Source organism: Lissotriton vulgaris, chromosome 10 (assembly GCF_964263255.1).
Source record: "Lissotriton vulgaris chromosome 10, aLisVul1.2, whole genome shotgun sequence".
Taxonomy (NCBI): domain Eukaryota; kingdom Metazoa; phylum Chordata; class Amphibia; order Caudata; family Salamandridae; genus Lissotriton; species Lissotriton vulgaris.
This window is the reverse complement of record NC_141698.1, coordinates 199,546,786-199,648,626: the sequence shown is the minus strand read 5'-3', so window position 1 is coordinate 199,648,626 and position 101,841 is coordinate 199,546,786. Positions and strand designations below refer to the sequence as shown.

The following is a 101,841-nucleotide window of genomic DNA, read 5'->3' as shown; positions in this document are numbered from 1 at the left end:
ATGCCAGCGAGTCGGCCACTACGCAAACGACCCAAATTGCCCACAGAACCAGAGCCCGAGACCCCGCCAGGTGGCTGCCGCTGCCCTGGGGGAAGAACAGATCTCCGAGGAACAAGAAGAATATGAGCAAGAACATCAAGAATGGGAGCCAGCCGCCATGGCTCTAGCCTGCTTAGGGGGGAAAGACATGGTCCCGCGGGTCCCCCTACCCGCTAACACCCGGAAGTACAGCCAATGGGTGAGCATCAATGGACGCCGGGCCGAAGCCCTCCGTGACACCGGGGCCAGTGTAACAGCCGTTCGCTGTCACCTGGTGACCCCAGAACAGTTCCTACCAAATATTCTCTGCCCTGTCCGTTCAGCCGATAACTCGGAGAGTCTGTGTCGGATGGCCTGCGTCCCTTTCGAATGGGGAGGAGTCTCCGGCATGTTGAAGGTGACGGTCCGAGACGATGCCCCCGTAGACTGCCTCCTGGGGAATGACCTTGAAAGCTCTCCGTGGGCAGCCGTAGAACGAAGAGAACACCTGGGGATGTTAGGCATCCCGGACTGGGTGTGCGTCACCACCCGGTCCATGGCCGCCCGTGCCAATCTCCGACCCGAGGAGCCTGAATGGCCGGCGCCTCCTCCCCCGGTCGCGCCAGTCGAAGACGCCGACCGTGCCGTCCCCCCAGAACCAGCTCAACCTCCGGACCTCTCTGGCCTCGACCAGTGGCATCAAGAGGGGGGACCCACACAGGAGCAGTTTCGCCAAGAGCAGAAGACCTGTCCCTCCCTCGAGGGACTCCGCCAACAAGCCCTCGCCCAGAGCGCAGGGGATACCTCCGGAACACATTGGGTCTATTGGGACAATGATCTGCTATACAGTGAACAAAAGATCGCGGAGTTGGGGGCCAGTCGAGTGCTAGTGGTGCCCCTCCGTTTTAGAGACTTCTTGCTAAATCTGGCCCACGATGTCCCCCTGGCTGGACACCTGGGTCAGGATAAAACTTACAGCCGCCTAGTGACCCACTTCTTCTGGCCTAAAATGAGGAATGATGTACTCCAGCATTGCCGATCTTGCCCCACGTGCCAAGCCAGTGGGAAGAGCGGCCGCAAACTAAAAGCCCCCCTGCAACCATTTCCAGTGGTCACCACCCCGTTCGAGAGGGTCGGGATAGACATTGTGGGGCCCCTGGACCCCCGTACAGCACAAGGACATCGGTTCATCCTGGTACTGGTGGACCACGCCACCCGCTACCCCGAGGCTGTTCCCCTGCGAACTGTGACAGCCCCGGTAGTCGGCCGGGCCCTGATGGGGATCTTCTCCCGTGTGGGCTTCCCCCGAGAAGTCGTCAGCGACAGAGGCACGAACTTTATTTCAAAATATATGAAGTCCCTCTGGCAACAGTGTGGGGTCACCTACCGATTCACGACCCCCTATCACCCTCAAGGAAACGGACTCGTTGAGCGGTTCAACCGCACACTCAAAGGGATGATTGGGGGGTTGGAAGAGCCCCTCCGTCGCCAGTGGGATGTGCTACTGCCGTGCCTCCTCTTCGCATATCGAGAAGTCCCCCAGAAGTCCCTCGGCTTCAGCCCGTTTGAACTGTTGTATGGACACCCCGTACGGGGGCCGCTCAGCCTAGTCAAGGAAGGCTGGGAAATGCCCCCTCTAAAGAACCCTCCAGATGTCTTCAAATACCTCCTAACCCTCCGCAACCAGACCCGACGGTTCAGAGAGCTGGCAAAAGCAAACTTGGAGGCCAGTCAAGAGGACATGAAAAAGTGGTATGACCAAAATGCCTCCTCCATCGAATTTGAACCCGGCCAACAAGTATGGGTGATGTCCCCCACCGAACCATGCGCCCTGCAAGACAAGTGGACGGGGCCCTTCAAAGTAGTCGAGCGCAAGGGCCCTGTCACCTATCTCATCGACATGGAATCCTCACGGAACCCCCTCCGGGTCCTCCACGCTAATAGACTGAAACCCCATTTCGTGCGTTCAGAACTCAGCCTCCTGATGGCCACAGACAATGGAGCCGAAGAAGACTCCGAACCCCTCCCTGACCTCCTACGGACTCGGGAGAAAGACGGCTCCGTGGACGGGGTCCGACTCTCGGAGGCCCTCACCCTGGAACAACGCCAAGAATGTCGAGACCTTCTGCTGCAGTTCGCCAGCCTGTTCTCCCTCACCCCAGGTGTCACCTCCTGGTGTGTGCACGACGTGGACACGGGGGACAGCCCCCCTATCCGCCACCGGGCCTACCGCGTACCAGATCGGGTACGGGCCTGCATCCAAGAAGAAGTAACCAAGATGCTCACGCTCGGGGTCATTGAGCCCTCAGACAGCCCCTGGGCCAGCCCAGTAGTACTGGTCCCCAAAGCAGCCACCCCCGGCACCACACCGGAACTCCGGTTCTGCGTCGACTACCGGGGCTTGAATGCGGTCACCAGAACAGACGCACATCCCATCCCCCAGGCAGATGAACTAATCGACCGCATGGGAGCTGCCCGCTACCTCAGCATTTTCGACCTGACGGCGGGCTACTGGCAGATCGGCCTCACACCCCGGGCCCAAGAACGATCTGCGTTTTCCACTCCTGACGGCCATTATCATTTCAAGGTCATGCCCTTCGGCATGAAGAATGCCCCAGCAACGTTTCAGCGACTGGTTAATCAGGTCTTGACCGGACTCGAAGGATTCAGTGCCGCCTACCTAGACGACATCGCTGTATACAGCCACCACTGGTCCGACCACCTCCACCACCTCCGAGAGGTGCTACAGGCCCTTCAGCGAGCTGGCCTCACGATCAAGGCCAGCAAATGCCAGATTGGTCAGGGGTCCGTGACCTACCTCGGACACCAGGTGGGAAGCGGCCTGGTGGCCCCTCTGCAGCTCAAGATCGCCGCCATCCAGTCCTGGCAGCCCCCCATCACCCAGACCGAGGTACGCGCCTTTCTGGGACTCACGGGCTATTACCGACGGTTCGTGAAGGACTATGGTAGCATAGTGGGGCCCCTCACAGAACTCACGTCCAAAAATCAACCAAAGAAGGTCAACTGGACCCCAGATTGTCAAACAGCCTTCGAACAACTGAAGGCCGCCATGTGCTCCGCCCCTGTGCTCCAGGCCCCCGACTACAGCCGGGAATTCGTCGTCCAGACGGATGCCTCCGACCACGGCATTGGGGCGGTCCTGTCTCAATTGAACCCCGAAGGCCTTGATCAGCCAGTGGCCTTCATCAGCAGGCGACTCCTGCCTCGAGAACAACGCTGGAGCACCATCGAGAGGGAGGCCTTCGCCGTGGTATGGGCCCTCAAAAAGCTCCGGCCCTATCTCTTTGGCACACACTTTCGGGTACAGACCGACCATCGACCCCTGCAGTGGCTGATGCAGATGCGGGGGGAGAACCCAAAACTACTACGTTGGTCCATCTCCCTACAGGGGATGGACTTCACTGTGGAACATCGACCTGGACAAGACCACGCCAACGCGGATGGCCTGTCACGCTTTTTCCGCCTCGACGAGGAGAGTCCCCAAGAGGATGGGTGACTCTCCCCGCCTTCAGCTGGGGGGGACGCATGTTGGACAGGCCACATGAAGGGCCCGCTCCCCCTCCGCCCGACCAGGCCCGAGCCCGGTCCCCCAAGTGTTACACACCACCACTTCACGTTTTCCGTCCCCTCCGGGACCCCTGCCTCTGAACATCTCGACCTCTTGGGCCCGATCCACTACTGACCCGCGCGCCCGACCTGGGCGCCATCTTGGACACTGCACCACGAGGCCGCGTGGCCTCCGATCGACCCTAACCCTGGGCCTGGCCAGGCCTCAGACATCCCGGCACCACCATCCACCCAGGAGGTGAGCGGACTACTTGGCAGGTCAATGGGAGAAAGAGGTGTCGATGGCTCTCCCCCGCCAGGTACCGCTCGCCCCCAGCCTCCCCGGGCGCTGGCTCCACCCCCCTGCTGGGTGTCTGGACTCCCTCATCCTGGACCCCCCGACCTCCAAGTGCGAGGGTCCGGACATCAAAGGGCAACAGCCCTATAACTGAGGCAGCTCCAGAGTAGGAAGGCAGTTGTATCCTGGAGTCGAGAGACGCAGAGAAGAACTCATCCTTGACGGACTACTGGCGCTGCCGTAGCCCTACCTTGTGAACTATCGTCCTGCCTGCTGGCGCTGCCGCAACCTCCGTAAACCTTCATCGTCGTCGGGACCTGCTGGCGTGGCCGCGGACCGTTTGTACCACCATCTTCATCGGGACCTGCTGGCTCCGCCGCGGACCGTCGCTACCTTCAACCATCTCGGGACCTGCTGGCTCCGCCGCGGCCCGATCATCTAGAACGCCGAGCTCGAGGATTGAGAGCTACCCATCCACCCAATTGGTAACAAGACTGTCCCGCTACCCCTTTTCCCCCACCAGAGACCCGAACCGAGGGGACCCCTGAGTCCAGACCTCCTTGTATCATTTGACCGTACTCGAAGAATTGCTGATAAAATATCGTTTAACCTTATCCTTGTGTGGTGTCCGTCTGTGGGGGGGAAGTTACTTGTCTGTACGATCGCTGGAGACGGCTCTCCCTGGAGACCTCTCCCCTTTTACTCGGCCGACCCTCCCGGTCCGTCTAACATTGGTGGCCAGCGGCGCGATCCGAATCACCGCATAATCGTACAGAGAGTAGCTCACCCCACGACGAAATCACGATGACAACCAAAGAAAGCGGATCCACCGAGAAATTTCAGATGGAGAAATTGGAAGAATACAGCCATCGTGAATTAAAACAATTCTGCATCGAACTAGGTATCGCTACCACCGGTCTAAGTACCAAAGATGATTTCAAACAGGCCCTGGAGTCCTGGGCAGAAACCGGGGCCGTCAGACCCCCGGACCAAAATATCGCAGCAGTAGAAAAAGACACCGCGGCTCCCGAGGAGCGAAGAACGGGCCTCTCGCAAGACGAGATCCAGGAACGAGAAAGAACAAGACTACATGAACTAGAAATGGCCCGGCTCAAAATGGATGGTGAACTCAAGTTGGCCGAACAGAAACTGAACTTAGAACATCTGAGGCTCCGAGAGGAAAGAGAGGAAAAACAGAGACAAAGAGAGCTCGAGGAAAAAAGACTGGCATATGAACATGAGCGCAAATTAGCTGAGATAGACTTACGCAAGCAGAACAAGGAATCAGGGGCGCCCGAGCAACCCCGCACCCCGGGAGCAACAGATAAGAAGGTACACATCCCCAAGGATGTCGTTCGAGAATACTTCCGAGAGGACGACATCCAACAATGGTTCAAGGCCTACGAAATAGCTATGACCTCCCACCGGATCGATCGAAGCGACTGGGGAGCCGGTCTATGGGGGAGGTTCCTCAATGAGGGCCGAGATGCCCTGCTACAGCTCCCGGACCATCTGATGACCTCCTATGACCACATGAAAGCGGCCCTCCTTACCCGATATGGGCTCACACCCGAGATGTACCGCCAGAGGTTCAGAGACTGCACCCGCATCCCGGGTACAACTTGGGTGGAGTACGTTAACTATTTCAGCAGAGCCTTCGAGGGTTGGATCAAAGGAAGCAATGTCACAACTTACGAACAGCTCTTCAATCTCATGGTGTGGGAGCATCTGTCAAACAATTGCTTCATCGAGCTCCGGCAGCACCTCCTCGACAGCAAATTGTCTGATCCGCGGCAGCTCGCAGCCGAAGCTGACCGGTGGGAAATCACCAGAGTCGGCCGAAATGGGTCCTATGAACAGAACCGAAACCACCACGGTCAGCACCGTCCCCGAGGAGGAGGGGGCCAAGGAAGAGGAAGAGACAGCACTCCGGCCGCCCCCGCTGCCAGCACCACTCCCCCGGCCAACCGGGGCAGCACCCCGGCACGACCGGGATATAGGGCCAATGTCACGTGTCACCGATGCCAGCGAGTCGGCCACTACGCAAACGACCCAAATTGCCCACAGAACCAGAGCCCGAGACCCCGCCAGGTGGCTGCCGCTGCCCTGGGGGAAGAACAGATCTCCGAGGAACAAGAAGAATATGAGCAAGAACATCAAGAATGGGAGCCAGCCGCCATGGCTCTAGCCTGCTTAGGGGGGAAAGACATGGTCCCGCGGGTCCCCCTACCCGCTAACACCCGGAAGTACAGCCAATGGGTGAGCATCAATGGACGCCGGGCCGAAGCCCTCCGTGACACCGGGGCCAGTGTAACAGCCGTTCGCTGTCACCTGGTGACCCCAGAACAGTTCCTACCAAATATTCTCTGCCCTGTCCGTTCAGCCGATAACTCGGAGAGTCTGTGTCGGATGGCCTGCGTCCCTTTCGAATGGGGAGGAGTCTCCGGCATGTTGAAGGTGACGGTCCGAGACGATGCCCCCGTAGACTGCCTCCTGGGGAATGACCTTGAAAGCTCTCCGTGGGCAGCCGTAGAACGAAGAGAACACCTGGGGATGTTAGGCATCCCGGACTGGGTGTGCGTCACCACCCGGTCCATGGCCGCCCGTGCCAATCTCCGACCCGAGGAGCCTGAATGGCCGGCGCCTCCTCCCCCGGTCGCGCCAGTCGAAGACGCCGACCGTGCCGTCCCCCCAGAACCAGCTCAACCTCCGGACCTCTCTGGCCTCGACCAGTGGCATCAAGAGGGGGGACCCACACAGGAGCAGTTTCGCCAAGAGCAGAAGACCTGTCCCTCCCTCGAGGGACTCCGCCAACAAGCCCTCGCCCAGAGCGCAGGGGATACCTCCGGAACACATTGGGTCTATTGGGACAATGATCTGCTATACAGTGAACAAAAGATCGCGGAGTTGGGGGCCAGTCGAGTGCTAGTGGTGCCCCTCCGTTTTAGAGACTTCTTGCTAAATCTGGCCCACGATGTCCCCCTGGCTGGACACCTGGGTCAGGATAAAACTTACAGCCGCCTAGTGACCCACTTCTTCTGGCCTAAAATGAGGAATGATGTACTCCAGCATTGCCGATCTTGCCCCACGTGCCAAGCCAGTGGGAAGAGCGGCCGCAAACTAAAAGCCCCCCTGCAACCATTTCCAGTGGTCACCACCCCGTTCGAGAGGGTCGGGATAGACATTGTGGGGCCCCTGGACCCCCGTACAGCACAAGGACATCGGTTCATCCTGGTACTGGTGGACCACGCCACCCGCTACCCCGAGGCTGTTCCCCTGCGAACTGTGACAGCCCCGGTAGTCGGCCGGGCCCTGATGGGGATCTTCTCCCGTGTGGGCTTCCCCCGAGAAGTCGTCAGCGACAGAGGCACGAACTTTATTTCAAAATATATGAAGTCCCTCTGGCAACAGTGTGGGGTCACCTACCGATTCACGACCCCCTATCACCCTCAAGGAAACGGACTCGTTGAGCGGTTCAACCGCACACTCAAAGGGATGATTGGGGGGTTGGAAGAGCCCCTCCGTCGCCAGTGGGATGTGCTACTGCCGTGCCTCCTCTTCGCATATCGAGAAGTCCCCCAGAAGTCCCTCGGCTTCAGCCCGTTTGAACTGTTGTATGGACACCCCGTACGGGGGCCGCTCAGCCTAGTCAAGGAAGGCTGGGAAATGCCCCCTCTAAAGAACCCTCCAGATGTCTTCAAATACCTCCTAACCCTCCGCAACCAGACCCGACGGTTCAGAGAGCTGGCAAAAGCAAACTTGGAGGCCAGTCAAGAGGACATGAAAAAGTGGTATGACCAAAATGCCTCCTCCATCGAATTTGAACCCGGCCAACAAGTATGGGTGATGTCCCCCACCGAACCATGCGCCCTGCAAGACAAGTGGACGGGGCCCTTCAAAGTAGTCGAGCGCAAGGGCCCTGTCACCTATCTCATCGACATGGAATCCTCACGGAACCCCCTCCGGGTCCTCCACGCTAATAGACTGAAACCCCATTTCGTGCGTTCAGAACTCAGCCTCCTGATGGCCACAGACAATGGAGCCGAAGAAGACTCCGAACCCCTCCCTGACCTCCTACGGACTCGGGAGAAAGACGGCTCCGTGGACGGGGTCCGACTCTCGGAGGCCCTCACCCTGGAACAACGCCAAGAATGTCGAGACCTTCTGCTGCAGTTCGCCAGCCTGTTCTCCCTCACCCCAGGTGTCACCTCCTGGTGTGTGCACGACGTGGACACGGGGGACAGCCCCCCTATCCGCCACCGGGCCTACCGCGTACCAGATCGGGTACGGGCCTGCATCCAAGAAGAAGTAACCAAGATGCTCACGCTCGGGGTCATTGAGCCCTCAGACAGCCCCTGGGCCAGCCCAGTAGTACTGGTCCCCAAAGCAGCCACCCCCGGCACCACACCGGAACTCCGGTTCTGCGTCGACTACCGGGGCTTGAATGCGGTCACCAGAACAGACGCACATCCCATCCCCCAGGCAGATGAACTAATCGACCGCATGGGAGCTGCCCGCTACCTCAGCATTTTCGACCTGACGGCGGGCTACTGGCAGATCGGCCTCACACCCCGGGCCCAAGAACGATCTGCGTTTTCCACTCCTGACGGCCATTATCATTTCAAGGTCATGCCCTTCGGCATGAAGAATGCCCCAGCAACGTTTCAGCGACTGGTTAATCAGGTCTTGACCGGACTCGAAGGATTCAGTGCCGCCTACCTAGACGACATCGCTGTATACAGCCACCACTGGTCCGACCACCTCCACCACCTCCGAGAGGTGCTACAGGCCCTTCAGCGAGCTGGCCTCACGATCAAGGCCAGCAAATGCCAGATTGGTCAGGGGTCCGTGACCTACCTCGGACACCAGGTGGGAAGCGGCCTGGTGGCCCCTCTGCAGCTCAAGATCGCCGCCATCCAGTCCTGGCAGCCCCCCATCACCCAGACCGAGGTACGCGCCTTTCTGGGACTCACGGGCTATTACCGACGGTTCGTGAAGGACTATGGTAGCATAGTGGGGCCCCTCACAGAACTCACGTCCAAAAATCAACCAAAGAAGGTCAACTGGACCCCAGATTGTCAAACAGCCTTCGAACAACTGAAGGCCGCCATGTGCTCCGCCCCTGTGCTCCAGGCCCCCGACTACAGCCGGGAATTCGTCGTCCAGACGGATGCCTCCGACCACGGCATTGGGGCGGTCCTGTCTCAATTGAACCCCGAAGGCCTTGATCAGCCAGTGGCCTTCATCAGCAGGCGACTCCTGCCTCGAGAACAACGCTGGAGCACCATCGAGAGGGAGGCCTTCGCCGTGGTATGGGCCCTCAAAAAGCTCCGGCCCTATCTCTTTGGCACACACTTTCGGGTACAGACCGACCATCGACCCCTGCAGTGGCTGATGCAGATGCGGGGGGAGAACCCAAAACTACTACGTTGGTCCATCTCCCTACAGGGGATGGACTTCACTGTGGAACATCGACCTGGACAAGACCACGCCAACGCGGATGGCCTGTCACGCTTTTTCCGCCTCGACGAGGAGAGTCCCCAAGAGGATGGGTGACTCTCCCCGCCTTCAGCTGGGGGGGACGCATGTTGGACAGGCCACATGAAGGGCCCGCTCCCCCTCCGCCCGACCAGGCCCGAGCCCGGTCCCCCAAGTGTTACACACCACCACTTCACGTTTTCCGTCCCCTCCGGGACCCCTGCCTCTGAACATCTCGACCTCTTGGGCCCGATCCACTACTGACCCGCGCGCCCGACCTGGGCGCCATCTTGGACACTGCACCACGAGGCCGCGTGGCCTCCGATCGACCCTAACCCTGGGCCTGGCCAGGCCTCAGACATCCCGGCACCACCATCCACCCAGGAGGTGAGCGGACTACTTGGCAGGTCAATGGGAGAAAGAGGTGTCGATGGCTCTCCCCCGCCAGGTACCGCTCGCCCCCAGCCTCCCCGGGCGCTGGCTCCACCCCCCTGCTGGGTGTCTGGACTCCCTCATCCTGGACCCCCCGACCTCCAAGTGCGAGGGTCCGGACATCAAAGGGCAACAGCCCTATAACTGAGGCAGCTCCAGAGTAGGAAGGCAGTTGTATCCTGGAGTCGAGAGACGCAGAGAAGAACTCATCCTTGACGGACTACTGGCGCTGCCGTAGCCCTACCTTGTGAACTATCGTCCTGCCTGCTGGCGCTGCCGCAACCTCCGTAAACCTTCATCGTCGTCGGGACCTGCTGCCGTGGCCGCGGACCGTTTGTACCACCATCTTCATCGGGACCTGCTGGCTCCGCCGCGGACCGTCGCTACCTTCAACCATCTCGGGACCTGCTGGCTCCGCCGCGGCCCGATCATCTAGAACGCCGAGCTCGAGGATTGAGAGCTACCCATCCACCCAATTGGTAACAAGACTGTCCCGCTACCCCTTTTCCCCCACCAGAGACCCGAACCGAGGGGACCCCTGAGTCCAGACCTCCTTGTATCATTTGACCGTACTCGAAGAATTGCTGATAAAATATCGTTTAACCTTATCCTTGTGTGGTGTCCGTCTGTGGGGGGGAAGTTACTTGTCTGTACGATCGCTGGAGACGGCTCTCCCTGGAGACCTCTCCCCTTTTACTCGGCCGACCCTCCCGGTCCGTCTAACAGAAGAATTCCTGTTTGATCCTATGTCAAGTGATGGAATTTATAGGTGCTCTGTTCAAAACCGCTCTATGAAAGGTTTGCCTCTATTTAAAAAAAATAACAATAGTAATGGTGTCTGAGCAAATAATTCAAGATAATCATTGTATACATACTAACCAAAAGATACAAGCTAATCAAAAGGTACATACTATTGTGCTCAAGTGCCTATTAATTGCAGCCATTGTTCAATTGTGGGTCGCAGGATAAGAAAATAACATTGAGAATAGTAAAATACCAAGCGTGACCAATTGAGTAAGCATTATGGTGACATATGAATGAATGAGACAAAATTACAGCATACACCTTCATAGCAGTGGTGATACAATATAGAATTATATGTTTCACAATAGGTTAAATTCACGGGGGATCAAATTACAGTGATGAGGCGTCTAGGGATTTCCAAAGTTTTCGGTGAGTCCTGCGCCACTTGGAGGAATGAAGTGCTGGGTTGTCCGCACCTCTCAGGAAGGACAGCCACTCTTGCCAGATTCTAAAGGACACGTCATTAACATTTTTCCATTTGCACAATATAACCTTACAGGCTAGGATAAGCAAGAGGTCCATCAGGTGTCGATCATTATCATTGACCAGTGTTGGATCTAAGACGCCCAATAAAATATATGAAAATTCCCTGGGAGGATAAGTGTTGAAAATGTGACCTATGCATTAGTAGATTTCATCCCAATATGGCTGTAAAGTGGGGCAAATAAAAAACATGTGGGTAAAGTCACCAACAGCAGAGTTACAGTTCCAACAAGTCGGACTGTCTCGTAGGTAGGTGGAGTTTAAAATGTTTTTCTGGCGTCCAGTTTGACCTATTGAGTAACATGTACTTAGTCTGTGATAAAATAGGGGATATTTTATTTGAGAAAGCTGTGCTATATATTCTTTCCCAATCAAATGAGATATTAGTGGAGTTGGGTTCGGATTCGCACTTAACTTCATTTTGTTTATGTGTTTTCCTTGGGTTAGGTGACAGGAGCTTGTATATTCTGGATACGCCGTGGCCAGATTTCAATATTAATGTCAGTTGAGTGACTAATGATGGATCGTAGGGTTTAATAGGGCGTGTAGAAAGGAGAGACTTCAATTTTAGGAAGTCATAGAAGTCCATGGCGGTTAAATTGTGTTGGCTCTGGAGGGTTGAGAAAGGTAAGGGTTGTGGGCCTGTAAAGAGGTCTTTAATTAAGTTTATACCTTTGTGAGACCAAAGCTCCCAGTAGAGGATGCTACCTTCAATCCGGAGCGAGGGGTTTCTCCATAAAGAGGCCATGTTGGACTTATTTATTTTAAGCTTATAAAGGTGGTCTATTCGTAGAAGTGCTCATTTGGTGTTGAGGAGAACATATTGTGAGTGAGGAAAGTGAGATACATCCATGGCGAGGAGAGCAGATAGAGGCATTCTATCAATGAGTGACATTTCTATGTCCAGCCATACTGGAGTATAGTCCGGATTGTACTGTCAGCCAATTGGCTCCTTGCTTGCAGAGAAATGCCGTTTGATAGTTCCAAAAGTTAGGAAGACCCAGACCGCCTTTTCCTTTAGAAAGCTGTAGCTTACTCAATTATATTCTGGGCTTCTTACCCTGCCATAGGAACGTGTTGAAGAGCTTATAGATCTTGTTAAAAAAATCAGAGGAGAAAATCATCTGGAGCATGCTAGCAAGGTAATTGACCATGGGAGTCACCATCATTTTTAGGGTTTCAGCCCTGTCCCACCATGCGAGGTATTTAGGTGATCACCCTTCCAGTAATGTGGATATCTTCTTGTAGACCGAAGCTTCATTGATATGAAGAGTAGATATTAGGTCTTTCTCAAAGTCAAGACCTAAATATTTAAAACTTTTAGGTTGCCATGACGGGCCGGAGTCGCCCATAACCTCTTTACTGCCGAGAATGTTTAGGAGTTTTACTTCAGTTTTATCTTTGTTTAGTTTATAGCCGGACGGACACCTTTGAGAAGTTATCTATTGTAGACATGAGTGCAGGGATGGCCTTATCAGCCTCTTCAGAGACAACTAAGACATCATCGGCGTAAGCCATAATCTTGACCGTGTAGTCATTAAAATGGACCCCAGAGATATGTTCATTGTTCCTGATGTGAAACAAGAATGGTTCAATGGCGAGTAGGAACAGTGAGGGGGACAGCCTTCTCTAGTTCCTTGTTGGAGTTGGAAGGCGGGCGAGATTGATCTTCCTGCATGGACCAAGGCCAAGGAACTGAAATATAATTACATGACCATACGCGTGAAATTCTCGTCTAATCCAAATTTATTCAGAGCCGCTTCTAGATAGGTCCAGCCAACTTTGTTGAATGCCTTTTCAGCATCGAGCGTGATGGCTACTGTAGGTAAGGTGGTAAGTTTATCCTTTTCCAAAACATGTGCTAAGACCCTGGTATTGTCGCTAGACAATCTATTCTTTTAGAAACCAACCTCAGATGCATGAATAAGTTTAGGTAAGAATTTTTGTAGGCAGTTAGCTAAAATCATAGCGTAAAGCTTACAGTCTAAGTTAATAAGGGATATCGGCCTGTAATTTTTGGGAAGTGTCGTATTTTTCCCATCCTTAGGTACTACTGCAATAATAGCTTCAGCCAGTGTACCTGTGACTTTGCCTGTCTCACTAAATTCGTGAAATAGGTGTAAGAGGAGAGGAACCAAAAGCAAGGGGAAGCACTTGTAACATTTTGCACTAAACCCATCTGGGCCTGGGGCTTTCCCACATTTAAGCAATGTAATAGATTTTTCAATTTCCAGGGCGGTTATTGGGCTGTTGAGTTCTAATCGTTCTAAATCTGACAGGGCTGGAAGGACGTACTCATTGAGATAACCCTGAATTTTACTTTCGTCAACATCTTTGTTCTTAGAATATAAAGTACTAGCAGCCCGTCCCGACCTTGTCCGGGAGCAATCAGGCTTACCCGACCCCCGCCTGTCCAGACATTGGCCATCAGCCCGGGCCCCCGTCCGCCCCGTCCCCCGGATGCCCCGACCGCCCTGACATTGTCCTCCGGAGGCTTACCTCACACAATTATGCCAGAGGCCCAGTGTTGCAGTGGTGGCCAGCAGCAGCGCCTGAGGCACTGGGGAGTTTTCTGGGTAAATGGGGCTCTGGCGCTCTGTTTGCAGGGAGGCAAGGATGAGCAGAGGTTGCAGGGATAAGAGAAAGAGTTCACAGAGTATGGAGCGGCCGGCGGGAGTTGGGAGCTTGAGCACAATTATGCCAGAGGGTCTCCCGCCTGCCCTGACATTGTCCCCCGGAGCCTTTTTGTTGTAACTCCCCGTTCCCCGCGTGCCCCGACCCCCGCCTGTCCCGACATTGTCCCCCGGAGCATTACCTCAGCCGCCGCTCCTCAGTTCAGTGCTCCTCGCCGCTCCGCCGGTCCGCTGCTGCTCACCGTCTGTGTTCCGCTAGTCAGTGCTCCTCCGCCGCGCCATGTCCGCCGCTCAGCCGCCGCTCCTCAGTTCAGTGCTCCTCGCCGCTCCGCCGGTCTGCTGCTGCTCACCGCCTGTGTGCGGCTCGTCAGTGCTCTTCCCCCGCGCCATGTCCGCCGCTCCTCCTCGTGCTCCTGGACAACGTCAGCACGCAGGTCGCAGCCGGCGCTACTTCGAGGGGACTACTTTTTTTTAAATGTACATTTTTTAAATATAACGTATTTTTTAAATTTATATAGCCTATGTCCATCTGCACACCCTGAGGATTCCAACGATGTATCAGGTGTGTGGATTGGCGCTGTGGTTCCCGAGTTTACCCGCCTCAAAGCCTCAAAGTTCTTCCTTTATAATAGTAGTATAGATACGGTGCCTCTTTAATCCTCTTTAATCCTAAATTCTTTCTTTTGGGACAACCTGATAAAGACCAAGGCTCCCGCATGTCTGTGTTTGATATTTCTGGGGGACATGGCAAACACAGTTTTTATACTCCTAGGGGCCAGTCTGCATCTGAAGCCCTTAGTGTGACATCTCCTGGCTTCATGAGCTTTACATCTGGTATTGAATGTTATATGTACAGCCCCTTTTGAACCTTTGGACCTGGAAACTTTAAAACTATAAATTCTTATGGTAGCTTTTCTAGCTTTTAGTTTCTGCAAGGTGACTTGCTATGTTGAGCAGGGGTACATGTCTGAATTTTCTGTCTCAGAGTTTGGTTTTAAGGCCATCTTTTTTTTCATTCCTAAAGATCTTTCCAGTCTTGGCTTCCTATGGTTTAGAATGTGATTCTTCCTACAATTTCTCCTGTGCCATCAAACATAGATTCCTTTGAATTTTGGAAAGGCAGTACAAAATGTACCTGTCTCGTATTAAGAGTTTCCAGTAATCAGAATATCTATCTATCTATCTATCTATCTATCTATCTATCTATCTATCTATCTATCTATCTATCTACCTATCTATCTATTTATCTCTATATATATATATATATATATATATATATATATATATATATATATATATATATATATATTTTTTTTTTTTTTTTATTTTTTTTTTTTTTTTTAACATGCCCATTTTTGGACTAACCTATATTTTACACTATTATTGGGTGGGCTCCTCTCTTGATCTCCATGGCTTACAGGGCTGCTGGAGTTCCTCTTCACTAGGGTGTTCAAGGCAAATCTATCCAGGATATGGCTGCCTTCTGGATAAGAGCACGGTAATGTTGATTTTGAATATCTATAGAGATGCTAACTGAGCTTTTCCCAATTCGTATTGTATTGTATTGTAATTGCATTTATATAGCACTTACTACCCCTGACGAGACATCAAAACACTTTTTTAACGAGTAGCATGCTTCTCTGGAAGCCATAAAGGATTAGTGGAAAATTAGTATAGTGAAATATGAAAGTAATTTGAATGGTGGATATGTTAGCCAGTTATTTTGATTGAGAGCGATAGTGGAGGGATAGAAGAAGGAAAACGGTTTGCATTTATATAGCGCTTGCTACCCCTGATGGGGTGTTGAAGCGCTTTTTCGCTGAGTAGCATGCTACTCCAGGACCTATAAAGGATTAGTGGTGAGTTAGCATAGTAAACTATGAAAGTAATTTGAGTGGTGGATATGTTAGTCAGTTATTTGGATTGAGAAGGATATTGGAGGGATAGGAGGGGGAAAAAGGTATGCCTTAATATAGTGCTTGTTATCATTATGGGATGTTGAAGCGCTTTTTCGGCGAGTAGCAAACTACTCTGGAACCCACAAATTATTAGTGGTGAATTAGAATAGTGAAATGTGAAAGTAATTTGAGTGGTGGATATGTTAGTCAGATATTTGGATTGAGAAGGATAGTGGAGGTATAGAAGAGGGAAGGATTTAGAAATATTGTTTTCTTTTTGGAGCTCATAGCAGTAGGAGAAGGCTTGGGATGAGTAAAAGGAAGGTGGAATGGAACAGTCAGAGGGAAGGGTTTAGAAAGGCTTATTTTGCGGGATTGAAATAGTAAAAGAGGTATGAAGTGATGCAAGGCGGGATAGAGTAAGGAAGAGTCTAGAAGGGTTATTTTGGGGATCATAGTGGTATGGGGTTTGGGATGAATGAGAGAGTGGAGGTATAGGATATATTGATAGAGGTATAGGGTAAGACATAAGGTAGTGCATTGGAAAGAGTACTAAAAAGAGGTTTGAGATGAGTCAGAGTTGAGGTAGAGGATATATTGAGAGTGGTATAGGGTGAAAAATAGGGTAGTGCATTGGATATGCTGAGTTAGAAGAAACGTAATAAATATATAGATCCATAAGTACATGGAAGGTACATAGATGCATCAAGGAAGGAAGCATATGTAGATTAAAGATGCATTAAATAAACTCCGGCTTTTAAGTGTTGTTGAACATAAAATTAATTGTATTTATTAATTTATATATATATATATATATATGTGTGTGTGTGTATATATATATATATATATATATATATATATATCAATCAAGTATAAACTTTATTCGGTCATTTGTACAAAACACCATCAAAGTGTACAAAGATAAAAACATGAATAAATATACATTACAAATAGTATTAAACCGTTGGAAACAAAGGTACAAATGACATCCCAAGTAGATTAAAAGGAAGCATATCAAAATACATAAATTCATACAGCCTAATCAAGCTAAAAGGGATGCTATGCAACCACCAGGCATCTAGGAAAATATACCATATGTGTCAGCTTGATATTTTAAGATACATGTACGATTTAATGAGGAAGAGAGTTACAAAAGCGTACTTCATTATTGTGCTAAAAAAAATTTGAATCAACCAAAAGGAAAATAGAAACCGACTGTTTGGCAAAAACTATTGGCCCTGAGGTATCTGCTTTTAGAATCCTGAAGGCAGTCTGGAACTGCCTAGCACCCAGATTTAAACATAAAGGTCGAATCCATCTCCTGCACAGCTGCCGGTACTTGGTTAAAAAAAAGGATGTGTTCTTCACTTTCATAATTTTCGTGGCAAGCCGGGCAAAGATCTGGAGCTAGGCCACTCGCCTCTTTCCCTGGGAATTTCAATAGCTGATTGCCATATCTAAACCTAATATACAAGCTCTTAGCAAAGGGGGTGAAATCAGATCAAGAGAGGGTTCAAACGAAGGGCTGAATTTGATACTTAGGAAGTTACATGTTAACTGTCCACTTCTTTGGTTGTTAATGTATTTATCCCCTACTGCACTCCAGTATGTGGCTTTGAGGGTCAAAATATCACGTTTAGTGGCCCTTTCTGGGTACTTCCATAGATCCATCAAGTTCAGTAGTTTACACCACTTGGCGATATGTCTGAACCAGGGTAGTTGATTTTGCCCCATTACAAGCTAGGACCTCCTGCACTGAGTTGGGATAATCATTTAATTGCGGAGTGGTCTATAGGCGCAGCCAATTATTTATTGGCCTCTTTTTAACCCAAGATAGTAAAAAAGTGAGTGGAGTTAGTGTTGTAGTAACAGGTATATATATATATATATATATATATATATATATATATATATATATTTGTAAATCCATAGTGAAGCAATTGTAAATAAATAGTTATGATAAAAGATGTACTTATTTATAGTCACCTATATACATGTTAAAAACATGGAATACATGTAACTATCAGTAATATGTACATTTTTAAGCAGAACTAATGAATATCTCTATATATATATATATATATATTTTACCATAATTATTCTACAGGTTTATATAAAGCAATACACATATATAGGAACATAGCTATAGTACAAATAAATGCTTATATACAGAGAGATATGCTGTACATTTCTGTTTGCGTATGTTGGTTATGTTGGGAAGAGCCAATTCTTGAGTAGTTTTCTGAAGATAAGATGGTTATCCGTGGATCTTATGTTGGGGGTAAAGAGTTCCATAGTTTGGCTGCTTGAACAGAGAATGATGTGCCACATATGTGGCTCACAACAAATAAAATGTGATATCACATTTTCATAGAGCTGCAATTCATGAGTGGAGATGGGTGTTGTGAATGGAGTGACCCGATTAGGGCCACCCAGGTTACCACAGACCACCTCTCAGCCTTCCATGACAAATGAAGAGTCGGAGAAACAGTGGAGAATATACACCAATAATCATTTATTGTATATGCTCAGAATGGGGCCCCATCTGCACAGTCTTGAGAGAGTGTTACAGAGGGAATTGAGAAACTGTAAGCATAAAGATACATTATATGCATTGCATGGTCAACTAATAACACGCCCACAATGGAATTTTCCAAACAGATGTGGATGAGCAGTGTAATGACAAAGAACATTTCTATTATCCTATCTTTCACAGCTCAGAACACTTTCAAGGCCGTTCCACCCTGGGCTGCGATCAAACTGCCAGACAGGTGGGAGAGGGACTTTGCTGAGAGAAAGCTGTGCACTGGCATGCTCATTACAGAAACAAAACTTAGCAAGGGGTATTTCTCAGAATCAAACATGATTAGTTTCGAACAATACATAAAATGGTGCAAGAGAGAGAAAATAGCGTAGAAAAGGCTAACTTATTCATGGCACTAAAGAGCATAAATGAGCATAATCTAACAAACCCTCCTTTTAGCATGAGCTAAAGACATTTCCTATTTAGTAAGTAGGTAAGACTGGCACATATACAGGGGGTAACTGTGACATCATCATTGGTTGATACAACAGCATAAGTAGAAATGATCAAGATGAATCTGTGGACACTATTTACTGTTGACGTCCGATAGTGGGACAGTATGGAGGGAGGTGTCTTCAAATATCCCCTCATCTATATTCATAAGATCATCAATATCATTCTGTAACATTTTAGTGGTATTTGTAACAGAGGCAGATATTTTCTGTTTGAGTGTTAAAGCAGTAACGCAATAGGAACAACATAGCGGAAGACATTGAATGAGAATACAACAGAATATTAACACTGCATGCTGTTTTTTGTTGCTGTATCGACTTCTTTGAGGACTGGTCCCGGTGTACCACGACCGAGATCTGCAATCCTGAATTTGCGGTCTTGTCTTTTATGCCTACTATTTACGATGTGGTGATCGCCTCTATTGGAGTCCTTTGTACGCGTTAGAAGTAACTTCGACTACAAATACTGAGTGCCTACGTTATGTTTTGTGGTTACTGTTTTTTAAGAAATTTACTTTGCTTTGATCTTGTGCATTACGAGAAGTATTTATAAGGGTTTTCTTACTAGTTGCTTTTGCCCTGATGAAGTCTTGGCTGAATGGCCTGGTGAAACACGTGTTGGCAATTCTGTGATTACCCTGTGTTTGAGTATCATCCAGCAAGAATTGTGACTATTGAGGAGGTTATGAGAATGGAATAATAAAGGATAAGAACTAACTACTAATCCACTGAAGCGTTGTGAATATACTTGTGCTGCTACATCTACAACTGTTGCTCAGGCTTTTATTTGCTATTTCAGTTACAGGGTGGACTTTGTCTATCTATTTTACAACCCATGAGTGGTGGTTGTATATTAGCCTTGATGCACTGTTGTTTCTGATAATTTTGTCCATAGAAATTCAATGCACTTTCCTGCGCAAGATTCCCCCACTGCCTTGTTTCTTTTGTATTGTCAGAATATTAACACTGCTATGAAATGAAATATTTCCTTTAGGATCCAAACCCAATTACCTAAAAAAGACCAACTCCCAATTTCCACTTTCAATGCCTTTGATATTATCAATAATATCCCTAATGTGCTGTGTTATGTTTCTTTTGGATTGTCAGAATATTAACACTGCTATGAAATAAAATATTTCCTTTAGGATCCAATCCCAATTACCTAAAAAAGACCAACTCCAATTTCCACTTTCTATGCCTTTGATATTATCAATAATATCCCTAATGTGCTGTGTTATGTTCTTTTCCAACTTTTCTATACCCATAACACACTGGTCGCCAATCATTGAGCAAACACCACTGCTCTTGGCCAACATAATATCCACTGCATATCTAGTCTGTTCCAAATACACTTGCATGCTTTCTAACTGAGTAGTATTATCTATCAAGGCTGCCAACGTAGTGTTGGATAGAATCAGCAATTTACACCCGAAATACTGTCTAGCTTTCTCACTCCTGGCCATAGCAGTGCCACCCAAGGTAAATACGGAGGACAGGATGTATCCAAATGTTATACCGTTACTATAGCTATTAACTTCCAACTCTGTTACCCTTTCACAAAATTCTTTTGTCAGTGTCCTTTTTACCGATCTTCTTTTAGGTCGTACATTTTTACATGGTATACTTAAAGGCAGTACCATTCAAACAGCCACATCATCAGTACCCATGTAGACATTTCAATAAGTTCCATTGGACAGAAAGAAAAGCCCTGGGTGGGCATATATTGGTACCTTATAATTCACTGCAGCATATCTAGAATTCATTCCAGAAGTGATTTATTTATTAAGGAAAGGGTGGTTTTAAACAGTATTGTCCCTGAACAGTTGATGTACAACTGTATCTGTAAGTTCACTATGGGACAAAAGGCAGCATAATAACCAACCTTCTGGGGTACTGTCAATTCTTCATAATGCTATCCCCCTAGAGTTATATTCTGTTCTTGCATATACAAATTATCACAAAATGTGTTATCACAGCCAGGGTAACCCTCTCCCACTGCCTTTTGGTGGTTCAGACACGGTCTGGGGAAACCAAATCTGAACATTCCTTTTACCTCCACAAACTGTGGTGGCCAAGTGTATGTGTAGTTAACAAGTGACAATGGGTATGCAGTCCAAAGTCTAGTGACAGATCGGATAGGATAGCAGGTGGTCCCCTTCCCAAAGAATCTCCTATGAGTATTCACACCACATTATTCATGGCAGTCCTCCTGTTACGTCTCATAGGGAGGTGTTCAGTTGCGTCAAGTGTACATACACTATGTGTATCTTCCAGGAACAATAATACCCTACATACTATTATTACCACAGTTACCAGAACAGCGACACACATAATCTTACTTTTCATTGACTAAATCTCACTGCGTTGTATAGGGGAGATTGGCTGATCCTACTCATTGATTTGCCCACCAAAAGGATGCATAATAGAACAAAGGAAAAAGTGCAAACATGATAAGAAATATAAGTGTTCCAAATGTTCGTCAGAGCCTCACTAGTATAGACTTCTATTGTCCACCAGTTGGCGCTCTTGAGCACCGGCGGTTGAGCTTGCTCCGTCCTCAGCTTTTTCCTTATCTATCCCATGTTGATAAAGGTGGTATAATTTTCAAAGTATAATTTCCCGACTAATTTTCAAACAACAAGAGCAAAGCGGCTGCAGCTTTTATTTTAAAAAATTGTATTCCACTTCCTCGTTGGTACTGCTACCCAGTACTTTCCCCCCTTGTGCAGTCCATCCCTAGTCTTTCTTTTTCTTGGACTCAGTGGTCCTCAGCCGAGGATGTGAGTCGGATCTGGCAGCTCCAGGCACTGTGTGATTACTGAACAGAGGCTCCGGGATGGCTCGTATATCTGGTGGGATTGCCTCGTTCAAAACATGTCGCCCTCTTTGTCTGTTTGGGTCCAAACCAACTTTGCATCACTGAAAGACATGAATCTGGGCACCTACTCACATTCAACGTCTCCTATTCCCTCTTTGATCCACTGGTCGTGAGGCAACAGCAAAGTTATTCTTTTGCAGTGGATCGCGTGGACCCAATTATTTTGACAGCAACCTTTACAGCCGTCTGTGTAGCCAGAAGGACTTGCTCAGAACCTTTTCATCTGGGCTCCAAATTTTTCTTCCTCTGAAAGTTGCGAATGAGAATGAAGTCCCCGGGCTGGATACTGTGGCTGGGACCCTCTGACTTAGGAGGTAAGGAGTCTTTGTCCAAGGTAATCAAGCAATACAGGATATTCAATATCAGAGAATTTTCTCAGCCTAGGGACCCCCAGATGTTTGCTGGGCGGCCGAAAACAATCTCGTAAGGAGATAAGCCTATTCTAGTATGTACTGTAATCCTAGTGGACAATAGGGCCAAGAGAAGAGCATCTGGCCATTGCAAACCTGTCATCTCCTGAATTTTTGACAATTTCAATGTCAGTGTCCCATTAAACTTCTCGACCAAACCTGCTGACTGCGGATGATTGGCGGCATGAAATTTCTGTTTAATATGCAAGCCTTCACATATTAACTTAATCACTTTCCCATTAAAATGAGAGCCATTGTCACTCCAAATAACTATGGGCATTCCGAAACGCAGGAAAAACTCTTTAATAAGTACCTTTGCTGTTGTGATAGCCGTATTATCGTTAGTAGAGTATGGCTCCACCCATTTAATGAATGCACCTACAACCACTAGAACATACTTGAGATTGTTACAACGTTCTAACTCGATGAAATCCATTTGAAGGACTTCAAAAGGTGGTAGGTGGTGCAAAGTTACAGGATAGTGTGGAGGTACCTTTGCCAGGATTGTGCATCAAACAAATCATAACATTTTTTACTAAGTGTGCAGCTGTTTCGGAAATATTATCATTACACCAAACTGGGGCCAATAATTTACAAATACCTTTTGCACTGATATGAGCTGGGCCATGAGCCATAGTAACCACAGAGAGTATGTATGCATCAGATAACACCCATTTCTGCTTTCCTGACAAATAAATCCAACATCCTTTTTCAGCTAGATGTGCTGTACTCTCTTGCCAGACAGCTTATTCTTCTATTGTGGCCACGCTTTGTATCTCTGTCACACTCTCAACTGTGTTCTCAAACATAGTGTTCTCGGGAACCCATCTAGCTGGACCTGCAATGAACATTCTCTTCATCTTACTCTGAGCCGTCTCTTTGGCTGTCTGATCAGCGAATGCATTCCCTCTGCCTACATCATCTATCACTTTCTTGTGGGCACTACACTTCACACTAGCTATTTTCTCAGGAAGTGCTAGTGCAGATAGTAATCGTGATATCAATTGTTCATGTTGTACCTTAGTACCATGTGAAGTAAGAAATCCTCTCTATGCCCACAGTAACCCGAAATTGTGCGCGACCCCAAATGGATACTGGCTATCTGTGTAAATATTGATAACAAATCCTTCGCTCATTTCACAAGCTCGTATAAGGGCAATAAGTTCTGCTGCCTGGGCAGATTGAAAGGGGACTCGGAATGTCTCTACGACTGTGCACAATGTAGTGATAGCATAAGCTGCAGCGGTGGTGCCATATGATAATTTAAAACAAGAGCCATCGACATATAGTTTTCCTTGGGGATCAGATAAGGGAACATCAGTCAGGTCTACCTAGGCTTTCGTCTCTTCCTCTGTTCAGATAATACAATCATGTTTGTCAACTGCATCATTTCTCGGAAGGGAGGGTTTATAACGTTGCTGGATTCAGAGTGGCACATCTTTTGATTGTAATATGTTTAGCAAACAATGTCAATTCATAGCCAGTAAGACGTGCACTGGTGAGGTGCTGTGTCCTTGTTTTATTTAAAAGTCTGTTCACAGCATAGGGTACCATAACTGTGTGGTCAGTATCGAGGATGAGTCCAGTCGATTGTCTAATGGAAATGGCCACTGCCGCGACCGCTCGCAGACAGCTTGGGAGGGCCCTTGCAACAGGATCAAGCAAAGCAGATAAATAAGCACAAGGTCTCTGTCTATCGCCAAAGTCAAGACCGAGAGAGCACAACCAGTCATCTTGTGGAAGTATAACACAAAAGGCTTGTTATAGTCAGGCATGCCTAATACTGGAGCAGAGCAAAGCACAGTTTTTAGTTCCTCAAAAGATTGCTGACAATCTGGCATCCAACGTAAAGACTCATGGACGTTATTTTGTTGTTAATGCAAGCAGGGGGTTGATCAGTAAAAAATAATTAGGGATCCACTGCCGACAGTAGGAAGTGATGCTTATAAAAGCACGTACGTCCTTTTGAGTTTACGGATAGGCATTTTATTAATGGTACTGATGCATTCTGGCGTTAACCTTCTACCCTCCTTCGACAGAAGGTGACCTTAATAGGTGACCTCCTGTTGACAATACTGAAACTTAGAAAGAGAAACTTTGTGACCATGGTGTGCCAAGTGCAACAATAACTTCACCGTACTATCTCTGTAACCTTGTTCTGTATCAGAAGCAATTAACAAATCGTTGACATACTGTACCAATGCATTGCCTCGAGAAAGTGAGAGTGAATCTAACTGACCTTTCAATGCTTGACTATAAATGCTAGGACTTTCAGTATAGCCTTGAGGAGCTCTACAGAATTAGAAACGTTTGCGAGCCAACGAAAACCGGAGCAAATACCTGCTGTCTGGGTATATGGGAATACTAAAGAATGCTTTTTTCAAATCAATGACAGTGAAAACTTAGCAGTAGATGGAATCATTGTTAAAAGTGTGGTGATATCAAAAACCACTGGGAATTGCGGGACCACTATTTTATTAACCTCGCACAAATTAATCACAAAACACTATACATCATCAGCACTGTTGGGAGAGTTTAGATGCAGCCTTTTTAGGACCGAAAGAATAGGATATTGCATATGTTACCTGTTATCTCTTCTACAACTCCCTTATGTATGAGGCCCTGAACAACATTAAGGAGCGGTTCTTCTCCTGCCTTTTGTATTTTATGATGGGTAATGCGTGGTAATGTAACATTGCCCTTCACCTGTATAGAAACAGGGGGTATGATTAATAAGCCGACATCAGTGTCACCAGTGGCCCATAATGTGGGTGGTACTTGATCAAACTCAGGTGGAAGGGGGACATCTTTAGATAGGCATTGTCTAGCACCCACATCAGGACCCATGGTAATATAAACACCATCTGGCGCACAATATATGGTAGCATGCAACTTCTTAAGTAAGTCAAAGCCCATTAAATGTTCACCACAATTAGATGTTAAAAGGAATGGGGAGTCCACAGTAAAAGGGCCAACAGTAAGAGCAAGAGGGCATGAGATGGGTCTTACAACCGGTACTCCTGGAAAACCCACTGGGGCATTATTATGGCCAAACAGGCCCCTCCAGGGACCATGAGTCGGGAAATAGAGCTCTTCGTGGCACCTGTGTCAACCAAAAATTGTTTAGTAGATCCTTGCAGATCCGCTTTGACATAAGGGCCACGCTGATCTACAGGTATGTGAACTGGTCTCTTACTCTGTCCCTGGCTGTCCTAGCTGAAAGACATCCCTGTGGCGTCATCGTCATAATCATCATTGTAGTATTGTCCTTCCCTGGTGTGGGAAACAACCGTTACAACGCAACTATTACAATGGACTACTTTTACAACGCAACTACTACAACGCAGGATCCTTTACAACGAATGCCTTTACAACGCATGACATTACATAGCAGATGCTATTACAACGCATGCCATTACAACGTAAGTGTAGGTAAGTATTTCATTTTATTTAAACATTTCTTTAATTAAATAAATTATTTAATTTATTAAATATTAATAATTTAATAAATATTAACGTTAAAAATAATTGTTAATAAAAAAGTACTTTAAATAAATTAAATAAATTAATTTTAGTAATTTTAATATTAATTTAAAAAAAGTTCTAAAAAGTAATTTTTACCCCTACATTATCCAGCACTTACCCTACTATTACACCCCCCTGGAGTTAGAATAGTAATTTTTACCCCTACACTATCCAGCACTTACCCTACTATTACACCCCCCTGGAGTTAGAATAGTAATTTTTACCCCTACTTTATCCAGCACTTACCCTACTATTACACCCCCCTGGAGTTAGAATAGTAATTTTTACCCCTACACTATCCAGCACTTACCCTACTATTACACCCCCCTAGAGTTAGAATAGTAATTTTTACCCCTACATTATCCAGCACTTACCCTACTATTACACCCCCCTGGAGTTAGAATAGTAATTTTTACCCCTACACTATCCAGCACTTACCCTACTATTACACCCCCTGGAGTTAGAATAGTAATTTTTACCCCTACATTATCCAGCACTTACCCTACTATTACACCCCCCTGGAGTTAGAATAGTAATTTTTACCCTTACACTATCCAGCACTTACCCTATTATTACACCCCCTGGAGTTAGAAAAGTAATGTTTACCCCTACACTATCCAGCACTTACCCTACTATTACACCCCCCTGGAGTTAGAATAGTAATTTTTACCCCTACATTATCCAGCACTTACCCTACTTTTACTCCCCCCTGGAGTTAGATTATTATTTTTAAACACCTATACTATTTAAATTTTTTTTTTACATATTTACAAATACAATAAAAAAATTAATTAAATAAATTAAATTAATTAAATATTTATTAAGTACATTTTTATTTAAAATGATATACTTACCTATACTTACGTTGTAATGGCATGCGTTGTAATAGCATCTGCTATGTAATGTCATGCGTTGTAAAGGCATTCGTTGTAAAGGATCCTGCGTTATATAAATTGCGTTTGTATGGTATGTGTTGTTAAAGTATGCGTTGTAACGTCATACATCCCCCTGGTGTCATTGAAATAATTGTCGGAACGGCCTACAAAGGCAGTAGTCTGTTGTTGTCTATTGGTCCCACAGCCCCTGTTTCCAGGAGCCCTTTCTCTAGTGGATTAAATACTTTGCAAAAGTACAGGGCACTGGCTGTGCGAGTGGCCTTCTTCCTTGGAGTAAGCACACTTATTCTGTCCCAAAGGTGTCAAGGGTGGCTGTCTAGTGCGTGGAAGTTGTCGTTGGGGTCCCCATCCTCTAGTGTTACCTCGATATGCCTGTTGCAATAATACCTTTGTCTACAGATCCTTATTTCTTTTATCAGTTTTGTCTTACTCTTCATTATCCCTATGTTCATAATACTGGGCCATATTTAAAATCACAGAGGGGGAGGATGTGGATCAGGTGCTTTCAGATGCTTGAAGTCTAGACATTATTTGGGGAAGATTAGTGACAACTCTATCAACAAATAAACTAACTCCCCTATCAATAGACATATCCTGCCCACTGTAATCTAAAAATGTCTCTTCGAACCTTGTGAAAAAATAAGAAACACTTTTGTCTTTCTTCTGCCGGCAGGCAGTCAGTTGAGTGTTCGCCTGTATGTTATTATGCAACCGGGTAAGTCAAGCAACTCAGCACCTGGTTTGTCTCCTGGCTTTCAATCTCTGTCCCAACCCTTGATCGTATCCCACGTTCTGCCCAACTCAGCATTATGGTCTTGAGTATGGACCTGTCGTCAAATATCAACTGGGACTAGTAGGACAAAAAACATTTTAATATCTACAAGAGTCATCACACTAGAAGAGATAGCTTCTGTCAATTCTTTATAATAAGCAGTAGGATTTTTTCTAGGATCGGGCAATGTAGCCTTCAGGGACAAAACTTCACTTCTTTTCCATGGAGTATAAACCCATTGTTCCTGAAAGCAGCTGCTATAGCCGGTCTGGTAATCACCCCATATTTATTCGTCACTGCAGGGATTTCCGGATGGTAAATGGGATGAACTTCTCTCATTGGGAACTGAGTAGTATCGTGTAGTCTGCCTCTATAAGTAATTAGAGTTGAAATGTTCTTGAACAATCCGGCCGGCTCAATGTTGCTTACATAAGCGCCTTCACTAATATCGAATAGTATTTGGGGTGCTTCCGTTTTGATGAGTGTGCGCCAGAGGTCAATTAGTGTGGCGGACATATGCTTAAGGGCATGTAGTGCATGAAAGGGTCAAAGTCTTGCATTAACACCTTGGCTGCTATGGCTTTTCCCCTCCTGTGCTGGAAGTTGCTATATTCCATGGATCATGACGAGCTCAGCTCGTCATAAGCACAGCTCCAGTGTGCCTCATGACGAGCTGAGCTCGTCATGAGCAGCAAAGGGGTTAATAACCATATATCCTCAAGACTGTAAATTGGGTTGCGCGCCCACCGTATTGCCTTTTCCGCTATTACCTTTTTTTTTTTGCCCCCCCACACCAGATCGCATTAACGAACCTAACTGTTTTCTAAATCCCGTAAAATCTCTATCGTCCGGGCCGCGTGCTGGTGTATCAGTATCTAGTGTTGATGAAGGATGGGTGACTGTAACAGGGGTAACAGGAGTTGCCGCAGTCATATGTTGTGACAGAAGGGAAGGAGTAGAGGGTATGTTAACTGTGGCGGTAGGTGTAACAGTTTCAGACAGATGCATCTGTTATGGGCTGTTGCTGCTGATGTGGAATAACAGGATATACTCATTCTGGGGCATATGGTGGTGAGAGTTGGGTATCTAAAAAGGTCTCCATTAAAGGATCACAATTTTCCTGAGCCATATAGGACGTATCAATGTGCAACCGAAATCTCCTGTCTTCACGTTCTATTCCTGTCTCCTGCTTGTCTTTATTGTAGGCTACAACATTTGTGTAAAAGTCTGCATACTTCTTTTTTTGGTATCTTTCTCCATTTCTAATCGCCTGTTTGGCCTCCTTCTGCCAAGTACGAAGGGAGTCAAACATAGACAGTATACTAGGTCTTTTAAACAACTGTTCCTGAAGAAATCCTATCTTCGGTTCGTCAAAAAAGCATGTCAAAGGCCACTGTAACTCTGCATTGTCCCTCGTATATTTGTGCACTAACGTACTAAACATAATAGGGCCAATGCCATGTTTAACATACATATCAACATTAGGACTACCTTCAAGAGGTGCAGGCTGGGAGTCTTCCAACCGTGTATCTTTAGAACCACAATAACAGCACAAACTCAGAATCTTACTGAAACCAGGCATTGCAAAGAAAAGAGAAACACAATTCTTATTTTACCTGGCAAAGTATTTTCAAAGACTTTTCACCAAAACAGTCCTAGTGCGAAACAAATCCCATTTATGGTGGTACCACATAAACTGAAACAGACTCACCTGGTATCAGGCGCACCAATAGACCTATTCTTCACTGCAGACTCTTCAGACCAAACAGTCCAATCACGGGTTCGCCGTTCAGGACTCCAATCGGGATGGCCACTGAGTGAGGCATTGTCCTGTAGGACAGAGGCAGCAGCTGCGAGAAATGTATCTCTTCGTGCAGGGATCCCTGAGGCGTCAGTCCGACCTGATGGTATCCTCGTCCTCCCCGCCGTTTATGGAAAATGGATGGGGCAAGCCCCGAAGGCGTTCCTGTTCGGGCACCAACTGAAGGAAGTGACACGATTAGGGCCTCTCGGGTCACCATTGACCACCTTTTAGTCTTCCATGCCAAATGAAGAGTCGGAGAAACAGTAGAGAATATACACCAACAATCATTTATTGTATACGCTCAGAGCGGTGCCCTGTCTGCATAGTCTCAAGAGAGTGTTACAGAAGGAACTGAGAAACTGTAAGCATAAAGATACATTATATGTATTGCATGGTCAACTAATAACACGCACACAATGGAATTTTCCAAACAGATGTAGATGAACAGGGTAAAGACAAAACTTCTACTCTCCTACCTTGCACAGCTCAGAACACTTTCAAGGCCATTCAAACCCGATTAAACTGCCAGACAGGTGGGAGAGGGCCTTTGCCAAGAGAAAGCTGTGCACTTTTACGCTCGTTACAGAAATGAAACTTAACAAGGGGTATTTCTCGGAATCAAACATGATTAGTTTCAAACATTACATAAAATGGTGCAAGAGAAAGAAAATGGCATAGCGAATGCTAACTTATGCATGGCACTAAAGAGCATCAATGAACATAATCTAACAGTTGTAATCTTAATTTTTGTTTTTAAGGTTTAAAATACATGAAATGTTATTTTCTTTAGTACATCACAAATCTGTTTTATATAGTACTAGCAGCCCGCCCCAGCGTTGCCTGGGGCAGAAAGGGGCTGGGGGCAGCATTTGAGGCTTGCGTGCACTTCTGCCCCAGGCCCCCTCCCGCCCCCTCTCGCCCCGGCCCCCTCCCGTCCCGGCCCCCTCCCGCCCGTGTCCGGGAGAGCCTGATCCTTACCTGAGCCGCCGGTCCCGCTCCAGGTGCCCCGCCCGCACAGGCTGCCACTCACGAGGTGCCCCGCCCACACAGGCCGCCACTCTCCAGGCGCCCCGCCCGCACAGGCCGCCACTCTCGAGGCGCCCTGCCCGCACAGGCCGCCACTCTCCATGCGCCCCCGCCCGCACAGGCCGCCACTTCGCCCACCAGCAAGCATGGCCGCGGCAGTCCTCCCAGCAGGTCGCGATCTTCGGTACCATTTCCGGAAGTGTTGCCAGGGAGCGCAAACGCAAATGATGTCATCACGCAGACGTCGTGGCCGGCGCTATTTGCAAGGGACTACTTTATTTTTATTTCAAAAATTTTTAAACAACGTATATTTTTTATTTTTAATAGCCTATGTCCTTCTGCTTGCCCTGAGGTTTTCAAAGATGTCTTGGGTGTTTTGATTGGTGGTGTACTTTTCGAGTTTACCTGGCTCAAAGGTTTGTGTTCTCTCTTTATAATAGTAGTATAGATTATTTTTTGCACCGTCTATTTGTTGCTATAGACGCAGTCCTTAGGACTGTGATGGGAAAGTAATGACTGGATTATTTACCAGCAATCTTCTTTACTCGAAGTCCTACACTTCCTCGTGACAGACCTTCAGTCCATCTACCCATCCCTTGAAGGGCAGGTGCACATGGGTTTTGACAGGCACGGCTCATGTCACGCAAAAGAGGTGGAGCAGGCGAGGGGAGTTCGGGGGCTGGAAAGGGGGATGAGGGAGATCAACGTGAAAAAGAAAAAAGAAACTTACCTGCTGCCCTCCATCGCGTCACGCTCGACTTCTCCTCTTCCGAAGGCACAGGCTCCCAGCTTTCCCTGCGGCCAATCCTGCAGCTGCTCTCGCATGAGAGCTGCAGGACTGTCCTGAGTGCCCTCAATTTGCGCCCCAAGGACAGACTGTGAATCTGTGCCTATTCTCTCCAACCCAGCAGCGTTGCTGGGGTGGAGAGAACTTTCACTGCACATGATGGTTTGGCCGGCCTGAAACAGCCAGCCAAACCATTATGTGCAGTGAAGGGACTGCACATACCACCCCCCTCAGTGCCTGTCATTACTGTGGCCCCACCAAGACTCGGCAAAGGAAAATAAAACAATAATAAAACGGGGTTTAAACCTTTTTTTATTTTTCATGATTTGGAGGGTGCTGGCAGGGGGGCGACCAGTTACTCCTCCGCTGTGGCGGAGAAGCATTGCTCCACTGCTTTCTCGCAGTGTTATGTTATGCTACAAATTATTTATGCAGCGCACGTACACCCAGGGGTTTCATGTCGCAGTGCGAGAAGCAAAAACATAAAATGGTAATAACTTTCAGCTATTACCATTTTATGTTTCCTTTGCGGGTGGGCGGGGCTGCTCTGTGTTAGAAATGGGATTTCTGGTTGGCGAAGGCTTGCGCAAAATCCATGCAGAAACCACCACTCTAGTCAGGGCAAGGGAGTTACACGCTGAAGATAACCCCTGCTCACCCCTTGGTAGCTTGGCACGAGCAGTCAGGCTTATCCCAGAGGCAATTTGTAAAGTGTTTGCGCAACACGCACACAATGCAGCAACTCGCTAGGGACATTACAAAAGAAACTCCACACTAGGTTATATATAAAAATAGCCTTTGTATTATCCAAAAGACATTAGAACAGTAATCACAAAATATACACTGTGCTAACTGGCACCAGGCAATATTCACAGGGGATTATATACAAGACAGGGCCAATTGGGCCCCTGTCAGTAACATCACAAAAGCACAAGTAGCAAATGTAAAACACAACCAGTACCAACTGGCACTTACACTTAGACATAAATCACATTACTAATACACACATTATGTAATAACACGCAGCGTACCATAGAAACACTAATTAGGGGCATACATCACCTTAGCGTAATTGCTGAACTGCCCCAGGCCAACTGTCCTTTAACTGTGGCTCGAATGCCCTATGTCCACAATGTCAGGGCTCTAGGGGGGACATCTCCAAAGGGGCCCCGGGATGCCTCAGCAGTGGACACAAAGTGGGCACAGGCACCCGGGCCTGGGGTGCACTCACCGCTCCTTCTCCTAAAAGTATTGGCCCCCAAACATAGCAGCTGCCCGCTCTCTCTCGCGGAGCAGCTGTGGCGAAAGTAACCCGGGCACCACTGGGCCTTTGGAGCCCGACTCTCGGACTCTACAATAAACTGGCCTAATCGTTGCAGCTGCCCGCCATGGTGGCGCAGCAGTGAAGCCAACCAGGCACCGGCACCTCTGGACCTTGGGAGCGACCACCGGGGGGAAGGCACAGACAATACGCCTCGACCACACCCCCCTTGGGAGCCACCCCCGGGGGGAAGGCACCAACAATGTGCCTTGACCACACACCCCCACCAAGCTTGCGCCTCAGCTCCCACTCACTTGCTCTTCTGCTGTGCGGCCAGACTCAGGCACAGCCAGGGCTCCCCTTCATGCAGGTAGACGGCGGGATAGGCTCTCCTAGGGAGCCCGTGTGGCTCCCCCTTTGTGCGCTGACACGGAGGGTTCTCCTCGTGGCTACAGGAGCCCTGCCTCCAGTCAGACCGCTTCCTCCTTGTGGTGCCAGCCTTGGGAATCACAGAGCAGCATCTCCCTTGATCTAGCAGCCCTCCTTTGATTACTAGTGGACACAATGGAGTGGGGTAGGCTCCCGCCCGCACGTTGGCTACACAGTGTCTCCTTGTACGTGGCGGGGGCCAGGCACCGACAATGTGCCTTGGGTTCTCCCCGCTGCAGCTGCCCCCTTCCGCCCCTCCGCACTTCACTTGGTCCCCCGTCCTGGGACTGGGACTTCGACGTGGAGCCCGCGAGGCTCCTGACGTCCGTGAGGCCGTAAGCCCCACCCACCATCCGGACACCTTTGCCTGACTTCCGGGTCGCGTTGGCAGCGACCCGGCAACTTTTTCTTGGGGTAGAATGCGGGTGGGCTCCTGCTTCAACGGTCCTCACATGGGGGGTGGGCACCCGCCGGAAATAAGCATAAATGCGGGGTGGGCACCCACAAAAGTACAGGCAAATGCTGGGCGGGCTCTCGCTCCGTCACCGCGCAGTGGTAGGGGAATCCCAAACGCTGGGATTCCCTCGGGGCATGCCGCATCCCTAGCGCTGCCCGACCCATGCACTTCTTCTTCTCCTCACAATCCAAAGATTGCGCTCAAGAGGCGCTAAGGTCCTCTTGCAGTTCAAGGGGGACAGCTGGGTCCAGGCATACCAGCACACAAGGCCCTCCAGCAGGGAGGCTGCCCCTTGTGGCAGTCTGCTCCTGGGGCCCAGCCGCAGCAATTCTCTCCCAGTCAGATGAACAGCAGCTCAACCACATGGGGCTCTAATACTTATACCCCTCCAAGCCTTTGAAGTCTTTGTGCTCAGGGAGCACTGACCCCTGTCTAACTCAGTTCTGGGAATCTCCATGCCAGTGGCACCTTCTTCCTTTGATAGTGGGGGGTCTGGCTCCTCAATCACTCAGCAGGAGATGGAGTAATTGTTTTATGGCCGCAGCCCAGGTCTCTTCACCTCCATGGGCTACTCCTCCCCCCTACACTCCAGATGTAGGTCAGCCTGCTGCTGTCTCACCTACTCCTCCCCTGGGTCAAGACATTCCCCAGATTCTCTCTCATTAAAATCCAGACAGTCAATCCACAGCCAGGCAGAGACACACAGAATTGCCAGAACAAGAAAAAACAGCCTCTTCTAAAAGCGTGGTTTCTAAATATGCAATTCAAAAACCACCTTCACAAAAAAATGTGTTATTAAATTGTGAGTTCAGACACACTAAACGTCACCTCTCCATTTTAAGCCTTTGGGAAGATAGGCTGGAAACATATTACACAGCCTTCCCCATTCTGTCCTATGGGCAACATGGCCTTTTAACAGTGAGAAAACAAAATGGAGATTATTTCACTGTCAGGACATGGTACACACCTTAGTACATGTCCTACCTTTCATATGCTCTGCACCCTGCCCAGGGGGTACCCTGGACCTACCATAGGGGTGTCTGATGTGCATAGAAAGGGAAGGGTAAGGTCTGGCAAGTGGGTGCACTTGTCAGACAAACATGGCAGTTTAACAAACTGCACGCAGGCACTGCAATGGCAGGCCTGAGTTCTCTCTTTAAGGCTACTGGTGTGGGTGGCACAAGTAGTGCTGAAGGCCCACTAGTAGCATTTGCATTACCAGCCCTGACACACATAGTGCACTTTACTAGGGACTTTACTAGTAAGGCAAACATAGTAATCAAGGACAACCAATTACCATCATACTTTATACAGGGAGCGTTTGCACTTTCATTCAAACAATCAATCAATCACTGCATTTGTAAAGCGCGCTACCTACCCGCGAGGGTCTCAAGGCGCTGTGGGGGGCTGGGGGTGCTGGTACTGCTCGAAGAGCCAGGTCTTGAGGAGCCTTCTGTAGGTGAGCAGGTCTTGGGTCAGTCGCAGGTGGGTGGGGAGGGAGTTCCAGGTCTTGGCGGCAAGGAAGGAGAAGGATCTGCCACCGGAGGATGTCCGTTGGATGCGTGGGACGGCGGCGAAGGCGAGGCTGGCGGAGCGGAGCTGGCGAGCGGGGGTGTAGACATTGAGTCTGCTGTTCAGGTAGGTTGGACCAGTGTTGTGGAGTGCTTTGTGTGCGTGGGTGAGGAGCTTGAAGGTGATCCTCTTGTTGACAGGAGCCAGTGCAGATCTCTGAGGTGGGGGGTGATGTGGCTGTGGTTGGGGACGTTGAGGATCAGTCGTGCGGAGGCGTTTTGGATGCGTTGAAATCGTTGCTGGTGTTTGGCTGGGATTCCTGCATAGAGGGAGTTTCCGTAGTCCAGTCTGCTGCTGACGAGGGCTTGGGTCACTGTTCTTCTGGTTTCGGTCGGGATCCACTTGTATATCCTACGGAGCATGCTGAGAGTGTTGTAGCAAGAGGAGGAGACGGTGTTGACCTGTTTAGACATGGAGAGGGATGAGTCGAGGATGAATCCTAGGTTGCGTGCGTGGTCCGTGGGTGTTGGAGCTGTTCCCAGTGTGGTCGGCCACCAGGAGTCGTCCCATGCGGAGGGGTTGGGGCCGAGGATGAGGACTTCCGTCTTGTCCGAGTTTAGCTTCAGGCGGCTGTTCGTCATCCAGTCGGCGACTGCTTTGATTCCCTCGTGGAAGTTGGTTTTGGCGGAGTGTGGGTCCTTGGTCAGGCAGAGGATGAGATGGGTGTCGTCGACGTAAAAGATGATGTTCAGGTCGTGCCGGTGGGCCACTTGTGCAAGGGGCCATGTAGACGTTGAACAGGGTTGGGCTGATGATTTCAGAGACATTTGATTGGAAGGGTGGGAGGCGGACTCTCTGGGTTCTACCAGAGAGGAAAGACGTGGTCCAGTACAGGGCCTTCTTCTGGATTCCAGCTTCTTGGAGGTGTGTTCTTAGTGTGCGGTGGCAGACCGTGTCGAAGGCGGCTGACAGGTCCAGGAGGATGAGGGCTGACGTTTCGCCGTTGTCTAGTTGGGCACTGATGTCATCTGTGGCTGCGATGAGGGCTGTCTCGGTGCTGTGGTTACGTCTGAATCCTGACTGGGATGGGTCTAGGATGTTGTTGTCCTCGAGGTGGCGGGTTAGCTGCATGTTGGCGATTTTCTCGATGACCTTCGCCGGGAAGGGGAGCAGGGAGATGGGCCGGAAGTTCTTGAGGAGGGTGTTGAATTTGGCGTGCTTCCAGCTTTCCGGGAATGTTGCTGAGGCGAAGGAGATGTTGATGACCTTCCGTAGTTGGGGTGCGATGGTTGCGTCTGCTTTGTTAAAAACGTGGTGTGGGCAGGTGTCTGAAGGGGATCCAGAGAGGATGGAGTTCATGACTTTGCGTGTCTCGTCGTCGTTGACGTGGGACCAGGAGGTCAGCTGGGTGGTGCAGGTGGTGTTCGGGGTGGGGTCTGTTGCGGTCGAGGCAGGTGAGGTGTTGCAGCTGTTGTGAATGTCGGCGGTCTTGCGATGGAAAATGTTGGCCAGTGAGTAGCACAGGTCTTGTGAGGGCGGGATGTCGTTTGTGCTGGTGTTGGCGTTGGAGAGTTCTTTAACTATGTTGGAGAGTTCTTTGCTGTCGTGTGCGTTGTTGTCCGGGCGGGCTTTGAAGGAAGATCTCTTGGCTGTTCTGATGAGGTAGTGGTGTCTGCGGATGGCGTCTTTGTGGGCTGCGTAGCTGTCTGGTGTGCGGTCGTGGAGCCACTTCTTCGCCAGTTTTCGGCGTGTGCGTTTGGAGGTCTGGAGTTCTTCGGTGAACCAGGCGGCTTTCTTGCTGGAGTGGTTGGTGGAGGGTTTCTTGAGTGGTGCGAGGGTGTTGGCACAGTCGTTGATCCACTGTCTGAAATTTCGGGCGGCGGCGTCTGTGTTGGTGGGGTCGGTGGGTGCGTTCTGGGCTAGTGTGGAGGTCAGCTGGTCTTCGGTGATTTTGCTCCAGCAATGGTGGGGGAGCCGTTGGGTGCGGTGGTGTGTGGTTGGTTTCTTGAAGGTAAAGTGGATGCAGCGGTGGTCGGTCCAGTGGGGTTTGGAGGTGTGGTTGAAGGTGACGTGGGTGCTGGTGGAGAAGATGGGGTCAAGCGTGTGGCCGGCGGCGTGGGTGGGTTCAGTAACGAGTTGACGGAGGCTGAGGTTTGCGAGGTTGTCGATCAGGGCAGTGGAGTTGGAGTTGTTGTTATTTTCTAGATGAAAGTTCAGGTCCCCGAGGAGGATGTAGTCCGTAGAGGCGAGTGCGTGGGTGCTGGCGAGGTCAGCGATGGAGTTGCTGAAGAGGGCCCGAGGTCCGGGAGGTGTGTAGACGAGTTATACTCTGAGGGTGGTGTTGGGGTCGCTGTGGATCCGGAAGTGAAGGAGTTCGGCGGAGTTGAGGCAGTCATCTGTGAGGGTGTGGACCCGGAAGGTGGACTTGTGAACGATGGCTATTCCTCCTCCGGCGCCGTTGGTGCGGTCTCTGCGGGAGATCTTGTAGCCGTCTGAAATGGCTATGGTGATGTCGGGCGCCGAGGAGTTGTTCCAACAGGTCTCGGTCAGGAAGGCGACATCTGGGGCGGATGTGTCGAGCAGGTCCCAGAGCTCGACGGGGTGTTTGGATGCTGAGCAGGTGTTGAGGAGGATGCAGCGGAGGTGGTTGGGTTCAATCCCCGGAGGTTTGGCGGTCCTGTCGCATGTGAAGTTGCAGTTGTGGCAGGAGAAGGGTCCGTGGGTGCGTTTCGGTGCAGCCTGGAAGCAGTGGTGGTCTCGGCCGGTGTTGAGAGCGTGGAGGGTGTTGGCGTCATATCGGGATCTGGAGGTGTGGCGTGTGCGGGGTCCAGGGGTCCTGGCACTGGGCGCGGTCCAGGTGCGGACGGGCGCAGACGGGCTTGCCTCTGGCGCACCAGAGGCGCGCGTCCACTGAGCGGCCACGCAGCGGCTGCCATTTAAGGCTGGAAGGGAGGAGCAGCTGGGAGGCGGGGCGGCGAGGTTGCAGGGCCGCGGGGGGCAGCTGCGGGAAAGAAGAGGCAGGCTGGGGTACGGAAGTGAAAAAGGGGGGAGGTGGGGGAATCGCCCAGGGAAAAGTACAAGCAATAAAGAAACAAAATGCTAACAGTGACAACAAAATACTAAAAGCCAATGACAGTCACACAGCTCAGGGGCACAGCGGAATGGAACTCACGAACGGCGGCAGCAGCAAGGGGAGGCAGCGACGCACTGGTGGAGCTGTGCGGCGGCAGAGAAGCGACCTGGCAAGAGCAAGGTCAAGGGTCGGAACTTTGACACTGATCAGCAGTGGCAAAGTGTCGAAAGCATCTAAATTGGCAACACCATGTCAGAAAAAAGGTCTAGGGGGAAAGCAAAAAGTTTATGGAACTTTAGCCAAAAAAAGGGCCAAGTCCAACACTCTATTAACACAGTAGGAGAAGAGTGGTTTACCCCCTCTTAAGTGCGCAATGACTGGTCGGCCCTCTCGGGCCACCCAAACCAGTCATGCACAGTTTCCCCTTCTCCATGCAGGCGACATTAAAGCCAGCAGGGAGAACATGCCCCTGCTAAGCGGCGCTCAAACCAATCACAATGCTTGGAGTGTTGTGATTGGCTTAGGGGAGGGAGCCTGGCTGCCTGCTTCCTGTTCCTGGAGCGGAGACAGGAGAGCAGGAGCAGAGACTCTGAATCCGGCGGAAAGGTAAGTTATTTTTTTTTCATTATGCTCCATCCCACGCGACCCCCCCTGCGTGCCATGCCAGCTGCAACTGGCGGCAATGCTCCTCTGCCATAGCAGAGGAGCCGCCCCTGGATTTTGATTACTTGTTAAGCACAAGAAGAGCAAGTGGTGGAGTTGCCTTTTGTAGGTGCGGCTCATGAGAAAAATAAAAAAAAGCTTATGAGTAGGCTGTTGGGGAAAGATTAGCCTCAATTCTAAGGACCGTGAAGGGAAAGAGTATATCTCAGACTAACGAAGATTATAGGTACGTGCCAACCCTCCTGATTCAGGCGTAAGACTATAGATTTCAAGGCTGTTCTTCCGCCTCCCAATTTGTGCATGCAAAAACCGTATTTCTCGCTGAGTTTCAGCCGTCATGGACTGGTTTAGTGCGACTTGGAGTATGCACTGCCAGTAACCTGCTCCTGCAGAAGACTGTACAACATGTTTGTCACACTCACTTTGCCTGCTATAGTGCTTTCTCCGTGCTCCCGACAGATAAGGAAAAAACTTATATTTGCATTTCTCATATCCGATCCTGCATCAGCACACTTGGAAATTCCATCCAGGCCAATAGATTCAGGCTTCAGTAGAAGTCAATGGGAGAAATACATTCTCCAGAATTTTTATTTTTATTTCCTACTTCCTCTTCTAAAATGTTGGCATGTATGATAATCGGGCTATTACCCTCGCCACGGCACGCAGAGGAGTCATTTTAGAAAAAAAACATTGTGGGCCCTTTGTTAAGCTTTGCACCTGGCTTCCGCCTGTTCCTGCTTCATGGTGATTTACGAGTGTGTTTTTGCCACTATTCGCAAATCTTTAGTAAATATCAATTGAGAATCACAATTTGGTAATGTCAGTTAAGAGAGTCACTAATTTACCGATTTGCAAATTTGTTTGCTAGCCATTATTTTGTGAGTCTGGCATTTGGGACCTTTAGTGCTTAACAACAATTTGTTGTGGCAGTCACAAGCCAGCTTGCAAATTGCAAAACTTTAATGCCCCGAACCCTGATTGTCATGACAGACCTAGAGCTAGACAGTAACCCTTGATTTAAGAGTGTTGTGTGTAGTGTGAAAGAGAAGAGTCATTACATAAGAGTTTGTGGTGCGCTCATATTTCCCCGGTCCAGGTGAAACACACTCATTTGCATTTTGGGATTTGTAGTCCTGGTTATCTCATTATATACTCATCGACTTGGGAAATTTGAGAGTTCTACAGTTTGCTCTTCAAGATAGTTGTGAGAGACAATAGAGCATTGTCAGACTGTCGCCCACTAAAGTTTTTATCATTTGGAAGAAGCTGAGAGGGAGATTTTACAAGAAGAAATAGGGGGACTTTAACTTCCCCCCTACCTAGCGTTGGACTGACGGAAGCTTTAAGGAGAAATCCTTATATAAGTTCTAGAAACTTTTTTTGCAAGAAAAAAGAGGCTGTCTCCCACGTCACTCAGGTGTATGTGATCGAATTACTGCAACTAAATTAAGAACTGAAATGCACAGGGAACATTACAGGGCGATGACGCAAAGATATACACACGGCACCCTTTCTTTCTGTTGACGAAGTAAAAACATCTGCGGCGTTTCCAAGTCAGATATTGAGCAACAAAATATTTCATGTACTTCCTCGGCGGCTGGGGGGAGCCTGCCAGGAAACTAACTTCCTGTGTTGGGTCATTCCACTTTCGTATATTCGGGGTGGAGTTTTTAAGCAACACGAACTCCCAAATCGTTTCCCTGCAAACTGGCAGCTGCTTACGAATTTCTTGAAAGATGTTTTAAAGCTCACGAGAAATATTTACTCGCCTGCATTGAAAAACGGAGCGCTTGCTTCTTGTTTCGTTAAAACGTCCTCACCCCGTCACCCCTATACTTCTCATATGGCTCAACCTGAAAAAAAAAACAGAACTTTAGTTGCAGGATGTGTGGCTCTACGCCTGGCTGTCAACTTCGGAAAGCGCTTCCTGGTTCCAGCTCGAAATAGGCAGACACCGCAGCTCAGGTACGGTCACTAAGAGAAAAATGTTATATAAATGTCTAGTCTGAAGGCTGCAGGTTTTGAGAGGGCATTCGCTTTAAATCAAATTAAATTTATTCATTGTATATGTCCTTTTTAGTAGCCTTGAATTGCCATGCTTTTATTATGCATCGTATTGAAGCTAGATTTATACAGAGCTTACTACCCCTGACGAGGCTTTTGTGTTTGTGAAACATTCTGGAAGGGCTCACTGCTTTACCATGAATCGGTGCAAATTCTACGGTAGTGCTTGCTTCGGTCATTCTGGCTTCTTTCTTTAGTACTCGGGTGCTTTCTTCGTGTTTTCCACTTGTTCGATATCATGTTTAAAATAGAAGACGTTGTTATTTACCCCCCATTACCAACCTTGTCCTCGAATATTGATGGCTCACGACCATTAATAACAACGCAGCAATGTTGTCGTTTTTTATTTTTTGGTATGGTGTCGCAAGCCGCCAGGCAGGTTCAGTAATTTAGCTACAGCGTTTAGTGGTGCTTAACCAACAGAGCGCCAGGTTGTTTTTGAATGGTGGCGGGATAGAAGACAGCTGGGTCTTTTAAAATAAGCCAACGTAATAATGAAGGCTCTTGAAAGTGTCGTTTACTGCTATCGAACTTTAAAGTTAGCCAAATACTCTTTACTTTGTACATTCATAAAGTAGTTTCATAGCCAGTGGAATTAAGCAGAAATGGACGACCAAATTCTGCAGCAAGAAATGGCAAATTATGTGGCATAAGGTGGCACCATTATTTCGCCATTTTTGTCACAGAAGTTTACACTGTCAAGGGAAAATATTCACTTTATTGTTACCATGTTAACGCCTGAATGCAGCAACTAAGTTGCTGTGTTTTTTGTCACTTTTGATCTGTTTGAAATTGTACTCCATGTTATTTTTTGTTGGAATCTGCAAATTATGCGGTGGGTGGTGGTGCATATACAGTAAAAGTGGGACTGTGTCTGTAACAACCTGCAAGACAAGCAAGGTTCAGGCTGTATGACTGGCTCTGGCTTGGCCCTTGTCCCATAGGCACTTGCAAGCCAAAATCGAGCTATTTCTGCCCCTCCCTATTGCAATATTAAAAGATAAAAATAAAATTGAAGCCACTTGACAGTTGATGGTACAAAATCTAAAAAGGTGCGTTTTTTCTGTGTGTGAGCTGCAGTTCACAAGCGTCCCGTTGAAAACCCGTGGGGATTGAGTCAGTCTTGTTGATTTAATAATCAGTGTAAATGCTGTCATTGAGGTGGTGACCCTCTGCGCTTTTCATGCACTGAAAGGAAAGGCGTGCCATTAATTTAAAAATAGCCTCCTCCCTTCTCTTACATTGAGGAAGAAAGTAGTTTGACTTTTTTAAACGTCTTTTGAATCGAATAATGATTTAACACAAAACACTATCCGTTGGGAGTAAAGGGGCAGAGAAGGAGATATTCAGCCAGTGGTTGAAATAATTCTATATATAACCAGGAACATTGGGTTCAGATCTCCGCTTCTTCATTTGCCCGATAATGTGCAAATCATTTTACTTAACTGTCAAATATGGGACCACCTTGAAGAAATTTAGTTCAGGATGAATGCTACCTAAAATGCCCACATATGGTTTAATAGACACTAATGTTGCTCCACATGACAACATTGATATTGCCCAGCTATACGTTGTAAATGACCATCTCTTGGTTCTCTCAATGCGATTCTGTCGGTTTGTTGAAGGTGATAAAACGTTTGTTTAAAAAAAAAAGTATTTTTAACAAATGTCAGTGCAGAGATATATAATCTATTGTACTGAAGAGAAACATAAGCATTCATGAACTAACCTATTTTTAACTTAAATAACCTCTATTGTGTTTTTCGATGCTGTTGGCTGCACAATTTACATTGTGAATCTGTGAATGACTCGGCTTGTGCTCTTCGAGCCAACCAAGTGGTGTGTGCTCACTGGTTAGAGGCGGCAGACCCGGAAGCAGAGGTCGACCCGGGACCAGGGTTCGATTCCCGACGCGGCAGGGTCTTGGGCCATGGTCAGCGGACTCGATAATTCTCGCCTCGGTGCCTACTACAACCATGGGTCCCACTCAGCAACTCTGGGCAATAGCTTGCTTAATCTCTACTAACGGCCCCATCAGCGCCGGGGATGCTTGTCTTCACCTTGGAGGTGCCCAGGAGGGACCATCTCACAGGGAAAGCCAGGATGGGTTCCCCAGCGGTATACAGCGCCGGGACGCCCCTTTGCTGGGGCAGCTGTGCGCTTTACAAGTATACGACATTAACATTAAGTAAGACCCCTTCCTGTCTCTGCTCTTGCTCAGCTCTTTCTGTGAATTTTCACGCTTGTCCACCTCTTTATATTTGTTTTTACCAACTAATTTGTACTTGGGGGTTTTAAACTCAAAACATAAAAATCTGAGATTATTTTGGAGGGCTGATCGAATTGAAAACTATATGGATTTCACAGAGGCCTGTGAAGGTACAGACATGTCTCTTTAATTTGGAGGAGGAAGGCATAACACAATTGAAACATAACAAAGCTTCTAAAATAAGATGCCAGTTTTTAGGTCGAGCCTGGGCAGTGCATGCTCTGCTCTGTGAGACTCTCCGCCCATATTTGTCATTGGCTTGTTTCGTCCTTTGTAAATGCTGGCTTCAGATTCGTTATTAGGCTTGTTAGTCCCTCCTTAGTAGCGCCTTGTCTTCATTTGTAACCTCCCATGAGGACTGGCCCTTTTACTTCAGTTGTTACACGGTATGTCTTCTTTAGTCTGTAAGGAGCAGCACGATTTTCTTTAATGAGTTTCTCTTACTGCAGGAGGGTCTCTCGTGCGCAGTTGTGACTATCAGCTTATCTATTTAATCCCTAGCAAACGGGGAGTACTTCAGGGGCCATGGGAGACAGAAGGGGACAACTCAGCTATGCCTTCAAGCATTTGGAATGCAATAGGTCTCCAATTTCTGAGAGTTTGAGCTATTGGCATTGTAAATGACAATGCCTTTTATTTATTTTTTTTAAAACCAAAACATAAATGAGACTTTGTCGTTAAAAATACCAACAGCTCAGACTCTCGTAATTGTGAGGCCTATTGCATTGCAGATGCTTGTTTATAGTACTTATTTCAATATTCTTGTAGTGCAGAAACTACATTGGTGCAAGTACTAACTGAGTGGTACTCCCCAATAGTGTGAAAGGCCTTTTGCACAGTTTTTGTTTGCTTATGATGCACTACCCCAACAGCCGTTTGCAGTGCATATGAAGGTTTTGTGCACACCTTAAATAAATCAACATCAGCTTTGTGATATGATCATTTTAATCTCGATATAACAATAGTAATCGTAAACATTTCTTTATTCTTCAAGTGCAAATTTAACAATATTAAATTGATTGCAGTGTTGTGTATAATTCGTTGTGGTTAAGAGCGCAACACCAAGCACATGGTTCGTCCTTACATAGGTCTCTTTGAAGGCTGTCCAGCTTAAAAAAGGCAACTATAAGAATATTTATTCACTAAATCATGTGTATATTTCAAAAGTCAGTACAAAATATGATTCAAATATGGTGACCATTTACAACTCTGAAACGAAAATGTAAGTCAACCAACATATCTATCTATCCCTCTTGGAAAAGTATGATCTAGTATGGCATCGGCAAACCTTATTTGTTACAAAAAGTGATCCAGGAGAGTCACCAGAAAAGGGATAAGAAGTAAGAACATTACGGACTACAAGAAAAATGTGCCATGTTAGTGATAGTTTGCATAGGACCATATATATTATCTAAAAGTGACTTAATCTCTAGTTTAATCTTTTTGAGTGGTGATACTGACAACGTAAAGTAGTAATATTTATACCAGGATCCTCAAAAGAAGCAAGTTTGAATGATTTCTATTTTTGAAGACTATACAGCATGCGTAGAGAATAATTAAATCTCAATGCAGTTTTATACTGCCTGATATAATGTAAGAGGTGAGTTCAACTTGGTGTTAAAAAGGGGCCCACGTAAGCCAATATCATCATTAAAGAAACTCAAGTTAGGAATAGATGCCATCTTGGAATGGGTAATAGTAACTCCCGTTGTAAGAAAAGCGGAAATATTTAGTAAATGTGTAAAAAAAAAAAATATATATATATATATATATATATATGATGGGTGTGTAAGTCATGATCCTTCCTCAAACAAGCACATATTTCAATTTCCTAGAAAAAATTCAATTCTATGTCTTGATTCAGTCCTATGTCAATACTACGTAGTTTAATAAACCATTTAGCTTCAGTTTGACCTAATGTTAGCCCCCATTTCCCCACCACCCAGATTGATTTCTACTATTTGAAGACCATGAAAGTTTACATCTATGGTATTGTGATGAATGTGGTTCCTAATGTATTGTTTTCAGAAGGGGATCTTGTCGATTTCTGATGTGTTCTTGAATCCTTTCTTTTGAGCAAGAAATGGTGCTGCCTTCCTTCATAGATTGGTACTATTATTGAATAACAAAGTACAGATTTCGTGTTACAGTTAATAACGTCATGAATTGTGTATATAGTCTTTGAATTGTAACTAAACTCTGCAATTTTACAATCTGAGAGCTGGCACGTGCTAGAGTGCCCACATTTATAGGAGCCCTTATTGAGCTGTATAATTTAATTTTGTAGTAACATTTAAAATAGGTTTTAAGAAGCTGTGGCACATCAGCTCACACTGGGTGCGCCCCTTTTGGTATGTTACGTTATAGCTTTATTTAGCAGTGAATTTTTATATGTGTTGTCCCCTTGGAGGATGTGCCTATAACGCTGTACACTCTGGTATATGGAGCTACTCTGAAAGTTACATGGTGTGATTATGACTATTCTTTCACCTTCTTCTGTCCTATGTTTGTTTGTTTTTTGGAATAGTAACACATGTCTCATAGTCTTTAGTGCTCTCTGTTTAGCTAGGATAGTTTAGTTGTAGCCCCTGTCTGTAAAACATATCTTCACTGTTTCCAAGGAATTACGAACAGTGTTCGTGTATGAAGGACTCGTTATTTAGAATAAGTAAAACCTGGATGTGTTTCTGTGGATTGGCATGTATACAGTGCAAGCAGTGTTTGATTGCCTTGATGCTTAGATTATTGGATACAATGTGCAAATATCTAAAGTAGTCATCCTTATACCTGGTGTCCATTCTACATCCTCTAGTTTATTGAGACTATCCTTTGTGTTCCAAATGAATGATAATAGTTTAGTAACCAATGAATAAAAGAAAGTAGCTACATTCTCGGAGAGACTCAAAGTAGAAGAAGCAATTCCAGCTATACTCGTTTGCTGGGTGGAAAGGGACCTTTTTATGTATCAAGTATACATCTTGTTGGCTATGTCTTAAACTAGCTGTATTACAAGTTATAGATTATATATTGTTCTCAACATTCAGCACATTTTACAATATTTTTTACTTCTGTCCAGTATGGGATTTAAGTTTAGATTTGCACATGTCACTATGTAAGCCAGTTGTCTGTCACAGTTGTCACCCTCATGAAACTGAGAGAGGCAGGCCTTTGTCTCACCGTATCACAGCATCAGTATGATCCCTTAGAAATTGAAGTGATAAGTGGTGAATCCCAGGTCTTTATCTCACAATATTACAGCTTCAGTATGATCCCTCAGAAATTGAAGTGATAAGCTTATGGCCAATGATGAGATGCACCACTTGTTATAGTACAGAAACAGAAGAAAGCTTCCTCTTTTTATTATTTTATATCAAAGACCCACTGGTTTAGAGCTTAGACTTACCATTTCCTTGCAAATTGTTTTACGACCAAGCGATTTGTGCCACTCCTTATCAATCGATCGCACTTTCTGTAGATGTATGCATTCATCTTCTGTTTCCCAGTTTATCTAGCTCTCCTTATGATTAGACCAGACTTTGTCTTCCATTGTAATGCTAAGAGTTAGATAAATTGCACAATACAAAAAATACCTAATAATTCATAGCAGCACAACACATTAGGTGAAGCAAGTGAAAGGAAAAGTGAAATACTCTTTTCAGTTTTCATGAATTAGCAAAATAAATGAAAGAAAAATGAATAATTTGGTAGTTAAACTAAATATAGACAGCCAATCATTTTTTGTAACAAACTTTATTCGCGTTTTCCAAATTCAAAGTACAATCGCCATAACAGATAGTGAGTTGAAGCACCCATCGGAGAAGCTGCAGCAAATATTGAACATCATGCAACACTGTTGTACCCACAATCAAATAAACGCAGCCGCCTTTACAATAATAATATACATACAAACCGGTCCACCCCTATCTGATGAGTCCTCACCTTGGTTTGAAAGCAGGTGTCTATCAGGAGTTATCAATGGACAGCCATGCATAATCTGATCCCATGCTCGCGTGTTCAGAATTGCGCTGCCTTTTCTGCACCCAAAGCGTCATGATGGCACCCTCAAATTCCGTCCATCTAGCTAGCTCTCCTCTCCATCCAGGTGGGCTTGTGCTTGGAGATCTCAGTCCCTCCAGGCGCTGTAAACTCTCAGCCTCCGATGGCCTACTGCATCAGACACTGGCACTAATGTGGAGTGCCAGCCCATAGGCTCAGTCCATGTATACATTTGGTGCTGCAGCCGAGTACTGGCCCTTTAGCCCCATTGCTTCTGCACCAATTAAAACACATATTCACTTGATGCTTACCTGTGCAAGGACCTTTCTGCCAGAGTCGACTGACTTGTCTTCCTCCCAGCCTCCAGGAGGAACGCTGCATTCTGACCCAGCGTTCTTTCAACATTAGGTTTATTGTAACTAGGTGGGATGGGAAGAGTTAATTTCAGTTCAATCCAATCCTTTTATTGGATTTTGAAAAGAAAAAAATCATAAAAGTTAACTTAAAAATACATCATTTATATATTAAAAAAGATCGACAGATCTTTAAAATGCTGAATACAAGGAAAAAGAGGTAACGTTGCAATATAGTGAGACAGCAATTCGTGCTGCTTGTAGTGTTGTGCTGGGGCAAGGATAACCTAGGCCGCGTAGTGGGGCCTAACCTACACACTGTGCTTAAAACCACGACACAGAGTCTAGCTACTGCTTAGGGGCAAAGACCACGTGCGGTCTTACGCCCGTTTATACCCGAGGGCTACCCCGCCCCCGGGCTGCATGCGTGCGTGCGTGTCTGGACGGGCCGGGTGGCTCCGACAGTACATCCCTCCAAACTCACAGATGTTTAGTCCAGCCTCACTCAGAGTCCTTTCCACAGCGTACTCTCCACGCGTAGTCGCGGAGCCTTTGACTGGGATTTGGGTTTGGTCTCAGGTTGTACCGTTGGCTTCGTTGCGGGCCGGCCCTTGGCTCTTCAGCTGGTCCTGTAGCAATGTCCTCCACTATTGGGGGTGCGACGACGCCTCCTGCACTTCCTTGGACTTGTTCGGGACCTCTTTCTCGTGGCACTTGTGCTTCTTCCAGAGCGACCGGCAGGTCATCTCCACACTCCACATCTTCCAACCTTGGCCCGGGTGTGGTTTCATCGGGAGTCGCTCTCTTGAACCAGGATACATTCCTTGTTACAACTCGGGTTCCTCGGGACGCAGACACCATGGTGCCACGGATGTTCACGATTTCCCAGATCTCCGGTTCGAAGGTGGTTTGGTACTTCCACTGATGGTGATGAGTCTTGAGGACTACCCGATCACCCACTGCGAGTGGTCTGATTCCTGCTCCTCTCGCTCGACTTACTCGTTCATTTGTCTTCCTCCTCCGATCTTGAGCCTCCTCGTGGTCTAACTCTGGTGCCTGCCACGCCGGGCTCACGGGTATACAGTCTTGCGGTGGTCTCTTGAACATGACATGCGCAGGGGCGCACCCAGTAGTGCAGTGCGGTGTTAGCCGATATGCATTCAAGAACTGTGACAAACATTCCTCCGGCACTTCCCCCTTTTCCACGCCAATCCGGAGAGCTCGATTCATGGTCCGCATAAACCGCTCCACCTCTCCGTTTGCCTGCGGCCACTGCGGGGTAATCTTCCTGTGTCGGATGCCTCTCCTTGCTAGATATGCCTGGAACTCCGCGCCTTGGAACGGCGGCCCATTGTCCGAGCGTACTTCATCAGGATACCCAAACATGGCGAATACCCGATCCAGAGCGGGTTTAACATGACTGAACGCCGTGGACGGGAGCACTTCCACCACAGGGAACCTTGAGCATGAGTCTATCAGCACCATGGCTTGGCGTCCATCCGGGAAGGATCCAAAATCAATGCTTATCTTGGACCATGGGGTATCACACAGTTCTTCAGTGATGATAGGGTGAGGAGTAGGTTCCCCGCCCGTGATGACGCAGGAGTGGCAGTTCCGGATTTCCTGTTCCACCGCATTGTCCATTCCCGGGAACCATACTCTCCCCCTCAGCCGAGCTTTAGTCTTTGCTACGCCCTGATGCCCTTGATGGGCCAGCCAAACTACCTCCTTCTGTAGACTGGAGGGGATGACGATCGTGTCCCCGCGCAGAACCACGCCATGGGGCCCTGCGCTCAGCTCGCTTCGCGCTCGCCACATGTGCTGGCGAAAAGTCTGCTCCTCCGTCGTGAGGGCTCCTGCCCCTTGTAGAAAAGTTTTCCGACTTCTGTCCTCTAGGGTGCGCTTCACATTCCGCAGGCATTCATCTCTCTCAGTGGCGTCCCCGATTTCTTCCAAAGAGAGCGCTTTTGGGCAGGCTTCCTGCGACAGAACCTTCACAAATTCCTCCACTTCGTCGAGGTCCTCATGTTCCAGTTCCGCGGATTCCTGACATGGGTGACGTGACAGGAAATCTGCCGGGTTGTTGACTCCTGGCCGGAAAATGACCTTGAAGTGGTACGTTTGGAGCTGGACAGCCCACCTCTCAATCCTGGGAGGCGCGAGCCTGGCGGTCCCCGCGAACAGCGGAACCAATGGCTTGTGGTCGGTGACCACGGTGAATCCGTGGCCAAACAAGTAGAGATGGAAGTACTGGCACGCCCACTTGATGGCCAGTGCTTCGCGTTCGATCTGAGCGTAGCGCATCTCTGTAGCGGTCAGTGCCCTGCTGGCGTAGGCCGTGGGGACCCATGTGTGATCTTCCGCCTTCTGCAGCAGGACTGCCCCCAACCCCACCGGGCTGGCGTCCACAACGACTTCAGTTTGGCGATGCGGTCTGAAGTATGCCATGACTTTGTCATCCACTAGGGCCTCCTTCACCGCCCGGAATGCCTCGTCTTCCTTCCTCGACCATGTCCATGGCTTGCCTTTCTTGGTGAGTGCTCTCAGCGGTTCCGACAAAGACGCCAGATTGGGGATGAAGCGGCCGCAGTACGTGGCCATCCCTAGGAAACTGCGAACCTCCGTCGCGGATGTTGGTTTGGGCGCTGATCGGATGGCGTCCGCCGTCTTGGGGTCCACCCGCAGCCCCTCACGCGAGAAGATGTATCCAAAGAATTCAACAGACTCGTTGTAGAATGAACACTTTTCCCGGTGCAGGGTCAGCCCGTGATCCGCAAGGCGCTGAAGCGCAGCACGCAGGTGTCCGTGATGTTCTTCTAGGGTTTTCGAGAAGACTAAGATGTCGTCGCTGAGGTTAATGACGCCTGTCAGCCCCGACAGTGTCTCACGAATCGCATTCTGAAAAACCTCAGCCGCAGAGGACACCCCGAAGCTTAGGCGCTTGAACCTGCGGAGGCCAACGTGGGTCGAGAAGGTCGTGATGTTGCGACTGTCTGGATGAAGCTCAAGCTGGTGGTAGCCAGCGTTTAGATCCAATTTGGAAAACCATTTGGCCCCGTTCAAATCGGCCACAATGTCATCCATCGTTGGAGTTAGGTGTCGCTCCCTTTTTATAGCCATGTTCGGGAGGCGCATGTCCACACACAGCCTGATGGCTCCCGGCTGTTTCGGCTTCGGTGCAACCACCAGGGGTGACACCCAGGGTGTAGGGCCCGACACTTTTTCAATCACCCCTAGTTTCTCAAGTTTGACCAGCTCGTCTTCCACCTGCGGCCGCAGGTGAAACGGCACCCTCCGATGTCTGAGTGCTGTTGGTTTAACAGTGGGATCGACGTGTAGTTTAAAGACCTTTCCTTTTAGCCGGCCCAGTCCTTGGAATAGTGTTGGAAAGTCCCGTAATAGGGCATCGGCGTGTCTCTCGTGCACTTGATTAGCAAAGAATACAAGTTGGAGGTCCTCCGCTGTGTGGCAGCTTAGCAGCGTGCCTCTTCTGCCCCCTGTCACATGGAACTTGGTGGCCACCTTTTGGTCGTTGCACGAAACTTCCACCTCAATCACTCCTCGCAGGGGTAGCGGCTCATCGCTGTCGTATGTGTAAATCTTTGCCTTTGAGGGCAACAGCGGCGGACGAGGATCAAGCTGTTCGTATTGTGTGCTGTCCATGACGTTCACCGACGCCCCTGTGTCGATCAACGCTTGCACTCGGGACCCTGCGATGCCAACTTCGCACATCGGTGGTGGCCTCCTCCTCGATCCATCTCTCCCCACAAAAGAGACGAAGAAGACATCGTCATCATCCTCCTCCCCCAGCCGGAACGCCGTCTGATGCGCGTCCGCGCAAGGGCCGGGGTCTTCCAGGGAGACTTGACGCACGGCCTGCGTAAGGTTCCTTCCGCCGGCACGGCGGCTGCTGCGGCACACCTTCGCAAAATGATTGAGTTTACCGCAATTGGAACACGATTTGCCGCGTGCAAAACACCTTCCGTTCGGGGGATGGTCCATCCCGCAATTTCCACACGCCGACCGGGAGGCGGCGGAGGCCTGGTTCCGCTGCGCTGAGGGCGGGGCCCGTCTGCGCACCACATCCACGTGTTCCTCTTTCACTGACACCTGTTTCGCCGGGGCCACCGGACCGTCGAGCGCGGCCTGCATTGCCTCTGCCCGCGCATTGGAGAGCTCGTGGGACCTGGCCAGCACCAATATTTCATCCAGGCTTATCCGAGGCTGGCGCAGGATCAATCGTCGCAACTGGACGGACCTGCATCCTTGGATCAGTTGTGCTCTGATCTCCAGCGTCCGATCCGGCAACTCGCAAGACGTGGCCAGCTTCCGTAGCCTGGCATAGAAGACATCAATGGGCTCCCCTTTCGCCTGACGGGCCTGGCGCAGTTTGAACCATTCAAAATCCGGGTTCGCGCGGGGGGTCAAAGTGGTGGTTAAGGGCCGTGACGGCCGCAGTGTAGTTATCACCATCACCTCTGTCTGGTAGAGTCTCAAAGAGTTCATATAACTCGTCCCCCCCGTAGCATAGCAGGAGCGAGCGTTTAACTCTGTCGTCCGTCTCTCGTACCCCAACGAAATAGTGTTCCAGGCGTCCCAACCATAGGCGCCAACGCGCCGCTGCAGTAGAGGGCTCCGCCAATTCGCTGAAAGGCGGGATCGGAGCTGCCATGGCGTGTCCTGGCGCCGCAGGCGCGACGGTCGGTGCAGGGTTCTGGGGCGGTAGACCGCCTTGCACCTGTCCTGCATTTGGTAAGGGTGGCGGGGTGGGAACTCGCGGGGCGGGCCCGGTGGCCGCCGCCCCTCCTGAAGCTGCTGCCCCTCCTGTGGCTTGCACACTCATCACTGGAGTGGATGAGGTCGCTGACTTTCAGAGGTGTTGGGTCTGTGAGCAGTGGATGGCACGTGATGTAGAAGCAGGGTGCTTGCAGGCAGGGTGGGAGGATATCAGGCCTTCCTGTAGTCTTGGCTGGCTGGCCTTGGAGCTCCGCGAGAAGCGTGAGCAATGGCATGGTGATCCTCCTGCACCCGCGAGATGCGTGTGAAACGGCAGGGGAGCGCGGTGAGGGCCGAACCAGTCCCTCCGATCGGAGCAGCGCGCGTCTCCCCTCCCCTGCGTAGCGCGGGCTGATGACGGCGCGGGACAGCGTCGCGGGGCTGAGCAGCAAGCTCGAGCTCCCCCAGGCAGCGTGCACCCTCGACCAGGCGTCTCACCTCCAGCGCCGAGACAGGCGCAACTTCTTCGCTGGCTCCGCCGAGGACGGAGCGGAGACTTCCTCCGGGGCGGCACCCACCAGGGAAGACGGCGCCGGCCGCCGGCTCCAGCGCGGACAGCGCGAGCGCGGCCCAGCACCACGGGGTGGCAACCGGTAAGGCCGCGTGGCGAGGCGTGGGTGGAGACCCGCCTCGTCGCCAATGTAGTGTTGTGCTGGGGCAAGGATAACCTAGGCCGCGTAGTGGGGCCTAACCTACACACTGTGCTTAAAACCACGACACAGAGTCTAGCTACTGCTTAGGGGCAAAGACCACGTGCGGTCTTACGCCCGTTTATTTATACCCGAGGGCTACCCCGCCCCCGGGCTGCATGCGTGCGTGTCTGGACGGGCCGGGTGGCTCCGACAGTACACTGCTTACACAACCTCATCCTCCAACAGTAACCTCAGTGAGTCCGTTATGTAACAAAATACGATAATGTACCTTATATGAATAATAAAACAATATAATAGAGTACAATACTAAAAACGTGCTGTTTCCCCTTTAGCCTTGATTTAAAAGCATCTCATTATTAATTGTCCAAGAGATCCGTATATAAAATCAACATACAATATTAACACACTAATATATAAAACCATTTAAAAAAGAGTCTTGAACAAATGTGCCCCGTTTCATGGGGCACGTGTAGAACGTAGACTTATCACTCGCTGTATAAAAATTGCAATCGAGTTACATAACCCAACAATAGATAACTGCAGCAACTCCATTAACAACCCTGCACTGCCTTAAATCTGCATGCCTCAAAAGTGGTAAAATATAAGCAGACCTCAGTGAGGGATAAAATTTGCAGAAGAGGATAAAGTGAAAGGTGCTCTGTGCACAGTCCATCGCAAGGACAAACTGGGAGATTTGCAGAGAATGTACCCTGACTCGCGTAAGCGACAAGAAAGTGAACAGTGTTAAGACATAGTTTTATTAGCAAAAAGCTATGGCTTAATTTTTTGACCCATATAAGGTACGGTTCAGGGTCATGGTAGGTGCTATTTTGTGCATAAGCACTAACTGTAGACAATTTCAAATTATTTCTCATCCTTTCATCTGTATATTTTGCTACAAAAGCTTACTCAAAGACTTGTGAAAACTTGCCCTAAAGGCGGTGGGGCTCTGTCCTCATATTAAGTCCAGCCAACTACAGCTTTTAGATATGACAACCAGGGTGTTCTGAGCTCCTATCTAGACAGTCAGCCACAGTTACAGTTTAATGTAGTCTCCTCCGTCCATGTTCTCAGCTACAACAATAGAGGCTGACGTTTCACAAGGTCACTTGTATACCCCAGTCCTGTGTCTGAATGACAATTAAAGCTACTGGTGGAATTTGGTATAGCAAGTATTTTTTTTAATAAACCTATTTTATACCTTCTCCAGTCCTGGTTGTTCACAGAGGCACCAGACACCGCCACCATATATTGCACCTGAATGACACTTGGCCTTGTAGGTTCCTATCAGCTCTTTGACTGGTTTGCTTCTTAATCTGGTCACAGATCTTAGGACCGCTTCTGTGATCTTGGCCAAGGCAGCTGCCCTGCCGGTTTTCAAAGTGCGCCAGGTCAGCCTGTCATCAAATAGTAATCCCAGGCAAGGATACGAGGGAACCCTACTGATTTTTATCCCATTTTTTTTTTACTTGTCTTCTATTCAGTATCACAGATCTGAATTTGTGCCTCTGTGAAAATCTGTAGCGCTGAATTGCGCAAAGAATACATTTTGCAGCATTCCATTTACAAAAAGTAGCACGCCAATAATGTCATCTGCTGCACTTGCACAGCAAAAGTCACTTTTCCGTGATGCTAAACATTGCCCTAGAGTGCAAAAATAAGCGAGCAGTGTTTTGCAATTCAGGTGTGCCAACTGTTGGGCATAAAAAACATTTTTGTGAGAAACTTGATTGACACGGTCATTTACACTCCTTAGTTTCGCACATGCACCAGTGCAAAAGTATAGTAACTGTAGTCTTGGGCGTATATTGGGCCACCGTATGTACTGTCGTTTACCCCAAAGAAAAGACTCGGAGCCGGGAGCTTGATTCAGGCACGTCTTTATTCTACTAGTGCCTGCCTTCATACTGCCTTTCCCCCCAGGTCATTTCCTGTTTCCCCGTCCCTTCCCATTCCGCCTGCCCTGTCTCAACACAAGGTAAGGCAGAGGCGATACGACACCTCCCCCTTTTGTACAAACAGTCTTACTGTCTCTTAGAGTCTCAATGAGGCGTGCTGGCCGTTTGATGTGTCGTCGTGGACGGCTGGGCTGTTCCAGTTCTTGTGTCCGGTGATTTCTAGCGTCTTCATGTCTTGCCGGGCCGGAGTGATCTCGGTCACTGTTCTCGCTCTGACTCGGGGACTCATCGCTGGAATCATAGATTTGGGTTTCGTCCCAGCTAGTGGGTGAGCACCTTTTAAAGTGTGATATGTTCCGGGTTATTCGTTTGTGGTCAGCCTCTGCTGTGATCATGGTCCCTTTCCGACTGGAGATTCGCAAGGGGTGAGCAAGATATCAACTGCCTGCTTTCGTTCTGCGATCGCGTCTGACCATCATCCAGTCTCCTTCTTGGATGTCTGCATGTTTTGCATGCCTCCGTTTGTCCGCGTAGATTTTCATCTTCAGCTTCTTGTCGCGGTCTAGTTTGACCAGTGTGTCATGATCAGTGGTCACAGTTTGAGATTGTGAGACGTTGTTCAGGGTAGGTAACCGTCTGCTAGGAACTCGTCCGAGCATTAGGGTGGCTGGGCCTTGATTTGTGGTACTGTGAGGCGTGGTGTGGTATGCTCGCAGTACCTCGTTTAGAACTTGTTGTATGTCACGGTGAGTGTGTTCTGCTTGTTGGACTGCCTTTTTGAGAGTCCCCATAAATTGCTCTACCATGCTGTTGGCCTGGGGCCATAGCGGTGTTATCTTCCTGTGCTTGAAGTTGAGGTGTTTTGCAAATTCAGCGAACTCGTGACTATTGAACGGTGGCCCATTGTCTGATTTTTACTCCTACGGCGATACCCCAGGCTGCAAAGGTCTCATCAAGGACAGGGATTACTGCAGTCGCTTTGATGGAGGATACTTGATGTGTGATGGGGAACGAGAGTATTCGTCCATGATAACTACTATGTACTTGCCCGACTTTAGAGGGCCAAAGAAGTCGATGGCCACTTGTTGCCATACCCCGTCCGGTTGTTCCGACATCTGCAAAGAAGCCGGCGGTTCGTCACGAGTTACTAGCTGGCATGAGTGCAGTCTCTGAGTGTGTTTTACACCATCTGGTCGAGTAGCTGGAACCAAACACGTTCCCTGAGTGCTTTCTTGATGGCGACTATTCCTCTGTGGCCTTCGTGGGCCAGGTTGATAATTCCTTGCCGTAGTCTCTGTGGGATTACTATCCTCCACCCTCTCAGCAGTAAGCCATCTGCGCTGATTGACAGCTCTTCTTGAATATGTTTCAATGCCACAAGTTCTTGGGTGTCGTGAGCAGTGTTTTGAGAGTTGTCCGTCAAGTGTCTCCATGAGTTGGTACGTATGCGATCCATGATGTCTTGAAACGTGGGGTCTTGGATGGATGCCTCACGGATAGCCTCCAGTGGTACGGTAGGAGGGCAAGCATTGTCGATGATGAAATGGATGTATTCCTCTGCCAGGGAGCACTTTTCCATGGGTGTGCGATTGAGGGTGTCGGGACATGTAGTCCGCTGGATTCTCTGATTTTCCAGGCTTGTGAATGATGGTATAGACATAAGTCTTGGAGACGCAATCCCCATCTCTCAATGCGCGGGGGCATTTTGGCTATAGGATTGCCGAATATTGTGATGAGGGCCTGGTGGTCCGTGATCAGGGTAAAGTGCTTTCCGTACACGAAAAAGTGAAAGTGTTCGCAGGCCCATACTACATCAAGACTCCTTCTCAGGCTGCGAGTATGCCTTTTCGGTGTCAGTGAGACTGCGACTGGCATAGGCGACTATGTGGCGTTGTTCAGAGTCCTCGTGGTATTGTGCAAGGATGGCGCCTAGTCCCACCGGGCTGGCATCAACGGTTATTTCAGTCTTTCTCTTGGTGTCAAAATATGCTAGGTTGATGGCGGAACTTACAGCCTTCTTGATTTTGTTGAAAGCTTGGTCGCAGGCAGGTGTCCATAGGAATTGTTGGCCCTGACGAGTGAGTTCTCTGAGTGGGTAGCTGATAGTTGCACAGTCTTTGATATAGCGGGCACAATAGTTTGCCATCCCTAGAAATGATCGGAGGTCACTGACGTCTTGTGGTTGTGAAGTATCTGCGAGGGCTGATACTTTCTCCGGGTCTGGTTTCATGCTGTCCTTGGAGAAAATGTGACCATAAAATTTTAGAGTTGATTTGTGGAATTCACATTTGTCTGAGTTGAAAGTGAGGTTGGCATTTAGCAGTGCGTGGCGTACTCTGTCTAGGGCTGTGTCATGTTCAGTTTGATTGTTTCCGAATACTAAAATATCATCGCTGTAGTTGAAGGCATTTGGGATACCTTGAATCACCTGACGGATGGCTTCCTGGAATATCTCGGCGGCCGAGGATATCCCGAAATTAAGGCGTTTGTAACGACAAAAAAACCTTGGTGGGTCGTGAATGTTGTGATGTAACGTGATTTCTCGTGCAGTTTTAACTGGTGGTATCCCTTGTTGAGATCCAGTTTTGAGAAGACTGTTGCCCCGTTAAGGCGAGCGATCATGTTGCTAATATGGGCTCCCAGATGTCTCTCCCTTTCGATGGCCGTGTTAGGCGCGCGCATGTTCACACACAAGCGCACTTTGTTGTCTTGCCCTTTCTTAGGTACTACCACCACCGGCGATACCCAGGGTGTGGGTCCTGAGGAGCGTTCGATGATATCTGTTCTTAGTAGGTCTTGTAGTTCGTCATCTACTGCCTGTTGTAGGTGAAATGGTAACTTTCTGTGATGTTGCGCCACAGGCGTTCCTTTCTCGTCAATGTACAACCTGACCTTGAACTGGTTGAGTTTCCCCAGGCCCTTGAAGAGATTTGGAAATTTAATGACGATATCTGGGGCGTCTTATATCATGTAGAGGAGGTCAACAAGCTTCAAGCGTTCTGCGGTTGGCAAACTGAGGAGACAGTCTGCTGCATCGGGACCTTCAACTACTTGAACATAGGCTTGGATCTGTCGGTCTTTGTAGGCCAGTGTTCTGCTAAACCGGCCTAGACATGGCAACGGTTTCCTGGACATCCATATGTAAACTCGGACGGCTGCTGGTTCTAGTTTTGGTCTGGGTTTCATGCTTTGGTATTCAAGGGTGCAGATATAGTTCAGGGACGCTCCTGAGTCCAGCACAAATTTCGCAGGGTGATTTCCTGTCCTGATGTCCAATTTGGGGTACTTCTTTAGTCGGTCTGGATCTAACACCATGCATGTATATTTGTCACTGTCTTGCGACACGGGTGTGGGTGACGATGATTCTCTGGAAGTTGATCTTCAAGATTTATATGAGTTGGCTGAGCGATCACTTGATCTTGACAAGCTAGAGTAACGTCCTTCTCTCCCTTTTATCGCTCAAGCATGGTGACGCGTGCTCGGCCGTGACATGGTTGTCTTTCGCTCCGACTGTCGTGTTTGATAGGCTACTTCAAAATGATTTTCTCTTCCACAGCGGTGGCATTGTTGGCCAATGGCAGGGCACTGCCCCGAGTGAGGGTATTCTTGGCCACACCTGTAGCATTTCGACGCAGGTTTGCTGCTTCTATTATGTCGTGGTTCATGACACGATGACGTCCCCCGGGAGGTCTGTGGGAATTTTCTTGATTTGTGGTGATCCGAGCGAGGTTTCGTGTCTGTGCAGGCTTGCATTCTGAATGCCTGTTCCTTACTTTCAGGCTTGTTGGCTTCCATCTTTTTTGCGTGATCTTCCGCTTGATCATTTATTTGTGTCATCTCTTCTATTTCTTCCAGAGTGTAGTGTTTTTTCAGTAGTCGCCGACGCAAGGATTCAGATTGGCAGCCTTCGATTATACGTAGTTGCAACGCATCCTCTGTGGTGAAGGCATCAAACTCAGTTTCGGGCTAGGCGTCTGATGCGCACAATGAAATCACACATAGGTTCATCTTTTTCTTGTGACGCTAAGTTGAACGTATAACGCTCCTAGTCCAGGTTATGTTTGTGTAGGAATTTCCGGTCAAGGGCCCCCTTTACATCGTCCTAGGAGGCGGCGCTGGCAGTGGGCAATTCTTTGATAATTTGCGCAATGTCCTACCTGTGAGAAGTTGGCCTGGTATATGATGCTCACTAGTTGTAGTGATCACCTTGCCCATGCCAAGCAACCCTTATGATGATTGGTGTAAGTCAACCTTATAGACCAGCTATCCTAGTAGCGTGGACAAAGCAGTCTTAGGCTAAACTCTGTAAAGGCATGTGAAGCAAGCTGTTTTACCATACACAATCCCCTTGAATACCAAATGAAAGGAAACCACACAGATATATATTGAAAATAAATATATATATTTATTTACTACAAATCCCCTATACTCTTTATGAGCACAGAAGCAAATGCGTTAAAACAAAACACAGTTTAAATACACAAAAGTTGCACAATATGGATGAGCCCTAGGGGCCACCTAAACCATATACTAAAATAGTGGTATAAGAACCACCTAGCTGAAAGGAAGTAGGCCTAGGGCCTTGGGAATCGCTGGAGCTGTTCGGGACTAACCGTGAAGAAGTCAGGAAAGGCCCGCGGGACTCGGGTGCAGTGCGGAATGGTTACAAAGTTAGTGTTTATGGAACTTTCCAGCTGACCTAGAAGGACACAACTTTAGAACTAGGCACTAGAGGTGTATACCAGTGTAGGAACACCGGCGTTGCTGAGTTAACTCACCCACACAAAGCAGGTGCACAGGTGCGAAGTAGTGTCGGGTTTCGTCACGCAGGTCGATGGTGCTTGGAGCTGAAGATGCTGCAGGCGTCGAGACGAGAAGAGTTCCGGTGGATCCAAGGGTGGATCTGAAGTGGTGAAGACCTGAAAGCAGAGGGGACAATGTTCAAAGTCACTAGCCAGTGACTACCGTGGAACCAGGATGGAACCAGGCGATGTTGGGTGCAAACAGGCGATGAGGTGCAGCTTGTCTCCTCAGCCACGTGGACACGAAGAGGTCGAGGACGTCCAGGAGTCGATCACGAGCTGTCACACGAAGGCTCTAGCTGATGGCGGTGTCGGCAACTTGATCGGAGCAAACAGGCCTTCGCTAATGCAAGCCACGCAGGAAGTGGAAAAAGCTTACCACTCGGACCAGCAAGGTCAGAGCGGGTGCTCCTTTTTACAGGAGCGAGGGCAAGTCTGGAGCAACCAGACCCGCAGTGTAAATTGTAGGTTTCGTCGCCAAGATGGCCGCTGACCACGTGGCAATTGGCCGGGATGGCGCGTCGAGTGGCACGATGCAAAAGGGCCCCACCCAGATAGTGGAGATGCTGGGGGGCTGATCTTCGGTGCAAGGGCTGCTCGGTTGTGGGGCTTCTCAAACCCCAAAGCACAGCGTCGATGGTGCCTCGGGTGCTGCGCAGTCAGCTTCTCGGGGGTCTTTCGAGATGTCTCTCGGTACCTCCACGGGTCCCTTCTTTGCAGGGACTGTGGATTGGGCTGTGAGAAGTCTGGGAGTCTGGATCTTGTCGGGCTCTGGGCTCGGGCTACGGCAGGAGGCGGCGGCAAAGCAGACGTTGAGTTGCTGGATGGTGCCTGTGTTCACAGGATGGCCACTCCTAGGCCACAAGGGAGATGCTCTTCAGTCTTCTGTGCAGCAGAATGTCGAAGTCCGGCGTCTTCTTAGTTTTAAGTTGATTTCAGGATGATCTGAGGTGCCATGGCACTGCTCCCACTCTTATTCCCAATCTGAGGGGTGGATCACCTGCTAGGTCCCTCCTCTGGGTGGGACCAGGAAGGGGGCGGTTACACCCCCTTTCCTTTGTCCAGCTCCGTGCCAGGACTGGGGCTTGGAAGCCCCAGGACCGGTTTGGACTGGCCTATGCATGAGGACACCTTGTGTGCCCCGGGCATGTCTGATTCTATTCAGCCCTGTCCTACCCAATACACAAAATCCTGTCTGGGGTGGTATCACCTCCCAAGGCAGGAAACCCTTTGTCCAAGCTTCCCTCGCTGGAAGGACTCCCAGCAGCAGGAGGTCAGACTTGTGTCTGTGGTGGCAGCATCCATTTTGTGATGCTGAGGCTCTGGTTAACTTTAACCGGGGTTAAGGCTATGTACATGTCGTGTCCCTCTAGATGGGTGGAATTCTATCCCCGTCGACAGAACTGTCGAAGGGATAGTATTCCAAATCGTATGACACCTTACTCGACATGTTTTGATAAAGCCAAACCAAAGTTAGCATATAACCGCGAGGATTACAATGCATTTAAGATTATATGGTATGGCAATATCCTGGAACAGCTAAGGGAGTTTTTCCCGACAGCTGCAGACAGGCTCAGCTAATGCTAGAGCACCATCTCACATGAAACGACGCACTCTGCCTCCAGGATTGCAGAGGCCTTCCATAGGAGTGGCTTATAGGTTACCATGTGTCCAGTTAGGTTAGATATAGATATACTATATCTAAGTAAGAGGTGATTACACCAACTTACCCCAGCTGAGTGATCAGCCAGTTGTGTCAAATATGGAGGCCAGGCCAGGGGTGGCACAATACATGCTGCAGCCCCAGGTAGGCCTTGGATACAGCTATGTCCTGGGTACCTATGGTACACTGTTACAGGGGCCTATAAGGTGAACCAGTTCCAATTGTGTATGCACCTAAGGTACATAGAGTCCATTTTAAGGAGAGAGCGATTAGCCTGGGGCCCTGAATAGCAGGATCCCAGGCCAACTATGTCAAAAACCAGCTAAACACCAGGCAAAAAGTTTGGGAGTAACCATAGTCAGATATCCACATTCCTACACTACCCAACTAGATTTCGCAGCGCTATTAGTTTTTCCTTGGGATCCTGCACCTGGGACCCTGTCATAAAATCTTCGAAATCCTCCGCCCAGCTTTTCTATTTGGGTCCCATGCTGTTTCCGGAAGTCAGTTCCAGTGGGTCTGGTGGGCGTAAGTAGGATACTCCCATGAATAATTGAGGTGATGGTGGGGGTTGGGCCGCTGCCCCGGTACTTGAGGGGCGCGAGGTATCAGGTTGAGTGGTCATCCTGATTCCACTTGTCAACTGTTTGACTGACTGTCACTTAAATTCTGTGCTTCTTGTGATTTGTTAGGTTTTGCCTGACCTTAAAATGGCCGCCACAGAAAATCCAATAGGAGTCTATGGCCAGCACCTGACTTTAAAATGGCCGCCACTCGGGACAAACTTCTTTCACTCTGAACCTCCTAGTTGGTTCTCTTAAATTGTTATTGCAGTGTTTTAGGCTTTGGTTGCTCCCAATTTCACACGGCATTCAGGCACACCCCTCGCTTGCTCTGCTTTCACTTACAGCGCTTGGGGGAGGGAGGCTCCAGGCTTCTCCTCGTTTCTTTCGCTCCTTCCGCGTGTGCTGCTGAGGCTCAGCTGATTCCTGGTGCAATTTGAGATGAGATGAAGGCTCCTGTGCTTGGGCTTCAAATATTCGGCAGCGCTCCTGCTGGGCAGCGTCCAGGCGACGTGCGGAGCTCCTCTGTGATTTTCGCGCTTTCTTCGCGCCCTTTTCGTCGCGGTGCTATCGGCTCTCCAGTCTTTGGCCATACACTTACGGCAGGGGCGCATATGCTGTGGGTTGTGGAGATCCCACCCTCATCGCCCGTGTACTGTCGTTTACCCCAAAGAAAAGACTCTGAGCCAGGAGCTTGATTCAGGCACATCTTTATTCTACTAGTGCCTGCCTTCATACTGCCTTTCCCCCAGGTCATTTCCTGTTTCCCCACCCCTTCCCACTCCGCCTGCCCTGTCTCAACACAAGGTCAGGCAGAGGCGATACGACACCGTATAATATTTATTACTTATTATAAAGCATTGAAAGGGTACCTTTAACCTTTGAAGTGCAGACTTTTCTAAATTTAGAGACCTGTGCAGAGAGCTTTCGATTATTTATTTTATTTTATTTTTTTATATTTTTTTATGAGAAACACTTTCCGTTTCAGAAGCAGTCCCTGACTTACAAAATAAACTAATTTTTACTATTTTTAATTTATGGCTTATCTTTATAATTTGTATTTAGTCCACCTTTTTCTTTCAAACCTATTATTTTCTCATTGTTGCATTTAAATGTCTCATTGTGTGTGTTTTTTTTTTTTTTTGCACCCATACAGAACATGACCTACACCATCAACATACTTTTTTCAATCCCAGGACCCCTGCAACAATTCCATAAGTAAAGCTACGTTATGTTTTCCAAAGTTTCCTGAACAGTCTACATTACAGAATACACATGATTGCTCTGTACATATTAAAAAATACATCTTCATCATTTCAAATTGTCTGACTTTTGTTATCACCCCCTGCACTTAAAAGACGTTGCTAGCTTTCTGTTCTACTTCTCATCATAAAGAAATACAAGCACTGGCAAAGCCCGCAGGTCTGGTTTACAGCGTAAAGGTATACACGATACACGGCATAAGAGCCATTAAATCTACACAGATTTACAAACTGAAATGTAATCTACATTGAAAGCTCTCTTGCCTTGAATACAACCCTGTTTTTGTTTCAATATCAAAAAAAGTTTGATGGCTAGGGAGCCTCCATTTTATAGTCCTTGTTTAGTTTCTTGGACACAGAAATTAATATTTGTGATGGAGGCTTCCTTGCCACTGAACTTCATTTGATATAAACACAAAAACATGGCTCTTGAATACAGGTGAGTCTACAAAATAGACAGCTGTTGCTTTTTTGGGAAAGTAGAAAAAAATGCCTTGCCTCGCTGCATAAATCAGTAAGCAGACAGAGCGGATAAAAGGGGGTAGGGGATATATGGGGGGGGGGGGTAATATTTGTCTCAATGAGTTGGGGTTAATCCCCTTAGAGGACAAATTACAGACCTGCCCCCTCATGTTGTGGCGACGAGTTTGGACCAGCAAGGCTCTGGCATTTAACAGAGCGCTCATTAAAGATTGCCTGACATTGGATGGGGGCCTTGATATTCCTTGGCTGAGGGAGATTAGGGACTTGACTCTGGCCATGTCCAGACCAAAGCTGTTAGGAAACCCCTCATCCCTTTTCTCAATCAGAAGAAGGTCTTTGCAGGATTTGTGTTGAGCAAAGTAGGGGGCTGGAAGGAGGGAGAAGGTCAGGAACGTGCCCTCTGTCATACTGTATACTTCTCTGGCCCCTCTGGAAGGTATGCATCATTATTTGCTACTCCGTATCTTCAGATTTTTCTCCTTTCGACGTTCAGACTTAACCTATTCCATTGGCTGCTGGCATTCCCTCACTGCACAACTGGGATCCTTGTCCCGGCGATCTGATCTCTCCACAAAGTATTTTACATGTAATGTTTTTTGTTGTTGTTTCAGGTTTTACTCCAAACGTAGATCCATGTACTGTTCAAGTTCTCTTGAACAAACTATCCTTTTTTACTTTCCTCGCAGGTACTTCATTTCCTTCAACACCTAGCTTCCTACTAAATGAAAACAACTGTTAATTACTATCTCAGACTGGTAACAAAGATTAGGAGGTCATTGGGGAACAGTGGGGAAGTTACCCTCGGACAGCTCCGAGATCAAAGATGATGTTGCAGTTCTTTGGCCGCCCACCATGTGGTTTTTTAGGTCTCGTGACCTACAATGCGCGCAAGCGCATTGAGGGAACGAGAATTCAAGTGGCCAAAATCCTCTTCAAACCACGGGCTTTCAGCCGCGGTTTTCTTTAAGTTCACGTGAATCACGTGATTAAACATGCACGCGCATCAGCAGCATTTCTCCTGTAAGCTCGCAAAAGGCTCTCCTCCCTCCCCACATCAAAGGCATCAATCACCCTCCCACAGGCTTCCCCAGCGCTGCCCCGCCCCCTGCTTCACAGCCAGGCCATCTGTTCCCTGCCAGACCTCTCACACCTCCGTCACAGCATGCCTGTGTACTTCATAGGCTTATCACTTCACACGGCCGGCCGCAGGCCGTGCAACCAGAGCACTTCAGTTGGTGCGCAGCCCCCCTCCCAGCACTGCCTTGTTACTCTCGGCAGCCGTGAGTCCCTAAACACTTTTTATATTTAATTAGCAGCAGCAGCAGCATTTCTCCTGCGCCAGGCCACATCAAAGGCTCTGTGCCACTTTCACCCACACAGCAACACTTACAGACACGCAACGCCACTCACACCCACGCAAGCCCACTATCATCCACGCAACACCACACTCACCCACGCAACGCCACTCACCCACGCAACGCCACTCACCCACGCAACGCCACTCACCCACGCAACGCCACTCACCCACGCAACGCCACTCAACCACGCAACGCCACTCACCCAAGCAACGCCACTCAACCACGCAACGACAATCACCCACGCAACGACAATCACCCACGCAACCCCACTCACCCACGCAACCCCACTCACCCACGCAACCCCACTCACCCACGCAACCCCACTCACCCACGCAACCCCACTCATCCACGCAACCCCACTCATCCACGCAACCCCACTCATCCACGCAACCCCACTCACCCACGCAACGCCACTCACCCACGCAACGCCACTCACCCACGCAACGCCACTCACCCATGCAACGCCACTCACCCATGCAACGCCACTCACCCATGCAACGCCACTCACCCATGCAACGCCACTCACCCATGCAACGCCACTCACCCATGCAACGCCACTCACCCATGCAAATCCACTCACCCATGCAAATCCACTCACTCACGCAAACCCACTCACACCCACGCAGTGCCACTTTCAGACACACGCCACTCTCACCCACGCAAGCCCACTCTCACCCACGCAACGCCACACTCACCCACGCAACGCCACACTCACCCATGCAACGCCACTCACCCACGCAAATCCACTCACTCACGCAAACCCACTCACACCCACGCAGTGCCACTTTCAGACACACGCCACTCTCACCCACGCAACGCCACACTCACCCACGCAACGCCACTCACCCACGCAACGCCACTCACCCACGCAACGCCACTCACCCACGCAACGCCACTCACCCACGCAACGCCACTCACCCACGCAACGCCACTCACCCACCCAACGCCACTCACCCACCCAACGCCACTCACCCACGCAACGCCACTCACCCACGCAAATCCACTCACCCACGCAAATCCACTCACCCACGCAGTGCCACGTTTACCCACACAGCGCCACTTTTACCCACACAGCGCCACTTTTACCCACACAGCGCCACTTACCCACCCAACGCCACTCACCCACGCAACGCCACTCACCCACGCAAATCCACTCACCCACGCAAATCCACTCACCCACGCAGTGCCACGTTTACCCACACAGCGCCACTTTTACCCACACAGCGCCACTTTTACCCACACAGCGCCACTTTTACCCACACAGCGCCACTTTTACCCACACAGCACCACTTTTACCCACACAGCACCACTTTTACCCACACAGCACCACTTTTACCCACACAGCACCACTTTTACCCACACAGCACCACTTTTACCCACACAGCACCACTTTTACCCACACAGCACCACTTTTACCCACACAGCACCACTTTTACCCACACAGCACCACTTTTACCCACACAGCACCACTTTTACCCACACAGCACCACTTTTACCCACACAGCACCACTTTTACCCACACAGCACCACTTTTACCCACACAGCACCACTTTTACCCACACAGCACCACTTTTACCCACACAGCACCACTTTTACCCACACAGCACCACTTTTACCCACACAGCACCACTTTTACCCACACAGCACCACTTTTACCCACACAGCACCACTTTTACCCACACAGCACCACTTTTACCCACACAGCACCACTTTCAGACACACAACGCCACTCTCACCCACGCAAGCCCACTCTCACCCACGCAACGCCACTCACCCACGCAACGCCACTCACCCACGCAACGCCACTCACCCACGCAACGCAACTCACCCACGCAACGCAACTCACTCAAAGCCACTCACACACACGCAGTGCCACTTTCACCCACACTGTGCAGTGCACAATAGGTCTCGCAGTAGGAAAGTTGGAGCTATTGGTTTTGTAAATGACAAAGCCCTTTATGTTTTTAAAATGAAAACAAAAATAAAAGGCATTGTTATTTGCAATTGTAATAGCTCTAACTTTCCTACTGCGAGACCTATTGGCAACGCCAGTGCTTGTTCCCCTCCTTCTGTTTTCCCTCCGTTAGTGTGCCTGCGGGCAGGGACTCTGCATAGGGGGGCCTGATTTTGAACCCTCATTTTATAATACCATCAAACTCTTAGATTTGTGCATTGATAAGTGATGACTGTTTTATGTCTTATTTAATATCTCTTTTGCACTACCAACACTTTAGTCATTTGATCCCAGGCCGCCCCTTCTCACTTTTTGAGTCTGTGGCCCTCTTGCCTTTTTTTTTTCTTCACCCTGAGGTGTGAGAACATGGCGTTGGACTCTGGCATCCTGATCTCCACACTAAGCCTGCAATCGCTGGTTGTAAACTTAACTCCAGGAAGAATGGGGGCCGAGCTTAGTCAACATCTATGGTGAGCTGGCATTTTTGTGTTCCCCGTAGCACATCTTAGACAGTCAGAAATGACAACTATGCTGGCTGGAACTCATAGCTTACCTTAGTTGAGGTTTGTGCTCTCCTCCCTTTCAAATTATAATCAATATGTTTTGTCGCTGTTCGGATGTCATGGATCAGGGTATGTCGAGGCCCGACAGTGCTCTGATATGAATTGCTTTTACCATGTACTGCTAATGGCAGATGTAATGTTCATTGTATTTTAATGTATATTTTTATTGTACTATTATGGTCTATTTACTTGAATGAAGTAAAGTTTATTGTAAGTAGAATTAGGATAAGTTAAGGCAGTTGTAGGAAGAGAGAAATGAGAGATGGCAGTAGGTGGATGCAACAATGAGGTAAACACTTCAGAAAGAAACCATGTGTGATGGAGGTGCAGGAAGGATGAACAATGAGTGTTGGATGAGAAGGATGAAGGGGTGGGAGTGAGTCACAAGATCAGACAGAGAAGTGTTTAGTTCTAAAGTAGTCCCACGTACAGTTCAACGCAATCACTGCTTTGGAGGTGGGTGTTTAGACTGTTGGCCCTTTACCTTTGCTAATGTTGGGGCTTATAGAGCCCTATCCAATCAATCAAAATAGACAACTGAGGCTTTTCAACACATCAATACATTCAATAACTGACGGACATTAGTCTCCATAAGGAAGAACGAGAATGATTAAGTGTTAAACCATGAATGCTTATTAAAGGTTTATGGAAGGCAAAATCATCAAGTTAATATCAATCAATAACCAATATATGAATGCTTTAATTAATAGGAGGTTCAAATAAAGTTGAGGATGAGCCAGTACGAGACAGCCTCGTTAGGAAAGAGAAAGGCATGTCAGTTCTTCCAAAAAGAGAGTATAACTTAAATTTCCTATTCTGCTCTCCATTAAAATGCATTGAAAATATGTACAACACATTTCAGAATTGCAACTCTGCACTAAGGTAAATCATCACATAAATCTAAAATGTGGTACACCTACACACAATCCTCATGAAAAGATTTAGTCAGGTTATTGTAAAATAATACGATCATGTGTATATTAGCTTCTCAGGTCCTCCGACAGTACAGCTTTTTTTGCGTCCTTCAGACTTACTTTATCCAAAATAAAATGACACAGGGACCGGCCTGTAGTCTGCAGGTGTTTCCATGAGTATGCTACCAATTATAACATCCCATGACAATCACAGTAAAAAGAAAACCTTTCACATGTGGAAGAAAACAAAAGAACATTGGCATTGGATAATTTGGACTCCAGCTTCTTCTAGAAATAAAATGCACCCATGTCACAAAGCAAGATGGTAACCAATATTGGCCATTTCAAACGCAGTCCTACAGTAGATATAGCCAAACTAAACGTGAATAAAACCTAGTTAATAACATTTGCGTGTTTATTTATTAATGTTGATTTAATGAAAAACATTTAATTTAAAAAAAAACGTAAAATCTAACAGACGTGATACCAACCATACTAGTAGCATGTTGCTTTGAGGTGCCCCAGGCCAGTCCTTTATCCCCCCGGCTATTCAGCTTGTGTACGTAATTGTTACATTAGTTAATTGGAAGTGGAATGCTTTGCTGTCTATAGCCAGTAGTTACCCCTAGTGAGCGATGATTTTTGGATTGAGTCTTTGTTCGTCGCAAAGTTGGTAAATGACATCCAGGTATGGATGCTTGACAGTTTTTTCTCTCTTAGTGCTTCCACAAATTAACTGCTGTTGCGAGCCACAGCTAAGCTTTTTCCATAAGAGGGAGTAGAGGGTGAAGTATTTCAAAAACCGAGTGACATTCTTAGTGATAGATTTTCACATTCTGTCATTAGAGGAGACATATAAACTACCATGCAGAAACATACTGCTACTATATTCAACTTATGGCCTGGTGGTCCTCAGTGGGGTCGGTTGGACTTTGCAGTACTATTGTGTATGGGCATCCGAAAGTATACTTGCTACGTTACAACCGATCCAAAAATCTTCAACCAAAGATGTAGCTGCTTTCATTTTAATCACCTGCAGCAGGTTACTTCTACTCCTTGAGATATCATGGGCTTCGTCACCAGTTGTATGAAATATGAACATTTAGTTATGGTGGACCATAAAATTTACCATAAGGCTTGACTGCCGACTAACTTGGTTCTTGCTTTTAAAGTTAAGAGATTTGTTATTAAAGACCGCCATGAAAGCCCTGGCCCAATTAACTACATGCTTGTCTGCAGTGATACAAGCATATAAGGTAAACGTTTTGACAGTGATTGACTCAATGGTCCCAGTGTCATCGTCAGACCTTATGCAGGGAGACAGATGAATTTGAAGGAGCTATTTGGCGTAGATTATTTGGCATGGCACACTGAACCCTTAGTGACTCAATAAGGTTTGAAATAGGTTTTTTTGAGGAGTGATGGGTGGATGATGCCAGGGTTCATTTCAAAGTAGTCAGGACCCTAAGGCTCGAATTACGAGTGACCCACAAATTCCAGTGGTCTAAGTAACAGTAGTTCAGAATTATTCATTGTGGCACTTCACACCTTCAACTATTAATTCCTTGTGAAATCCTAGGGGAATTTGGTGCAAAAACACAATTTCCTGAATGTCACTCCCCAGAATCTCATTGTGACTGTTATTTCCCCACCCCTGGAATTACCATGGCTTTAAGTGGAATTAGAAAAATAGGGGTCTCTAACAGGGATGTAACCTATGTAATTAAGGGCGAGCCTTAAAATGCACTTCTATGATTCCTGTAGAGTGACACCGACTTGTATTTTAGTACCTCTCTGAGCTTTTTGTTATTCCATCCAGGTATGTAACACAGATGACACACTCCTAAAACCACCCAGAACTATTGTCTTTGTCAGTGGTTGTTAGCTGTTTAAGATAAATGAGTAAACATGTTTGTTTTCTAAATAATACGGAAAATGTTTCATATCTGAAACTGTAAGACTGTCTTAAACCTTACTGAGGCAAGTGAAAGGGGTCTCCAGAGTGTCTCAATCTCTCCAGTTATGTTCACTCTGTTAGACATACACGCCTTACACCTTATCTCTTTTCCCTTCAGCGCCCTCATTTCACTCTCTCTCTCCTGAATGCACTTTCTCACATCTCCTTCAGTTCACCATCCTTCAAACACACAACGCACGTAGTCAACTTTAAACAGTGCGTTTTCTTTTACTGTTTTGCAGAGACTCACAATTGCAACTGTAATACATAACCATTGCTCTATGCAGTCTGCAAAGAGACCAAGGACTGGATGACCATCAATTCAGAACACCTTTTTGACCCACTGACAGGCACTGTAAGAAAGTAACACTGCCTTCAGCCTCAACTCCAGAGCTCTAAGTCGTGGCCAGTTATAAACACCTGGTGGCGATTCAGTTTAAAGCATGCACTATACACAAGTAATATGCAGCACAAAAAAAATCCAAGAACACTAAATCCTGAAAATAGTTAACACTTTTAGACAGAGGAGAAGTAAAACATGTGAAATATAAACAGGATTTAAATCTGACATGTATTATCGTCACAAATTTTACATTTATTCGTCAGAAATCGGTCAGCATTTTTGCTAGTAAAGTTAAAGACATGATTTTAGGGCCTGATGGGGACCTGTTTCAATGTCCGTTATTAATTACTACCAGGTCTGAAACCTGGAGGGACCTGGCCCACATAAAGCTGTTTGGGGACCAATGGTAACAGTAATCACAGGCTGGTTAAATAACGGCGTTTTCTCCGGACCACTCATAATAAAGACCTGAAAGGAATAGGAAAAGAACCCTTTTTTTTTGTTGTTGTTGGTTTTTTTTATTGTACCGTTATTGGCTGTCCTGATATAAACTTGCAGGGGGAATGGTTAATCGAAAATGGTAGTTAATATGGTCAAAGTACTGAAGCACTTGTACTTTTTTTTTTTAATACAAATTTTTATTTTCAAGATGAACCAGGTTCCTGGTACACTAGGAAACAAATGGACAATTAAATGATGATAGATCCAAATAATCTGAAAGCCAGTGCATCCTCCCACATGCTGGGCCTGGAGTGGCATGATAATAGCCCAACAATGAATATGGATACTACAAGGTTAGAAACCTTCTTTATCTTGAACGTAGCCCAACTATAGGTACCGAAAGGCCCCCTGGCATATGTACTGCGTCCCTAACTATAAAGAACAACAACCCCCCTCTCCCTTCCCTTCCCAGGCGTGCATAGCTTGGCCAGTTACCAACTGTGAGACAGCAATCATTTACTTTCCAGGTCATGGAGTCAAGAGTGTGTGAGACGGTGCCCCATGGCGGAATTGCCATCTAGTGCCTGTAATCCCTCACAGACCCCCTACATCAGGGAAGGCTACATGCTCCCAGAACGGGAACCCAAAGTGGTGTACGAGTGTGCTACCCATGTAATCAGGGTGTGTCTGGTGGATCCTCGAGGGAGGAGGGATCTGGATGTTTCAACTCTTCCACTAATCCCTCCCATGCCCTGGCAGCTTCCAGGGATCCTCGGTCCGTCAGGTCTCTTTCAGGCGGATAGCCCCCTCCTAATTCACACAGCGCAGAACCTCCCTTCCTCATCCCTCAACGCTGGCCCCCCTCAGGGTCTTCCAATGCCTGGCGATCTCCCTCTCGGCCAGGAAGAGCTCCAGGTCCTGGAAATTGCTAGTAACTTTAGTCCTAGAAGTGTGCGGGAACCGGTGAAGGAGACCGTGCCCCGGTGTACAGTGAACCTCTCTAATAGTCACCTCAGTCGACTCCGCCCTCACCAACGATGAGGTGGCCATGGCTATAAGGGGGGTTCACTCTGGTAGGGCTTCAGGCCCTAACGGTCTTCCCATTGAGTTGTTTAAGCCGCACGCAGACCGATTGGCCCCGTATCTGAAGGATATGTATTTGGAAAGCCGGGATAGGGGGATACTGCCCTACGACCAACGAGTTGCCAACGTAGTGATCTATAAAGAGGGTAAGCCCAGATTGGACTGCTCTTCGTACCGCCCTATTTCTTTGTTGAAGGCGGAACCCAAGATCTTGGCCAAACTGCTGGCCACCCGTTTGGTGAAAGTTATTTCGACCTTGATCCATCCAGATCAGTCCGGTTTTATGCCACGACGTAACACCGCACTCAATCTCCGTCAGTTGCATGGTGTGGTGGCGGGCGCGTCCCACATCCATGAACCAGCAGTTTTGGTGTTTCTTGACGCCACCATGGCTTTTGATCGGGTGGAGTGGCCCTACCTTTTTGCGGTTCTGACCAAGCTGGGGTTTGGCCCTGTTTTTATTGGCTGGGTCCGTCTTTTGTATTCAACACCCATGTCTCGGGTGGTGGTGAACAACCATAGGTCGCGCGTCTTTTCCCTTGGACGGGAAACGCGACTTTTCCCTTGGACGGGGAACGCGACCGGGTTGCCCACTCTCGCCTCTTTTGTTTGCTTTGGCTTTGGAACCATTAGCGGCCTGGGTGCGGTGGGATCGATCGATCAGAGGGCTTCGTTGGACTGTAGATTGGGAGGACAAGATTTCGCTTTACGCCGACGATATTTTGCTATACTTGACCTCCCCACGCAGATCCCTTATTGTCTTCATGGATGTTCTGGCCATCTTCGGCAGATATTCGGGGTTTGCGATTAATTGGGCGAAGTCTGTCCTTTTTGTGTTGAGCGGAGACCCCCTAGAGTACCTGAGAATTGTCCTTTACGACTGGAGTGGTTAGCTTTCGCTATCTCGGGATCCAGATTTCTGGTGATCCCAAGGTGCGCTTCCGGTTGAATTTGCTGCCTCCCTTGGCCAAACTCCGGTCAGATGTTGCGCGGTGGAAAACGCTTCCACTCTCTCTTCTGGGCCGGGCCGTCCTTTTCAAAATGATGGCTCTCCCGCGATTCCTATATGCTCTACAGAACTCCGACCCTGTGCCGCAGCCGTACTACAGCGTAGCCTTCTGTGGGAGGGGAGGCCGTGGGTCGCTCTGTCGAAATTGATGCTGCCATGGTACGACGGAGGAATCGGTTTGCCCAACATTCGGAAATATTACTGGGCGTCTCAGCTGGCCCCCATAAATCATGCTATGTATGGCTCGCCGGTGGACCCCGGATATGCGATGGACCGTGGTCAGGTGCCGGGGGGAGAGTACACCCGTGTTCTCTATGCGAAACGCGGTCGGTTCCCGTTGGTGGGGCCTCCCGCGATCGCTTCAAGAATATGGCATGAGGCCAACAGAGATCTTAAATGGGCTGGTCGCTTGACATTGGCTACTCCATTGTGGAGTTCCGAGATTTTGGGAATGCTCTGGAAAACCAGGGGGTTTGACCGTTGGGACTTGATCGGCGTAACGCAGGTCCGAGATATATGGGGTAAAAATAGACTGCTGACGTTTGAGGAATTGCAGGCTAAATACCAGCTGAATGAGACAGAACGGTTTAGGTACCTTCAGGTCAGACATGCCTTGAGTGCTGTTGTCTCTAGAGGTGAGACTCCTCCGGTGGCCTCCCCACTGGAGGATCGTCTACTCGATGGTCTAGTACCCACTAGGACGATCTCCTTAACGTATAGCAAGCTGATCAACCATACCGATGACCCCTTGGTGTTGCTACGTAGACAGTGGGTTACTGAAGGATTGGTTCTTGATGACGAGGATTGGAGGGAGGCAGTGGCGTCCCCCAAGGAGGTAGCGGTTCCTATGAGGCTCCGTTTGGTCCAACTTAGGATTCTGCATCGCTCCTATGTCACGGGTCCGGGATTGCAGAAGATGGGCTTGGCTGGGTCTGCCGAAGAGGGTGTGGGCTGCCTGGAACGTTCATTCACATATTGTGGGAGTGTGAGAGGGTCCGTGACTTCTGGACCAAGATACACTCAAAAATGAGTGAAGTATGGGGAGTGAAAGTCGAGCTGGAGGCAAGGAGATGCTTGTTGAATGTGTGGGAGCCCAGGGACCTGCCGAGTCATGGCAAGGTCTGGGTGGCTCTCGCGTGCGTGATTGCAAAACGGAATATAGCGCAGCTATGGGGCGCCCCTCAGGCAAGAAAGTGGATGGAAGATCTTGATTGGTGTATGTTTCGTGAAAAGTCAGTGTATGTATCCAGGGGGGGACCCCGCAAATTGGTCAAGATCTGGGGAACCTGGAATACTTATCGTGGTGATATCTCTGAGCCAACGGAATTCGAACTTACAGACGTGGACCGGGAGAATGCCTAGGCCCGTTTCCTCCTTTTTAAATCTCTCGCTATTATTGTTGGGAGCAGCACCTATAAATATGTAACAGTGGTCACCCGATGCACCCTGGTCAATGTTTGTGAATTGTATTGTTGGTTTCTTTTGTCAATAAAAAAAAGAATTGTAAAAAAAAAAAAATAGTCACCTCAGTCAAGGTGCCCGTTACTACCTTGCAGTAGTCTCCCAATGCTGGACAGGTCCAAATCATATGAAGGAACTCCGCCCCAATTCCTCACACTGTGGGCATTTAGCAGCCACCTTCGCGAAGTAAGGGTTTATTCATCCCGGTATGAGAGATGCCCTGTAAAGTACACAGAAGTTGATCAGTTTAAACCAGGCATTCCTATATACTGTGGGAATGTGGCCCACCAAACCGTCTCAGACTCTTTCTTTTATGGGAACCCCCCAAGTCTTCTTCCCTGTGCAATCGTAGGTCTTTCCAATATTGCCCTTAAGGAGATCAACAGGGTTGTGCTAGATATCAACCCCTAGGCACCTGGATTCCCACAACATGTCACCCACTACTACCTGTTTATCCCTGCCAGATTCAGTGGGTAACGAGCACGATTTTCTCCAGTTGACTAGTAAGCCTGAGACTCTTCCAAGGTGTGTAAGGAGCTCTTTCGCTCCTACAAAGTCCTTCCTTACAGGGCAGAGGAAGAGCAAAAGATCATTGGTGTACAATGCGAATAGCTGCTGTTCGCCCAGTACAGGCCCTGGAAGGGGAGTCCGAATCTAGCATGACAGGCCAGGGGCTCGATCGCCACAGCAAACGGGAGGGGTGATAAAAAGGCGCCCCGGCCCATCTGATAGTTGTCCGAGATCATACCCCCATCTGCACTCTAGCCTGCTAGACCGTATAGAGCAAGCCAGTTCACGCCACAAGTCCAGGTCCCAGCCCGAACCTTCGCATCACTCTATAAAGATAGGGCCATTCCAGGCTATCAAAGGCCTTCTCAGTATCTACTACAAATATTGCAGCTTCATTCTTATCATACGAGTCATCCTCCAACATACGTAGGGGTCTTTAAATATTAAGGGTCTTTAAATATTAAGGGCCGTGTTGCGGCCGGAAGTAAATCCTGCTTGGTCTCGCTGAGTAAATGTCTCCATATGTGGGAGAAGACGCATGGCCAGAATCTTGCTCAGGATCTTATAATCTAAATTGAGTATTGACAAGCGTCTATAGGCTGTTTTATGAAAGGTCGCTTTGCCAGGTTTTAAGAGGCATGACCAGGGCTTCCCGTGTGGTCGTAGAGAGCCTGTCCGTCTGTCTCTGAGTTGTATAGTAATCGGGGGCCTATCTACTGTACATGTACAGAGTTTAATTCTACAAGCAGGCTGTCTATGCCTGGGTTTTGGTTCCTGGCCATAGATTTAATGTCTGCCCTGACCTCTTGCAGTTCTGAAGCACTTTTACATTTGTATATGTTTTTTCTTTACACCTTGGTGTATGTAATGTAGTCAAAAGACAGATTATTGCTTCTGCATGCAAAAAAAATGTATGTCGACCATAATGTTATTCATTATCTACATCTCTATTTTCAGCCAAGATGACTTCGCTCGCAAAATAATGCCTCTTTGATCAACTTTTAAAACAGAAACTGAAGGCTATGCCGAATTCTTCGGTTTGCCAGCGAGCTGTAAGTTACTTGCTTTCAGGCTTATAGGACTCTGATGCTGATGATCAAGTGACGCATGTGAGAAGGAGCAGCCCTTATTTGCATAGTACTCTTTAGCTCATTGAGCTGGGCAAGGCAGTCATGGCTCAGGCTACCAACCCTGGCCCAGTAACTTGTGATATGGATGCCACTCCACTGATCGCCCTGAATTTTCATGTGAGAAACAAACTGTCCATGTACCTGAACCCTAGGACCATGGTGGCGAGTGACTGGACCCGACTAGCTGAAGAAATGGGCTACAGTTACTTGGAGATCAAGAACTTTGAGGCATCTACCAACCCTACGGCGAAAGTGCTGGAAGACTGGCAAGGAAAGTGCTTTCGTGCTACAGTCGGTGGCCTCTTGGAAATGCTGAAGAGAATTGAAAGGCAAGACATTCTCACCGACCTCAAAGGGAAAATAGGTTTGTGAAAATGTTTGTCAAGTCTGCTTTTTATGCTTATTTCTTGTATTTATTTTATTTAAAACTTGTGTAGCACTTAACTCTGCAGAAAGATGACTGAATTTGCTTGGAAGAATGGAGTTATATATAAAGCATAGTGAATAGAATATGTACAGTAACCACATTAGGCATATTAAGACTGTTATGTCATTCATGAACTGAATGGGAGAAACTTCACATTAGCGTCTTGTGTGGTCAGCCACCTCTCCTACCACACCTCACGCTCGTTGTGGTGCTGTATTTAGTTCCAGTATGCCTGTTATGCAGCCTCTCCCTCACACACACAACACATCTGCAAAGTCCCACAGCTGGCTAAAAATGCTCGAAATTTATAGTCCACTCTTTTAAAATACCACCATTCCTCGAAACAGAAGAACATTTTTTAAATCCCTCCAAACTCCTTCTCGTGCACAATCCGGCATTATGTGTGGATGCTTATCAAAGTGCCCTTAAAAAGTAGAACCCACTCAACACACATGCAGAAGGACACAGATACCACAGAAAAGAGCTTGCACACCACAACCTAGGGAACGTAGCACCACACCATGCCCATTCGTTAGATTTCAGGATGCTTCTCCACAATATGACATGCACTTCAAAGACTGCAGCATTCCAATTGTATCAGGACATATCACATAGCCCATCTGTACCCACATTTGCACACACACCCAGATAGCAACGCAGCAGAGGTATAGTTTGTTCTCCTAGCGCAATGCTTCAGACAGTGGTCAAACAGTCACTTTTGGGATGTTCAAGTATTGGGAGCTGGGGGCGCAAGGATTAGGAGCTAGGGGTGGGGTGCTGATGTAGAGGCAGGTCTTGTGGCCCATGTGCCAGAGAAGCACTTAAACAGCGGCCCCTTCCTTGATCCTGAAGCCTAGGAAGTTGCCTAAAAATGGTGGCCTGTCACCTTCCCCGTTCGCCCTTGACTAGGAGAATACCATAGATATGCTTCTCAGCCTGGCCCATGGGTGGGGAGCAATATCTTATTTCACCCTCTCCATCCTTTCCATAGGGCCGGTAAGCAACTCGCCCCTTCAAAACCACACACCACACTTCACCCCAAGCACCCCTGTGATAAAGACATAGACCGACAGTGTTAAGCACCTGCGAACACCCCTTATACACTCTTGCTCTTTGTTGAGGCAGCACCTGACTTCTCAGTGCTGTCTTATCGCCTCTTCTTCCAAGCATGGGGCAGCAACCTTGATGTCTTCTCACCCTAGACTCCCTCTGATCCTGAAAGAAAATGGCAACAGACTTTTATTCACGGTAAGTTCTCCTCTCCCAACTCCTATTGCAGAGCTCTTAATTGAGTTTAAAAGTAATTAATGTACCCCTTCCAGAGCGATAGTCCTCTTCTGAAACTGGGCACTCTGATGGAATTTCAGAAGGTAGTACGAGGTGTGCTGCCATCAAAATTAAAATTCACAACTAACAAGAATATGCACATACACTGAATAGTATACACTGAAGGGATATTTGTACTCTGTACACTATATCCCTAATGGATGTTTGGGGAACCGCAGTTGAATGAATGAACACATGATCATACATGTATAGGATAGTGTTATTGCCCCTAGAGGATGCCATAGAAGCTGGCACCAAATCAACAACAAAAAACAAGCATTTGCAAAATAATAATTAGCTCTGGCATTCTTTAAAGTTATAGCTGTTGGTGTTGAAAATGACAATGTGTTTTACTTTTGCTGAGTACACAGTTTATTTTAAGAATCTGGAGTACGGATGGGGGAGAATGAGAGAGTCACTGGAGATGAATGTGGGAGAGAGACGCTGAAGGCAGGTGTCGTAAAGCCAAACAAAGGTACAATGGAGACACGAAGTGGAGCAAAACATTGGTCTGAACAATAACTAAAGAGACACTGCATAGAAGAAAAGCTAAGAAGATGGATAAAAGGAGACTGTGGAACGCTATGCTAGAAGGCAGAGAAACTGGGCAATTAAAGACAAATATACCCGCCTCAATAGAAAAGAAATAGGATGTTACGAAAGGAGAACATAGAGGAATAAGAAAGGAGAGAGAAGCTGCAGAGAGCAGGAAAATTGAAAAGAGAGCGAAAGAAAGAAGAACTACAACCACCCTCTGTGGAGATCAAGGAAAGGAAAAGAGACTCAAAACACAGAAGAGCACCATGTGGAACCGTAGTTTGAAATATTCAAATTACGAGCTTTACCTGCAATATAGAAACATTTTGAAATCGTTAGAATACTTAGACAATTAAATTGGAATAACAGGTGCAACAAAAAATATACAATATTACAAGGACTTGCTTCAGTGTGTTTGGAAGTGTCATTCGTAGTGGAAACGTCACATCAAGTGACACTTAAGGTATGGAAATGTCCCACATAGGTGGAACTGATAATTTATAAGCTGTGAATTGGGTTAAAGCCCACGCTCTCCTTCCTAAAATAATGTAAAACCTTAACACAAGTCGCAATGAAAATACATTTATAAGTACAGTGCGTTCCACGGTAGACTAAGCACAACTCCCAGGCCACAGAAAACAATCACGGTAGCTCAAGTAATCATAGCTGGTAGTTATGACCACCAACTAGAGAAACCCACCACAAACAGTGATCTTAAAAAAGCTCCATGCCATGCGACAAAGGCAACAACAGGACCTACACAAACTCAGCCCACACTGCCCGTCTGTTACCATTCGTCTACGAAAAAAAACCCAGATACTTCATCAACTGGAATCTCAAAATGCAGAGCTTCTGCCATATGAGTAACCGTCGTTTCTCCAGTCAGTGTTTGACTGAATATAACTGACGCGCATATGACAAATGTGGACGAGGCTCAAGAGGAGGGAATATTGAGAAAGAAGAGACAAGAAAAAAGTAAGTGGGCGCTGTTGCTAGGGATGCAAAGAATGCGGTCCCAACCTACGGTGTGTAAAAGGTTATGCAGGGAGCAAGCGCGAGATTCCTTTCAAGACTGAACACTTTTCTAATGGTAAATGGGTTTGAACAAATATGGTAGTAAGCGCTATATATATCCAATTATAAGATGGCCACCAGATTCTTCTTGACATTTAAAGCAGCTGGCTCGGCTGAGTCCTTCTTTTATGTCTGACCTCTTGTGCTTCGAGTGAGAGTACAAATACCCAGATAACACCGTTCCCGGGTCTACGTATTTTGTGAAGCAAGCATGAGAATACTGTACTTCTATCAAATAATTTGTGAGACGGCTCTCATAATATTAGTCATGATTGGTTGTAAGTCTTTGGGGCATGACGGAACCGTTCCGTCATGAGCATCGAAGGGGTTAAGATTTATGACTAAAGACAGTCTCCGAATATTGATGACTAAATACAGTTGGAGGGTATGACTGAAGTAAATGCTCTGAGTTTACTGAGGGCATGTCCCTTGCCAAGTGTCCACAGGTCAAAGGCATGGGTAATGGATATAGACCACACACTTCAGGGTGTTTGGGTATTTTAAGGGTTCAGATATAGTTTTGGGTTATGGGGTACAGGGGTAGTTTCAGGGTTTAGGGATAGGTATGGGTTTTGGGGTACAGGGGTATTTTTAGGGTTCAGGGCTAAGTTTGGGTTTGGGGTATAGGGGTATTTTTAGGGTTCAGGGGTAGTTTTGGGGTACAGGGGTATTTTTAGGGTTCAGGGCTAAGTTTGGGTTTTGGGGTATAGGGGTATTTTTAGGGTTCAGGGGTAGGTTTGGGTTTTGGGGTACAGGGGTATTTTTAGGGTTTAGGGATAGGTTTGGGTTTTGGGGTACAGGGTATATTTATAGGGTTAAGATGGGTTAGTGTGTATGGGTGTTGGGGTATTTTAAGGAAAAAGGGTGGGTTATGATTATGGGGTGCAGGGGTATTTAAAGGGAGCAGGGTGGGATTAGCACACAATATGAGACATGGCATGAAGGGTGGAACGTACCACACGCCCCCGCGCTTGTCACGCCCCACAGCACAACGCAGACACGCCCACAAGGGACTACTTTGCTGGCACAGTTCTTTTACCTTATAAATGTATATGGTGGGCGTCTGCATAGCCTATGTTCTTCTGCTGCAACTGACCTTTCCAACGCTGTATTGGGTGTTGTGATTGGTGCTGCTGTTCCTGAGATTACCCGCCTCAAAGGTTTGGGCTCTCTTTTTATTATATTAGTATTGATTAGTATTGATATGCATATGCCTAGAGTGTAACATTTCTGAATATGGGGAGGAAGCCATGAATTACTAGAGGTAAAATCTTGAGTGGATCTGATAAGCCAACCTCTTCCTTATTATGTAAACAGGTAGCATATTACACTCTACACATAGGAATACAGGTATTATGCCATTGTGTTTTTCATATGCATACATCTAATAAAAAGGTTTAACCAAACCAGGATGCAAGAGTTTATGTACATGCACTGAGATAACCTAACCTTGAACATAACAAAAAGTAGATGTTCCAATGTTTATCTCCAAATGTGTATCAAACACTTTTTAAAGGAAATCCTGATTAGGTGTTCCGCCCTTGTGTTTACTCCCAGGGTCTGTTCTCACACTTGAGAATATATTTTCACCATCAAATTTAAGATGTCACCTATGCAAAGTCATATTAACATGCTAGTGTGAGACAGTGTATTCGCTGCACTGTGGTGACAACATGGAATTTTCACTGTAGTCATTAGTGTGTAAAATTATTTTACTAGTACGGTTGCTCTAAATGTGTTATTGGGCCAAATGTAATTTAACTGACATGGCAAAAAATATATATATTTGTCATTTTGCTGCTCAACGTGGATGGCACTATGCTAATCCTATGCTTAAAATCACTGCTATAAAAACAGGCATTTGAGATGAGCAGATTTAGAGTGTGTGGTGTAGTGGAGTGTTCCTTACAAAGGAGCTTCTGTCCACCTAAAGTTTAGGAATTACCCAGAATTCCCTGCTTCCTTTTATGAATATATCTTTTTTTATTCTTCTCTATATTGCAGAAGATGACTGCAAAAAGTATGTCGAGCAGCAACAGAAGCAATACAGCCTTCCTCTGCAGGATCCAGTGGTGGGGAGCAGCTTTCCAAGGTCTCACGAATTGTCTGGCATCACAACCAGAGATGATCCTCTTGGTAAGTATTTTTACTGCTATTTAGTTTTAGGGAAATGCTTTGAACTGCACGCCTTGGAGCAAGAAGTAGTGTCACTTGTTGAACTGCTGAATTTAAGTGTGTATTCCGTGAAATAAAGAACACGTGTACCAAGTTCTACAATGTAATTTTCTGCAAAAACGAAGAGGCAATTTCTGAGTATTGGCTTGTTTGTTGGCAACATAGTTTTTGCCATCGCTTCTTGACTTACTCTTGAATCCGTCTCTGGCTGGGCTTTATTGCAGCGTTCGCATTCTGTAAACTGAAGTGCAAAAAAATTAATACAAGATATAGCCGCCCTCATTGAGGTCCAGTCCGTTGTTCATTGTGCAAGAATTCAACCATAAAATAAATATTAACATGTTCACCTGTTTTATTTGCATACTTTTAATAGTTTCTATATTTTCATGCTCAGTCATTTAATCTGAGTGATACAGATTGTATTGAAGTGGCGATAGTGATCAGTGCACATTACTTTCAGAGTTTTCTTTTACTTTTTTTATTAAGTAAGAGTTTAAGGGGCCTTTTACGATGGCGTGCGGATCGCTCCCGCCGGGCCGGCTGTAGCCACCGCTGGCCCGGCGGGGTCGATCTGCCCACCATGGTCGATCTGCCCACCATCCATGCCTGATTGACCCCCGCCATATTAGTATGGGGGGAGGGGCGGGGGGTCCGCGGCGGACGGATAGACAGGCTGCCGCTTTTCCGCTGGTCGACTCGCCGACCGAGTGGGAAAAGGGGCATATTATGACACCGCCATCCATATTATGATGCAGGCAGAGCGTAGCCTTTCCGTTGCTGTCTTGTAAAGGCAGGCGGTTCCTGCTGTCGGGGCCCGTGCTGGCCCCCAGTGTGTTGGGAGGGTGGGGGGTGTACATGGGGGGGATACCTATGGTACCCCCATCATTTGCATGCACATGGTGGCAGGCACCACGGGGTGCCTGTTACGTTGTGCATGCAAATGCACAACATGCATTTTTCACATTGCAGCGGGTGCTGCTTACAGCACAGCCCGCCGCAATGTAAAAAATGCGGGATGCGACCGCCAGTGTGGCGGGCGCATCCTAATTGGAATGGCGGGATCTCCGCAGCATCGGCGGTCGGTCCCGTGCTCCGATGCGGTGGCGGGTGGAGATAGTCCGCCTGCTAACGTAATAGGCCCCTTCAAGTGTTTTCTAGTCCTCCTCCCCACCCCCTTTCATTTCGATTACACGTCATGCCCCGTGCAGTCTGTTCATGCTAGGCATTCAATTTCAGCATTTGCTTGCTTCCATAATTTTCAAGGTAGCATAAGACTGAATTGCCATGTATTGCTCATTCTGCAAATGTCACGCTTTCTGTTTTTGTTTTTTACTGGGATTAAAGCCAGGAAAGGGCCTAATTTGCAGGCTAAAAGCAGCTTTTGGAAATGTTAAAAATTATCTCGTCACTTCTCCTGTATCCTATAAGTCCCTTGCCAAGGAAATATATGCCCTGCACCAGTGCACTGTCAAGTAGGTTTTCATGAAGTCGGCACCAAAGCTCCCAGTGACATGGTGGACGATATCTCATTAATATTTCATTTTCTTATGCCAAGTTTACGGAATAGAGGTTTCAACCAGAAACATCTTTAATTTGTAAAAACTGGGCATGCGCATATGACATGAGGAAGACTTTCCTTCTTATAGTTGCATAGGTGGCGGTGCTGCTCCACAGTCCCTATTAACAGCTCAAATGTATAACCTTTCAGGTAAATTAAACCCCCTCTCGGCCTCAACTTCTCTTTTTTTAGCGGCCAGTGTAATGTGGCAGGCTACGTACACTGCTTTCACCGTGTCTCGGTACTATGAGTCACATAAATTTGGCTGGTGCTTTTTTAGCCAGTTCTTGTTTGTCGGCCAAATATCAAAGATGTTTGATGCATCCAGGGCTTCCATGGCCTTTCTCAAAAATGGTTCCCACATTAGCTTTCCATCGTGGATACCTCGCTTTGTCCCTTTCTTTCAGGAACCTGGGTGCTGCAGTTCTGAGCTTCACATAGTATCCCAAAAGCCGAGCCTTTAGTTAAAGGGAGAGTTCTTAAAGTAATGTAAAAGTGTATCTCAGACGTTTGTCACATTCTGTTCCCCACCATAATCTTTACCTGCTGCCCTGGCTTCAGTTCCCTATACTGGTCATTGGCGGGCTCATTCCTGGTCCACATTCTGGCCTCTACTGTACTTGCATGGTTTTGCTCCATTTTACCTTTTCCCTCCTGTTGTGGTTCCATATTACCGTTTTTGCCCCTCCTTTTTTTGTTCCATTTTTACCTTTTTCTGTTCCATTTTACCTTTTTCCTTAATCCTTTTTTTGTTCTAGCTCACCTTTTTCCTCCCTCCTGTTATTGTGCCATCTTACCCTTTTCCTCCCAACTTTGATCTCTTGTGTTTGTTGACCAAGATATTGGAAGTGAAATAAGTCCTCCGTCAGAAATTGCCCCGGACTGTATAAATCGCACAGGCATCAGAATCTCCACTTCCTCAACAACTCTGGTTCCTTGTGGTTTAGTATGGGGTTTCAGCAAAGTGAAAGGAGTACCGCGTCAAATGCTGACAAAATATCATAGCCACCTCTTTCCTACTTTCCTCACTCCTTTCACTTCTCTAGGTGTCACTTCCAACTGTCGTAAGGGTAAAATCCATTTGTGTTGTAGCACCCCTTAATTTTCCAAGACTGTGCCCTCTTCCTGCAAGGGTTGCCTGCTGTTGGCTGCTCCCAGTGGTCTCCCACAGAGGAGACTGTGGGCAGGCCTGCCATGCTGTGCGGAGACAGGGAGAAACTTGGTCTTTGTGATAACATGCTACCAGAAGACAGTCTCCTGTTAGCTATGGTAAAACAGCACTAACTCTGCTCTCTTCCCAGGGAACGCACCGGAGCTGTTTGACGCCTTCATCTGCTACTGCCAAAATGACATTGAGTTTGTCCACGAGATGATCAGGCAGCTCGAGCAGACGGATTATAAACTGAAGCTGTGTGTCTTTGATCGAGACGTCCTACCGGGAACCTGCGTGTGGTCCATCACAAGTGAGCTTATAGAGAAAAGGTACCTTTATTCTTCTATTACTCGGGGGCAGCATGTCTTTGAAAACAGCCTTCTGCTTTCACAGGAAGCTCTTGCTGTTACCCATCACCTCACAGCGCCATGTTCAAGAGTCCTTTGCAGAAGTTCCTCACTCAAAAGACCCACATTGATCAATGTTTTGACAAGTTATCCTGATTCTTGTATGCTAATACGCACTACCACTTACGCAATGCATCCATAATCCCTTAACATTACCTGGTGCAAACCACACCATATTTTCAGACACCGAATTTTTCTGCCCAAATAATTGTCTCAAACATTCTAGTTTACACCAGTTTATTTCGTCAATATTGCCAATTGAAAATTAAAAAAAAGACTTTAATATAAAAAAACATAGTTTCGAAATAAAGAACAAGTATCTTCCAAAAAATATGTGCAAATGAGTTCTTGTTTTTCAGAGGGAATATTAAAATAATCTATGACTTTGAAAATAAAAAGGCACATTAACAATTAGTCATATCAAATGTATCTAGAACTGCTGTATTCATTTCCCCCATTTAATGTTTGAATGCTCATTAAAGTTGTTACTGAGCTCTTATATTGCACTCTTACTCGACCAAAGCTGGCACAAGGAAAGATACCTATCAATAATAAGAGGTGTGAGTCTTAATAACAAAAGAAAAACACGAATCGTATGTTTTGATATAAAATGTTTTTAATGCTTTTTACAATCCGCAATTTAAACTTTCATTGTATAGAAAAAAAAATATGAACGTTCTTTCTTCTCCCTCTTTGGCTGAGTGAGTGTCCCTTACAAATAAAGTCACCAGTTCAGAAGATCAATTGAAAATTCCTAAAATACAGCAAGCAATAGCCATTTAGTTCACATATGGTGCCCATTTAGGAGTACATTATTTTTTCAAAGAAATACATGAATACTTAAATATTTTAATTCACAAGCAAATATAAAAAAAAATGGAAGGTTGGAGCTTTTCTACATTCAACTGAGGCCTCCAATTTCAAATTCCTTCACATTTACAGAATATTTAAAAAAATCAGTTTTACATTTTGCTTCTTTATTTATATACTCTTTATTAATTTGTTACTACTATTTAATTTACTTAGTAGCCGCTGACTCTCCGAGTAAGCTTTGCAGCTTGACTACTGCTCCTTAAATTGTATCAGTCGCCAGGCTGAGAGGTTGCCATCTGTGCTGACTTAGATGGCTAAGAACGTCTTGAAGTTTCAGCAGATAAACTGTGGTGATAGGTGGCAAACCTTCAGTTTTGGCTTTTGTGGATCTTTCTGCACCGGTAACCAGAGCAAGAAAACTTGAGGTCTGGTTTATACCAAACTTGAGGTTTGAGACACATATCTAGAAGGTTTTGTCCTTCAGCTTTCTGCTTCTCCACACTGAGGAAAGATCTTGCCTTATAGCCCATAGATGCAGTGTGCCCTGCTAATTGGGTCTTTAATATTAGCTCACCTGTGCCTGATTCCTTGGTTACCACGATATACATTTTAAGAAACTGCAGTATCAAAAGTACGTGTAGTTTATCTCATCTGTGGTCTTCAGAAATTGGACGGTGTCGGAGGCTTTATGATTATTACTCTGCTTCGTTCCCTCCAGCCCCCCAACCAGAGTTTGTCTTTCTGACATCTATGCCTGTGCTCTCACAGGACGGAACGCTTTGCCATCGTAGACAAATGTCCTATTATACACTCTTCAGAAAACTCCTTATATTTTTTTTCCTAACCAGTTTTTGTGGGTCCACGTATAACATACAGTCTATCATCCTGACAAAAGAGTTTCTCTTAGACATCATCTGTCCCTGTGGACAGGATCTTCTCAATTTTCCCCAGTTGTCTTCCTTTCATCTTTCTTTCACAACTAGATCTTGTTTTGTCTACAAAAGTACAGATTTAATTAACACATGTTTTCTTAGTTGTGGCTGTGGTGTGCTACGTTGAACAATATTGCTTCCACTCATTTTTGGAAGTTTTTTTACAGTTCTTTTTTTAAAGTTTAACGCCAGAAAGGTAGGAACGTTAAAAAAAAATTCTTAAAAAATTATTCATATGATAAACCCAGAAAAAGTCATCTACTTTTTTGCAAAAGGAAACTCGCTGAAAAACCTACTGGTAGCATTAGCTTATTTTGGTAGTAAAAAAGTTTCAGCTCGAAAATTCTTCCTTTTGCGTTTTTGTTTGCAGGAATTTTGTCTGAAGACAGCAGTATGTGAATGCTACTCTCCACAAGGAGATTTTATAATTTCACAAAGCACTAGACATTTAATGGCTGTTAATTATGACCTATTTTTAATATTTTTAAGTCCTTGCATATGCATCAAAGCTAGTTACTAAAGAGTCCTTAATTTCTCCCTGTACATTCTTAAAAACATGTTTATTTCATTGTAGTAACTGCTAAGAGGCAAAAAAACTCTTTGAGCTAGCCATATTGGATGATGCATGGAATTTGTTAAAAATTCATTTGTGAGAACTGAAATAAACGTAGCACACAAAGAAAAGCATGTGACATATGAGGGGAGCTATTTTGTTGTCCAAGGTTTATAATACAATAAAAAAATTATACAGGTTAGAAATATACAGAAAGTAACACTTGTATTCATATTTATTTATCAGGTGTAACTTATACCCTACAGATCTAGTTTCAAGGCACAGTAAAACGAGTGTTAGAAGTGGAAGTGATCGAGAAAATGGCAGTTTATTAGAAGGGTTATTCAGAAAGGATGAAAAAATAACAAGATTTTGCCAAATAAGAAAGATATGTAAATAAATCATCCCACATGACAAATTCAGTATGGTCCAGTAGTGTATATGACTACTGTGATTAATTCGGAGACAGAACGGTATTATGCAAAACGTTTGATTTCAACTTGGTATTCAAGATATTGAGGTACAGAGTTACATTTTTCAGTGGTATTTGAGGTAAAGAGTGCCACCTTTCAGTGCCTGTGGTAGTGTCCGAAGCTTTTACTATTCCAATTGCTTGAGAAGAGGTTAGGGGTTTTGCTAGAGATCAGATTTCTGGTCGAGTTTTTGGCAGTAAACTATTTTGTGAGATAATTGGGTGAGTTAATGTGAGAGACGTGAGAGAGTTAATGTACAGATGAGGCGAAACGTGTTTTATTTGTTGGAAAATGGGTAAGCCTTTTTTGTTTGTATTGATTGTCGATTTAAGTTGCATGATCGCCATTTTAAATGGCTGGCCGATTCTGAACATCTCGGCTGTGGCCCTTGTTACAAATGGGCCTTTTAACAGACGTTACCAGAACCAATGCAATGATAAGATTTATGTTTTTTCACACACTAAATTTGGCTCCTGAAATCCAGCGAAATCTCTTTCTGAAACTCAGAGTGAAAACATGCAGGAATCTGCATGGAAACCGAATCCTGTAAGTGTTCCCCAAAACAAATAATTCCTATTATTTACGCACCCCTAAAATTACTAGGACCCCTGGTAACAGTAATTCCAGGGAAGGAACTTAATGGGGAATTTAACAGGCCGCTCATGATGATATTTCTAAGATCACAAAAGAATCCGAGTTTGATAAACAACCAGTGGCGTTTTCAAACCCTTAGTTCATTTACCTGTGGTTCAAATATTGCAGCAATTACTGAATCAGGACACAATAAGTTATATCAATTCAATACCATATTTTAAATATCATGAATGACAACTTACGAGGTGTGTTCAGAGTTTCTGTTAACTTGTTGTACACGGACTTCATGAAATTGCATACCTATTTTTTGGGAAATCGTGACAAACTTTGGGAGTTATTGGCTTCCACAGAGAATAGTGAAGGTCACAAATTGAGTCAGGTGCCAGCTCAAATCCCTTTGCCTTCTATTTTAATTTCTGAAAGCGAAGTGTAAGGCAGAGTACCCTATACTTTTTTTGTATGAGTCCAAATCTAAACCAGGAATCGAGAGAGGGACTCCTGAAAATCATACAAATGGTATTACAGCTGGACGTCACCCAATAAAGCATACTTCTGAGCCTTCATAGTTTGAAGATTTATATTAAACCAATGTAATATCTGAAGCAATCAAGTTCTCTCTGAGTGTTTGTAGGATGCAAGCAGAGATTTCACTGGTGATTTCAAAAAGAAAAATGATAATCTTGATAAGATCCAAAAATTATTTTAATTATTAGACCAACTGAGCCCACTCAGTCTGGTTTTGATAAAATTCCTGCCCCCTGGGTCTCACAAAGTTATAGGGCAAGTTTAGTTGAAAGAATTGATAAAATATATTTTAGCATTTATTCTACTTCTAACAGACATGCTCCTCTTGTTCCCGTCTGCCAAGACTTCACTAGGTCTGGATTGGGGCAACAGTCATAAAATGTAAAACATTAACTGCAAAAAAATGTGTGTCCTCTAAAAATGTTTCCTTTTAGTGTAGGTTTCAGCTCATTACCGTTGTGCGTTTTTAGATATGATAGCATAAGGGACATACCTTTAAAACGTTTGGCCCAAATACCAAGCAAAGACTTGACAAATCCTCACTTAAGGGCTTAAGGCTAGTGGCACAGTTTTCTTCTGTGTGAATAATTGTGAATCTGTATTTGTGTGGCCCTGCATCATATCTAATACTTCTTTTCATTCTAGGTGTAAGAAGATGGTGGTTGTCATTTCAGATGATTATTTGGCCAGCAGTGAATGTGATTTCCAGACCAAATTTGCTCTTGGCCTATGCCCAGGTAAGATAAAACACAAACCAGTGTGTAGGTTATGAAATTACTAAAAAGAGGCACCCACAAGAAGTTTGACTTAACACAGAAAAACAAAATCAAGATCTGAAAGAAACAGGTTAGTGTTAGATTCGTTACCTTAGAATATCCCCAGGCGTCGCACTGGATCCGGAAAGTTTGTCAGCAGTACCCCTGCGCGTCTGTAGGCGTCGGCGGCGGCTCCGCATCCGGCGGCGTGATCGCCGGGATGACGTCGTTGGGAGAACTTGGACGCCGCCCTCACGCGCTGACGTCAGTTCTTCTTTTTTCCGCTTCAGCAACCGCAGATCCGGGAAGAGCAGTACTTCTAGTCATTTTTTGACTAACTTTTTTGATCTGTTTTGGATCTCTTTTTGAGTCAACTTCGACTCCTGGTGCCGTAGGGATGCCTGGCTTCAAGCCGTGCGACGCCCGTCATCGCCTGATGTTGGTGACCGACCCCCACCGTCGATGTCTCTAATGCCTCAGGGCCGACCACGACGTCAAGTCGTGCGCCGACTGCCGGGGCTTGACCTCGAAAGCTAGGCGGGAGCGGTCCCGCAAGCTTCTTGAGCTCCGGCAGTCTGCTCCGCACCGCTCAAGGTCCCGGTCGAGGAGGAAGTAGAGGGACCGGTCGCGAAGCCACATTCGCTGCTGCTCGTCGAGCCATCACCACTCGTTGGGCTCCAAGTCCTCCAGTAAGTCGAGGCACTCTAAAAAGAAGTCGAAGAGGCGACATTGATCTTCCGATTCCCCTCGCCGATTGTGCGACACGGCTGAGGTTTCGGGCGACACCGCCCGTGCGGCTCCGCCGGAGCCGTGGGCGTCATATTTGGCCCCATACCCTCCGGTTCCTGGGCTGCATGCGACACCGGAGGAGATATGTAATTTCCTCCGGGCCATGAGGACTTACTTCCCTCCGTCGAGGCCAGTTGGTGCGCCTTCAGGCCCTGTGGACCCGACTAGGGGCCCTGGCGGCTTCAGCCCCAGCGCCTTCGGGTGCTTCGGCTCCGGTGCCATTGTCGACTTCGGTCCCGACGCCGCAGGGCCCCAAGAGATCCAGGCCTGGATCCCGGTCGATGCCAGTTGACCTCACGACTCCTCCGCTGGCGCCGACCCCGATGGTGTCACTCCCGGTGCCGTCTTCAGTTTCAGTCCGGGTCCGGCGCCGCTCGGCTCAGTCTCCGGCGTCGGTGGATGATCAATTCACCTATGACCCGGCTCCGTCATTTCTGCCTGTTTATCAGGACACGGGTGAAGGGGAGGACAGGGAGGGGTCTGAGGAACCTCTGGCGCAGCAGTGACAGTTAAGTCAGGGCTGGGCAGATGAGTTGGGGGAGACCAGTGCTCTGGACACATCGCCTGACACTGGATTCATCTCTCCTCCCCCCATGGCTACGGAGGAGGGTGCCACTTATGGTGTGGTGTTGCACAGGTCAGCCAAGGCCTCGGCTCTTGAGCTCCCTGCTGCAGCCGTGAGGACTAATCTCCTCACTGAGGTGCTTCAGCCGCCAGTAAGCTCTTTGGAGCCTCTGCTGCTGTTTAATGAAGCCCTCACGGACGTTCTGATGGGCACTTGGTCCAAGCTCTCCACAGTGCCCCCTGTGGATAGGAACGTGGCCCGACGCCGGCTCCGGGCGACCCCCACTTTCTGTCCGTTCACCCCACCCCTGAGAGCCTGGTGATCCAGGCCTCTACATCCCAGTCCGCATTCCCGACTGCTCCTCCGGAACCGGAATCCAAAAGGTTTGATCAGTTTGGGAAGAAACTGTTCTCCGCATTGAGTTTGGGGTTGTGGTCTATCAACACTGCTTGCCTTTTGGGCCGTGACACCCACTCTTTGTGGGACACGGTTGCGGACGTGCTGCCCCAGTGTCCGGAAGAGGCCCAGGCACGGCTCGCCCAGGCACTTGCCGAGGGGCGGGATGCAGCACGCTACTCCATCAGATGTGGACTTCATACCACTGACTTCAGGGGATGTCCAGGCCACGCTCATGGACATGCCCTTTGATGGCCGCCGCCTTTTTCGTGTCAAAGCAGACAGTGCGCTGGAGCGTTTCAAGGACTCCAGGGTAACGGCCAAGTCCTTGGGCCTGTCGGGTCAGCGCCAGCAGACTTCTGCTTTTCGCCCCTTTCGTGGCTAAGGAAGGGGCGCCCCCACGCGTTCGTACAGGCCGCAGAATCCGCCTCAATGCGGACGTGGTAACCGCCGTGAGTTGCCGGGGGACAACGGCAAGGTCAGTCCACAGCATCTGGCTCAAAGCCTTCCTTGTCCGAGCTTTCAGGCAAATTCGACGCCAGTGGGGGTCTGCCATCACCTCCTCCACTGGCGCTCCATCACCTCGGACAGGTGGGTGCTACAAATCGTCCGAAGGGGCTACTCCCTCCCCTTCGAGGCGACCCCTCCAGCCATGCCACCGAGTACCACCACATTTCGGGGGATTACTTGCAACTTCTGCAGGAGGAAGTTATTGCCCTCTTGGCCAAGGGGGCCATCAAGCGCGTGCCTGGGCCAGAAGTAGGACGTGGTTGCTACTCTCACTACTTTCTGGTACTCAAGAAGGGCAAAGGGGGCCTACGCCCTATCTTGGACCTCCGGGGCATCAACGGCTTCCTCCGGAAGGAGAAGTTCAAGATGCTGACTTTGGCTCAGGTCCTTGTTGCCCTAGACCCCGGAGACTGGATGGTAGCGTTGGACTTGCAGGACGTATATTTCCACATCCCCGTCCTTTCGGCCCACCGGCGCTACCTACGGCTCACGGTAGGCCACGAGCACTTTAAATTTACCGTGCTCCCCTTCGGCCTTACCAGTGCCCCTCGGGTGTTCACGAAAGTGATGGCGATGGTCGCAGCTCATCTGCGCAGATCAGGGATTTCAGTCTTCCCCTATCTCGACGACTGGTTGTTGAAGGCGGGCTCGCCCCAGACAGTCTTCTCCCACCTCCAGAATACGGCCGACCTCCTGCACTTGCTGGGGTTCTCCATCAATGTGCCGAAGTCACACCTGTGCCCCTCTCAGAATCTTCTTTTAATCGGAGCAGTTTTGGACTCGACGTAGTTTCGGGTTTATCCTCCCGAACAGCGGGTTCGGGATATTCAGGCTCTGATTCTGATCTTTCAGTCTTTATCCCGACTTTCGGTCAGGTTGACGCTGCGGCTCCTGGGGCTGATGGCCTCCTGCATCCTACTGGTGCATCACGCCAGGTGGTAGATGCAGGCTCTGCAGTGGGACCTGAAGTTTCAGTGAGCACAGCATCAGGGCAACCTGTCCGACCACGTCCTGATCTCGGAGGGCACTGCGAGTCAGTTGCAGTGGTGGCTCACGAACCGCGATTAGGTCAGCGGCAGATCCCTCTCCCTACCCCAACCGGAGCATGTAGTAGTGACTGATGCGTCCATCCTGGGATGGGGGGGCCACATGGGAGAGGCAGAGATCAGAGGCCTCTGGTCTCCGGCGGAGTCCCGGCTCCATATTAACCTTCTGGAGCTCTGGGCGATCCGACTTGCACTGAAGGCATTCCTTCCCTCTGTCCGGGGAAGTGTAGTGCAGGTGTTCACGCACAACACCACCATCATGTGGTACTGCAACAAACAGTGCGGGGTGGGGTTGTGGACCCTTTGTCAGGAGGCTCTGCGCCTCTGGACATGGCTGGGACACTTAGGCATCACCCTGGTGGTTCAACACCTGGCAGGTTCCCTGAACGCCAGGGCGGACGAACTTAGCCACCGGTGCATGATGATCACGAATTGCGTCTGAACTCGGACGTGGCACAAGGTCTCTTACAGCAGTGGGGAGAGCCTTGGTTAGATCTATTCCGCACCGGAGAGAACGCACAATGTCATCAGTTCTGCCCTTTGGGATTTCCAAGGCGGCACTCGCTCAGAGACGCTTATCGTCGCGAGTGGAGCTGCAGTCTGTTGTACACCTTTCCGCCTATACCACTTCTGCCCAGAGCGCTGAAGAAGATCAGGCGAGACCGGGCCCAAGTCATCCTTGTGGCTCCGGACTGGGCACGAAGATACTGGTATCCCAAGCTACTCAGCATGTCAGTCGATCCCCCCAATTCGTCTGCTCTTCAGTAGGACCTTCTGTCGCAGGGGACGGTCTTCCACCCAAACCTGTCCAGTCTCCACCTACATGCGTGGAGAATGAGCGGCGACAGTTGAGGCCATTTGACATGCCTCCTGAAGTCTGTGATGTGATTCTGACAGCCAGGCGTCCCTCCACAAAAACGGTATGCGCCTGCAGGTGGAACAAATTTATGGCATGGTGCACAGCAAAGGCTGTGGATCCACTTTCTGCCCCCCCCTTTCAGAGGTTCTCCTCTTCCTTCTTTCTCTTGCCCAGCAGGGCTCTGCTCTGGGCACTATCAAAGGTTATCCCTGTCATTTCAGCCTTCTTAAGGCTTCCTGATCAGCCTTCTCTTTTCAAGTCCCCTGTTGTAAATAGATTCTTGAAAGGCATCACACACATGTTTCCTCCTGTTCCCTTCGTGATGCCTCAGTGGGACTTGAACCTTATACTGACTTATCTGATGTGCGCTCCCTTTGAGCCACTTCATAACTGTCCTCTTCGTCTTTTGACTCTTAAAACTGCATTCCTGGTGGCCATCACCTCTGCCAGGAGAGTGATTGAGCTCCAGGCTTCTAAGCCTCCTTTCCTCTCTGTCCATCCGGACAAGGTTGTTCTGAGGACTCGTCCTTCTTTCCTGCCCAAGGTGGTTACAGCCTTTCATATCGGGCAGTCCATCACCTTGCCCACCTTCTTTCCGCCTCCGCATCCCTCGAAAGAGGAAGAGAGGCTCCACCGTCTGGACCCAAAACGTGTGCTCTCCTTCTATCTAGACCGCACACGCCAGTTCCAGGTGGACAACCAGCTCTTTGTTGGTTACGTGGGCGCTAAGAAGGGCCGGGCGGTGCACAAGCGAACCATCTCTCAAGTGAGTCGTTTTGTGCATCAAGGTCTGTTACTCCTTTGCGAAAAAGAAGCCTCCTGTGGGGCTGCGTGCCAATTCCACTCAGGCCACGGCGGTTACTACTGCCCAGGGTCAGGGAGTTCCTTTGCAGGACATCTGTCAGGCAGCTACGTGGGCCTCGCGGCACATGTTTGCTAAGCACTACTGCCTGGACAGCCAAGTCCGTTCTCTAGGACTTTCTGGTGTGATCTTGGTTCGCAGACCCACCACCGGGGTTGGTATTGCTGGGGCATCTATTCTAAGGTAAGGAATCTAACACCAACCTGTTTCTTTCAGATGCACAAGTTACTTACCTTCGGTAACGATATACCTGTAAGAAACAGTAGTTGGTGTTAGATTCCTTACCGCCCCACCCATCCTCCCTGTTCTGCGAACCAATATCTAGGGTTAAGGTATCTCCCTTTGAGGGCCCTAGTTTCATGGCACCAGTGTCAGTTTCTTGCATGGCTCTGCTTTCCTGGCGCGGAAAGCTATGTACAGAACTGACATCAGCGCGCGAGGGCGGCGTCTAAGTACTCAGTCATCCCGCGTCCGTCGTCGGCGATCACAACGCCGACGATGGACGCGGAGCCGCAGAAGACGCCTACCAACGCGCAGGGGTACTGCTGACAAACTTTCCGGATCCAGTCTGATGCCTGGAGATATTCTAAGGTAAGGAATCTAACACAAACTACTGTTTCTTACAGATATATCGTTACCGAAGGTAAATAACTTGTGCTTTAAGAGAGAACTAGGTTTGAAAGTCATGTTGAAAAGAAAATGATGCAAACATTGTCTTCACTAGGGTTTGAAGTATTAAGTTAGAACAATTGATAAGCTTTTATAAATGAAAAAAATTAACTAGTTGGTAGTGTAAGGGTTCTTTATGGGTAGACTTTTTCGGAAGAACATCAGCTTGTGTGAGGAACTATCCTTTTATTTATTGGCCAAGAAAACACTAGAGCAACAAATGGCTTAATTGGTGCTTGAGTCCTTCTAAGCATATTGTTCCTCTACCGTTAGTCATGCATTGTGGTAAGAGGAAATCTAGGTTAATCTGAACATACACTAGGGTATTTGTAAGAGTGTACAACTGAAAATACCAATAACGTAATTTGTAAACACAAATGAAAATGAAAATCTTTTCCATACATTGAATACCAGGTGTGACTAAATAAAGAAACAGTAGACTTGGTGGCTAAAAAACTGGGAAAGGACACCATATTCAACTAAATGAAGGATAGACTAAAACTGCCAATAAAAAACGTTTAATATTTTAAAATTCTTTTTGGAGTAAGTCACAGATCAGTACTTTCTTTATCTGATCAGTGCATTCTTGACAGCTACTGTCCACATTGTCTTGCTGAAGGCAGCAAGCAAATGACTTAGAGGTTAAAACATAAAATAATAGTAACAATTTCTCAGCTTTTGACTTTGAAAATATGTTTCTTAAAGATAAATATGGGAATGAGTAAGCTCACAAAGAAGTGAGCTGTACCAATAAATGGAAACAGTGTAGCCTTTCCTGTTTAAAAGATTCCAGGCTAGTGAGGCAAGAGACCCAATTATATTGACTTAGCCATTTCTGAATTTAATCATTTATCCACAGAGGCTCTAGATTCTAAATCTGGAAAAAAAACACTCCAATACTCTTCACCTTGCTTGGAAAAAGCATAACTATCTCTAAAAAGCCTGGATCAAAGATCACGAGGAGCATACCTGGTGAACTTTGAATGCTCTTCACCCAGTCCAGGGCATTTTAGCATAAGTCAAAGAACTTTCTAACCCCAAGTGTGAGGCTCACAGTCTTGATTTTTCCATCAAGGTGACTTCTTTTTAGACACAATTGAAAAGACTAGAGGTAGCTTTCATTTGACTGATGGACAAAGTGATTTCCACTGCTGTGTTCTTTTCGTACTAAATGATTCAGATCTGAAGTGAGATGCTTTGATCAGTTGGAACATGTCATGCCATCACTGGTTGAGGAACAATTAAAGAAACGTCACTCTGGCTCACGTTTAGATCTTTGAAAAGCAAATAAGATTTCATGAGACCGTGTTAGTATTGATTTTTTTTAATCAGTTTTTTAAATCTGTTGCTGAAGAAAGATATTGTTCTGTTAAGCTGGGAAAGATAAGTTATTCCATTGTTAAAAAAAATGGAGCAGCTGATTCTACCTTAATGACCAATTACTGCCTTGGAAATAGAAACTAAAGAGAATTATAGTAGCAAAAAAAACATCAGATCATCCTTCTGTGTCATGAATTGCCAGAGTATATCTTAGTAGAATGTGTAGCACTCGCCTTCTGTAGCCTTCTATTTTTTCCAGGAGGGCTACCCAATCAAAATATATTTTAAATGACATTGCTAACACAGGAGGGTTGCAGTTGAGAATTTCAGTGTAACACAAACATCCCTGAAGTTGCAGTGCTTCAGTTAATTAAAATGAGCTATTGCAGAATGAAACTGATTTAAATATTGTATTATCATATAACTAACATTGCTATACAATTAGGGTGTTTATTTCACATCAGAATATGCTAGAAACCCTTCAAATCCCAATACTTCTAAGCAAAAAAGCCCAATACAAAGTTATGTTTTCCATGTTTGGATTAAACTGGAAATTCTTATGTGAGGGAAAATCTCAGTAGCTCAGGGCAACTTATCTCCATATCTTAGGTATAATATTTTTAACTGCATCTGGGAGAGACATTACAGACTAACACTGGGCAGCTAGCTAGCCACCTTTTCTGCTACAATTTAAATGTAACCTAAAATACTCCTTACTAATCAATATTTTGGTCGTTTCTTGTGACAAACCTCACCATAATAATAATCTGTTTATATTGTTGATTTTTGCTGCGATCTGAATGCAATGCACCCTTTATCTAGAGTCACATAGTCTAGACTTAAAACTCATGTTTACATAGGTTTTCATGAGCCCATGATTGACTTTTGGATTCAGTGGTAGGATTGTGAAACCACTCATGCAAACCGGTTTGTAGCAGATGGATTTGACAGCATGAAATCTGGGAATGTTGAAGTTTATGTACACTCTAAGTTCTTTGAGCAGATACTCCTATAGTGTGAAGATCCTTTTCGTCCTTGCTTAAACAATATAACAACGCAGTTATTTCGCAGCCCCAGGATGTTCATTAGGGTTCGTCAAAGATCCAGGTCTTGAGGTACTTCATGAACTTGGAGAGTGTTGGTGTCTGCCGGAGGTGGAGTGGTAGGATGTTCCATGCCTTAGCTCAGAGGAGGGAGAAGGACCGTCCTTCTGTTCTGCTTCTGCTGATGCGCCGCACTGTAGCTAGGGAGAGCTGAGCTGAGCAGAGGGATCTCTGGGGTGCGTGGAACGAGAGGCGATGGTTCAGGTAGGCCGGCCCGGTGTTTTGAAGGGCTTTGTGGGGATGGGTGAGAAGCTTGAAGGGGATTATCTTTTCGATGGGGAGCCAATGTAGTGTCCGCAAGTGTTCGGTGATGTGGCAGTGGCGGGGTAGGTTGAGGGCAAGTCTGGCGGAGGAGTCCTGGACATTCTTGCGTTGGTGGGTGAGGTTTTGGTTTATCCCGGCATAGGGTGCGTTGCTGTAGTCTAGTCTGCTGCTGATGAGGGCGTGGTGACGGTTTTCCTGTTCTCAAGAGGAATCCAGATGAAGGTCTTTCATAGGAGATGGAGGATGAGGAAACCGGCGGAGGTGACTGCATTTATTTGGCGGTTAATTTTGAGTTTGGAGTCCAGGATGATTCCGAAGTTTCATTTCATGCAACATCCTGGCATATACAATTGTTATGGATGCAGTGAGGGAACAATCTGGGTGTTAGCCAAAAAAATTGCTCGCAGGAGTCCCCCTTTGTAACTACACAAGCCCTTAATCTATAGTTAAACTTCCCCCAGTAGGCGCACCCTTATTAAATGGGAGAACTCTCCACTGCCGGAGCACACCCATGTGGATGTCCCTTATTCTTCTCTGCATTACAAATGGAGACCCCACTAGCACATTACACTGTCAGGTGCTCGCTTGGAATGCTTGACTATTTACTCAGTTATTAGGGCCAGAATTTCCTGGAATGCTTATTTGCATACAGCAGTGCATTTTGGATGGGATTTTCGTTTTCCAGTTGCCAATTTGCTTAACCAAACTCTGGGACCAGAAAAGAGCTATTGGCAATGCACATAATACTGGTCTAAGGATGGTCCAAGTGCCACTGTGCAACTCACAGGACTTTCCCTAAGTATGGGACAAGTTGTTCTTGAAGGGGGTTGCGCTTACGTGCAATCTGCAGCAATGTCAGATTTTTTCAAAAAAAGCAGTAGGCTTATTAGAGAACAGGCTAACCCAGGTTGCAAGGGCCTTGTCTCTGCCACCTCGCCAACCAAACTACACCCCAGTAATATCCTCTTACTTATTGGTAACCTTAAATGCTCATTCAGGCTTTCTTGAATATTGTCATTCAGCTCTTTTTCCGCTTGGCCACAACTCTCACTGTCTTCTGCTTGGTACCTCCGAGAAGTGAATTGCCTGCCTCCTGTGTGATTACTGGCCTCAAACATTCAGAGTCCGATGAGGAAAGTTGATGAGATGGTAGTGAAGAATTATCTTAGATGGACCAATTGTATTATAGCGTTTTTGCAAAAATAAATATAACTGTAACCAAGTAACATGGGGCCCGTGTCCCTAACCAAAGACTTTGATTCACCATCATAACGGTGATAGAGAAAGTGCCATAATACACTCTTAAAACTCATTGACTTGACCGGTCTGACCCCTTAGGCCATGATTTCAGGTTGGGAAGGTTGAGGTGGGGTATGTTTGATATCCAGTAAATATCCATTTCCAGGGGTGAGGTATTTATTTACGAGGTGTGGTAATTGCCTCCCACGGAGAATTTTCAGCTTGGAAATTCGGCGTAACATGCAGAATTGTAATCGGGGAATTAGTGTCTCAAAAGTCAAGGATATGTTTTTTGGGGGCAGGGAGCTCATTAAACCCCATTTCTGGAACTGATGTTGCCTTCATGACAATTGAGACTAGGGATGGCAGCTGTAATGTCTGCTAATACCTGGTTACCCTTCATTGATGCACATGCCATAATAATTAGTGTGCCACAGATGTTATTCGAGGAAGTGCTATTATCAGACTGTGTAACTTATTTTTCATTGCTAGAAATCACACCTTTGGAATATTATGGCCTAGGTAATGTGGTCTGTTCTAATGCAAATGTGTCTCCACCTTTACCATGCAGGTGCCCGCGAGAAACGCCTTATTCCAGTCAAGTATAAGCTCATGAAGAAGGAATTTCCAAGCATCCTGCGGTTCATCACTGTGTGCGACTACACCAACCACTGCACCCAAGGCTGGTTTTGGAATAGATTGGCCAAAGCTCTCTCGAATATGTGAACGAAAAGAGGAACACACCATAGGACCCCATCCATTCAGTGCATTCCAGTATATGAACATTTAAGAAACGATTCTGTAAATGGTTATTTTGTATCTGACTTGTAATAAATACACAATTCTTTATACATAGTTACAAGTAGCATGAATTTTATTGTGTATCAACACTGTGTTGTGTTATACTATACAGGCACTGTAAGTGCCTGAACTGGCGTCAGAAGCATTAACAACAGACCTGGCTCTGCCATAAAAAAAAATGTTTAAATTGATACACAGTTCGGCCACAAACCTGTATGTGGTGATCATAAAGTACTTTAGCGCATTCCATTAGTAAGTCTCCACATTACAACCACTTCTCAGCATGAATTGGTCCCACAACCAGTGACAATGGTCATGTAAAGCAACTTCAAATGTACTCTAGAATACCATCTAAATCTAAATCGATACTTGTATAGCGCACTACTCACCCGCAAGGGTCTCAAGGCGCTTGTACGAATACCGCTGTGGAACCCATCCTGGCTTTCCCTGTGAGGCGCCACTCCTGGGCACCCCCAAGGTGGAGGCCAGGCATCCTTAGTGTTGTGGGGGCCGTTGTGGAGATTAAGCAAGCTATTGCCCAGAGTTGCAGAGTGGGACTCCATGATTGGAATAGGCACCGAGGTGAGAATTATCAGGTCTGTGGAATTTTGAGCCCAAGACCCGCTGAGGCGGGGAATTGAACCCTGGTCCCGGGCTAGACCTCTGCATCAAGGTCTGCCGTTCTAACTATTGAGCCACACTTCTCCACTGCACAATGAGCATTTCCTGCGTGATATCCTTATATTATTGATGAAGTGTCCCCACAATCCCCACCTAGCATTTAGTACTAATTATTATGCATATTTAACTCCAGCAGAGGTGACCGCCAGGGGAAATCACGTTGTTTTTGCTTGTGGTACTGTAGAGCGTGGAAGACTGGTTACGTGTGTGAGCTCCTATAAAGATAACCATTTCAGCACATCATGTGTGAGAGAACAGCGTGTCACAGTAGAATGAGGAATGTAGATTTTCATCGCTGGTGGTGGCATTCCCATACAGCTATCAGGAAGGCTCATGAGCTGCAGCCACTGACTCGAATGTGGGCTCCTGGCGGTGGTATCCCCCAGGCACCTTCGAGTGAATGGTGAATTCCAGGCCCTAGGAGGCGGAGTTATAAGTACCGCTAGGGCTCTCTGGTTTAATTGCGTCATTCGGACGCTGTGGTCCTGCAGGATTAGGGCTATTTGTATTGCTTGTCCCTAGCCAGTTGGGCTCATAGTGGTGGGTGGGGTATAAAGCTGAGGCAGTCTGAGAGGCCCTCGGGCGGTTTTGTGAAGCAGGCAGGTAGGATTTAATTCAACCCGGCGTGCTTTTGCAGGCCTGGGTGAGTATGGAGCTCCAAGACGTGCTGAGGCCAGTGGAGTTGCGGTGGTGGTCTTACCGTGCTCCCTGCCACAACAAAAAAATAAATGCCAAGGTGCTTGTTGACAAGGGGAGGGAAGCGTGCAGACGCCAGTGGGCTCATATGAAGCAGATGCATTGTATTACTCACGCTTGAGAAGCCGGCTTCAACTGGAGGGAGAGGAGGCAGGACCGCGTCCATACACACGCATCAGGAGCCAAGAGCCTGACAATTGAAAGGCAGCCCAGGGTAATCTTTAGTGGCGCTTGGTAAGAACGCACAGTACACAGTGTTGGCACCGAATGCGAGCTGCGCTGTATCTAATGCAGGCCAGCAGGGGACAGCAGAGTGCTCACATGTGCTGTTTAGTGAGAGCCCTCAGTTTAAAAATGTACCTATTTTCAGACTCCATTGCAATGTAGGGATGCTCAAGCGGAGGATGGTGCTGATTTAGAGGGAGCACTTTCAGCAGTTATACATGTTCTTCAAAGAGGAATTTTATGATAAATACAATTCAGGCAGGTTTGTTGGCAGGTCAGCCGAGGGTTGCAGGTAGTAATGAGGGCATTGATATGCAGAATGTAAAGAAGAATATTCTTCAAGAGTGTCAAGATGGCGGTCGTACTCTGAGAGTGCATCGGACCTCATCATCAGCTCGATTGTACAGGCACATCTTGGAGTGCCTGTACAAAGCTCCGGTGCTTCCTGTGCCACAGGGCACCAAAAGTCCCAAGCGACTGCCTTGAATGAGCAAGGGGACCCGGGCACAAGAAGGCAGTGCCCGTGCTGTGTTGAGCTCCAGCGCAGGAGAGGCAAGAGTATGGTCGGCTGAAAGTTAGTGGGAACTCGCTGTCTGACTGGACCCCCCTCCCTGCCGTCTGCGGTATCATGGCTGCTACCCATCGCAGCTCTGACCCTTGTGCCAGTGAAAATCAATTTGTAATAGGCTGCTGGCATAGGAGCGGGGCAGGAGCAGAGGACTGCTCTGGACGGTAGCTGACTGGGAGAGGACATGGTTGATGAACAGTACCCTCCCTCGAGGATGCCGGGAGGCCCCTCGCGGTGCAACAGGCCGACACGGCCCAGGCAAGAGCTGGGTGAGTGGAGGGGCCCCAACCCAACTAAGCCA

At 47.5% G+C, this 101,841-nt stretch overlaps 1 protein-coding gene across 1 annotated transcript; it reads left to right on the top strand.

Annotated features, from left to right (window-relative positions):
- Positions 1 to 39,614: 39,614 nt before the first annotated feature.
- Positions 39,615 to 99,424, top strand: MYD88 (MYD88 innate immune signal transduction adaptor). Its single transcript, XM_086940878.1, has 6 exons — positions 39,615 to 40,105; positions 75,473 to 76,009; positions 81,014 to 81,145; positions 84,044 to 84,224; positions 88,838 to 88,929; positions 99,141 to 99,424. Exons 2-6 carry the CDS (start codon positions 75,688 to 75,690, stop codon positions 99,293 to 99,295), a joined length of 882 nt encoding a protein of 293 aa, XP_086797004.1. The 5' UTR covers positions 39,615 to 40,105; positions 75,473 to 75,687; the 3' UTR covers positions 99,296 to 99,424.
- Positions 99,425 to 101,841: the final 2,417 nt, after the last annotated feature.

Excerpts from the sequence above, each read along its gene's own strand:
- MYD88 (XM_086940878.1), top strand. The coding sequence starts at position 75,688 with ATGGCTCAGGCTACCAACCCTGGCCCAGTAACTTGTGATATGGATGCC. Across the intron at positions 76,010-81,013 it reads CGACCTCAAAGGGAAAATAG|AAGATGACTGCAAAAAGTAT; the intron begins GTTTGTGAAAAT and ends TCTATATTGCAG. Across the intron at positions 84,225-88,837 it reads AGTGAGCTTATAGAGAAAAG|GTGTAAGAAGATGGTGGTTG; the intron begins GTACCTTTATTC and ends TTTTCATTCTAG.